Source organism: Amia ocellicauda, chromosome 13 (genome assembly GCF_036373705.1).
Source record: "Amia ocellicauda isolate fAmiCal2 chromosome 13, fAmiCal2.hap1, whole genome shotgun sequence".
Taxonomy (NCBI): Eukaryota; Metazoa; Chordata; class Actinopteri; order Amiiformes; family Amiidae; genus Amia; species Amia ocellicauda.
This window is the reverse complement of record NC_089862.1, coordinates 16,366,707-16,510,885: the sequence shown is the minus strand read 5'-3', so window position 1 is coordinate 16,510,885 and position 144,179 is coordinate 16,366,707. Positions and strand designations below refer to the sequence as shown.

At 37.1% G+C, this 144,179-nt stretch overlaps 5 protein-coding genes and 1 long non-coding RNA gene across 8 annotated transcripts in view; 4 read left to right on the top strand and 2 right to left on the bottom strand.

Moving 5' to 3' along the window:
- The first annotated feature begins 16,865 nt into the window (after positions 1-16,865).
- cpeb2 (cytoplasmic polyadenylation element binding protein 2) lies at positions 16,866-62,833 on the top strand. 2 transcript variants are annotated; one of them, XM_066720006.1, is made up of 11 exons: positions 16,866-18,530; positions 26,451-26,732; positions 35,317-35,407; positions 40,610-40,660; positions 47,322-47,345; positions 53,319-53,492; positions 53,790-53,879; positions 54,621-54,739; positions 55,453-55,567; positions 55,984-56,165; positions 58,293-62,833. In XM_066720006.1, the coding sequence occupies exons 1-11, from the start codon at positions 17,271-17,273 to the stop codon at positions 58,518-58,520; spliced, it is 2,616 nt and encodes an 871-aa protein (XP_066576103.1). In that variant the 5' UTR covers positions 16,866-17,270; the 3' UTR covers positions 58,521-62,833. The 2 variants fall into 2 exon arrangements, with proteins under 2 accessions (XP_066576103.1, XP_066576104.1); XM_066720007.1 differs by lacking the exon at positions 47,322-47,345.
- A 14,219-nt stretch (positions 62,834-77,052) lies between these two features.
- c1qtnf7 (C1q and TNF related 7) lies at positions 77,053-87,456 on the top strand. Of its 2 annotated transcripts, none has more exons than XM_066720005.1 (3): positions 77,053-77,373; positions 83,399-83,638; positions 86,541-87,456. In XM_066720005.1, the coding sequence occupies exons 2-3, from the start codon at positions 83,407-83,409 to the stop codon at positions 87,167-87,169; spliced, it is 861 nt and encodes a 286-aa protein (XP_066576102.1). In that variant the 5' UTR covers positions 77,053-77,373; positions 83,399-83,406; the 3' UTR covers positions 87,170-87,456. The 2 variants fall into 2 exon arrangements, with proteins under 2 accessions (XP_066576102.1, XP_066576101.1); XM_066720004.1 differs by lacking the exon at positions 77,053-77,373 and adding an exon at positions 80,414-81,812.
- A 3,666-nt stretch (positions 87,457-91,122) lies between these two features.
- cc2d2a (coiled-coil and C2 domain containing 2A) lies at positions 91,123-111,596 on the top strand. Its single transcript, XM_066720002.1, has 39 exons — positions 91,123-91,211; positions 91,692-91,763; positions 92,477-92,558; positions 93,317-93,373; positions 93,708-93,788; positions 94,013-94,088; positions 94,651-94,742; positions 95,435-95,536; positions 95,777-95,875; positions 96,323-96,538; positions 97,336-97,495; positions 97,818-97,954; positions 98,330-98,461; positions 99,141-99,350; positions 99,897-100,003; positions 100,567-100,707; positions 100,851-101,007; positions 101,308-101,552; positions 101,717-101,894; positions 102,557-102,710; positions 103,094-103,241; positions 103,567-103,705; positions 103,830-104,033; positions 104,208-104,300; positions 104,573-104,664; positions 105,952-106,119; positions 106,313-106,418; positions 106,702-106,811; positions 107,021-107,117; positions 107,222-107,320; positions 107,517-107,693; positions 108,475-108,678; positions 109,162-109,251; positions 109,553-109,666; positions 109,964-110,098; positions 110,383-110,505; positions 110,631-110,689; positions 110,773-110,950; positions 111,053-111,596. The coding sequence occupies exons 2-39, from the start codon at positions 91,750-91,752 to the stop codon at positions 111,239-111,241; spliced, it is 4,965 nt and encodes a 1,654-aa protein (XP_066576099.1). The 5' UTR covers positions 91,123-91,211; positions 91,692-91,749; the 3' UTR covers positions 111,242-111,596.
- On the bottom strand, positions 110,900-111,842 carry LOC136766507 (uncharacterized). The gene is made up of 3 exons (XR_010821749.1): positions 111,738-111,842; positions 111,078-111,324; positions 110,900-110,987 (listed from the first exon to the last, which is right to left on the bottom strand). It is a non-coding gene; the product is annotated as an uncharacterized LOC136766507 (long non-coding RNA).
- Positions 111,843-112,195: 353 nt separating this feature from the next.
- Positions 112,196-123,693, bottom strand: fbxl5 (F-box and leucine-rich repeat protein 5). Its single transcript, XM_066720003.1, has 11 exons — positions 123,531-123,693; positions 122,357-122,572; positions 121,234-121,329; positions 120,788-120,980; positions 120,313-120,495; positions 119,925-120,050; positions 119,583-119,731; positions 119,410-119,492; positions 118,540-119,250; positions 117,124-117,272; positions 112,196-113,403 (listed from the first exon to the last, which is right to left on the bottom strand). Exons 1-11 carry the CDS (start codon positions 123,612-123,614, stop codon positions 113,327-113,329), a joined length of 2,067 nt encoding a protein of 688 aa, XP_066576100.1. The 5' UTR covers positions 123,615-123,693; the 3' UTR covers positions 112,196-113,326.
- Positions 123,694-138,312: 14,619 nt separating this feature from the next.
- Positions 138,313-144,179, top strand: part of LOC136767004 (ADP-ribosyl cyclase/cyclic ADP-ribose hydrolase 1) — a 10,261-nt gene continuing 4,394 nt past the window's right edge. The window contains exons 1-6 of the mRNA XM_066720973.1: positions 138,313-138,449; positions 139,286-139,402; positions 139,686-139,821; positions 140,211-140,337; positions 143,147-143,282; positions 143,760-143,842. Coding sequence (XP_066577070.1) covers positions 139,393-139,402; positions 139,686-139,821; positions 140,211-140,337; positions 143,147-143,282; positions 143,760-143,842 — 492 coding nt within the window. The 5' untranslated portion in view covers positions 138,313-138,449; positions 139,286-139,392. The remainder of the gene's footprint in view (positions 138,450-139,285; positions 139,403-139,685; positions 139,822-140,210; positions 140,338-143,146; positions 143,283-143,759; positions 143,843-144,179) is intronic.

Below are 144,179 nucleotides of genomic sequence, written 5' to 3'. Positions count from 1 at the left end.
ATGTACCATCCTTCATGTTGCCAGAACCCTAAATATTCCTTGTGCCACTCCATAATGGGAAAGAGACAGTCAGAAGACAATTATTTTAAGCATTACACCCCTCAATGAAGAGTAAAACTGTGATATTCTTGATTAGTTGCTTTGGCCTCAATCATCATCTTCACTGTGGTGTTGAAGAGTGGTGTGGCTTTAACTTTATTTATCTTTATTTCTCCACACAATGTCCTAACCAGTTCAACTGCAAAACTCAAAAACGTCTCCTCAATGGCTTGAAACATCTTGGCCTGTGCAGACTATTAGCACCCCTCTAATTTGAGGCTGTTCAGAGATAGACAAGATACTGTTTATTATAATGACACTTGCTGAAGCATGTTGACGCTGTTTAAGGTTATGTGCATTGTTGCTTTGGCTAAATAACAGTGTGCATAGCAGTGCTGTAGTCGAGACCACCATATCCAAGTCTGAGTCAAGACTGAGTCCTCAAGGGTCCGAGTCGAGACCTCGAGAACAAGCCAATATGTGAATAGTATAATTGAGAATAATTACTACTTCGATTATTAATAATAGTAAGAAACATCACCACTACATAATACTAAATTAAAAATCCACATCCTTATTCCACATTATTTATATTTGATCAGATAGATACAGTACTGTGCAAAAGTTTTAGGCAGGTGTGAAAAAATGCTGTGAAGTAAGAATGCTTTCACAAATAGACATGTTGATAGATTATATTTATAAATTAACTAAATGGAAAGTGAGTGAACAGAAGAAAAATCAAAATCAAATCCATATTTTCTGTGACCACCCTTTGCCTTCAAAACAGCATTACATTCCAAAAAGACAGCAGCATTATAAGCACCTACATTATGTGTGTTTTGTATATGGACAAATTGCAATAGCAAGCAGTTCTTAATACTGTCAAATACTGGCTCCAATATTGACATTAAATACTGACCCATGTTTGCATTAATAGTACAGTACTTTCCACCCATATAAGGTGTAATACAGAACTTCAGTTATTTAATACAGATCTCTACCCTGCAGCATCAAGGCTGGTCAAAAGTAGTCAAAACTGAACATTAGAGGCAATACAAAGGAAATAGAACAGCATAACATACATTTGCACCGTGTTTAAAGTGTTTTCATGTTATATAACTTGTTAATTGTGAAATAAGACGTTTTATTAAATGTTCTGATATTAGGCAGTGGGGTGGGGGGCGGTTTCCTGACAGTCTCTCGATGTAGGGGGTGGGACAGACATATTGGCTAATTGTTTCCCTTGTTTCATTTTCATGAGTATAGCAATTGTATGTATATTCAATGAATGTGTGCGGCTGGTGGAGTGACGTCAGAGCTCTTTCTGGGGGACTGTAATGATAAAATATAGGGCACTTGCACAAACTCTGAAGGCCTACACCGGGTAAAGGTATTTCCGGTGAGGACTGGTGGGAATTTTCTCTCTCCCTTTGTCATTAAAAGAAAAAACGTCCTGACAGGGTATAGTATTACCCCAATGGGCTATGATGATGGCAAATACAACAAGTGCGAGCAGAGTGTAACAGTAAAAACGTAATATTTTTAAGTGTTTTTTATTGGATTTTATTTTGCCCTCCCTGTTTTTTAACAGTATGCATTCCACTCTACTTTAACCGCTGAGTTACCATTTATTTTTTGTATTTTGCTGCGAACCAACAAAATATATACATGACCCATAAGCACATACAACCCAGTACAAATGGCATTATGTGGATACTATGGGATGCTAGTGGTAATGGTTTATGGAAGAAAATATTGTATTAATAGTAATAATTACTATTAATAATTATTAATATATGTATTATTCATCAGATGTGCAATGTACTTTGCTTAGTCAATGATAACTATATTGTTATTCAGTGTAGCTATGAATTTCACGTTTACAACTGAACAACCGAATGAAGCCTAATGATTTCATTAAAGCGTGATCTAGACACGGAATTCGAGGAGAGCTGGGAAACTTTAACCAAATGAAATGGAGCAGGAACATAACTCTACTATGGCTGTTATTCTTTATTTTCTAGTTCAAAGCACGTGTTTTTTATTGTGAGATGCTGAGTTTTCATAGCGCAGTGTCTGTCTCTATATGGTACAAAGCCGCACTAAAATCTTGTCTGCACTGGTGTACTAATGTTGGCTTGTCACTGTTCTTGAAAAAAGAAAACCAAGCTCAAATGCTCATTATATTTACAAACAAGAAGGCACTCTGCTGTGCACTGTTTTGTGTACAAATTAGTCACCAGCATCTTTTTTTTTTTTTCACAAATCCGAATGATGTGATAATAACCTTTCTGAGGCAAGGCATGTGGCTGCACATTTCAGAGATGTGTCATTTGTGTGTCACATTAATTTCTACACAAAGCCAAACCAACCAGAAAACAATGGCTTGGAATCTGAGCCCTTGATTAGAATGAATTGTGCTTTGAAGACTAGTATATAGGAAGGCTATATTTGGCAACAGAGGTCATACAGCTACAGGTGCAGATAAGAGCTGCTGGTCTTGTGCTCTGATGGGAGTCTACACTGTGCAAAGACTACGATATCTTCATACCTGCTGGATTGCACAACATCCTGCTTGTAATAAAGAGGAAGTCTTCTGTTAGCGTCTTTGCAGTCAATGTTTTTACACAAACAAACACATGCATAGTCCTTACTAGCCACTGAGGGTCTCCATTTCCTGTAGGTTAGGTTGCCCCAATCTGATGAGAACCGTTACACTTTGAATTGTTCCATGTGGTCAGAAAAGCAGAAGGGATAAAGGTAGACTTTGCCTACTTGCAATTTGGGGGCCACTGCATTATACTGTGATGCATCTTGTGTTGTGGGGCAGTTTGTAATCTTTTTAGGATCTTGTAAATGTATGAGGTCCTATAAATACGTGACCTTTACAGGTCGTTGTACTGAGTATAACTTGTCAGCTTCATTTGCTGATTTCTTTTAGCCTTAATCATAAGATGTTCTTTGTGGGTTGTAACGTTTCTAATATGCTTTTACACTGGTCTTTTATAACATTTCAAGCTTCCTTGAGATTGTATGTACAATAAAGAAGCATTTAATTAAATAAGAACTGATTGGATAATATCCTTCATATTGCCAATGTTACTGAAACACAGTAATTACCACATTTTATAGTGCAATGTTCTCTCAAAGGAAAGTGTCAGTTATGATAATTATTTTAATTTATGAAAAGCAATAATGCATACAATACTGACAGCCAGGTCTTTCTCCTACACAGTATGTATGCTGATTTACTATATTGGGTAAATTGAGTTTCCTACTTATCACAACCTCTGGCAATAAATTAAACAGTCTTAGGGTACAGATTTGTAATTTGTGATTAGGTCAAAGTTTTGATTTGGTCTAGGCCTTAGTCCACTATGAATGTGTGTTTGGTGGTCATCCATATCTATAAAAATAGTGGAATGTTTCTAGTTTATTGAGAACTATTTATTTAACTAAACCAATCGCTAAATTACTGTGTAAAATGAAGGGTTTGAATAGTTTTTACTACAACTGCACCTACACATATATATTGTTGTACCTTTGACTATATTTCATATTGATTATCATTGAATAATCATGCTTGTTGAGTAATCACTGAGCTTATTTCTGGCAGCTTCAGTTTTTCACAGTATATATGATGCTGCATGTACACAAACAACACGTTAACATTATCAGATTCACAGGAAATAGTTATCGTATCTCCACATGCTCTTTATCTTAACCCTTTCTCTCTCACAAATGTCTGACATAAAAGAGAAGGCCCCCCACTGCCCTCAGAAACAGCAGCTGCCTCTGAGTGAAGAACTGTAGCGCTCCAGGGCCATTAGTCACTATTGTTAGCTGCTACCTGGCAACATCAGGAGTCTGTTGATAAGGCAGATTGGCTTAAACACAGACTGTCAGTGGTCTCATTTCTGAGGGAACCTAACAATTCAACCCTCTTTTGTCCTTGAAGAAGCAAAATCCCGGGATTAGGAGTCACTCTTTGCTACTCGAGCATTGCTAACCAATTTTACATGGTTAGCCAATTCATTGCTTTTTAATGCAGGCATTGCCACGATATTTGCCACCCAAAATACATCCCCCTTCCTGGTTCTGCAATATGCATGTAGATTGCCTGGCTGCTAGGATCTCAGTTTTTGGCACTCTGAAGCTTTTGCCTCACAGAACAACAGAACATTGTAACAGTCCATGATTTATCTCCCTATCTACATGATATGTGGCTAAAAAACAGATTCAGACTTGGATTCATCTAAAATTATATATATTTATATACGGTCCCTTTTCAGGAACAAAGGTGACAGTGGTGATCCTGAAATGGAAGAAACCAGTTTAGTACCTATTCATAATATATACATATACTGTATACTGTATATGTACTCAAGTTAAGATTCACTAGAAGATAATAAACACACTTCAGAGACTTTTCAGTGTCTTTCTACAAAAATATATCCACAGGTATTGTTGCTGTGGCCGAGCTGACTGCAGTACTGGGTGTTCTGCATTGGTATTGGGTGTCATCTGCAGATAGTGGTGCAGATTGAACAGTGGATCTTATAAACCCATTAGTAAAGACATCAACATCTAGAACAATGGAACTTAAAAATGATGAGATTATATTATATCTGGCATAAGTAATACCACAGCCAAATATTATATACAAATATAGCAATGTTGAGATATTGTATCTGTTCTCAAAACAACTGGTGATATTTCTGAAGTAGTCTAAAGACACATTTGATGTACTGGGGTATTGAAAGTCTGAAGTCCTCTATAATTTAAACTATAACCCTTCTTTCTGTCGAATGCAGAGAGCATAATTCATACATTTTGCATCCTAGATTGTTGCAATGTATTCTTGGCTGCTTTAGCTGATAATGCCTTATCTTGATTGTTACATGCCCAAAATGCAACTGATAGACTTTTTATAGATCAAAGGAATTTCAACCAACACACAAGTTCTCTGTGTACTATAATGGCTCAGAGGATTTAATTTCCAAGGCCTGAAGATTCAATTTTACACCCTGTCTTTTGAGTTTTAAAGCTGTAAATGATGCTCATCTGTGCATGGTTCATTTCAAACTGCTGACACTGCTTTTCATTCTTTCTTTCTTTCTTTTTTTTTCGGTTAAGGTTAAAACACTGTCATTTCCCAGGGATAGACTATATACTGTAGATCAAAATATTGTCTTTAACCAATGATGACAATTTCCTCAAAGAAAGGTTAAATACAAGCTTTCATGCAAAATGTAATCCAATATCTTTTCAATTTAAAAGTTTAAACCAATTGATACTATCCAAGATTTTGATGGTTGTAAAATAAACCAATATCAATAATTAGCAGGTAACCTAAAGTACTGTATAAAAGTGTAATCCTCGACTCTGGTTGTCGAGGTCATATAGTTTTCCTTCCACCTGAGCTTTAATTAAATTAAATTAAAAGTAATTGAACTAATTATCCACTTGAACCATTTTAATCTTTTTCCAGGTCTAAAGTGGGTAATTACTATAGAGACCAATAAATACTATAGGACTGTGGCCCTTGAGGACTGGGGCATATTGTGAAATAATAGCTAAGGCGTTTAAAATAAAATCTGCATAATTATTAGTATCAGATTGAAATGTGTATTTTTAATCATAAAATTGTGAATCAGACATTCACTTTAAAACAGAAAACAGGAATCTGATGCAGAGAGGGCTTGTGTTGTATCTTTTGAAACCACAGATGCCATATTGCAATACAATACATTTAAACATTTTAATGCCCTGTTGACTTAAAAACAAAACAAAAACTATGATTGTACAAAAATAATACATACATAACACAGAAAAATAATATATACACAGACACACCCATGTGGGTCACAATTTAAAATAATGTGTTGTGATTCCTTGTGAATGAATATATGAACACCACAGGGTTAACACTTCATCTAATTTCCCATGCTAATAATATGTATAACTGGGTTAGGGTTAGGTTTAGGTTCAGGGTTCATGTGCTCAACATCAGAACTCAGATGAGGTGCATGAGGTATTGATGTTTTAATCCTGTGGTTTGCATATGTTAATTCATGAGTAATCAAACCACCTTATTTTGAAGTGTATAATTGCATATAAACATGAGTAACTCTTTATATACATATAATTGTGTGTGATTCATAGAATCTTTTTACTTCTCACTGCTTTATTTTCACATTGTAACGTACAGGGCTTTCTTTCAAGAGAAGTATCTGCACTTGCTGACTGGAGTGCAGAATTGTGGTTTAAATTGCCATTAAATCAAATTGCAAAAAACAATTGAAAAATAAAATGTTTTACTTTGTTGTGATTTCTTAATTAATTTTCATAAAGCCTAATACAATCACACAAAGGAACGTATTTCCTAACATGGTTCACTGGGCAATAAAATGAAAGTGTTTGTGTAGCCTTTATCAGGCTAAAACACTCACACACAGGCTGCATTCATGGCTAAATGAGGACTGGCGCAACAAAGGGCCAATTTAAACAAACAAAGACGACACTGGCCTTGTGCCTTTTCTGGTTAACAAAAAAAAAAAAAAAAAAAAAAAAAAACAGAATTACATACTTTTCTAAATAATTATGCTATCCAACATACAATTGTATTCATCACCTGTAGATTTGTTTTCCATTTTGAGTCCAAATGTGTGTTTATTTATTTATTTATTAATACATTTATTGAAGTTTAAACTTATTAAAAATATCAGGAAATTGTTTATAATTGTAATGAAAATGGAAGAATAAACAACATATAGATACTGTTTGTTTTTTAGCACGTATGGGTAGAGAAACTACACAGCCTTGTCACAGGGTCTTAGCAGAATTTGAAAAACATCAAATAACAGAAATCGGCTTATTCCTTACAGCACAGACATATTGCAATAGCTTATCTGAGGGAGCATAGCTTATTGTTTTGACATGTGTTTTGTCAGCTGCAACCAATATTTGCAGTCTTTAAACATAAACTGTGAAATCAGTATTGGCTATGTGTAATGTTAATTTTGAGGGGAAATATTTCATCGGCTCAAATCCAGGTTGCACTGTTTCTGCTGCTGCATTCTGTTGAATTCAGTTGTAAGCAAAAAAATAATTATAATTTAATGAAACATTTGATCAGTAACACATTTTATTATAATAATTTGTTTAGTCCTGCAACTTCAAGTACAATAATTTCAACCATTCCTTTTCCAGTTTTATTGAACTTTTTTTTTTTTTTTCTTTTACCCCGCAACATTTAAAAGAGGCACAGATGCTGCTTGGAGGAAAAAAAATCAAAGGCTTCCCTTGGCATCTTCTCATGCCTTCATTCATTAAAATCATATAAATTAAACATGAATCTACCAATGCACTGCTGACTCATGAAGGGAAATCCAGACGTTACTTGACAAACCAGATTGTTAGTACTTTATATAGAATCAATATGAAATGTTGCCAATAAATCCACAAAAGCATTTGAAGGACACTAATGTAAATTAGTCTTCAAAAATATCAAATTTGATCAATAAAAGATCCTAAAAGGCAGAACATGCTCTTTTTACTGAAGTGATCTAGATACATACAATTTCAGAATGCATTTTACATGAAAAATAAATAACTCATAAAGATAGATTTACTCATGTGTGACTTGCATGAGAGCAGAATGAGGCAAGTCAGTCATGTGAAACCATAGGGCAGACACTGTGTTTAGACATTATCATCTTAATTATGACCTCAGTGTTGCATTTAGTGTGATAAACAACAGGTGTGTTCACACATATCTGTGGCAAGCAAGCCAACAACAGCAGCAGGGCCAAACCAGTGTTCAGACATCAATGTTTTAAAGATCATAGGCGGACTGGCCATCGGGCAAATTCATTGCACACACCACACTTTGGCAAGCCCCCCACCTCGGGCTGCACTTTTTTGGGACCCAGACTTCACCAGCCGTCGCTCCCCAGGGTAAAAGTCCAGAGCCATTTTTTTGGTCCCAGCCCATCCCTGATTAAGATAATTAAATTTCCTGCAGTGCCGATTTATATGTCACCAAGCTTTTATCTAATCTAGCAGTTTTGTTTGCCTTTCTTCTATTACTTCTTACATGGAGGTGACAAAACAGGAGACACTAAAATAATCCCATGACTGGCTTTATACATTCTTTTCATTATAGCTAAGGGACTCAAAACTCCAGTCCCCAAGGAGTCCCAGTGACAGTGGAGCACCAGCAATAGGTCACGGTCACAGTCCAGGTCCTGGGTGGGTGTCATGATAACTCATCACTTTGTCAGTCTCTCAGCTGCTCCCTTCTTTCCCTGACAGGCTCCAGCCACACTAAACTTGTGAACTCCACCCTAAACCAGCCAAGGTCAACCCCCTTCAGTTAGGCAAACTACTGATGGAATCCAGTATTTACATAAAATGACTAAATCATTAACAAATTAAATGCTTTGAAATAAGGAGCAGGGTCTTTTAAATTCAGAATTGCATGTTACGGTCAGTCTTTTATTTAACCCTTCATTTGCTAAACCCCCAATCACAATCACCCTTCACAGAAAAGAATGAAAGGAATTATGAAAGTTTAAACTAAACTCCTGGTAAGCGTGCACTGTCAAACCATCCTCTTCTTTTCACACTGCAACCCCTCAATGCAAGAACACCCTGCTTACTCTGAAAATGCTGCAACCTCACAAGAGTCCTAAAAGTAACAGACTCTACCATTGTTTGGTAAACCAATTTCAACCAATAAGTGCATCAAAAATGTCATTATGTGATGCATATTTCTATGTTTTAACTAAACGAAATAAAACTATTAACCTTATTGTTTGTGTATCTTTTACCTTGTCACCTCTCTTTCTCCCTTGACAGCTTTGTTGTGTAACAGGTGGAAGGAGTGGAGGGATATAGGGTTGCCAACACAGAAAACACAGGATTTTACAGGCAGAGACTGAAGCCACAGAAGTGGGAAGCTGTGGAGCACTCTTTTATGATAGCAGTCAGTTTCCAGTTTGTACTTCGGCTGGCAGAGAATGCACTGGACACTGATGTGACTCAACAAACGCTCTCCTCAACAAGTATAACATTATGGAAGAGACCGCCAGGAAATTGTAAAAAGCTATAGAGACTGTACGAACCCTGAATTTAGCCTGAGCAGTATGTTATAGAATCATCACGCATGAACAATATCTCCATGTGCTGTGAGCCAATGTGATCATCTGGGTGAAGAAAGATATGCCTACCAGCAGGCAGGAGGCAGCAGACCTGTCTGAACACTACCAGAAGGCTTTAAGGGAACTAACCTGGACTAATAACATGATTGGACTGACACAAGGAGTCACAATGACCCTTTCATTCCCTAAACACTTAATTATTTACAGCCTACCCCCTCCATATGTGCAGCCTTATTGATTAACTACTAAACAAATAATATGGCAGTCATGCATGCTTCTGTTGTTTTTCATATTTTTTGCATTCAGGAAATAGCATGCACAATGGGCTTCTTTTGTGAATGTGGCTTACTATAACATGTTCTATAACATTACCTATCTGTTTGGGTTCACTTAGCCTAGGATTAATCAAACTACTCTGAGGTTTGAGATGAATGTGGCCTACCAGGTTTGCTAGTCCTGGGCCTATATTTAAACCTCTCCCGGTAGGCTGTAGTAATCATGGGAAATTTATATAAAATCCCATGGGTCCCATAGGGGTTTGAGAGGGTTGGGCTTGGAGGCAATACCATGATTACCATACGGTTTGTACAGCAGGGCTAGTCAGGGCATATGGCTGAAAAAAGTACAATAACTCCTTTTAGTTGTAAAATGTATATTTGTTACTTTATGAAAACATCAGTTTTTATCCATGATTGAATGATCCCTTTATGTACACCACTAACTTGCCAACAGTATCGGGAGATCTCTGTATAGGTTTCTTATTATGTCTATGAATAAGGAATACATTCATAATAATTTATATTTAAAATGTAATGCAATTTTCTACTTAACATTATGTGTGTGTGCATGATTATTGTTTCTTTCGTTTGTTTCTTTTCAATAACAATCTATTACCTACAAAAATAGACATTTGGAAATGTTTACAGATTTAATTTAAATCCAATACAGTGTTTGTCTTCTCAATATGTTTTTGAACCAATGTAATATGGTGTTTTATTTTTTGATTATTTAGTAATGCTTGTCTTTGAACAGTTTCTTAAGACAAAAAGCAAGCCTGCACATAGAGGCTACAGCTACTACTGGTTTGCCAACATGGGGCCCTGACTTCTGTGTTACAAATACAAATAATGCCCTTTTGCAATACACCAATGGAACAGGCCGCATTTACTTTTGCAATGTAGGTAAAGTCTGGCCAATACAGTTTAGCAATTATGCAATTCATGACTTCTGAAATGTGATTTCAGTGACTGAAAACATAGTATATGCATGCAATATATATAAAGGCTATATACACACACACACACACATATATAATTTACAGTATTTATGTCTGAAACTACACAGTAACAAAGCTATTTAGGAGTATAGTTTTTCCGTCATTTTTAGATTAACATTTTATTTTGCAATACAAATTTTGTGGTATTTCTGAATGAATGCTTCCTTAGATAACATATCAGTGTCTGTACAAAATGTTCTGAGAAAACACTACAGTAGTGTATGTAATGGCTCTAGGTACCTTATGTACCATACATGCATAATTATCTAATCAAAAATAATGTTTCAATTCATTATACAGTGGTCCTGTTTTGTAATTTGGTAAACAGAAAATGTTTTGTTTCAACTTAATAAATGATTGAATCAAACATTACGATTACGATTTTATGTTTACAGTAATTAGTCGGTAAAACAGTGAATGCCATAAAAATTACTAATAACTGTTATAATACTTCAACCATGCTGTAAATCTAAATATATGCAATCTAGATATAGTTCCGACTTATTCATGTTTATTAGCCTTACAAAGGGTAGGATGCATAAGCATAATATTTAATTTGTTCTTTGTTCTTTATTTTTACAAGCAGACATTAATTTATACCATTGACTATGTTTGCTAGTCTGGACTTGTGCCATACTACATAGTTAAATAATACATGTTCATGAATGATGTTAGTGACACTCACTCCCAAAGGTTTTATGTTTTATTGCAGTAGCAGCTGATGCATTCCACCTTTTATTTGACATCAACTATGAAATGTATTTATACTGTTTTGTTATTTAGGCTCAGGACACGTTAAAACTATTCTGCATTGTGCTTTGTGTTGATAATGAACAACTCTTCAATAAAACAATGAGTCCAGCATCTGCCTGCATCTACAAATAATAATTTGCATTCATCTTCTTCATTGTATATCTATCATCATTCAAAAAGCTTATCCTCAAATGCAGTTTCCTTACTATCATTAATAACACACTTTCTCTACTTGTCAATTCCTGATTAATCTAGACTTTATCGGTTTTTATTTTTCAGCACTTTATTGAGACAGTTCTTTTTTTTTTTCCTCCCACCATCTGTTGACGCAATGCAAAGTGTCTGGTATATGGTCCAGCTGGCACTCACTATACATGACACTTTCAGATTCTCCAAATTTGCCAAAAAAAGGGGGGTGAGGAGGGGAAAGTTGCTGCCTCTATAGTCTGATAGTGCATCATGGCAGAGGAGCCTGTGAGAGCAATCAGGGATTGTGCCAAATGTTATCATTACACAGCTCCCTCCACCTCAGGCTTAAATGTTGTAATCACGCAAACAATAGGAAATGCAGATTACCTATCGCAAGGACAACAGCTGCACTTCTGTGTCAGGGCCTGTTTGCTAGGCAGACAATGCTAATGTGTAACCTCATCTTGATCAGTATAATTTATTTATAGAATGCAGCATCCTTTTCTGTGCACTCATTAAGGTTCCTTTAAAATAATGTACAGATCCGACCACTGAAACCCAATAGTCCTGCTGAGTATAACAGTTGCACTTTGCAGATCCCAGGAATATTTTAATACAATTAGGTTTTTTTAAAACATATATCTGTGCATTATTATAATAAGATTAGACTCTCGGCTTAAGATATGAGATCCAGACTCTATCTGGCACTCACTAAAATATGCTCACCAATATACTGTATATTGAAAATAATAAACAAACTAAATCTTGGGTTTGTACAAGTTAAGAGTCTTTTTGTGACTTTATCTCATATCTTATATGCACAGGATTTTTCTAATGCTTAAACTTCTATTAAGTTATAAAAATAGCTGTGTTTAGAATTTAAATTATACATTAAAATGTGTGCTCTATTGCATCTTATCCATTTATTTGTTTCAATTTTAAGTCACTTTGATATACTTTCAACTTGATATAAAAACAAGTATTATAATTATCCCATTCATAGACAGACACATTAGATACATTGATAGGAAGGTAGATATTTTTGATAAACATGCATACTCATATAGACTGTATTCAAAGCAAACATATCACTGAATTTATTATTTTTAAACTGATAATCACTTTTCAACCAGAAATTCATGTTAATTTATAAACTTACTTTGGATAGTGAAATTCTTGAAACGCAGAATGCCTATAAAATTACACAAACCAGCCTTAAGAAACTTTCAGCAGTGTGTTAGACACTCAATGCAGTAGTGTTGTCAGTAAAGAATATGTTTCATCTAAATAAGGAAATGCTGCTTGTACTTAGTGCTAAACTTACACTTTGTACATGTAATTTTGCTTCCCGATTTAGGTGTGATATTTCTTCTCAGAAGCTGGTGTGATCTACAGCCCTTCCCCCACCCAGAATCACCCTGACTGGCAGCTGGCTGTCTGCCCTATTATCTATGCCTGGTCCAGTCTGGCTAATTACAGCCACTGATTACTCAGCATCAGGCAGCACTGTCACCTGCCTTGAACGGACAGGATTGTACCATCTGTGCCACATGGCCAGGATATGGGAAGCTGGTGAAGGGTCATGGAGAGGGGCAAATACCCCGTAATGGGAGGTAAATGTCTCTTTATGGAATTGACAGCTGATAGCGTCATCGTGGTGTAAATATTCACAGCTGAAAGCTCTCCTAGGAAAAGGGTGGCATGGAAAGAGCCCCTGGCTACATAGCTTGTAAAAAGTAATTCTTGAGGGAGGAAAAAAGCAAATTATTCAATCAGTAAATCCTATAGTACTGTATATGAATACACATTGTATGGGAGATGGGAATATTTGTTTCTTTCTGCAGTTGAGAAATACAATAGGCACTAATGCCTGGTATAACATCCAAAGATTGTTTTTTATTACATATACCCCACTCCCCTCTATTATCATTATCATCAGCTTTTATCGATCCACTGCTGGATGAAGGCTTCCCCACTTGCTTCGATCAATATCTTCCTTTTTCAATTTCGCACCTGCAGTCTATTTCCATCTATTTATATACATTGAGGTAGTCAAATTAGGTGTTCCAAAAATGTTTTAATTTCATGTTTTCATAAGACAGTGTATATACATTTAAATAAGACTTCAATGCACATGTAACAAATGAAACAGCTCACTGGAGGTGGTGTTATCTTGCCTTCCCAATTATACTCTGAGTTTTCTCTTTTTGTAGACCCAAGCCACAGTCATCAATGGAATAGCAGCACTAAATGCAAATATATAACCTTATGTCACATCATCGTGAACTTATCTAGCTCCTCAATTGGAGGAACATCTGATATGCTTTTAAGATTCAAATCATAAAAATGGGAAGTAATTTGAATTAATCTCCTTTTGAAATTGAACTGGAATGGTTAGGTGCAGAGTTAATATGTCCCAGTACGTTTAAACTCTAATCCTGCCTCTTATTCCCTACATGTTATATTTCCTGCAAGAAGGGAGTAATGTGTTTGAACAATCCTCCTCCCGAGACATATTCCAGCATCAAAATACTTCCACTCCAGTGGAAAATATTCAGTTATTTCATTATGCGTTATGTGAGTTTTGACAGTTATCTAAAGTGTCACATCTTACTCACCAGACAATCTGGAAAATGTACACTACTTTTATGTACAGCATTCTGTGTATTGTAAAGTGCCCGTACATATGAGGTATGGAAAGTGCCTTTAGTGTTGTTGAATAAGGACTGGAGAAACCCTTCAAAAATCAGACCAAGTGTGTCAAAACAAGTATGAATAAAACTGTAGATGCACTGAAAACATAAAACTACACACAGTAAAATATAACTAACTAGCTAGAAAACTGATAGAGATATATTACATTTAATGTCCTGCTTTTATCACCTGCATTCATTGTTAATCTGGACATAGATAAAACCTGACTTCGATATATCTAATAACTGTAAAAATGGCTGATTCTATACATAAGAAGGTTAAATGAGTATTACAGAAAATAATGTAAGCACTAAGCATGACATTTGGTGACATATAGTATGAGTATGCCTTTTGAGGATTACCACAAATACATCCTTCTCTGTATAAATCCCATCTGAATGAAAAAGCTGTGGATATAATTTAAAGGAGGATTCCTATAACTATTCCTAATTACTTTGACACGTTGTACTGTTTATTACTTGTGCAATATTTTGTTTTTTGTTTTATTAATTTGTATGGAGGAAATGCACAAAGGTTACTAATAAATACATAAACAGTTAGATGTTACAAATATTTTTTTAATAATAGGTAAGCAAACTGATTGCCAAGACAAATAAGTTTTTGGTGTATATATGGTGCTATCAAATTATGCACTCCTGCAACTTACAAGTATTGTGATTTTAACATTGAAAATAGGCTATATTCATATATTTAAAGAAATATTATGTTGTATTTAATATTTTTCTATCATTCTATCATTACTTGAAATTATGTATGTTAATTACATTCCAAACAACCATTAAACAATGTTTCTAGGCTGTGCAATCATCCACTGTATTTTTCTTTGTTCTCTATTGAACATCCCCCACTCAGTCTACATTGGCTTCTAGTCAGAGAGAGCATTTGAAGATCCAATCCTTCATCTTAATGCAACACAAACAATATTAAAAAGATTTTATTTAAGGGGGAAAAATGTTTTTAATGTATTATTTATATCTATTTATATCCACAAAATAAGAGTTTTCTAAGCTTTTGAAGAGGGACTAATGAATATGCATTATCCACAAAAGACTGGTGTATTAACCATGGCATTTAGTACTAATGACAAAGTCCATTCAAAGACTGTGAAATAAACTATGAATGTGACACTACTATCAATGAGGCCTATATGTAGATTATAAATACATCTAGAATTATCCTAACTGTAATGGCTAAAAGCAATTGTAAGAGTGGTTGTCTGTTTTGAATGATGTAGCCAAAGCTGTATTCCCGGCATTCTCAGCCACCTAAACTCAGTGAACAACCATCAAGTGTTACGATTACACACGTCCACTGCTGCCCTAAATAAAAAACAAACATATACTTTATCCAAGTTTACCATTCATGTTTTCTAGTATTAGCATTATGAAGATTATAATATGCAACAATGTCCTAGATATTAAGCTAATATGAAATCATTATCCTGAGTAAAATACAAAATGCTACACAGAATTCAGAAAACAGTGCCAGACTCCTTTCAGGTAGCTAGCGGTCTGTGTCAGTCAATATTAATGAGGCTGATGAGCCTGTTTTTCTATAAACTTTGGCTAATAGACTTTTCTGTTTTGCTGTGTTATTGTTTTTAACACAGTAAGTTACTATGATATTTGATATTGTTCATCCAGTAATTACAAAGTATTAAAGACCTAGCCTATTTATCAAAATCTACCCTACTTTTTTAGAACATGTTACTAATCTAAGAATAACCCAAAATACCTTTAGACAGTGCATTGAGTACAAGTCATCTTGGAATAATAATAATAATAATAATAATAATAATAATAATAATAATAATAATAACATTCCAAGACATTAACTAATGAAGGGAAACCAGTTTTCCAGTTTTATACTTTATCTCTTTATCTCTGAGCATGAACAGGCAGATCTTCTGCCATTAGGGTGGTCTGTTCTGTTCAAACTGCCACTGGGAGTTTTTAATCTTTCCCCTAAACAAAACAAAGACAACATTTACTTCACTGACATATTAGCTACATTACCAGAAGGTATTATATCAGTTTGATTTTGAAATTCCAATCACAGAATTAATATTGGATATTCGTTTTGCTTTGATTAAAATGTGTCTTTTTGGCCCTTTTTAAATTAGCCATTTGTAACATCTTAATTGGCACAGATTCCTTAAACAAGTAGCCTAAGTAATAGACTACTGATTATCAGTTGACTTGGGCTTGCTAGCAGGAATGGTAATTTAATCAGTGCTGACTTACTGGGGTCACTCATTAGCAGGAGACATTGAAAAGCACATTGTTTTGTTATGCTGCTCTGCACATATTCAACCAGGTTAGCTTATTATTGTTATTATTATGATAAAGAAGAAGAACAAATATATATGTATATTATTAAAAATAATAATCATCTACAGTACTATTATGCATGCTATGCAGCTGGTAACGAATCAGTTAATTCCCGGCTTGTTGCTCTTTTTTCCCACGGCGCCACATATATGCGTCCTGTCCACGTGTGGAGCTACGTCAATACTATCAGGATGGAGAGCAAAAGTGGGGGGAGCACGGATCTAAGGGATGGGATGCGGGGGGGGGGGGTGGATATATTGAAACCCGACCGGTCTCTGCACAAACAGCCCCCCGCGCCTGCCATCTGCATGGAGGATCCTGCAAAAAACCGCAGCAGGCGAAAATACTCACCTTCCTGCTTAATATTCAAGAAATCGTGACGAGGCACTGCAGCTTATGAATAATGAATAGCATGACGTAACCAATGCGGCGCGCTGCGGCCAGGCTTGTGGCGCCGGGCATTATTCATGAGCAGGGGGCGGGGCCTGGCATACACGATGACGCGCCAGTGACGCACACGCCGGGGTTTTTATGGTCCGCCGCCGCAGCCGAGCCGGTCATGAGAGGAGGGGAGATGAACGGGCAGGCTAGAGGGGCGCAGTGACAGCAGAGGCAGACCATAATAATTAAAACAATACATCCACACAAAAACAAACACCAGACATTACAGACAACAAGGACGAGTGTAAACCCTTCCTCTCTCGCTGTTATACTGTACAGTTGATTGTTCTGCGATTGAAAAGAGAAGGAGCAAACGCATTTTTATTATTATTTCCATCTCCCAACCTTTTCTTCTGTAAATAAATGGGGGATTACGGGTTCGGCTTGTTACAGACAGCCAACATTAACAGCAGCTCCGCGGGCTTTGCAGGAAGCGCTTTCAGGTCGTACGCGACGTCCCCCCCGGCTGCCAGCGGCCAGCTCTCCTCCCTCAGCCCCGGCAGCGGCGCCGCCACCGTGTCCTCTCTGTTCCTGTCAGCGGCTGCGCACCATCAAAACATGCAGGATGAGCTTCTTCTGGGGGTGACCACGTCCACGTCCACGTCCACGCAGCAGCAGCAGTCCCCGTCCGCCGACAAGACCCACAGCAACAACATCCTCAACAAGACCGGCCACCACCAAGCCAACAACAACAACAACCCCGACTTCGGCAACCACAAGAGACTGGACTACAACCACCTGAACCAGAACCAGAACCAGCATCAGCTGTCCGATTTCAAGCCGGGTGTCAATCAGGACACGTTCGGGCCGCCGCAGCAGATCGGTGACCTTCAGCAAGAGCGGAAAAAGCAGCAGCAGCAGCAGCAGGCTGATTTCGGCAACAAACAGCACCCTCCCCCGCCACCTCCTCCTCCACCACCGCAGCAGCAGCAGCAGCAGTACCCGCCCCTGAACCGTGCGCTGCAGGGACCGCCCGAATCCGACCCGGGTGCCGAGCCGAACCCCGTCCACATCCACCCCGGAGCGGACGACACTGCGGCTGCGGAAGCCAATGCGGTGGCCGCTGCGTCGCCGTCGCCCTCTTCCGTGAATCCCAACAAGGTTAGGCTCCAGATGGACTCCCCCAACACCCACCTGCTCAACAACGGCAATGGCAGCAACCCCGGGAACATGCTGCCAGGAGGGCTCGGTGCCGGATTCACGAACCTCCAGAACCAAGAGCTGCCGAACCCCCAGCAGAACCCGGGGGGCTCCGCGTCCCCGTCTTTGCCCGGGTTCGGGACCCCCTGGTCGGTGCAGACTAGCTCCCCCCCACCGCCAGTGACCAACTGTAGCAACCCAAGTCATGCCAACCCCATGAATCAGATTCCCAACACCGACCCCGACAACAGTTTCTACCCCGGGATCCCTTCCTCCATCAACCCGGCCTTTTTCCAGAGTTTCTCGCCGGTGTCGGCTAATCCCTGCGCTGGGATTAACGTGCCGGGCTTCAACAGCCCTTTCTCCCCCCAGATTAATGTACCTCAACAGCAGCAGAACAGGAGGTCCCCGGTCAGCCCCCAGTTGCACCACCAACACCAGGGCGCATTTCTACAACAGAGGAACAACTACAACCACCACCAGGTATGGGCTCTTGCTTTTGATACCCGATCGTAGATGTTGGCATCTTGCAGATCCGATGCTGCTAAATCATAGGTGAAGGGTGAGGGGGTCGACGTGGGCCTTTGTCATTGCAGCTCTACCGACCCCTATACTGCGATTATAACTTGTGCACACACACCATACACTACATGACAGCACAACACAAAAACCATTATAACGCATGTGCATATTATTAAACAGGTAGGCTACAACGTTTCATTTATCACCCCTTCTGGGAACTAACATCTAACTTTCCATTTATTTGAATACATTCCATTTTTCTGATTTAAAAAAAAAAATGACTGAGACACAAACAGTGTGCTGTACTGGGAAACGTCCATTTGAAAGATATAAAAAGACATTTTTCATTAAAAATAATAAAATACCCTGTGTTCAGTTGCAGGAATTAAAGCCGATCCCTTCACTTTCCCTCTGTCTGTCTGTCAGTTTACTGTAGCTAATGCTGATGACACTAATAATGCACACTGGATATTCAAGGAACATTATTTGATTTAAGGTAATTCAATGTAATGTGCAGAAAATACATACAGATAATGAGACAAAGACCTGAGATGTTGGAAATGTAGTCTACTGAGTACTGAGCTCTGATCTAAAATGTATCATTAGTTGTACTCATGTTTTCTAGAAAAGGTGGTCAAATGTATCTATTTTGTATTCAGTATCAATGTGATACTAACAGAAAATGTATCTTTATTTCATGACAAATGTTTCTCTGTAATAATCAGAAGGGCCTCTTCTTATTTTAGTAATTTATAGACCAGCTTTTACACTGACCACTGAATGTACTAGCTTAAATCTCACATGGATCTATTATTGTTGGATTACCATATTGTTAAACAGTGTCAGAGCCATAATAATATGTTCAGTGTTTGCATTTAGCAGTTGAAGCAATCCTCAGGTCCGCCCCATAGCAAAGCCTCTGGTAAAGACAAATACGTGGAGTGAGTTGGGCAGGAGGTACTGCCTTTGACTCCCATTGTTACGCCCTGATCTGTAACATCCAAATTAGTCTTCTCTCAAAAGCATTCTCTCATTCAGAGGATACTCACTATTCCTGTCAGTTCACCTGTCCGAGGCAAAGAATGACTGCTATTTTACAGCTCCTTTCTTTGACTGCCTTCTCAGCCAAGTCTATTTTAGAGGCCATTGTTAAGTAGATACCTAAAATTACAGCTATCACTTACAAAGGAGGTTTCACTCCACAGAGCTCTTGGGATATGTCAGTTCTGCCTGTGATTGTCTAGTGGGTTATTGTACTACAGCATATATATATATATATATATGAAAAGAAAATATATGAAAAGTTAAAATGTAAAAATGAAAAGCTTGGACTGCTTGGGATTTGTCCCATAATGTGTATGTGTTTTCTGCTGCTGTCATGACCTGTCACACACAAATATGGGCTGCACTGGTAAAATCAAGGTCCAGGCAGTCCTGGACACTGAATACAGTAAATAATATACTCAAATACAGGGACAGACTAAGACAATCACAGAAATGCCTCTAGCTGGTAACCTATCTTGAAGACATAAAAATGTAGACTGAATGACAATGCTGAAGTTAAAGTCTATCGATCTATTTATGTAGATGTATGTATTTTAAATGGCTCTGTCTATTGCTCTTTATTGCACATACATTTAAAACTGTTCTCAATCTTTAATGTACAAATCTCACATGCTGTCAGAGATATTAAATTGTAATTTTCTTCACCCTCTAAAATGTAGGCAGAAAAGCTATACCTTTAATAATCTTGAACACCAAGTAAATGACAGTTTTTGTTGATTATTGCTGAGTTTTAAATGCAGGTACTCTGTTTTATTGTCAGAGGTCACATTCCCAACAATACAAATAAAACATTACATGAATTATTAATTATTATGGTTTCTACTTGTGTGCTCAGTTTACGAAAACAGATTTTAAGTGTGAATAAATCAGTAAATTACAAATACAACTGCGCACAAATTTTATATCACATTTAGTCTTTTTCAACTCTAACCTCGGGATCTGTACCTAATATTATTATTATTATTATTATTATTAACACAGTAATGTTTGCAATTTTTTGTATGGATCTGTAGCCTATTGCTTGTGACAGGAATGGTCAAGTACTTAATCCTCAATGTATTGCAGAAATAAATGCAGCACTACTAGATATCAAAGTTGAAGGGTTTTGAGGTTAAAACACTTAATGGTAGTTTGGTCTCAATTAGTGGCAGTGAGTTTCTGAAGCAGTCTGCTAGTTGTGCAAGATGGCTTTGAAGCTCTGCAATAAGCTGATGAGTGTTGGCCTCTGAGAGCCAGGTCTGTCTGACTGGTGATGAGCAGGATTAAACGCAGGTGAAGGCTGGTCCTGTGGGCTACATTATAACTTTTATCACAGCCAGGCATTAACTGTAGCAATTAAAAACTGCACAAAATGTAGTCTGCCTCCTTTAATTTAGATGCCTGGTCTTTCAGTTGTTAATCTGAATTTGAGTGCGGTTAGGTTAAAATCGAGATCTTATTTATCACACAAGCCTGTGCAGGATTTTTGGAGATTAGTGAGAAAACAAGTTAAAAAGGAAAAAAAAAGGCAGAAATATAAAACACTACTTTAAATGATCTTCTCAGAAACAGCTTGGCAAACACACGGCCTATTTAATGTTTTTATTTCCATGCTAGCTTAATCTCACCTGCACTATGTGTCACAATAATATTTGATCAAGTTATCAAAATAAAATGTTTTCTTGTGGATAAATGTGGTGATCTATGATTTTTGACTTCATATCTGTAAATTTCAGTCTGATTTTGTCTTTATTTTGATAGTTTTCTCATGGTTACCAAGATCTCAAACCAATTTAGAAAATCAAGTTATTACAGGATAAAATGCAAGAAAATAAACGTATATAAAGAAAGAAGCCATTTAGAATTTACATTTTAATAATAACCAATATTTTATTCAATGTTAAGATGTCATCAATGCAATTTGCAACTCAATTAATTAAAAAATGAGGTTATAGCAATTAAACCACAGAACGTAAAGGGTCTGAAACGGCTGTTTCACGATCACGTGCCTCATGTCCTCACACTCGGACTAAAGGAGTCTGAATATTATTTAATATGATATTACTAATATCGTTATTAGTTAGCTAACTTGGCACATAATGTACTGCAAAGGAATCCCCTAACGATACACACACACACACACATATTATACATATTGTATAACAGCCTACATATTCTACAGTAAGATTGCCTAACTAAACTTTTGTAAAGGGATTATTATATAGGTCTAAAGAAACCGTATAATATTTAAGTTAGTTAATGAAGTCAGGCAAAAATTTTCCACACTCTAAATTCCAGCATCAGCTCATTGCGCAGTGAATTACAATTGGACCACTAACAACTGAATTCCTATTTGACCTTCTAAGGAGTGAGTAAACTAAGATTTTGGCAGCCAGGACTCATTTGCATTCCAGTACCTCTGCACAGTTTGTCAGTTTATTGTGGAGTTCTCAGCGTCACATTTTCTGTAATTTGATGGCGTTAAAAAATTGAATAGAAACCAACAATGGCATTGCTTAGTATTTTAGTACTGCTTTATATTGAATTATTGTATTTAATGTAGGAAAGGTGTTTGTCCCTTTTTTTGTTTTGTGTTTATGCAGTTGATCACACTTGTATGTGTGTGGGGGAGGGGGTAGGGTTCAATCAAGTCTCCTCTTGTTCGTCAATTTATTTATTGGTTGCTTGATTGATTAAAGAGACATTTCAAGTATTTTAAAGTGTTTGTTTGATGTGCTTATTCAATTAATGGGGAAATCAAAATGTAGCTTTGTGGAAAGACATACGGTAGAGCGAGAACAGTTAGGCACTGTGCTAAAATGATTAAATATCTGCTCATAAAATTTAACAGAAGCATTCTAATTGATGTTGACATTTTTTAATTGTTTCTTACTGTGCATGCAAAATGTATTCATCATCTTAATGTAAATGAACGGCCATGGCTGAAAGATGAGCATTTAATCCCTCTGTTATCCCATAGGGTCCAGCTCAATGTGGCAGAAGGCCAGGCACTGCCACATTGCATATATTCACTGGACCCATGCAAACCTGCACTGTGCCTGTAGCGTGAGAGAGTAGTGGAGGCTTCTCTGGTTCTTTAATCAGGGGGCCTCTTTGAATGACTTCTCTTTTAATCTTTTCAGATGAATTCATGGCTTGTGAAAGTTGGCACTGTTGGTGCTTACAAAGGAAGGGCTGGGCAAATGTAATGGGAATAGAAAACGATTAATTAGCTTACCTAACTATCATTCACCTTGACTCATTCTAAGCTATCGTACAGCATTATTATTTTAATGCAAAATGCAAAACATTTTTTTCAGTTAAATCAATTAATTGAAACCCAATAAGCTGGTCTGGGTCTCCATTTCTCAGACATTTTGGGAAATCTCTAAGGGAATATGTATACAGCTTTCATGAACAACAGTCATTTAAAATGAGATTTGAGCATTATAATTCCTATATAGCCTTTTCTTCCACCAGATTTTTATACCTATTTCCAAAATGTATCAGAAATAGCCTCTTTACAATTATTACATCAGCATGAATAGCCTTTCAAAATTAAGACTCTTATTTTAAATGGCAGAGTGTCTGAACATGGAAGTGGCCGAGATTGCTCTTCTTAGCTGTATAAATGGTTCGGCACAGTTGTTTTGCTGCTCTTTGGTGCCCTTGGCAATGATTAAAATGGTATGTTAAAATTGTAGATGGTGCTTTAGAACCAGACTCAAAATGGGACCTTTGAGGTGTCTGATCATGTCTTTAAAAATGTGATAGCTTGCATATTCCTCTGGAAAGATGCACACAACATATGTTATTTTATTGGCATTGTTCACATTTGTGTGAACACTGAACTCCACGATGTAGGCTATTAATTTTGTGCAAATCAAACTTGTAGTGGCAGACTAAGAGAGAACAAATGTTAAGCAAATACAAACTCAACATGTTTAATATTACTGCTGTGAACCTTTTCCCCCCAGTTATATTGGACTTTTTGAACAGAGGTGTATTGTAATTTGCCACCACTTTCTATCTTTTGAATCTAGAACAACAAAGGTAAAAGCTGGAGGAGATCAGAATACATCAGGGAACAGAGCCACTGTTGTGAGCTGTTCTATGCCCAAGGTTAAATGTGTTGGTGATAACATAGTGTGCTTCTATGAATTATGTTCCCCTATGCTGCCACAGCTTTCAAACAATTTACAAATTAAAGTTCTTTCCTTAAAATAGTTTGCTTTAAATCAGAACCCCCCCCACACACACCTGTCATATCCACTAAAATGAGCCAAAGTTTTACCACAGTGTGAAGATCTGAAAAAATTACAAATTAAAATAATGTAGTACAAATGACAACACAGTATACATTTCTAATTTTGAGACCTCCCTATGCAGTGTGAATGGGTCAGACCATGAGACTTGAAGTGAGCATGGGGGAGAAATAAAACCAATGTTAGAACATAAAATATATTTTATATAATAGGTTTTTTTGTTCGAATTAAAACATAACAAAAAACATAAATGTCTAAAAGGATTTTATTTTTGATCTGTGTACTGGAAATGTTGCATAACAAATACTGTTATAATTCTTGCCTCATTATAATTTAGGGAAAATAGGATAGTAAAATGGGTTATATAGGGAGGGTGCCCTTAGTTCACAGGAGCTTTTTAAGGTGATCTCCAGACCTCTGTAACTAGGGGCCTCTTTTTTTTATACTGAAACCAGTAACAATTTAAAAATACTATACTGTACTGTACTATAGCATGTTTTGGTAAAGAGGGAATTCGATAAGGTAAATTACTGAAAATTAAAGTGTATTATATGCATTAGGAAGCAAACTTTAAGGACTGTTGTTTTCAATCTTTTGAGTCTAGACTTGACTAAGACATAGTGATTAAATGTAGGTCACTGACAACACCCTCTGTAAATATATTGCATACAAATTTAGCTTCTGAATACATTGTTTTGCTGCTTATTTTTTATGATGTTATGGAAGTATGGATTACAGGGTAATTTACATTTATTTGAAGGTTGAAATGTACCATGTCCAAAAATAACCTTTCAATAAGGCCATAACAGAAGTATGTGTTGTTTATTATGCTATTGTTAGATGGTCTTCCTTGGCAGGTGACCAGCTGATTACCACCTTTGTTTTTAATCAGTGCAATAAAGAAGTAGCTTGGGATTCCCACTCCTATGGTGTGGGAGTTTATTCAGGGCTGAACTATATTGTAGTATGGGCTTTAAAAATAGGCAAGTTTATTATGCAGACAGGCATACTTAATAAATGGTATATTGTATTTAACTTTAATTTAAAATGAATTTTAAATTAAGCTTGTCCTTTTGCGTACAGCTATAATGGCTATACACATTTCCCCAAATTCTTTCTTTATATTAAGTGGAACAAAAAGGTTTGTAATCTGGAGAGAGACTCTGATGCCACATTTATTTAGATTATTATTATTGTCAATTTAAAAAGTGTGTCTGAAGTGAATGTCAGATATTAAAGAGTAGTCACTTTTAATTTCATATGTGATTTTAGATTAATTTAATGTCTTATTAGATTGATTCCTGTATCTCCGTTTTTAAAGCTCTGCTGTTGCTTCTGCTTACATTATTTGACAGTTGCCATGTGAACTGTTTCAACATACTGTAGCTTCTGAAAACACTTCTTGGAGTTAAATGCCTTGCCATTGTGCAGAAAGACATGCTGTGGGGCCAGTGTGCTTCTTTTTGCTCCCTGGCAACAATCTTAGAGACATATTTTCAAACAGTATGCCGTACCTGGGTTATAACATTATTAAAATAAATGAAACAAAATACAACATGTTTCTATATTCATTTTAATGTATTTCACCATTAGCAACTGCTAAAATTATTTGCAATCCTTGCATGCAACTGCAAGTTGAGAATACTTATGTTTTTATTTTTATGATGAATGGTAAGTTGGCCTACAAAGTCTATAATTGTGCCCTGATTTAGTTTGTAATCTAATTTTATGCAGCTTTTATTTGAATTGGAAATGTGTAGCTTTCATACTTCCTCATTGGCAAAAGGTCATCAGTTGAGTTACTCTCGGGAAAGGGAACGCTGCATGTTTCTTAGTTTTTTGGTCTTTCGGTTTGATGAAACCCTTAGAAGAGTATATTATAAAACTAAAATAAAATATGCTCTGGACAGTCTGTAAGCAGCATGTTGTTTACTTGAGTTTTATACTCTGTCAGACTGTGAGAAAGGGAATACAGCTCTCAAAGTATTTAGAATTTTGTTATTGTTTTTTGTTTCCAAAGAACTGTATTTAGTATTAGCTGTTGTCTCAGTGGACATTGTGCTTTGTGTGTACACTAATTAATGGTTTCCTCTTGAAGCATATCATTTATAATAAGTCCCTCTTAGTGGACTGTAAACAATAACTGAGGGTCAGGATCCCTCGAAGTGAAACTGGGGGCATGTGCCTCACGCAGAGAAACCACATTCTGTGACAAAAGCTGTATCGTGTTTACAGATGCCACTGGGTCTCTTGCTGTAAGGAATAGATATAGCATTAGCATAAAATCTAAATCTTACCAGAAATGTGAGCAGAAGAAGGGTTTTAATTATCTGTGGTGGGATGTCCTAGCGGGGGAATTTCTTGATAAGAATGATTATAAAGTGTCCCAGCTGAGTCACTAGGGCCAAACTGATAACAAAATGCTTCCCTTTTTAAAATAATCTCTCTTCCTTTCCCATCAAATCAGTGGAACATTAATACTACTGATAACAATCTTTGTTCATTTTCTTATAGATGTTCTCAGTAGGCTACAGCAGTTCTGACCGCTCTCCCTGTCTGTGTGTGTCCCCAGCCCATCATGAAGCAGTCCCCCTGGAGCAGCCATCAGGGCAGCGGCTGGAGCTCTGGAGGGATGTCCTGGGGGGGCATCCACGGCCGAGACCACCGCAGGCCTGGCGGGATGGGGATCCCAGGCACCATGAACCAGATCTCGCCCATGAAGAAGCCCTTCTCCAGCAATGTCATTGCACCTCCCAAGTTCCCCCGGTCCGCAGCCTCACTGACGCCGAAATCCTGGATCGAAGACAATGTGTTTCGCACAGACAGCAACAGCAACACCCTCTTACCACTGCAGGTGAGTTCAGCGTGCCCAGTCTCCATCAATTGTTGTATCTCTGTGGACTATGAGGAGCATGGTTTTATTTTTATTTTCAAACTTAGATAACAATAACGTATCATTGATTTAACTTTGAAATGTGAACTTGAAATAGATTAGTTGTTATTGTTAACTAAGGGCTAAGGAGCCTCATAGAGCAGGTTAGTTGTCAATCTGTTGTTGATCTTCATTAGTGAATCTGAAATGCAAGAGGTTAGAATTAAAGCTATGCACATATGGATACTGTCAGACAGCTGTAAATCAGTACCTTTCTTACCAGCAGTGCGATCAGACCGTTGTGTTACAGACACAGTAGCAACTTCAGCAGAGGAGAATTGCCCTGGGTTAGTCTACTGAAAGGCCATATTTTAACTAGGCAGTACAATGAGCTGAAAAGTCTTGAGGAAGACTTTTCTCACCGGTGACCTATAATTTAGTTACACAATAGGGGAGTTTGAAACATATTCAGGATTTGTGTATATATTTTTCATTATTATTTTATGAGCAAGATTTTGTTTTTTAATTATTTACTGTTTGTAAGGTTTGGTAACTTTTGCCAAAGCTGTTATTCATATTCCAATTGTCCTGCTTTCCGGTAGGACCTTGTTTATATGGGAAAATGTATTACGTGTCTCTTAGGCCAGAACACATTGTAACGTTAAATGCGAGGCCTTAACAGTCTGCAGTGTGCTGATGCTGAAGGATTAGGAACTGTGGCCCATTAATCTCATGCATCAGAGTGCAGACGCAATACTGGACAAAAATAACTCTCAGCATGTAATGTAAAAGGCATCATGTCTTTTGAATGCACCTAAAAGCTTTTGTACAAGAAGGGTGTATGTGGTGTTATGTTCAATACACTAAAATCTTAAAAATAAATCTCTACTCCTACTTCATCTCCACTACGTTGTTATTTATTTTAAGGAAACACTTATTTTCTCAATGACATCAATTAAATAGTTGTAAGAGGGAATACAAATTCATTGCAAGGCACAAGACTAAACCCTTCAGCTCTTGCCAAGGGTTGAAAAGTATTACAGAAATGCATCTGGTCGCCAGGGAGGAAAAAAGTAACCGTAGACATGAGATGTATGCAAGTCATAAGGATTGTGTATAGAGTTTCTAAATTGAAAAGGGAATGGAAATTAATTAGATTTAAGCTAAGCACCTGCTTAATTAAAAAAAAAAAAAACCATAATATCATGTATTACAGTTTTATAACAGCTGCATTTTCTCCAATATTATTAACATATATTTAACAAAGATTGTATGCCAGATTTGTGTGCTCAGGCAGGGAACTAAAATATGTTATTATATAAATATAAATATTATTTTATTAAAGTAGAAACTCCCTATATTAGGCTCACCTGTACTTTTCTCAATTTGTGTTTGCCTTCTATTTTTATAAGTTGCATCTTGTGCATGAAACACAGTCCTCCAATCTGAGCTAGACAGGTTTGGGAATATTTTGAACAAATGAATTCAAAATGACCTGGCAGTTGAAAACCTTCTATTTTGTAGCTTGTGCAAAATCTGCTTTTCTTTCTATTCTTGAATTAATGTTTTTTGTGCATTGGGCATAACATGAATATGACACTCTGGATAATTCTAGTATATCTGTGTGTCTCAAAGCAACTTCTAATTGTAAAGGATTTTCTTGTTAACAAACAAGAAAAGTAGCTGAAGAAAAAAAGCTCATATTTTCATGATAAATAATACGATGCTCAAATATAACTCAGACACTAATATATATATATATATATATATATATATATATATATATATATATATATATATATATATATATATTTATAGCTTCACTTTTTGTGCACCAGTTTTTAATTCCAGAAATGTGTGTGATGGATGATGGAAAATTACCATCCATAGTGGTTGCAAAACATGAATCCATTTGATATTTGGCCTATTGATATTGTCTAATTCAAACCTAAAAACATTGGTGACTTTATTTCTGTTTTACTATAGAAATAGTGAAAGCAAAACTGTTCATCAGGATAAACCAGCTGAAAGGTGGTAATAAATCATGCAAAGTATAATAATTCTAGTAATAATTATGCCTATATGAGAGAGTGCCTAGTTTTAAATTATGAATGGGGTGCATGTTAAAATGGCCAGCCATGCTTACTAAAGTTTTCCAGTTTATCCTCTTAATGTGAATGTCTTATTTTTCCATTTTTTTAAGTTCTTCTTTCTTTCATTCTTTTTTTCTTTCCCTCTTTTCACAAGACTTTATTGAGCCAAATAGGAAATGAAAGTGGTCCCCATGAGACTGACAGGAAAGAGGTTTAAGAATCCAGTTCTTTCAATTTCTTTAACTGATTCATGTGTGCCTGTCTATTTAATATTTGCTCTATTCCTCTGATGAGAAATCCCGAGAACGTTTTTTTTTCCCCCTCTGTCTTCCTCTATCGTTCTCCTTGCTGAGAAAAGTAATTAAAGCAAAGACTCATGCGACATGCGGTTTCTGTGACTTGCAGTAAACAGGTGTGTCTGGTTTAGACTGCAGATTATTTTGTCATTAGATTGTCACATACAGTAGCTTGTGGGTATTTTGACTGATATCCCACCCAGGCGTTTCTGAGGAATGTCTTTAGTTACTAAAGAACGAGTTGCTTGAAATAATTTGCTTAGTGATGAAGTGCTGCAGTATACTGATAAAGACCTTGAACTGTTATTATAATCTGTATTTTATTAACTGAATTCAAAATCTTTACTCTTATGATGGGTTTATTTATTATTATTTGAAGGTATATAAAAGTCATAGGAGGAAACAAAATTATAATGAAGCAATTCATACCATTCATATTTTAAAAGGCGGATTATAAAAGGCAGGAACTTGTGCTTTTAATTCTCTTCTCTTGGGTAATTTTAAGCAGCTGTAGTTCTCATGTGAGATAATTGATTGCCTTCTCTCTCTTTCTCTGCTTCGTTAATAAATCCGAGTATGATTGCCTTTCCCCAAAAACAGAGGAAGCAGCATCTGTGAATTATGTTTCAATTAAGTCCAACTTCCAATGCATTACATCATTTGCCATGGAAGGAGAAAATACTCATTGTAAGATTATTTTTTTGTTTGTCACTCATTTCTAAGTCGACATCTTTCACACTGCTTCAGTTCCAACCAGGTTTATTATAAAAGTGCTGAATTCAAAAGGCAATATTAATTAGTCTAACAACTACCTCAGATTTAGCATCAAGACGTTATGCTGTCACAATGAAGCACAGCGGCTTATAGAAAACCCATAAAAAAAATAAAAGCAAGAGATGTGAATAGCTTGTGCAGTAGGTTGCATAGACACTGACTGTCAGTGCACACACTAATGCACTAGAAATGCATTCATAGAGTTCCAACAGCTGAAAAATGCATTACGTTTAAAAATAGGCTGTCTGACGGGTTGAAGTGGAGGTTTGTATTTTGGTTATGTGCCCGTTTTTAAAAATTAATTTGAAAACAGTGGTACGTGATTCATGATATAAATCTAGTTTTACACTGTAGACGAGCATGTGTGGTATCGTACTAGGACTGTAACAGATGTCACTGACAATGAAGAATGTCTGTAGACTTTATTTTATTTTAAGCAGAAGCAGGAGTTGCTTCTGACATATGTTTTAAGACTACTCCATAAAACTGGGATGGTTGGAGAGAGAGGCATTAAGCCTCTCATCTGAAATAAATACTTGAAACTGTGCAAAACTGAACAGAATGATAATCTCTGCTTATTTCAGGTATGTTTTATTTTTTCCACTACATACTTTCTGTTACCTCTATAAAGACGGCCTTTGCTGCCTATTTGTCTTTATTTTTATTGTATGGGCCGAATACTTTACTCTGCCCATTCAGCACCATATCCCAGACTCACCATAAAAGGTGAAGTATTTCAAAGGGTATGCTCTTAAAGGTACAGACTCATTTTCTACTCTTTGCTTAGCTCCATAAAGTGAAAAGTTCTGCTATGCTTTGGGACAGTCTTCTGATCTTATTTTATATTGCATGTGGCAGACGTTCTTTATTTTTTCAAATGTAAACTTCAAAGTCGGCTTTAAAAGCATGAGGTATTGCTGAAAGGATGCCCAGCTTTGAAACGTGTGTTTGGTGGTTTGTGATGATATGCATTTTGAAGAGAGAAGATTAGAAGATTGTTCTATATCCCTGGATTTTGTGAAAGTTCTTTGCTGTTGTACCTTAGTCATTACCCTTGATATGTCAATTCCAGTTATTATTATTATTATTATTATTATTATTATAGTTTTATACTATAGTTAGGCATTTCTTTACATCCTGAAAGGTGCAGTGACTAGCTACATTTCTCTGAACAGCTTTTTGTAATGTTCTGAAAGTTGTGGTTCCAAATGTGTTGTTTTCAAGTTGTATATACAAGGATAGGCTCAGATGTTTATTTATTTATTTTCCTGTTTGTTCAAAGGTAAAACAGATTTGTACTGTGCATATATCTTTTCAAAATTGCTTTGGTTTATGGGAATTGTAACTCAATATTTTGGGATTCTAGTTTTTCCATCTTGAGCTTGTCTTGTTTGTTTTGTCATTTGTCACTTATTATGGTTCTTGTAGATATCTGGTGACCATGTATTACAGAACAATGTTGAATACACCTGCGACTGTCTGTATTGAGAATGCTAAATCCGAGTTCTGGCTCCACTAATAGTACTAATACTCTAGTTTTGCCCTTGGTCCTCATTTCCACGCAAAGCCTCAAATTCCTGTGGACTTTATCCTCTGCAGGATCTTAAGACCTCAGTGAAATCTTTTTAGAACTTTCTTTGTTCATAAAGAGGTTCAGTTCTTATAACGTCCATATGTTCCACCTTTCTTTTCTAGAATTAGTCTGTTTTGCTGAGAGAGGATTATTGCTAATGCCTATGTGGCTTTTGGAGGTCATGACACAAGTGGGCGCTGTTATAAATGGAGTCAAACTGAAGCCTTGATGAATCTTGAATAATATAATGCTCTTGATTCTTTCCCCTTCTCTGTGACTGTACCATTTATTTCAGGCTGTGGGTCAAGAAACTCCGATTCCCCCATTATCATGTAATTGGCTTCTCCAGAATGGAATCCAAAACAGATGGTTAAATAATGTTGCCCTCAAAACAATGGTGCACTCTTGAATACTTCAGATACCACACATGCCAAGAGAGAATTTCCCTTTTTTTCCCTCTCTCTCTCTTGCTCTCTCACATACTGTCGCATCTATGTTATTTTTGTCTCCATCCTCTGCCTTATTTCGATAATTGGTAGTGCCTACTTCTGAACTGCTGCAACTTTTCTATTTAATTTCCAGTTCACTGATGGTGTACAAATTCTCTTTCCTTTAAAATTGTTTTTTGCTTAATACATTCTCTATAACAGTGTTTCTCAAATGTGAAGATTATTATCTAACAGAACTATATCAAACATTTGTCAGGACATGTCATCAACACATTTCTGATTTGCAAACAAAAGCCTCCACTACAGCAAAAAACACAGAAATCTATAACTTTTTGCCATTTTAGATACTTTAGTATGCAGATTTCTGCAGATCTACATCTCCCAAAGGTATTGATTCATTGCTGACCATGTAACAGGCTTGCAAAAAGAAATATATAAATATCTTCATGAGGGTAAATCTTAAAAGATTCTGCCATCTTTTCTTGTATATTTACATGTGTTTAGAGCAGCAGGGGGTAATTCTCCAAGCCAGAGTGTGTGGGTGTGAGTTTATTTCAGTCACTGATACTGCCTTTATACTTTACCAAAGAGACGGGGGGGGGGGGGGGGGGTGTGGAGGAAATTGAAATCCAATTAGCACATCTAATTTAGTCTGTGAAATCATTTCAGTGTCACCCATGACATTAGTTCAGAAGATTAAATCACAGGCTTCTCATTTTTGCTTTGAAACAGCGTTATCATTTTTCATTACACAGCAGGAAGTTTGGTAAAACTTGGTAGTAAAGCCAAGTAAGGTATTCAGATATTTTAGAATTAAAAAGTGTATAGTTTTTGCTGTGTTCTCTTTATAGTTATTATTTCATATTAATTTGATATAATCACATCTTACTTAGTGACATTCCCAGGGGCACAAATGCAGGACAGCTTGTCATAGCCACCATTTTGATGTACCTCTTTTATTTCACACTTTGCTGTAAAGTTGCTTAATGTGTAGTATCTGGTTATCTAAGCTGCATTTTGTATTTTTATTTATTTATTTATTTATTTTTGCTTTAAGATAAGATGTTTTATGAGCTTTGACTATGTTGCTTATCCTGTTTGCCTTGGATTTTCCTGCTGTAAAATTAACAATTAAAGTGCAAGCATATTAGACTTCTGTTACATGTAGAAGAAAAACAATAACACACATACTGTTTGTTTATGTTCATCTTCCTAGTTAAATGATAAATAAATGTTAAATAAAACATTTTCAAGTAGAATAAGAAGAATGCAAAGTTATTTCAGTGAAGCAGTTTATAGTTGTCTGCAGTGCAGTGCAGTGTGGAGAACCAGGGCCCTGTATTTAACTGCCTAGCTTGTCTCACCACAAATAGACTTAATTCTACATTTTTTCTTGTGGAAATTCTCAAAGCCTTCTTTGGGGGTGGAATAAGGTCTATACAGGCTTAGCTTGGGTTGTTATAATCATATGTTATCCCACTGATCCCATTTTTGGGTCCTGTCTTTTTTATCCAGCTGCCATGATGTCTGAGCTGAATGCAGTCAAAACTACTGACACACTGTTATAAAAAGGAGCTTCAGTACCCGTCATTAGGAATGGATTAGAAATGGGTTACTGCATCTCCCTGTGAACTCCACATTCTGTCTCATACTCAGTTATTGACATTTAATATGTAAAAGCTATGATTACTCTTCTAATCCTTCTCTTGATCTATGGCCATAAATTGAGGAGACTTTCATACTTCTGTCTCATTTACAACAGCGTAGAATTATATTATTGGTGTCCCACCCCCATCCCCAATCCTTTGTCAATACTTTTCATTACCTAGCAAATAATATAACAAATTAACTACCTGCAGTGTCAGTATTTCAGAAAGTTTCAGTCAGGCTCTTACAGTCTTTGATTTTCTGCGATTACTGTATATAGTTAAAACAGAAGCTTCAAATTAGCTATGCAGCCCGAGTCTGCCAAGTGAGCATTACTGTACCACAGGGAAGCCACTACACACATTCTTTTCAAATCCAAGTTCATGAATAAATTCTGAAAAAGGAAATCATGAAGAAAATGATAGCTGTAGTGGACTCTTTTCTCTTTTTACTATAATTTATTACTGCAGCCTTGAAACACAAGGAGTTAAGTTGTTAGTTTAAATGTATCACAGTAACAGATTGCCTTATCAGCCTGCTGACATAGCTCCCCTGTTGTTCTCTGTTACTTCCCTGTGCTCTTAGCAACAATGGTTTACATGCCATTGTTGATGAAGTCATATCGTTCTCTGAAGAATGACATTCCACCTGAAGAATTCCTACTATTATTCATGTACTTAGAACTTTTCTACCTTCAGTAAAGAACCTACATTGTAATTATTAATAATAATAGATACATATGAACTGTTAAGAATGGCGCCTAAATGCAGCAGAATTCATGTTTTTCCAATATACACTTTTTCTTTCCTATTCAGATATTGCTTCATCAGATGGGTTCATCTGACATTCCTGGCTGGCTGCTTCTTGTGTAGTTAATTAAACATTAAACAGACCGAACCGCTAGACAGGGCCACATGTGCCAAAGGGAAGCTCTTGCTTTGGGATCATTGAAGATCAACACAGTGGCCTTTGAGTCCCATGGGTTTGAGAATGAAAATTAGTCAGGCCTGATTCTTCTCTTTGCTCTATACCAATTTATTCTCAAAAGAAGGTCATGAATATATAGTCCATGCAGAATTCTATTTTTTTTTATGTCAGTAGCCTTAAAACCATGCTTTCCTATTTGAAGGTTTTAAACCTCTTGTTTTCAAGCAAAACATTGATCTTAAACATTTATCGGTGTGTAATAGCATTTTCTGCCTTTAACTTTTTTGTCCAGGAATCTGATTGTTAATATTATGATATTGTACATAGTATTGTTCATCCCTATGGTTTGTGCATATGTAAGAATTTACAATAAGTTACTTATAACTTAAATCCCAGGGATTGTCTTTTTGTCTCGGCAATGGCAAAAAAAAAAAAAAAAAAAAAAAAGAAAACCTCTTGAAAGTATTTTGGATGTGAAGATGTGAAATTGCACATTATAACTGTACACAAATTAACTGTCATTTACTATTAGGGATACCACTATAATTTGTTTATTTTTTGTTATAGTTCACTTTATGTTGCTTTATTTTGAGAAGAAATATGTTTTTCTACATTAAATATTGATAATCTGTGTCTCGGTGCCCAAGATTAGCAGACTAACCCACATCCCCACAGCTAAGGAACCTGCAGTCATGCCAGATATCAAATACACACACACACACAGTGTAAGAAACTAACTCCCAGTTAAGCCTGCTAATGGCGATTATTTGTAATGACTCGGTTTAACCAAATCTTTTTCTTTCATAGGATCGTTCTAGAATGTATGACAGCTTGAACATGCACTCCCTGGAAAACTCACTTATTGATATAATGAGAGCTGAACACGATCCTTTGAAGGGTAAGTTGCTACTTCAGAGACTTTGCTTACATTTGGAAATTGACCATTTTTGACTGATTTCTGTATATTCATTTAACGTTTGCTGCCTTTTGAACATTCTGATTACCATTAATTTGTGGATGTAGCTTTTAATAGAATTATAATCGTTTAATTAATCTATAGTCATTGAGGCAGTTAGTTTGCTCATTGAAGCTGTTTCTTTTTACATTGCCATTTTCCCTTCCCCCTAACTGGTAAAGCCATTACAACATGTTCTCTTTGAATTAGACAAACAAAACTTGTACCTTTCCACCATTTATCTGAATATTTTGGTTCTCACTTACAAAAGCCAGTTATGAATCTCAAATTTGAATACAAATATTGATTAAATAAGGTAGAATCTGCAGGATGTAATCTGGAGTACAGCAGATGTACAGTGACATTGACAATAAAAGAACAAGTTGCAAGTCCTTGATGCTAAAGATGTAGAAACAAAGGATGTGCAGAGAATGTGTTCATAGGAAGACCTCATCATCTCTGCACATACGAGCCGGGGGGAGAGTGGTGCAAGGAAAGGGGTGCTGTAACAGCTGCTGTTCTCCTGCCTACTTTGTAGTGTAAATGCATTGGCTCATTAAGCAATAAAACATACAAACCGCATCCTGAGAGGCTTTTTTTTAAAATAGTTAATTAATTTATCTGTTATACTGTAGATAAAGACACCGATCAATCTACGTTTGTGTATTTGTGTTCATGTGTATGTGTATAAATCTGGCCAGCCAGTATCTGTGCTCATATATAAGCAAGCTAAGTTGCCTTTCCTGGCCTTACCCCCAACCATTACCAACAATGGCTGAGCTTTGAGCTGTGGTAATGAGAACCATTTGTGCTGCTGTCTTTCTTAATTCCAGTGTGACCTCAGCAGATTTCAGATTGCTTATGAGGAACTCATTGGGTATTAACTGTTCAGTATTATGACTACACTGTAGCACAGCAGCAATGCATTACTGGGTTTTGAGTTGATCTACATGTGTGTGTAGTGATGTAATTGCAAATTGGAGAGGGCAGCAGACCCATAGTTCAACCTCTCACTCACCACAAAAAGGTTGACTGGACACTCCCGTTTGTTTGTCCTGCTTTGCAGTACTGCTTGATCTATATTTGTTATTCATCTTTACAGAACCATTTTGTTCCAGATAGCTGCCCAAAAACATGAAATGCTTTCTTGGGAGTAAAAGATTTCTATAGTGAAAGTCACATTGAAGCACAAAGCTTGCTTTCTTTAAGCTAGGAACTTATTTACAGCCAGCTCTTTGAGCTTGAACATTTAAATGACCTGAAACAGTGCCGCTTTTATGCAGTACTGCAGTGGTAAGAAAGGGAGACATTGGAATGTCAGGCACGTGCTCTTGATTTGGCTGGTAATGCGGTCTGCAGAGTGACTAAGCATTTTGAATCTGACTTTTATTATTATTAATACCAAAGTCAAGTAAATATTTTAAACAACCAACTTAAACATTTAATACAATGTTTTCTCAAGGAATATAAGGCAGCAATATTTTGTGCATTGTCTGTCGGCTTTAGCATAACTAAACAATTGCTTTTGTTTAACTGGCTTTAGCCGTCGCATAGTTTGGTCACAGGTCACAGACAACAGAGAACTAGTGTATAGAAATGCACGGTATTTAACAACATTGTGACGTGTATTAGTAGGAACAAGTGTTATAGATATACGATAGAAATTGAATGAAAGAGGCAGAAAGAAAAATAAAGAAAAATAATTTCCATAGATACCTAGTTATATAATGAGCCTTTGACAGTCACTGGCAAAATAATTATTTATTGGCAGATATATATCATTATATTGATATTCACTATGTTAAAAGTGATCACTACAAATTAATGAAAACAATTGTATCTGAAAACCTGGATTACCCCCGTGCACCAACAATTTAAATTGAAATGTGTATTCATCATCTTAATGAAAATAAACTGCCTTTTTTTCGGGAAACATTTTTGTACCCAGACTAGTGTCAATAATCACTCGAGCCTATACAGAATGAAGTCTTCACCAAGATATCACTATATTGGGCACTTAAGGGTGCTGTATTGTTTGATATCAATGACCCCATTCATACCTATTAGGCCGGCCCTGGGCCGCCTCAAATTTAGTCCGGCTTTTTTTAGAGACCCTGTTCACATTCGCAGTTTTAGGAGGCCTAAGTGCGTCACACATGCGGGCAAAAAGGAGGCCTGAATGAAATGCATTCCGGGAATAAACAAATCTGCTCAAACAAACCAGTTACCCATGACATTGTCTGCTTACAGGTGTATGCGATGTATTTATAACCTGCTGCTCAGTATTTCTTCTGAGTTCCTCGGAAAAACATGCAACCTTTTCTCTGGACTCTACTGCGTTTGTTGTCATTTTTTAAATCTGATCTTTGCATTTTTATTTTCCGTTTAACTTGGTCGGGTGAATGATTGATAGCCATCGATCGCTTCTATAGTTATATCCTCATAGTAGCGCTCATACACTTCCATTGGTTTGTTTTTTATCTTTATCTTCCATCCACATTGTAAACAGCACTTTAATTTCTGCATCATCCCAGTTACCTCCAAAGTCGGCATTTGTAATTGTACTTCTCAGCTCAATATAATTGCATTTCGGATTGGATAGTAAACAGCTGGTCTCGTTTTAAAATGCATTGATTTGAATGGAAATTTATATCATTTTAATGCAAAATTGGGATAATTAATAAAGTTTTCTGGTCCTGTTCACAATTTCACAATGCAATTTTCACATGTAAAATGCATACTGTTAAAATTCAGACTTCAATCATACTTAGTACAAGAAAAAAAATAGCGAGTTTACCAGCTACACAGACTTTTATTTTAGTAGTTTGAATAACTCAATACTTAGCCTATACTTTTGTAATATATATGAAGATGTGAACTAGTGAAATGCATCTGTACATGTAAGACTATAGATCGATATGACATTCAAACAATATAGAGAAAATACTGCTCGTCTTGTGCAGTGGTGCCTGTGTTTATTCTGCGTTGGCATGAAGCGGCGACTCTTTGACTCATACACGCGAGTCTCCAGGGGCCGTGGCTTGAGTTGTGTCACACGCTGACGCTTTCCACCCGGCCCAGGGCCCGGAGCGCTCATATTCAGATTTAGGCCTGGTCAGAAAGTGGGACTAGTTTTCACCCGGCCCAGGGCTGCCTTAAAACTATGACCCGTGCCCTGGGCCGGCCTAAATCTCAAATGTGAACGGGATCAATACTACCATGTGGCAGAGGATTTGACATAGACAAAAGGCAGGATTCAGACACGTAATGTTCCAAGCAAGGCATTTTTATATCCACAAGCCCATCAGAAGTGTTCAGTTGCCATTGCTCATAATAGTTCCGGTTACAAGTTACTGAAAAAATGCAGTATATCAAAGCTACATAATATTACCTGTTGCCAGCCTTACAAGGTTCTGCAGAATGTGATGGCAGTAGCAGGAATGTAGGGGCTTAGAGACTGAGAGTGTGTTGGGTACTTTGGTTGGATAATTTATGGAAACCCAGTTTACTCTGTGGATGCATGATCAAGTAATTAGGGTGATGTTCTCTTCCAGTAGGTAAAGGCTAATGCAGCTAATATTATATTGGCTACTCAGAGTTGGGATTTCATAGGGATCCCATTTATATTATATCTTTAAGCTTTAAACTAAATACAATGGCCTCAGTGCAAATGTAAATTTCTTTTGCATGCACAAAATCACAGAAATTATGGTTTTCAGTTACGGGGTCTTTTATGTTATGGTCAGTAATGTTAAATAGTAATGCAACAATTAGTGTGAAATTGTGGTGAAATCTATTGTAAAGCATGGTATTAGGCAAGTTCTCTTTCTCTCTCTCTATCGATTGTATGTATGTGTGTGTGTGTGTGTGTATATGTGTATATATATATATATATATATATATATATACACACACATTATATTGTCTTTATGATTCTTTATTTTTGTATCTCCAAAGAATCTCTCCAGAAGAGTCTTCTGGGTTTTTGTATTACAGCTTTGTCTCTGTTGAGATATATATATTATAAAGAAAGGCTGTAGGGAATTACATAGTCCATTAATTTTTAAACAGTCCACAAATTGAGTCGACATCACTCCTGCTCCAGTTAGTTTGAGACAAAAGCCAACAGCTATTCAGTGTGAACATTTGTGTATATTTGTAGCTACAGTTAATTACTTTGCAAAGTAATTAAATTCTCATTATTCATAAAATGCAGAGAGAGAGAGAGAGAGAGAGAGAGAGAGAGAGAGAGAGAGAGAGAGAGAGAGAGAGAACCAATTTGGAGGTTATATGATCCATAAAACTGATAATAAAAAGTACATTGCTAAATTACCTTTTTGGTTTTACATTTTTGTTTTCTAACATCTTTTCATTGTTGAAGTAATTTACTAATTATATGTGTTCATGGTTTCCCTGTGTCTACCCCTAATACCAATTTTTAATTTAAGACTTAAGACTGAAGTATGACTTCATTGTGTTCATGTACTTTCACTGAACTGTTGATCTCTTATATTACTCGACTTTCACTTACTTTACTGTACTTAAATAGTTTACATAATGTGGAACTGGAAAGTAGTACAAATCATGATTCATATTATTCTGAAAATATCTTGAAAATATACCTCTGGTGTCGCTTGTGTTAGATGACTCCCTCTTAAAAGAAAACATGGCCAATATATGCAGTGTCTTTGCCACCTTTTCTATCACAGATGTGTAATTTAATTGAAATTGAACTGTATAATACAAGAAGTGCACCAAATGACCTGCACAGTTTCAGCCAAAGTTTGGGTCATGGGTCTCCCCTCAGCTTTGAGTCAGACAGCATTATGGAGCAAGTGTGGTCTGTCCCTATGGCTCCCTCTCTGAAATCTCTTGTGACATGCAATAATACTAACTATCTAACTCTGTCTTTCTGTGTGTATATATATATATATATATATATATATATATATATATATATATATATATATATATATATATATATATATATATATATACAATATACAGAAATTATTATTATACAGAAATATAGTATTATTGCATGTCATATATATATAATAAATGTTTGAAATAAATCTGAGTTGCATGTTTCTGACATTTGAAAAATTGTCTTCAATTCTTTTCTCTTCTTTTCTTTTATTTTAGGACGAATGGGATACCCACATCCTGGAACGGACAATCTTCTTATGCTCAATGGTAATTATTTAGAAATTATATTGTATTGTGCATACACTTACTTTGATATGTTCTTAGATATTGTATATTTATTTATTTTCAAGAAACTATATATATATATGTATGTATGTATGTATGTATGTATGTCTATATTTGTGTGTGTGTGTGTATATATATACATATGTATACACACACCTAAAGGATTATTAGGAACACCTGTTCAATTTCTCATTAATGCAATTATCTAACCAACCAATCACATGGCAGTTGCTTCAATGCATTTAGGGGTGTGGTCCTGGTCAAGACAATCTCCTGAACTCCAAACTGAATGTCTGAATGGGAAAGAAAGGTGATTTAAGCAATTTTGAGCGTGGCATGGTTGTTGGTGCCAGACGGGCCGGTCTGAGTATCTGCTCAGTTACTGGGATTTTCACGCACAACCATTTCTAGGGTTTACAAAGAATGGTGTGAAAAGGGAAAAACATCCAGTATGCGGCAGTCCTGTGGGCGAAAATGCCTTGTTGATGCTAGAGGTCAGAGGAGAATGGGCCGACTGATTCAAGCTGATAGAAGAGCAACTTTGACTGAAATAACCACTCGTTACAACCGAGGTATGCAGCAAAGCATTTGTGAAGCCACAACACGTACAACCTTGAGGCGGATGGGCTACAACAGCAGAAGACCCCACCAGGTACCACTCATCTCCACTACAAATAGGAAAAAGAGGATACAATTTGCACAAGCTCACCAAAATTGGACAGTTGAAGACTGGAAAAATGTTGCCTGGTCTGATGAGTCTCGATTTCTGTTGAGACATTCAGATGGTAGAGTCAGAATTTGGCGTAAACAGAATGAGAACATGGATCCATCATGCCTTGTTAGCACTGTGCAGGCTGGTGGTGGTGGTGTAATGGTGTGGGGGATGTTTTCTTGGCACACTTTAGGCCCCTTAGCGCCAATTGGGCATCGTTTAAATGCCACAGCCTACCTGAGCATTGTTTCTGACCATGTCCATCGCTTTTTGACCACCATGTACCCATCCTCTGATGGCTACTTCCAGCAGGATAATGCACCATGTCACAAAGGTCGAATCATTTCAAATTGGTTTCTTGAACATGACAATGAGTTCACTGTACTAAACTGGCCCCCACAGTCACCAGATCTCAACCCAATAGAGCATCTTTGGGATGTGGTGGAACGGGAGCTTCGTGCCCTGGATGTGCATCCCACAAATCTCCATCAACTGCAAGATGCTATCCTATCAATATGGGCCAACATTTCTAAAGAATGCTTTCAGCACCTTGTTGAATCAATGCCATGTAGAATTAAGGCAGTTCTGAAGGCGAAAGGGGGTCAAACACAGTATTAGTATGGTGTTCCTAATAATCCTTTAGGTGAGTGTATGTATGTATGTATGTATGTATATGTATATATATATATATATATAATGTATGCATAGATGGATGTATAAACCGTTAAATTTGAAGACTGTACCAAGTGAACTGGACTTTGGCAAATCTCTGATGTTCCCAGGGCACACCCTTTGGAAGATTTATGGCTTCAACTCATTATGAAGGCTAGAAATATATTATGCTTCTGGCACAGTTTTCAAAATGAAATAGCCTATTCTGGAGAAAGTAACATGTCAGGGAGTATGGCATGTGATTAACTTGGATAGCTATGTGCACAATTTAGAAATCCCTGTGTTGTAATTTGTGTGTGTGTGTGTGTGTCTGATCTTTTGTAATCTTTATCACATTCTGTAAATGGGTTTCACTGGTCTGAAGGCATTACCAGAACCAGAACAAAAATATCTGTGAAATGGCAATTGCTCTCCTGTGTCGTTGTTTGTTCTCAAGCACCTTCAATTTACAAGAGGGGAATTACATTTTGTATGTAGGCTTTAAGACCGCAGATGCAAGTGACAAGATTTGGGAAGCTTTTTGAAGTAAAACAAAACAAAAAAAATCTCTCCAAGCTCTACATGAAGGGATATGAGCCCTCATGACAGGGCTGTATTGATCAGACTGTGCTGTAGCAGTTCTGGAGGATGACAGACCTCCTAAAGCATCAGCTGTTTTTTCCACAAGAGCGTGTGACTCACTTCATTACATCAGCCATGTAAAAAGGTCAGGAACAAAGCAATCTGGAGTCATTCAGTATGCATGTGTTATTTTAGTGCAAGTGTGCTGGTCAATCCGTTATATTGATGACCCAAAGGCTAATTTTGTAGCTGTAGCCTAGAAAGTAAAGCCAACTGACCTTTTTTTGTTGTTGTTCATTTGTTTTGTTTTGTTCTTTCTTCCTTTTTCATATTTTTTATTAAATGTATTTATTGTATCCTGATCTGCTATTTTAGTATTCCAGACCTATGCATGCTTTGCCAGTAATATATTTCTTAACACAATAATTTAGAATGTCACATAATATCGGCAAGAATAAGGATTTTTCACTCGTCTTGGTCACAAGGTTATACAGAAAAACTGACGACACTGTCTACCACAGGGGTGAGAACGATTTCTCCAGTATTTCTGGCAAAATGCCACAGGCTGAACTAAATTATTTCTGTACAGACTGACCTAGCTTTCAGGAATTTCTGGAAGTTGCTTCAGCATTTTAGGAAGATCTCTTATTCCTGCCTTACATATCTGTTTTAAAATGGATGATATGAATAGTATTTTCACAGATATTTATTTATTATGATTTTAAAGATTTTTCTAATCACTCAGTAAGAAGTCAGTAGTGTTAGAAAATTTATAATCATTATTTTTCATTCTTTCAATTGAAAAAAGGAGAGATTTAAAGATTAAATATCCAAGATGTACATTTCTGGCTTTTTATGTGTCTGTTGTGCAAAATCACATCGAAAAGTCATGGGATTTAGGTCTTCTCAACACATCTATTTTTAAACCCATCTTTGGAGATGTTTTGTATCATCTTGCTCTGTTCTTTTTTTAATTAAATGAGCTGTGCAAAATGTAAAAACGTCCTCCTTCCCTTATTAATATCTCACTTTAATCACTGAAAGGGAAGCGCACTATAACCAAAGTGTAATAACCTTATCTGCCCCCATTTATAATAATTTGATTGAATTTCAGATTTGGTATTATTTAACCCTTTGTCAACTGACATTTATCGGTAAGGTAGTCCTATTCCCACAGATGTGCCGAAGAACAAACTCTATATTTAATTTAGCGTTTTGCCATCTATTTCAGACCTCAGATCCTGAAAAGTGTGATTTAAAGTTCTGTAATCCAGTTTTGACATTGCATATATTAGACCATGTGATATTTAGCTCTGATGAATAAGGTGAGCAACAAACAACAAATCTTTCTTGGCAGCCAAGAGTCCTTCATGGCATGGAAGCTCGGAACGACTGCCTCAGAGTTCTTTATTCTTGAGTTCTGTATATACTTGAAGGCACAATTTGTTTTTTTTGTCTTATATGAAATTATTTACGATTGCTACAAGCATGGTAGAATCATTTAATTACTCTGTTTTCTTAAAGACATATTTTTGCATCAGATATTCATTACTGTACACATTTGATTGATTATTTCATCAGTCAATGTGTCAGAGCACATAATACAAGCACCCTTTTACTCCTTGCTATTTTAAAAGTTGTGTTCTGCATATGAGACCTAAAAATAGCATGCTTGTCCCATCCAGCTGTCAGAGTAAATATAATCGTGATTCCGCTGCAGGCTCTTCACCTTGCTGCCCTTCTGTGTTTTTCTCAGAACTATTTTGCTGATTTTTGAAATGTGAAGTCATATCAATCTACAGTGGTTGGTATAGTTTGGAGTATGGTTTGTTTTTAGGTGTAGCCTTCTGTAACAAATAGTAATTATTTTGTGGTATTCTTGGGATCTCCGAAACCTATAAACAGCAGGCTCTTCGTACACCGTACATTAAGAAGGCAAGAAGCCTGCAACGACTCAAACTGACAGATAGAATATAACCGACTTGTTGTCAGTATTCAGAGTATTTGCAAGCCTTAACATGGCCTACATTTTAGAACCTCTTAAAATATGTTAAGATTAAATTGCCCAATGATTGTGTAGTAGAAACTGGTTTATCCGCACCTGCGCACTTTGAATACTCCGTACAGCACTGACATTTGAGTAACCGTAAATACACATCTGCTGTAGGGTTCTGCAAGTTGAAGAAATACATCTTTCTTTTTCTTTTATTGTGAATCACCCACAGAAAATGCAATTTATACTTTGTGTACATACACACCTCCGAGATATTGCCACATTTTAGACTTTAGACTTTAGTCAGAATTATTTATAATGAGTATTTGTTTTCTCTGGGATACTGTTCCAAAGCCTGGCTGTCATACTCAACAATGTGGTCAATGGTTCTTATGCACATGTGCCTTTGCTTTCTTAAATAATTACAGAATAAAACCACTTCATTACAGTTCTATCATGTTACTGTAGTAGAAAACTTGACAAATGCTAATCTTTCGTGTATTGTCCTACTAAGGTACTATATTTATGTATCTTGCATATGAATGCGCTTCTTTTTTGCTCAGGGTATAACTGCAGAAATTTGTTATTCTGGACATTTTCTTTTGCAAATGTGTTTATTTAAATATTTAAATATTACCACAAACTGTTGAAGAATGTTAATCTGGTTTACCAGGTTTTCATTACATTTCACTGCATGTGCTCTGAACAGTATTGTGTCTGTGAGAATGGTATAACAAAATAAATACACCCACTATATAAACTTATTAAAAAAAAAAAAATGGAAAGGGTGGTCACAAATAATGAATGCTCTGTATTTGTTTTGCCTTTAAATACAGTGTTGCAGCCACTTTATATGCTACAGACTATGCTACTGAGGTTTATTAGCAGTAAGAGAAGAAGCTCTTTCAGGAAAAACAAGCAACTTTGTCAGTGCTACAGCAACCTCCAAATTCTTGTCCTTAAGTGAAGGTCAATAAATACAGCTCTTGTTATTTTATCTACATAACTAATTAGATACAAATCTCAATAGTCTTGCATTACCACAGTGTCTCAGCATGAATGCCTGTGGCACCAGTAATTTTATAACACGTTTCATATTGAGCACAGATAAAAGAGTTTGAAAGGGCTGTGTGAAATTTGCTCCCAATTGTCATAATTAAGCTAAACGAGACAGCAGAAGCCTGCCGGTGTGCTAAAGTAGCCTGCTGCTATGCCTACAATATTTTTTGGATTTAGTGTCAACAGAAGTGTAGATTAATATTTAGTGTTGTAGACTTGTACAGTGGATTGTATAAGTATTCAGCCTCTATAAACATTTTCACATTACAATCTGTGTAAATTAATTTAATTGGGCTTCTTCCCTTTGATTAACACCACATACACAACACTTTGAAGGTGCAAAATATTGTTGTACCGAGAAACACAAGTATAAATAAAAAAAAGCTGGTATGTGTTAGTCGCATAAGTATTCACCCCCCTGAATCAATACTTGGTCTTTTTGGGTAAGTCTCTACCAGCTTTGCACATCTGGTTCCTGTAATTTTTGCCCTTTCTCAAGTTGTGCGGGCACTGTTGGTTAACAGCAACTTTCAAGTCTTGCCATAGATTCTCAATTGAATTGAGGTCTGGGCTTTGTGTTTAGGATCATTGTCTTGCTGAAAGGTGAACCTCCATCCCAGTCCAAGGTCTCTTGCAGACTGAAGCAGGGTTCCTCAAGGGGTTTTTCTATATTTGGCTCTATCCATGCTGACAAGTTTCCCAGTCCCTGCTGATGAAAAGTAACCACATAACATGATGCTGCCGCCACCTTGCTTTACCATGTGGTTCATATTCTTGGTGAGATGCCAAATTGTTAAATGTTGGTCTCATTTGATCAGAGAACCTTTTGCCACATCTTTACTGTGTCTTCCATATGCATTATGGCAAAATCCAAATGGGATTTGATGTGATGGATTTTCAACAATGGCTTTGTCCATGCCACTCTTCCATATAGCCCAGCTTTGTGTGTACCTGGGTAATAGTTGATATATGGACAGTTGGGATGTTTTTTATAGCCCAACCCTGACTGGTGCTTTTCCAGAACTTTCTCTCAGACTTGTTTTGAACACTCTTTGGTCTTCATGGTGTGGTTGTTTGGATATGCTCTCTGACATACTCTGGGACCTTCCAGAAACAGATGTATTTAATCTGTGATCATGTGACACTGTGTGACTTTTGAAGGCAATTGTCTGCACCACAACTTATTTAAATGTGTCAGAGCAAAGGGGGTGAATACTTTTTTCAGTCAAGACTTCATCTTTTTTTTTTTTTTTTTAATTTAAAAAACAATAATAGAATTTTCTTCCAACATTGACATTATGTAATACTTTGTGTAGATCAGTCACAGGAAATCCTAATTAGTTTCACAATCTACTGTACATATGCAATCTGTAGCTTCAGTTGCTAAAAAATACCAAAAAAACAAATGTAAATGCTTTAAGAATTGTAAAGAGATGTATTTAACGGTCTCTGCATTTTTACAAAATATTGACAAACTTTGCTATTTTAAAGTAAGTGGCATGTGGGTAAATAGCCACAGATAATGAACGTTTCCCGCAGTCTGCTTAATTGTAGTTCTTACCATTGTATCAACAAAATAGGTATGAGTAATATTTTTGTCTGGTTATCTCACTGCTAAAATCACTTTGTGCTTTGTTTACATGCAGCAAGGAGTTATGGGAGAAGACGAGGTAATGCATCTGTGTTTTGCTGTTTCTTGGCATGATTAACTGTGGTTGGCTATTAATATTGTGACAATATTATCAGTGTGTAAGTCATGCATGCATGTTGTTTTTTATTCTGTTATTTCTCTACTTGTTCTGTTGATTTGTACACTTTTGTAGTATAGGAATAAATGCACACCTTATCTGTATTAATATATGTAGGTAACGTGTGCATACATTTGTGTCCTATAAAAATGCTTTTATTTTATTTTGTTGTTTTTTTATAATATTTATTAATACTGCAGCTCTTATATATGTATTTATTTGTAAATGATTCAAGTAATTATTGTGAGCTTTTTCTTTACAAGTCATAAAACTGGCATTCCCTTTAAAATATGGTGTGGCACTTTGCTAAAGATGTGTGATAATTTATTGAAAATTCTTGTAGCAGACCTATAATCCCTTTCAAACTTTAAAGCTCATATATATATATACACTCACCTAAAGGATTATTAGGAACACCATACTAATACTGTGTTTGACCCCCTTTCGCCTTCAGAACTGCCTTAATTCTACGTGGCATTGATTCAACAAGGTGCTGAAAGCATTCTTTAGAAATGTTGGCCCATATTGATAGGATAGCATCTTGCAGTTGATGGAGATTTGTGGGATGCACATCCAGGGCACGAAGCTCCCGTTCCACCACATCCCAAAGATGCTCTATTGGGTTGAGATCTGGTGACTGTGGGGGCCAGTTTAGTACAGTGAACTCATTGTCATGTTCAAGAAACCAATTTGAAATGATTCGACCTTTGTGACATGGTGCATTATCCTGCTGGAAGTAGCCATCAGAGGATGGGTACATGGTGGTCAAAAAGCGATGGACATGGTCAGAAACAATGCTCAGGTAGGCTGTGGCATTTAAACGATGCCCAATTGGCGCTAAGGGGCCTAAAGTGTGCCAAGAAAACATCCCCCACACCATTACACCACCACCACCAGCCTGCACAGTGGTAACAAGGCATGATGGATCCATGTTCTCATTCTGTTTACACCAAATTCTGACTCTACCATCTGAATGTCTCAACAGAAATCGAGACTCATCAGACCAGGCAACATTTTTCCAGTCTTCAACTGTCCAATTTTGGTGAGCTTGTGCAAATTGTAGCCTCTTTTTCCTATTTGTAGTGGAGATGAGTGGTACCCGGTGGGGTCTTCTGCTGTTGTAGCCCATCCGCCTCAAGGTTGTACGTGTTGTGGCTTCACAAATGCTTTGCTGCATACCTCGGTTGTAACGAGTGGTTATTTCAGTCAAAGTTGCTCTTCTATCAGCTTGAATCAGTCGGCCCATTCTCCTCTGACCTCTAGCATCAACAAGGCATTTTCGCCCACAGGACTGCCGCATACTGGATGTTTTTCCCTTTTCACACCATTCTTTGTAAACCCTAGAAATGGTTGTGCGTGAAAATCCCAGTAACTGAGCAGATTGTGAAATACTCAGACCGGCCCGTCTGGCACCAACAACCATGCCACGCTCAAAATTGCTTAAATCACCTTACTTTCCCATTCAGACATTCAGTTTGGAGTTCAGGAGATTGTCTTGACCAGGACCACACCCCTAAATGCATTGAAGCAACTGCCATGTGATTGGTTGGTTAGATAATTGCATTAATGAGAAATTGAACAGGTGTTCCTAATAATCCTTTAGGTGAGTGTATATACACACACATATATATATGTATATATATATTATATACATACACATATATATATACATATATATACTGGAAAAATGTTGCCTGGTCTGATGAGTCTTGATTTCTGCTGAGACATTCAGATGGTCAGAATTTGGCGTAAACAGAATGAGAACATGGATCCATCATGCCTTGTTAGCACTGTGCAGGCTGGTGGTGGTGGTGTAATGGTGTGGGGGATGTTTTCTTGGCACACTTTAGGCCCCTTAGTGCCAATTGGGCATCGTTTAAATGCCACGGCCTACCTGAGCATTGTTTCTGACCATGTCCATCCCTTTATGACCACCATGTACCCATCCTCTGATGGCTACTTCCAGCAGGATAATGCACCATGTCACAAAGGTCGAATCATTTCAAATTGGTTTCTTGCACATGACAATGAGTTCACTGTACTAAACTGGCCCCCACAGTCACCAGATCTCAACCCAATAGAGCATCTTTGGGATGTGGTGGAACGGGAGCTTTGTGCCCTGGATGTGCATCCCACAAATCTCCATCAACTGCAAGATGCTATCCTATCAATATGGGCCAACATTTCTAAAGAATGCTTTCAGCACCTTGTTGAATCAATGCCACGTAGAATTAAGGCAGTTCTGAAGGCGAAAGGGGGTCAAACACAGTATTAGTATGGTGTTCCTAATAATCCTTTAGGTGAGTGTATGTATGTGTATATATGTGTTTTAAAAGAACATTGGTTCTACATTTATTTGTTTTTAAATTAATCGCTTATGACATTCAAGATGCAACAGTCCTTATGGTGAGAGGTGGGGCATCCGATTGACCCCCAGAAATGAAAGGAACTATTTACCCTGTAAATATAAGCTAAGTAGATTTTGTTTTGACCTCATGTTGAACTGTTTAAATACTTCAACAATGTTGTGACATTGCACCAGCATTGACAAATATAATTTCATTTTAAAAAGTAAGCACGAAAGGATGATGTTGTTCAGACTGGAGAACAAAACTCACAGATTAACATGGAACAGTGACTTCAGTTTTTATCTTTTAAAGATGTTCTGTAAAGTGCATTATCTAACTAGATCACCAGTTGATAAGTCTTTCCACAATGAAGTATGATTTTATTTAGTGTTTCCTCAGTACATTTGGCAAAGCCACAAGGTGTTTATAAGTTTTTCTTAATCTAGGTGTCCAAATTACCTCTTCTTATCTATACCTTATATACTGAAAGGTATTTTATGAAGAAATAAATTGCATTCCAATCCTATATTCTGAAGGTCCTGTGTGTAATGCATAAAATAGTGTTCTAGCAAAGTAAAATAAACTACAAGGCAACCAGTTTTGCACGTTTTTAGGCCTAGATCAAATATGTTATTAACGTTTTTCATTGGATTTCTTTCTTGGCTCTTCCCAACTCCTTTCAATTTTGCTAAATCACTGCAGTGTACATATGAAAGCTGAGAACATGGTCCCATTCTTGTATTTGATGCATCCTTTCTTTATCCCATTCAGATTGGAATTTGAGTTCCCACACTAGTTTTATTTATTTCTCAAATTCATTATACAGTATCATCTATTAAATGCATTATCTGTAATGTAACTATCAGCACTCAAATGTTCTGTTCTGAACACTTACCTACAATTCTGTATTGCTATACTCTTAATTATTTTATTCCTGGCTTCGTAGTTTATAATGGTTATTTATTTTGCAGTCCAGGCTGAACTTAAATGGACTGCCAGAATGATTGATTCATTCCCTTTCAATATTGCTGACTGGGTTCAATAAGGTGAAATGATGACCACATCACTTAGTTAAGAGAATGAAGTCTATATTAGAAAGCCACGCAATACTGTTTGTTACATGCAAATCATCATTTGTAAGGTGTTTGTACCTGCAGCATTCAGTGATCTCTTAATATTCAAGATGGGCTCTTCCCCTTTTTTCATGCTTTAACATCCCTGAGCTCATTAAGGGAACCCAAGAAAGAGACCGATCTCTGTGTCAATTTAGTCTTAAAAGATTAACATGTTTTCTCAGATCTTGCAACCAGCCCATGTCCAATGTATACACACAATGAACCTATTGAATGGCTGTTGCCAGACTGTTCTATTGAACCCCGTGGATAAAGGTTTCTCTATGGCCATCTCTGCCTCGCTTTATTATTAGTCAGGAGCTGGCTCAGCAGGAGGGCTCACTTCCCAAGAGAGTTCCCCCCCGCCCCCATCTAGCCCATTATAATTCTCAAGTCAAGGTGGAGCTCCTTGCAAGCTTCCCACCCAAGATCATCAGTTTCTCTGGTGTCTCATGGACCACATTACAGAACATAACAGTTTTGCATGGTGCCCCCACAAGGAGCTCACTTTTATTTATATTTTCGTGTCCGAATTGATGTGAATAGGGCCCTAGTATTGTATTTGTAATGTCTTATTTTTCATTGTTTTATGTTTGTACTGTATAAGGATTCATTAAAATTGTATCTTGGGGCCGGATTAAATCAAAACTTTGACCCACCCGCTAATAGAAAACTACAAACCTGTACATCATAGTGATTACAGTTATGATTAGAAGAAAATCTTACTATACACGATGCCGCAACTGAGTACAGTTCTGTAGTTTTCTGTTAGCGGGTGGGTCAAAGTTTTACTTTAATCCCAGCCTTTGTTTCTGTGCTGCTATCATAATTTTTATTTAATTAAATAAGTGTGTCATCAAAATGGAGCTTATTTGGGCTCTATAATTGTAACTAACTGCTTGGTTGCAGCATTTTAGGATCAGTGTTTTATCTTTATGTTCTGTTGTTCAAAGACAGTTTTGCTGTTCCCAATTTTTTACATAATCTCAAAACCTTAGAAAATATAATTTATTTGATGTATTTGTTATGCAAATACACATAACATTAAAAGTCAGGATTTTAATATTAATTCTTCGTTATAGTGTTCATTTTGGTATTTCTTAAGTCAACTAGCCCGTTAAAACCAATTAATGACTTGCATTACTTAAGTCAAATTTTCTGCATTTGTTTCTAAATCCTATTTCCCTTGTGAACTTTTTAAATAATAAATATTTCAATACATATTAAAATGAGTATCTCCAGACATTACTTAAAAAATATCTTGAGATATGTATATTGTTAACCAGTTAATCCTGAAGTTCTGCTCTATGATTTTTAATTTACCGCAGTCTCAATGGTCTCTTCTAAGTGACTGCATCTGAATGCTCAAACGTGCAGCTAAGACACAGCATCACCAAGTTTGTCTGCTTTGTAATGAGCAATGCCGTGCAATCTGATGAGTATTATGTCGAAAATGGAGGCCATATCAAGATTTTGCCTTCTGCTGTTCCTTTTTGTATTGCAATAGATCTTACATATATATTTTTCTTACCCTATTTAATAAATGTAAGGCAAACAGAAACGTTTTCAAAGAAATGTGCATCTCTTTTGCAACTTAGGTAGTGGCAAAAAAATGTAAATAGCAAATGTAGGTATCACTCTTCTGTAGATGAAACAATCCACATTATAAACATTGCTGCTTTGGCCAAACCCAAGGCATTCTTCAGGGGTCAGAATGAATTGAAATGTGTTTTGTCCCCTGAAGCCTTTTTTAATTGGGAAAGAAATATGCACAGTAAGCTTGGGATTGCTTATCAGTGAGAAAAGAAATTACAACTCTTGTCCTGAATTGACTTCTTGAATTAGTTGGGTCACATACTTTTTTTGGCTTTGTGACTTAAGACAAAAACAAGGAAGAACATAGCACTGTTCTTACTCATTAAATCATTTTTTATAATTTTAGTTTCTAAGACCCACATTTTGACCAAACATTCAGTCTTCCTCAGCAAACAGACTTAATATTCCTTCTAAACCAATAAGACATTACCCACAATTAGCAACAATTCAACAACACAGGCCTTTTTCATAACTCAGAACCAAAACATACTGAGCCAACAGCAGGTCAGAGATATGTGGTCTGAATTAAGTTATGTGCCGGATTGGTTAAAATATAAAAGGCCTCCAACATTGAACTCCAAATGCCAATTTTCTATTTAAATACAAATGAACAACTTTCATGTCAGTCATAAAGTCCATAAATTAAAGTTTGTTTTTGGTAAGAGCTGACTTGCTGCCAAGGTTGTCTTCTCCTATTAAGAATATTTTTGCTTTACTTGTTTACATTTATGTTGCCTGTCGTTTTTATTTTCTTAATACTTGGAAATTTGTAGCATGGCATGTGGGCATCCCCGGTGTGTTTATGTGGAGCCTAACCTGTCCCGTTCCTGTTTTGCCAGGGCGTTCCTCTCTGTTCCCCATCGATGACGGCCTCCTGGATGACGGACACAGTGATCAGGTTGTCCCCGGGGTCCTCAACTCGCCCAACTGCTACTCCCACCAGAATGGCGAGCGCATCGAGCGTTTCTCCCGCAAGGTGTTTGTCGGTGGGCTGCCCCCGGATATTGATGAAGGTAAGAAGAAGAAGAGGAAGAAGAAGTTGTCTAGGTTTAATAATGCAGCAGCTCTTCCCCAGGGGAGGAATGTGTTTTTTATTTTTTTGAAAGCTGTCACGCTCTATTATTTACAAGGCCAGCTGGCAGCTCCTTGATTAAAGGAGATCACTCTAGTTCGTTCTTTTTATTTTCTGCAGGGAAATGGAAAAACAGCCAAGCTCTTATAGGCTACCTTCAAGATGGAAAAACAATAGAGATTAATAAGTATAAATATCTAAGGATACTTTTGTATTTTTTTCCTTCATCCTTCTGTAGATGAAATCACTACAAGCTTTCGTCGCTTTGGACATCTGGTTGTGGATTGGCCTCACAAGGCAGAAAGCAAATCTTATTTTCCACCCAAAGGTAAAGATATCTAAAATAGTTCTGCTGTCTCAGAGGTCACACCTGTTTTCCAAAAACAAATGACTTCAAATGAATGCAGCAAAATGATACATTTCCTTGTTCCACAATAGACAGTCATTTTCTGAAAATGTGTGTGTATATATATATATGTGTGTGTGTGTGTATATATATATATATATATATATAAATTGGAATGTTTGAACTATTAATGTTTTACCCTTCCAAAGGGATTTTGTTAGTTAATCCTCTGCAGATCAAATGTACTTTTGCTTGGCTGATTGTTTAACCAAAACATGTCTGTCTGGTACAGCATCATAATGCTCCCTTCTAAAGGCAGATGTGGAATATTTGTTCACATATATAATGTAGTCAGGGAGATAATTAGTGAGTACATTTGAGGCTACAGTGTGCACAGCAGACCCAGAGGTAATCATACGTTATACATAAATTATTCCCTTTTTTTGTGTAAAGGAGCTGTGACTAATTCAATGCAGCTCCTCAACGACAAAAATGGAAGCAGTGCTTTCCAGTCAGTGTAAATGTGTTGCCCCTTTTATGCATTAATATCCATTGGCAAAAATATATCAGATGAATGATTCAGGGTCTTTAGAAAGGGATATTTGTAAGGCTTAGTTAATGTTTTACTTCTCATTGTGTTAGAGAAGCAGTGGAATTATGCATTTATAATGTAATGCGTAATGGACTGTCTTCACTGCAGTGTGTGATTTGCTTGTTTACCAGGTTATGCATTCCTGCTGTTCCAAGAGGAAAGCTCAGTCCAGGCTTTGATTGACGCCTGCCTGGAGGAAGATGGGAAACTTTATCTGTGTGTGTCAAGTCCTACAATCAAGGACAAACCAGTAAGTGAACATTTTCTAGACATGGTTGCAGAATATATGGTTAGAAATGGAAACAAATTTGAACACCTCTGAATTGTATTGTCCATATCCAGCATCTACCATAAGCCACTGCTCTGGCACTGAACTGATAAATTAACTTCAATATTAAACTATACCAGTGCCATCTTCCCAGATCAACCTGAATTCAGCCTAGAATTAAACTGTAAAAATGAATGCATTTTGTAAAGATTGGCACAGATTGCATTGATAAATAAGTACAGTTTAATTAACACTATTTATTACTTAAATTAATCTCCAAAAAACAGTTTCAAATCAGTGGTATGAATACTTTCCATTACCACAATGTATTTATTTAGGCACAATAACATTTAAATCCAGTTGTTTAAAAATAACTGTTTCCTTTCGTGTTTTTTTAATATTATGTGTTTGAACATTTAATCCTAAAAGGATTTAGGATAATTATTACACTTCTGTGTCTGTACAAATAACAGATGTTTTCTTCTTTCTCCGTTTGCTTTGCATTAGTTTTGTAGTTCCTTTCATTTGCCAATTCTGACCACATGAATGCAAACTGGAAATCATAATTTTCTCCATCTTAGAAAAGTCAGTCATAATAATGCTGGAAATGAGACCGTCTATGTGAGCTTTGGAAATGTATGGTGAATGCTGAATTTATTACAGTGTATAAACACATTTTACATTTATAATTATAGGTCCAGATCCGACCCTGGAATCTCAGCGACAGTGACTTTGTGATGGACGGCTCACAGCCACTAGACCCCCGGAAAACTATTTTTGTAGGAGGAGTTCCTCGTCCCCTAAGAGCAGGTAAACAGCCTCTTCCAGGATCCATTGAAGGAATTGTGATTTTAAGTTTACTGGCAGTGATTTAAACACTACCAGCTTTCTCTCTCTTATGTTCTTGAGTTCTGTTACACTGGGTTTAACTTGCACGTTCTTTCTGAAGCCCCCCCAGGTTCACACTCATCATGTGACAGGGCTGTTGGGTGAAAAACAGTGTTGCGATCAGAGCACACTTGTTTATTGTTCTTCCTCCCTTGTGTGGGGGTTTAAATCATGAAGAGAAAAACATAAATCGGCCGTTTCCAGACGAAGCTAGAAAAATAGAGCTTGGATTGATCTTATCACTCCTTTTTGTGTCTTGTCAAAAACTGGCTCTCTGTCACACTGCGCTGCAGCAGGATAGCCCCTCAGAGCCACAACTCTCTTTCTCTCTTCCCCAGTGGAGCTGGCTATGATAATGGATCGTCTCTACGGTGGCGTTTGCTATGCGGGAATCGATACTGACCCTGAGCTGAAGTACCCCAAAGGTGCAGGGCGGGTGGCCTTCTCTAATCAGCAGAGCTACATTGCAGCCATCAGCGCCCGCTTTGTCCAGCTCCAGCACGGAGATATTGATAAACGGGTAAGGGAAGCTTGCGGTTTATTGTTCTCCAGAGTGGCTCCAGAGGACATATTGGGAGCCATAATGTATAGGCCTCATGCTGAGATATTTGAAGATGTCCCTAAATTGAATTGCTTCTTAGCAGGAGGATGACTTCAGCAGAGTATTACAGTACCAAGTAGTATATTAAAAGCTATACCAGTGAGCTATCAAAACAATATCCTAATTACATTTACTCACATTGCCCAGCAGCCATTTTTTTCTCCCTCCATTTTCTTAAAAATATTAATTATACATTTTCTTTTTACCAGGAAGGATTTTATGATTGCATTATACTTAAATAAAGAGCTGTACCTCTTAGGTCAGTTTTGGTATCAGTACTCTAATCGTTGGGCTTCATCTTATTAAAAACAACGAAATAAGTCTGCTGCTGGTGCTGTGTTAATTATCTTTCATCTTTGTGAATTTTATTTTAAAGCTACTTTGCATATTTTAAATTATGATGGCGCAATGTTACAATATGTATTCATCAGTGTTCCTCAGAATGCATAATTAATGCATTATTTGCAGATGGCAGTAAATGAGGACTATAAATTACAGCAGGAAAATATACACTCTAATTCAGGGCATTAGTGCTAAGCCTTGCAGATGTGACAGTTGCGCCTCTGAGATTCTAAGTGGAGTTTAATCCAGTACTATACAAGTGGATCTACAAATCCTGGATAGAAGTGATTTTGTGATCAACCTGATTTACAATAAGAATTGTCTGGCACAAATTCTTGGTCAGGAAATGCTAGTTTATGAGAGAGTCAGAAATATGATGCTTGGTATATGAATGCCGCTGCCTAACAAAAGATACAACGTGTATATGCTTTTTGTATAAGATTTATATTAAAATTAGTTTTAGTTTTCAATGTTCTCAAAAGCATTTAGTGTGTGTATGATTTTTCTGCTTGATAACTTTTAATGATTTACTAAATGTGTGATGCATTCAAAGCTAATTAAGTGAAGAGGCAGTCTGCAGTCTATAATTAGCTGAAAGCTTTCTTAAACAATTGTAAATGTTCTGTTAATGACATAAAAGCTTGTCTTTGTTTTCCCAGCAATTTAAGCACGTTTGAAATATATATTAAATATTTCTGTGTTTATATGAAAAGGGGAAAAGGTTTTTTTTTTTTTTTCTTCCTACATATGATTAAAGCTGCAATCAAGTCTACAGCAGTTAATGATATACAATATGTAAAGAGTAAGCAGAGTTTCATTGACTGAATTGTTCTCTGTCAGACGTTTCTTTTAGAAACAGTCTGGAGTAATAAATTCCTCATATGTATGGTAATAAATTCCATATATGATTGGCAGAGTTTGAACCACATGAAACTGAAGGCATCACTGTAGTAAAATTGCTCTCATCTGTTGGAACTGCCAAATGCAATGCCCATCAGGGGCAATCACCATAATATCTTCTATCAAGCTCTATTGTTGCTATGCAGAAAGCCTAGGGTAGCTTATCCAAGTGGTCTGCGTGGTCAGCAGAGACTGCGTATACAAATTGCTTTTACTCAATACTGAATGTTCTCTGGCAGCTGGCACAGAAGGTACTGTCCTTCAGCCACAGATGCTCAGTACATTTCTAAAGGCCTGAGTAGGCTGTGCTTGCATTTTGAATATTTAGGGGGAAAAAATCTGCATTATGCATTCTTGTGTGCCCAGTTTTCTTATGAGTTATCCATGTTTTTTTTTTATTATTATTACTAATTTGTAAAATGAGAGGACATAATTTATAACTTTTCAGGAAGGTGTGTGATTAGTAAGGTTTATACTTTTACATGTATTTGAATGAATGCAGCGTTAATTGCATACTAAAGATCCCTCAGAGCACAGCGTACCACTGTCTTTAAAAGGATGTTACAAGAAACTTGTAACGGCACAGTTAATATTTCTTGTACTCTGAGATGCACATAGAAAATGGATCCTCTGGACTTTGTATCTCTTACTTGCTTGATTTTCATCCTTTTTTGATCACGCTCAGGAGAAAACCACCTCATAGTTTTTGTGTAAGAGATTGCACAGATTTGGATCCAGCCCATGAGAAATCCCCCCCTCCTTTCTTTCTCGTTTAACTAGAAACGTTTGTCTTTGTTTTTGCAGGTGGAGGTGAAGCCATACGTGTTGGATGACCAGATGTGTGATGAATGCCAGGGAGCCCGCTGTGGGGGGAAGTTTGCCCCTTTCTTCTGTGCCAATGTCACCTGCCTGCAGTATTACTGTGAGTTTTGCTGGGCAAACATACACTCTCGTGCGGGGCGCGAGTTTCACAAACCATTAGTGAAGGAAGGGGCGGACCGTCCACGTCAGATTCACTTCCGCTGGAACTGAAGGCCATGGCAGGGGATCGGCGGGACGAAGCAAGAGTGCATGTGGCTTACTATTAATGAAGAAACCAAGACCTTGAGGCAGAAATAAGTGCATTCTTCTGCCTCTTACCCTAAGCTATCAATACAGTACATATATCTTTTGTAGCAGCCAAAACACTACAAGCCTCTGTTTTTCACCAAAACCCCACATCTCAGGCTTTACTAACTTTTTTGTGGTACTTTCATGTTTTTTAAAGAAAAAAAAAGGATTTTTTGTAGTTTTTCAAATTATTTTTATATGTAAAATTTAAACTAGATACGAGAATGTTTTTGCATGGGGGCACACTGTCTGCTGCTATCTCCAGTGGGTGAAGCGTGCACTTATTTCTGGGAAACCTTGATTTGTAACTCTCTTAAGACCTGCCCCAAGTGATTTACCAAAGGTAGAAAAAAAAATATAGGAGGCAAAGTGAAACATTTCTGCCACAAAACAAATTTTATTTTTTATTGTTGCTATTTGCTGTGTATTCTTATTGAAAAATAGGGTTACTTTTTGCTCTCCATTTTGACTTGCAAAAAATAATACCTCATTATATGAATCTGGTTTGTTATTAGCTATTTTAAACATTTTTAATCACAAGCTGTATTAGAAGCTTTGCTGCTATATATAGATGTTATATTTAATGCCATCTATTAATACGGGATTGAGAAAAGAAGAAAACCGATAAACTGCATTGCAAGCCGAAATGCAGGTGGCACACGCGGCCTCAACTGCCATAAAGATTCTAGAATGTGAAAACTGAACTGCATGTTTACTTATTTATGTACACCATATGCATGCGATGTAAACATACTGATACGTATAGGAAAACAAGTTACAGAAAACATATTAAAATGAATTTAAAGTAGCATGAACAAAAACTACAAAAGCTAGGCATATAAAAAAAAAGATAAAAATAACTTGCATGCATCAATGTGACCAGTTACCGGAGTATCCTACATATATACAATAAGCAAAATTAGTTTTAGATTAGAAAGTGCAGCCATTTTGTGATCTGGTGGTTAGTGGATTTAAAAAAAAAAAAAAAAAAAAAAAAAGAAAGAAAAAAAAGAAAAATAATAACAGACTGGATGTTATATTGTAGTCTCTGTGCAGTTTTGTGATTTGTGGTTCTATTTAGTGTAAAGTGAGGTTTTAGTATAGTTACACTTTTGATGTAGAACTAGAGTAAAATAATAATAATAATAATAATAATAATAATCTGCCCCCTTTTATTTCTTCAATTACCATGGCTTAGACATCTACTGCAAACCAAAGATGGCCAGCTCACTGCTAAGTAGTAGCCAGATTTAATAACTTAGGAATAATGTGGTAAAAGTACTTTTTTAGTATGGCTTTGCTATAGTTAACTAATCCAGGTGAAGTCAAAATGGAGATAGTGTTTCAACAAGGGGATAGTTGCATTGAAATGTGCAAATGTACTGTTTGACTGGAAGAAGTCTTTCATTTTAAGTGAGTTTTACTTTATGCTGATCTACAACTCGGATTGATACAGTATGTGTTTTTGGTATTTTTAGAATACGCAGTGAGGAAGAAATGTATGTTCTCTTAATAGTAACACACACAAGAAAAGAACAAGAGAGATCCACACGAATATTTGAGTCTGAAACAACTGCAGTCACAGAAACTCGACTCTCAGCTGAGAAAGATGCTGAATCACATACATTTTGTATTAGAATGGAAATCAAAGTCCAGTGCCATTTTTAAAAAGAGAATTGAAGAATCGTAAAGCAAGTGTAGTCAGATTTGAACTCTGCAGTGTTTCTTTAGTGTATCTGAAGACGCATTGACATGTAAGGTCTCACAAAGATGAGTTGGAAAGTGAACCTTTTTCAGTGGCGTGTGTGAGGTGTTTAAGAAATACATAAGATTATCTTCAGCCCCCTTTGACGATTTCAATTTCCCATAACAACATCCCCAAGTGCTCATTGTGTTAGCTCTGCAGACTGACAATAACTGTGTTCTACATTTTCTTAGTCACAACACAAGGATGTTGCTCTAAATGACTCTTAGGGACAATCTTTCTGTAAGCAGTGTTGATCTTGAATTTGGGTGGTGGACTGGTGTGCTTTGTTTGTACTGTATTCTGTGTTTCATGCACAAGTCTGCTGTTTTTATGGTGGTCGTGATTCAAGCTTTTAATGTTTAATGTTACTGCTGTGTTAAGGAGATTTAGAATTTTTTTACTAAGTTATTTATTTGTTAATGTTTCCTGTTTGTTACTTATCCCTGATCCTTCAGACCTTCTCGACCTATTCTTTCCCTGCCAAACCTTAATCAGTTTTGACCATTTATTATGCACTACTTTTATATTTTTTTAGTCATCTTTTTAATTTTTTTTCTAATTTATATAATTTTTCTTAATGGTTGGCTATTTTTAAGGAACAATTTTTATTTTTTTAAGTTTAGTTTTTTTTTTTTTTTGCTATACCTCAGCATTTTGTTTTGGAAAGGAAAAAAAAAGGATTTTGTTCTTATTGCAAAACTTCTCCCTATATTTTAATCCTATAAGATAATTTAAGAATCTTTATTTTTACATGTTATTTAAAATAGTGAATAGGCTATGAGCCAGTTTTATATGTAAATTAATATACTAATCTAATATATTAAAAGTAGCAAAGAGTGGTTAGAAAGAGTGAGTTACTCTTTTTGAATGACTAGGTGATTGCAAGAAAATAAATGTGTCATAATGACTGAGTAGTCATATGATTTGTTAATGACATCGAAAATAAACTAGCTAGTGCTTTGGGAAACCAGAAATTTCTCTCCTCGTTTTAAGTTTTCTCTAGTCCAGGTTGCTTTCTCTAACTTTGTTACGTTAAACAATGCTGCCCTCCCTGATTGGTTGGTAGCTGGAGGAAAAAGAAAAAATACAATTTCCACGAATCATCCTGTTACCGTAACACTCGGCTTTCCATGTTTTGTTTTTGTTTGTCTGTGCGTTTTTTTTTTTTTTCTATGTAATATGTCCTATTTTATATTTGTTGAACACTGTTGCGTTTTGTCTGGTAAAATCATATTTATTTCACTATTTTTGTAGACAAAATAACTATTTGGTTTTTATTGTATTTTTCTATTCGAATAGGCGTATACACATTTGTTTCCCCTAATGTTTGTAATTCTGTCCAAATGCAGGGTTCTGCTGAAAAAAGAGAAAAAAGTTTCTAAATCCATGCAATTCTATATATTTTTTTCATTATTTAAAAGGAAGGAAACATTAGCATTTATATTAAGTTCATGGAAAACACTTGAGATTTTATCCCTGTTGCATCTGGCCTCAGCAGGCCTCTCCTCAAAGATGCTACAAAACTTGAATATAACACATTTTGAAAGGCTAACTAACCTCGAATCTGTGTTGTGATGTGCAATACTGTTTCTAATGTTTGTATAAAAAATTAAGAATAACAGTGTAAACCTTTTTAATGCAGATTTATTTTTTTCATTGCATATTTTGCAGATTTTATTATCCACAGTGTCATTTTTTACTGTCAGAAAAGAAACCCCTTTTGTCATTGCAACTATTTTTAAATCCAGATATCTTTGTACTGATGTAAATGATTGTAGTTATTTTGGATAGTGTTTTGCTAACAAAAGGAGAGACTTTTTCATGCATATTTCTATTTTGTTTCGTTTTGTTGTTTTTATTTTATTTTATTATTTTAATAGTAGCAAAATACTTGGAATAATTTTTCATATTCTGTCATTAATATTATTTTGTATTTTTATGTGGAAATATATATATAATTTTATGATGCTAATTGCTAAAATTTATTTTATGTTGAATTATTTTTGGAGCTGAAATCTTTGTAATATTGTTAAAGTAACTAGTTTCTAAATCAGAGTTTGTGTATAGATTCACACAAGTGGTTTACGGAGTGTTTGGATTGTAATTATTACTGAATGGTTCTTTGATATGCAAATTAATATTCTGCTGATTTTTATTTTTGTTTATTTTGTATTTAAACGGGGTGTTAGTTAGTATTTTATTTCTTTCCGTTTTCCTAAATAAAAACCCGTTCTGTTTGGACACAAGATGATCACCTTCAGCTTTAGTTTGGTTTAATTTATTTTTATTTTTTGTATTTCTGTGCTTCTTTTTTTATTCAGGTCAGGTGTTTAATTCTCCAGTCTTGTCTGTTGTACTGGTAATTTAACTCTGTAATGGAATAGTTTGCTGCCAACTATTTATATTCTGTAATTTTTAAATATTTGTAATATTGTTGATTGAATTAATAAACCATTAAATTATTGGCATGTTTGCTTTTCACTGAAAACGATCTATTCCTTTATTGCTTGTGCTTAGATAACCTTCACCGTGGAGCTGCATCTTTTCTGGAGCTAAAACCTGTTTTTATTGAGTCTTTCCAACAATGGATTTATCACACCCAATGTATTGACTTCTCGAGAATCTGACCTTCACGCCACACTTTCTCAATGGCTGGTGATTGTCAGGTCACAGATAAATACCAAACTTGTCTGAAAAATGCATCCATTTATGTATGAGGGACACATCGATGCGAACATTTACGAGTGTACATGTACATTAATATACATATATTACAATTATAACTTTTTAAATTATTGGTACTGTATTTGTTATTTGTGATTTTTTTTTTTTTTTTTTTTTTTTATGTAATTCGGTGGTGAATAGTCGATGTATGACCAATGTGATGCTGTTCAAGTTTATAGGCAGCATCACATTGACAAAACAAATCAGCTAATCATCAAAATCAAGGCAAGCCAATCCGAATAGTGAAACCAATCTAGTTTCATGACTGTACAGTACTGCCCTTACAAAGTTATTTTCATCAAACTGTCAATTAAATGTCTGCCACACCATTTGTGCATATACAGTATGTTAATGTTATTTTTCATTTTGTAATTATATCACCCAGCAGTGGATCACCCAAAGATGTTTCCCAGCTAACACACAACATTGTACAACGTTGTTGCAATGTAAATTACGTTGCTACAATGTTGTAGCAACATTGTGTGTTAGCAGGGTAGTTACTTCAATCTAGACTATAGATGTGTATAGAGTACATAATATTATTAATATTATTATTATTATTATTATTATTAATAATAATAATAATAATAATAATATTATTATTATTATACATATAGGTAGGCTATATAAATATGTACACACATTTTGTTGCTTTTTTCTGAATGAATACATGAATTGGAGATTCCAATAATTCACTAACTAATCAGGACACCTGTCTGCGGCGGCAATAGGCACTTAAATCAAGTTTCAGATGAATCCTCATGTCTGTTGGAGGGGTGGTTAAGAACAGCGCTGTGAGCTCAGTGTTGCGGGTTCGGTTCCCAATGTGTGGATGTTATTTCTTATGTACAGTTTTTTTTTTTTTTTTTTATTACATTTTTTTTATATATATTTCCCTGTGTTTAACGGTATCAAAGTAGAATGAGCAATTATAATGGGATTAAGAAAGCATTTACAGAGTGAATCTTTTTCTGCTATATGATATATCCACTGGTATATGGTTTTTATTTTGTGCCATATGATATATACATTTTGGTAAATGATTTTTTTGTTTTTCTGCTATATGATATACCCACTTTGGTCTATTAATTATTTTTTAGTTGAATGGCCCCTCATATTTATGGAGGCAACTGATGAAGGTGTCACTCAATTTGGAAAGAATCAGGGCCTCATAAACCCAATTCACACAGAGATGCATGCACTGAACCATTGCAGAGAAAATAGGGGGGAAAAAATCACACGGCACACAATCTCATATAGGTCTGTCTGTGATTCACCACCAGCAAATTAGTTTTGTTTTAAATGGAAAAATGTAATATAGGTCTGTTTCTAAACTCTCCACATAGTGCATATATTTTTATATTTAGTTGTCTGCAATTTGTCAGCTTTTGAACTCTGTCCTGCTTCACATATTAGCACTGCCCGTGCCTACAATAGCTCTTCAGTACCAGAGCAGCACAGATTGCTAAACTAGGTTAAAGCCATCTCTGAACTGGTATGCAATATGTTGGCTTTTTTCAAACAGAATCAATTCAACTCTGAACAACACACTTCTGTTAATCTTTCATTAGTATTGAAATTTCCCTGTAGTAGGGACCATGGTTTTACAGAGGCACTTGTGCAGTTTTATCTGAGGTTACTGATTCATGCAAGTTTGCTAATCCTTAGTTGATAATCCCATATAAAAAATGCATACACAGATTGAGCTGTTTGAGTAGTACATAGGAAGCTCTCTGATTTTAAATATGTGGATTATACTAAATAATTTTCCCTTGTCTTTGCGGAACAATAATTAACTGCATGACAAAAAAATGAGGATGAAAAATGTAAATTTAAATACAATCTGCATGGTACTGGGAGCACTATCATATACAGCTTTATATCTTCGTGTGTCTATGGTGTAGCTATGATGCAACAGAATGGATATGTGTGTTTATGGTTTAGCCAAAGATATGCCAAATATTACCAAGAGGTTTATGATGCTCAACTTGTGTCACAGTGAATATTATGAGGTCTAGTCCGTGTGTGTGTTCAGATTCTCAGATCACAGTGTATGCCAAATGGTACACTCCAACCCGGAGAAATAGAGTGCAAAGTTAGCATTTTTCCATCGCTATTAATAGACCACACTTGTAATTGGTGACAGTTAAAATGTCAAGTGCCGCTTGTGAGGTTGATTTGAGTTCGAAATAAAACCCTCCAGCTGTAAATTTACACTACATGAGTATATATATATATTTAGATTGATAAAAGCTTTATTTTCATGGCATTATGCTTCAGTATCTCCATGTCAGAATTGAAAATGATTTTTAAATTTTGATTTTACTTTAGGAACAAAATGTATATGGTTGTATGTTTGTATGACCTAACAATAACTATTATAATGTCTAACTAGACCACATTTATACCTCTGCCCAAATTGGAAATTTAAAACATAGTATTTCATGATGTGTTTAAATAAGTTAGAATTCATTTAATTAGTCTGTGAAATTAAAAAGCCACCATCACGTATTAGAAATGTAATTTGTAATTGGCAGGTGGCTTATAGATTTTATTTGGTCCGGGCTGCGCTATTAATGTTGTGATTGCCACAAAATAGAAAAGGTCTCCACAGAGCATTCTCTTCATCTAATCCATGGATATATTGATTATTTATATCAAACCGATGAACCGTTTCAACGTGAGCTATTATTGTGTGTTTGTGTCGGGTTTTACACATTGGTTTACTTAATGAAAAACAAACAAGAACTTATTTTCAGATACTTTTGTTAAGAAAATGCACAACCTGTCTGGTTAATAATGTATTTAGCATGAATAGTTGTGTGATATGACAAATGAAAGGCCCTTTGAGCAGCATTGATTTATTGTTTACTCTGTTCTTGCTTCTTTTATACCTCTTACTGCAGTCCTATTTTAGATTCTATCAACGTAACCTTTCCAAGTCTTACACTCGCATCACTAAACTCCCAGAATACATCAGCACAACTCCGAATGTTGCTTCTCGACCTTCTGACTTTTCCCATTGACTGAACGATGAAGCGAATTGAATGTCTTCAGAACAATTTCCCAACAGGCAACCCGAGAAGGTTCGCAGAGTTAGCAGGTTTAAATGTGATGAGGTCAGTGTTCATTACTGCAAACAGTGATCAATATCTTATTTGTAGTTCACATAAAGGACTGATCGTAATTGCCATTATTTTGATTTGTCTCTGCTGGGGTCAGGCCAAAATTATGAGGAAGAGTACATTGACACACCAAAGAGATTAGGATGCGATGGCTAATAAATTCAGATGACACTGCTTGGTCTCATTACTGAGAAGATGCCCGTGCTGCAGCAGAGTTTAATTAACCTAGTTTGAATGAATTTCACACTTGCTGCTCTTGACATTCAATCATAGAAACCAAGAAGCAAGGATTTACACAACAATTCAGTAACTGGTTGGTAGGCTATCAATTTAAATGGTAATGTGTGGAGCACTTGCTGTACACTTTTTTCTTTTTCTTTTTTAATATAGGATCTATACCTTCCACTTTCTCACTAGAATCTCAAAGTCTTACTCAGTTACAACTAGAGACTGAATGAAGTTCAATTCAATTCAGTTCAAGGCCAGGAATCCAGACAGGTTGGGAGGAGATCAAAAGAGTTTGTACGAATGAACATCTATTTAATCACTGCATTGTTCTCATAGCCACAAAAACTGAAATGATCAACTTTCGAATCAGGTTGACAATTTGGAATGATTGTTAGAACACCAACCAAAGTTATGCCAATGTAAACGAAAATACATTTTAATGATACGTTTTAAAACAAGAATACATTTTAATGATACATTTTAAAACATCTGCTTTTTAATATACACATACTATATTTGTGTTGTTGTTTAACAATCCCAATGTACAATTCCTGCCTTTCATACCTTGAGATCTGTCATTAAAGCTAGTAGCAGGGGGCTTAACATTTCATTTAATTTCTGAGTGGTCTGCAGTGTTTCAATTCTTTTTAGTCTGGCCAGTTGCCCATTGAACTAGTTTCTGTGGACTTAGCTATTGGCCTTAATTAAATCCAAACTTCAGCCTTCCACCGATTGCAAATTCCGAAACCAATACTCGATGGCGGTTTTCCATTCCAAAAATACACGGAGCCTCTAGCGCTGTGCAAGCTGACATGCACTGACACATTAGGAATTCTGTGATTGGTGACTGGGTCCGTTTTTAATCGGGGGGTCCAGCACGAGAAACTAAATATAGTTGTGTTTGTTTGTTTGTTTTTCAAAGCCAACTGCAGCAACTATTACTGTAGTAGAATTAGACTGAAGAGGGACAGCAGACAATGTCATTATCTGCAGGAAACATTCAGCCTCTTTAGCTGTTTTACATTCCCTTCAGTGCCTCTGACTTGACATGAATTTAGAAAAATGATATCCTATATCAAATAATAAATAAATGACACACAAATATCTCTGATAAAAAAAAAAGAAAAGTGTACTCTTTACCCAACCTCTACTGGTTTGTGTTCATGTGTGGGATATTGTTGTCTAGCCTAAGATGTTCTCTTTGTGAAGTGGAGGTTTCAACACCCCAGTTGTTACATCTTTTGAAACAATGTTATTCAGTGACTCATTTCCTCGAATAAATAATATTATTAGGCATGAGCTGGAGTTCAACTGCAGTTTAGGATAAACCTCATATAAAAAGCATAAAGTGTGCACTAACGCCATGGCACACAATCTTGTTGGTTACCCTCCTTGTGCAAATCTTTACTATTTTATTTGTAATAATAAAGTATTTATTTAAAACAACAAAGTCCCCATTTTTCAGACCACTTAAAGCAAAGGTTAAATTGGGATCATTTCAACACTTTCCAAATGAATTCCATGGTATGTATTGTATAACATAGACAGATGCCTTGATTGGATCTCCTTAAAATACACATTGACAAAACTATTGATTTCCATTCTGCAGGACAGTCATCAAGCTTGATTGCCTTAACTGGAGAGAGAAGGGAATACAAATTGCAGTTGATATTCCTTTTGACAAGTAGCCAGATGCATTAATTACATATGACTGCATGTTGAGCTATTATGCTGGTCACCTGTGCATCCTGATTTGTGCTAACACCTGTGCTCTGTTGGTAAGTGGTATTCCACTAAAGTAAGATGAATATGGACCAGATGGCGGTTCCAGCAGGACATAATTCATGGAGCATTCCCTTGCCTTCTACTAAAACTCTGTGAAGGAATCCTGAATGTCATACCAAGACTTAAAATAGTTCTCCAGCCTTCCCTTCCTGCAACTTTGAAGCGGGCTTGACAGGCAGCCAAATGGCAAGGAGATCCAAGGGTCTGAAATGCTGGTGATACCAACTGTTCATCTGGCTTCTTCTGACTCCATGACATGGGTCTCCTTTTGTATCCACAGGGTAACATCTTGAATGACAGCCCCTGGCATTGATATAATCAGAAAAGTCAAGCTAACCCTAGCGTTCCCATTGATACTGGCCCTATTGAGTTTCTGTGAGGAAATGTTTATGCTGTGCTCTTGTTTAGATCTCTGTAAATGCTTGCATTGTGCAGCCCACAGATTTGGAAACAATATCTCCTTTTCAGTCCGTGCAGGCCTTAAACGCACAAAGCTGGGGGGAATATGTGGATTAAATATACAATGCTATAGGCTTATCCTCTGTGTGGTAGTCTCCTTTCTTTGCTATTTTACTCACACAATTTCTCTCATTGAAGGGAACCTAACAGTACAATTGTGTCCTCTGAAAACGACATTTCGGGGCGATGACATAGGACTTGCTTTAACTGATCCATATCTTTAATAACATTTGCCTTAATTCATTTATAACATGTAAACCTTTCTTTTTGTAAAACAGTTATAATAGATAGTTGTCATTTTTATATTTAGGACATTATTATTTATAATTTAAACAAGACTCATGTCTGATGCTCTCAAAAAGTGCTGAATAGCTCCAAGTCACTATATACATTGTCTATGCTCTAACTATTGTTATTCCAATCTCTGTACTGTGTAATATATGCCATAACATTTTTCTGTATGGTGATGATGTAAACATTATATAAATCATATTTCAGGTCTCCTATGATTTTCTCAAACAGCTTTGATTTACAATCATCTTTAAACTGAGGGCATCTTCAAGCAAATATAATATCAGACAAAAGCACACCTGCAGTTCATTAAATGCCTATATGGAGATAAGTACTGCTACTATAGTATACAGCAATTTGATGGCAAAAGTAGTTTACTAGAGCTTGCTGACGAGCCTCGGCTTTACAATAGTTTCTACTGCGGCTCTGATGAGGACAAACCACATGATTTCAAATGAAACAGTTATGAAATTGCTGTCTGGACTTGTTGAAGGGTCAATGATGGCTTCGGTGAGAGCCAACTGTGTATAAAAATAAGAAAAAAACACTTCACAGTTTCAATAATGCAGACTGTGTGTGTCACAGCTGCTGTTAAACCTAAGAGGAGCCTCTGGCTGTTTCTTGTGGACCAAATTTCGCAGAGCTTGTGTCCCATTATCTCTTTTATTAAAAATATAAGCCGTGTTTGTTCTGGATTTGGAAATCTATTCATAAATCAATTGGATACATACTGAGTTAGTTTCCAAGAAATACACAATTCTCAAAATGGCTGAAGTGCGACTATCGCTTGGCTTGCTTTTCAAGAAATGGCCACTGCCTGGCTTTGTGTCTTTTGAAAGCCATCCTCTTGAGGAAATTGCAGCGCTAAAGGAGCAGTCTCTATTTTGTTAAGATTAAAAATGACATTTGTATAAAGAGAAAATGCTGTTTTTGTGTAGTGCAGCAATGGATATAAAAATGTTCATCACAACTTTGACCCACTCGCTAATAGCAAACCACAAACCTGTACATCATAGCCGTTACATTTCTGATTAGAAGAAAGTGTCATCTTACTAAAAATGAAGCCGCAACTGAGTACAGTTCTGTAGTTTCCTATTAGCGGGTGGGTCAACATTTGGATTTAATTCGCCCCTAAAACAAAAAGGAAGGCAGGGAGTGTTGAATTACCTCCAGCCGAACGGTGGATTGTCTGAGATACCTGCTGTCAGCAAGGCCTACATAGATGTCGCTAAATACTGTGTTGACGGTTCTTAATTTAGAACACGGTGTTTATTATTAAGCACCAACCTGACACTCATCAGATGTCACATTTCCTTCCTCTGTCTATCTAATAATAACCAAAGAAAACCTTATGAATAAATAACCATGTCATTTTTCTAGCAGTTTCCCTCTCTCTTCCCCCTCTCGAGTATTTTCTTGCTGAAAACGGACATGTTAAAAAATATATTAAACCGAAAAATATGAACGTGGTTTGGCTTTAGGGCAGAAAGCTTTAAAGGTGATCCTGCAAATATTAGTTCTCCTCGGCTAAGATGCATCTGCTTTCATGTTGTTTTATTTTTTGTTTGTTTAGCTTTTTTTAAGCCATCAGATACCTCAAAGAAATAGTAACAAACTGATTATTAGCAGTAAAGTTCACATACTCTATCTGACCTCAGGGTGATTGTTTCAACTTTAAAATGCATGCCACTAGGTGCTGTATTTCCTGCAGACCTTTGTTTTGTTTTTTTCCAATGAGAGGAAAATTAAAATGACAACAGCCGGGCCTTGACTTCATCATCAAGATGCCTCACATTATTTTATTCAATCTGCTTATGGGGTTGGGTTTCAGTCCTATTGAAAGGCAATGAGTTTCCCCAGTGACAAGACATATAGCTACCCTTGGATGGTAGGGGATTATGGCAGATTCCTCAGTCACAACCACATGGAAAAGTGCTGATCAGGGACTGCACTGCCTCTCTCAGCAGGAGTCCAGTATTTATCTGAAGCCGAGTTGGAACAGCATTCATGAAATAGATACTTATAGCTGTCCAGAGTGTTTGGACAGATGGTTGCCTCGGTCACATGCGTTCATGAAGTATGTATTTGCATGTACAGCATCCATATGTATTGAGGTCTGCAGGAAAAAAAAAAGCGACGGCTACAGTGTCTAATATAAGAATCGAACACATAATCTTGTCAGCAAAGGATGTATTATTTATATGCTTCAGACTTTAGCACACTAATAATTGCACAGTGATAAGCACTTGGTAGACTCCTCAGAGTCCTCTCATTGTGACAGACACTCAAAGGAAACATTGGACTCATTGAACACTGAAACACTGAAAGGAAGGAAGTGGCTTGTCCATTAAAATGTCAATTAATCTCCTTCCCATCATAGATTCTGACACTTCAGCATCAACCGCTACCATCCCTGCAGTGTAGCCAGTCTCTTCGTTTTAATGTATACAGGTGATTCGGTCGTTACGACAAAATGACCTTGAGTTCCGCGGATGTTCCGCCACGAGAGATGATGGATGAAACGGGTGACCTTTCGCACTTTAAGTCAGCACTTTGCAAGTTAACTTGGAGCCAAGCCAGCAGGGCGGACTGATCTAAAAGGATATTCCATCAGTTCTCTAGGCTGCGGAGTAAAAACCATTAAAGTGGAATATTCCTCAAATTGACAAACCCCTGGGTGCTGGAAAATCGTTTTCCTTTGCTAACGGATACTCTCACCTTATGATGGTGAACACCGGGGGGTTGGATCCCACCAGGAAGAAAGCAAAGTTTGTATTTAGGTAGTTATCAGTTACTTTTGTGCTACAGTATACTGTGTATTACTGCCACTTGCAAAGGATGTCCAACCACTGCACTGCACTGGTTTGTTTTCATGCCTGACTGAAGTGATACATGTAGGTTTAAAATACTCCTGACCTAAGATTTCAGGAGTTCTGTGGAAATTCACAAGAAGTACAAATCTCTGCCTCTCTTTGTGTGGGAGCCTAGTTTGTACAGATTTAACTCTCTTCACATGTCATAACATGTCCAGCTACTTTGTCATACCGGTAGAATATTTCTCGAAAAACAAGCGAGTGCAGCAGGAACTTGATTGCTTCATCTGGGGAAGCGGAGTGTCCTACATTGAATCTGCTGCTCTGCGCTGATGAGTGGAATCTCGGAAAGATAAGGCCAGAGTAAACGCTCACAGCTGCCAAATAAGGTGATGATGCTTTAAATCTATTAAAAAGCCTGGCTACAGATCAACCGTAGAGCCGCGTGGACACGTTGCTTGTGCCCAGTTTGAACTCTCCCCCATCCCCCCCACCATCACTCCCCCACCGTTTCTACAGAACAAATTATTATTATTTTTTTTATATATTGTCCTTTGTAATTCAGAAGACCTGACAGAGGAAAGACTTGAACTTTTTCCATCAAATGAATGTTGTCATGTACGTCATGCTACACAGCTGAATGTCAGAGGGCACGTTTCAAAGGATTACGTACTGAGAGTTAAACAATGTTTTAATAATGAAGTTTCACTGAATGATATCAATAATTCATGAAGGCGCAGAGAGTTTGTAGCAGGAGTTGACAATGGCAGGTACGGCATGTTTTGAGACTTGTATGCAGTGTATATATGTGAATGAATGTATTTTCTTATTCATTAATTACTTCATTCAGAATGTCACCTCTGTATGATGGAGTTATGTGAATTGGTTCATCATAGACCCAGATGTCTACAGAAAGAATACCCCCCCCCCCCATCTTAGAAGAAGTGGTCTCTCTGACTGACAATTCTGGCAGGTAGTTTCTGGTTCAAAGTAAATGTGCTGATTTAAAAAATAAACAATCACAGGATGAGACAGGATGCCTTCTTAAAAGCAGAGGATACAAGATTCATGTGGGCTAAACAAGACGTTCATAATTATTTTAAAATCTGCTCTATGATGGCAGTAAAAATAATTTCCCAGGAATTTCATGTCTAGCTTTTCAATTTTATGTTGAACTCGGTAGAGCCTTCCGACGGTGTCTTCTTCTGGGAAAGTCATTACCAGTGTAATTTGCCAATGTGAAACTAATTAACGCGGTCTTTCATCTTGAAGGTACAGTGCATGCCCTTTCTTTTCATATGCCACTGCTCAGTATCAATCACAATTAATGTTCTCGACTTGAGCTGCATTTGCATTTGCCATCATCATAATAATACAAATAAAACACAGAATAAAACCACAATACACAGTGTACAAATAAATACTGAATTGTATTAAACCTGTCTAAAGTAAATAAATATATACAAATAAAAATGTGTCTGCCTGTTTTAACTTTCACCCAAAACAGTAATAAACGTCTTGGCCCCTACTGTTTGGGTTTCCTGAAAAACCAACCAAAAGAGGGAGACAAATCTCACTTTTATTACCATTTGAAAAGGTGTTGTTGACATATAAAATATCAGCTGTCGAGAAAGGTCTAAGATGTTGCTTTCTCGTGTTATTCTTCCCATTTTGAAAGGCCGTGTTGTGTGTGTCTTAACCAGAGCGTGTCAAGCATTCCTGCAACACGAGTCGACTTCCATCACTGTCACAGCTCTCCAGCTCTCTGAGGAGTTTGGCTTTTCTGATTCATTTCTAATAATAACATTAAAATTCACTACATTGACCTATAACAGCAATATGTTGTGACTTGCTTGCCTTTGTCAGAATACTTATACTGTGGTCTGTGTAATTGTTCTGGCATCTGTCATCAAGGATTATTCTAATTCTTAAGACTATAATATTCTGATGATCTTTCTTTATGTATATCAAATGTTTTAAATTGAATTCAGTCTTGGTGGATCACAAGGCTGGTGCGTGGCATTTTTAACATTGCAATGATGCTTTACATTCTCTGTGTAGATGCAATGGTAGTCAGTGTTGTTAGGAAAATTTTATGAAAAGACTGTTTATTTTCCACAGCTGACTATAGAGATGATGTGTCCTACAGGGCGCCTGAGGATTTATCCACCGGTGGGGTGGTCCTGTAAACGACTTTGCAAGACCTTGAAGTCACATACCCATTTTGAAAAGGAGATTTTAAGAATTTAACATTGTAGTTCTGATGCGTATACATGTGTGGGATGCTGTATCAAAACGATCAAAGCTCTGCTTTCGTCATAGGCCACATTAAAACAGTTCTAAGCAATTGTATGTTGTTGTTAAATTGCACTTTTCTGTCCCAAATACTTTCTCTCTGCATTCTGCAAGCCCAGCGAGGCTCAATTAATACACAGCCAGTGAAGTGCAGTTACCGATAGGGGAACATGAAACCAAATCATCCACATCCCAGAAATAAGAAGGGCAAGCCTGTACTGCAGGGGTGAAGTCAGTTTGCTAAAAACAATACATAATATGTTGACAAGGCATATTATTGTCACATGATTTAGTTTATTAAAAATAAAAATGTTATATACACAGTGTGTAGTCTAATGCAATGTGAAAATATGTTTTGAAATAGGATACATCATAAGGCATCTGTATCACATGAGTAACTGCAGCAACAAAATTACAATGATAAGAAGACTGTATAATCTTCATAGCACATTTTAAGTCACCTTAGCTACATTGTCTGCTATATTATTATTATTATTATTATTATTATTATTATTATTATTATAGAAAAGGATTATGTCGTTAATGTACTCAATAACTGGTCTCTGTCTCCCCCTACAGGTGGATATGTGATTAAATTTGATATTGAATTATGCTGTGTTCCTGTGCGATTCCTGTTTCTTTATTGAAGTTATTTATCCTTTTTCATTCTATTTCTATTTGATACTTTGTAAAAAATAATATATATTTATTGCTGACATATTTATTGTGTATTGTACTCTTCAGGTATAAAAAGGCACACAAAAAAGACAAAACTGCATTCAAAATAAAAATGTCCAACAATATGTTGCAGTAAAATATGTCTCTTGCAATATACTTGTTATCTCTGGAAGATGAAGCAGTAAACTAAATAATCAGCAATCTTGTTATGTAAATATATACACATATATATAGAAGAAGCACCAATCTGTAACAACTTTGAATCACAAACTGAAAAGAACAGCTAGCGCTTTGAGTCCAGGACTGACACATCTCCCGCTGAAGACACTACAGGCTCTTCGGCTCCGTTCCAGCCACAGAGGGCTTGTTAATACATGACAAGGCGAGGAAACCCTGTCCGTCTCTACTCTGCCCAACCCCGCCGATTCTGAGCCAATATTATTAACCACCCCCCAGGGAGGTCATGGTCAATGTCAGTGAATGACACAACCCAGATCTATTCACTAGACATTTAACAATGTGGTTATGCTTTCTTAATAGGAATGTGACATTTACTGTTTATAAAGCTTATAAACAAATGCTGGCATGCTGAAGGTCTACCTGATTTGATTACTGATTTTTGTGCATATGTTGCTATTAGTTTAAAGTGCACAGCTATAAAGTTGTACTATAATGGCATTAAACTAAACCAGCACATAAAACTAAACAGCATATATAGTGTCGGTCTGTCCGCCCCAGTTCACTCCAAATCCAGGGTTTACCAAAATATTTACAATTTGTCCGAAGCGGCAGTCGTAAATATATGATTTCAAATTATCCAGTTATGCAAAAGTCTATTGCATCACTTTAAATACATCTACTATAATCATTGGTTAGCAAAATCATCTGCAAATGAATGGCATATATCTATCCCACAGAGGGAGATGAAAAAAAGGATTTGATACTTCATGTAGTCCTGCACTGAGTATCAATTATCTTTGCTTCTGCCAAAGTGTATTATACTTTAAATACAGCAAAATAATGTGTTTTCTAAAAACTTTAGTTGCTTTGAATAATTTGTTATGCCTTTCTTCATTTTCAAATGTGGTCTGGGCCTGTACATGTATTGTACATGACTGGCTAAATAATAAGGGAACTAAACACATATCTGGTTAAGGGTCAAACCTAACAAGAGAAAAGGTAATTCAGGTTGTATGTGTTTCTTAATAAAAAACACAAAAACTGTATATGCCAGCATTCAAAATTCAGATAAATCCTGAGAGGACAGAATGTGAATAATAGCCAACTCTTTCTCCTCCCAGCCTGTTTCTCTTCAACAATGTTATGAGGTACACTTGGGCTTAGCTACCACAAAAGGAGTTTGGCTGAAACGGTTCTTCCCCTTTTTTGGTGTGAAACTGAGTGAGATGGCAGATGTTTGAGAAGCAGGTGGAACCCTGCATTACACCCAGCCCACTCACACTGGAAACCCCGGCTTCCACATGGAGAGTGTTAGTCACGCAAAAGACTACTGGCTGCCTGTAGCGCACCCTCTAGGGAAATGACATCATTATGAGGGATTTCTCTTTTAATGAGCCCTGTTTCATAATGCATGTTCCATTTTTGGAAATGTTCTGAGTGAAAACACAAGAAATACAGTGATATGGCAGGCTGCTGTTGGGGGAAATGAGGGACATTTCTAAAAGGAAGCAAATTTTTTTAACACCAATATTCAAACAAATGCACTGCTAACGATTACAGGTGTTTTCCAATTATCACACCGCAAATACTTCATAAAATCACTAAACCTGCAGCTGAACTGAATTTTCAGCTTAATTTTTTAATCTAACTTAAATTGGCTCTTTTCATTTACTCAACAGTACTGGGTAATGTGAAATAATTGGACTATGTCACAGGCACTACTGCAGACATTTTATGATAAATGCAAGGCAAGAATATTACACTTCTAGAAACCTGTTATCTAATAATGCAAAAGTAAGTTAATGCAACCTTATGAAATGAATATTCTACATACTGAGTTCATCTAAATTTCGGATAAACTCAAAATATTTTATTCACTATGCACCTTCATATGCGATACGTAAAACCTCTTAAACATATGTTTGTATATAATAATAATAATAATAATAATAATAATAATAACACCCTAGTCTCACCAGTTAATTATTTAAGTGGACAGTATTTTAAATGTTTCAAGAATGAAAAAAATAATAATAACAGCTGTCAAAAAGTGGGTGGGTAAGAAAATGTGTTGAATGGTAAATGTTTCTTGTAGATATAATAAAAGCAGCAGTGAATAGACTACAGGCTGCACAGCTCCTGACCCAGAGCACAGTTGTTTTATATTAACATTTTTTTATGCAAAGGGGGGTGGAGTAGGACTTTGCAATTGCTGCACTGGGAAATTTATATTACAACACACGATCTAGAAGGAGAACAGAATTCCTGCTCTCCTATGATATGAGTTCACAGATGTTCCCTGGGACAGGCAGAGGAGGACATGGTTTCGGCTGGGAATCGCAACATCTCTGTTCAAAGAGGAGAGGGGACATAGATTTCTCAAGACCGAATCTCACATCTGAGGACTGCATTGAATACAACAAGGCGATTTATGTATTGTCTATATTAAGGTAAGGACATTTCCTAATAGTTTAATGGCCAGATTAAGGCTAATGCTCTTTATGCCATTATGCCACATATTTTCAGATTAGTCCAATTTGCCCATCAGTGTGGACCATACATTCATATATTGCTTTGACAACAAGCTAAAAAAGAGCAATCGATGTTATATGTGTAGAACATATCTGAATGTCTCTAAGCAGGTAATTGTTATAGGCATCACATTCATAATTGTGAGTAATAGCTAGAAATCCTAATATATGTGTGTGTGATCATAAATCATTTAAGTAAATGATGCAATTGAAATGAATGTAAGAACTGCACCCTGTTCTACAACACACTTATATTTCCTGCAGACACCCCTAGTTAAGCAAAGCCAGGCATTACATTTTTTGTTGTATTTAGGCATTTATTGTTTACTCTAGATGTCGTTTTTACAGACAAATTATATCAAATGCGTTCAATGAAGATAGTTATTAAAGCACTTAGACATGAATCCTGTTTCTGAGCCTTTGACCTCTCGAGACTGGGAGTTCCATCCAAATGCATTATGAATGAATTGAATCCACCGCTCTGCTCGTATGGAGGGGAATCCAGCTGTGTATGCCACCATGCATCTGTTCTTTATGTTTTCTTTGCATAAGTATCTACCAGTGCATACTGAAGATGGACAAGATTGGATGAAACGTTTACAATTGGGATGAGGTAGTGACTAGAAGACAGGGTTAGGGTACATTGCCAGAGTAGGAGTGTTTATGCTTTGTACTTTGTGTGCTCTGTGGGAAAAGGAGGCTGCATGAAGCCAGCTTTCATTTGGCTGCTGGACTGAGGTTGACAAGCTAATAAATGAGTAAGCATGTTGTTTTGGCTCAGTTGTTTTGACGTCATAATTATGGAAAAAAAAGTCCCAGTTTGCTTCTGCAAAATGATTTGAAAATACGTCAGGTATGATGTGTAGTTTACTTTATTTATGGAAGAACAAGTCATTTCAAATCGAATTATATATAGGGGTTATTTTTAGTTTGAGGTATGCTGAAAGAGAAAAAGGGTAGGTAGAGAAAGCTGCACGTAATTTTCAAATGGGAAACATTATTTGATCTGGTGATTCAGATAACATCAGGATTTTTCATTTTGTTCGCTTAACCTTCTTTTAGATGAATTCCTTAGACTCCTCAGGTGGTACTGTGCAATATGATGGGCATGTTCATGTTCATGTAGATGTATAGTTGTTGTTACACTTGAACATAATAGAGATGATAAAAAAACATTCTGTCTTGGGTAGGAATTCATTTCGAGGTCATGGGGCTGACGGATACATTCCAAAAAGCATGTACTTTGCACCAATCTCCTGCTTTTCCTCTGCAAAGCTGGTTTATTTCCTTTCAAAAGCTTTGTTGCTATGGTTCCCTGTGAAATGTTTTGCAGGAAACGGTCCAGTCAGATAAAAATGCTATATAAATAATAGTTGCTGCAGAGCCAAAGTAAAATGTAACAGATCTGCTTTGGGATATGTGAGGATCAGTGAACAATCAAGTGAAAATGGTTTCAAGTTGAATGGCTATCGATTGGACTCCTGACTTTTCTTAACAACGTGAACAGTTGTAATCTGTAAACTGTGCATGCAAAGATGTTTTCGATTTGCAATTATGAGATCACGACAGACAAAACAGTCTTCCAAGTTGATTCAGATTCAGGGCCTAAGAAGTCTGATGTGAGATGTCATCTTTGGTAGCCAGCCTAACATTGGGATGCAAATTCAAATACACATTCCTGATTAAAAAATAAGTCACCACTAATGTTTCTTCAAATATAATTGAAAATCAGATTAGCTCATTATTTGACTTACTTCAGTGCCTAAATTCTATAGAAAAAACTCCCTACCGTTTTTTGTCACACTCTGAAAACTGCTTACATCATTAAAATAAAAAGCAGTAAATGTCAATCACCAAAATCAAATACAATAAGAAATACATGGCTGCACAGTAAAAGAGTAGGTCAGAAAATAGACTGGAATAAATAATAATAAATGTGGCCAATAATATTTTGTTATTAGGCCAAAAAACATTTATTTCAAATGAATTATTGTTGGATATGGACAACATCCCGACACACTCCAGCTATTTCCAAAGGCTGGGCAAAATGTTTATCTGTGTATATATTTTCATAACAGAACACATAACTAGATCAAGGGAATGTATTTAGACAGTCCTTGGCACCATTCCTTCCAAATGGCATCAGGGTTACCACTGTGGAACATCATTGTCAATGTGTTTTTTTTCTAACATTGATTAATTTAAATCCATTAAAATGGCTTAAACTAGTAAGACTTTCCTCCAACTTTAATTCATGTAGATTAAATTGAAAAACTCAGCACACTACAAAAAGACACATGTGAATTAATTCCATTAACTCAGACAGGATAATTAAGGGTGCCAATTTGAAACATTTAAACATCTGGCACTGACATCAATGGCACCCCCGGGCTTGAAGTCAAATTACATCAATAAAGTGAAATCTTCAAGGTTGTTTTCTTCTCTCTTTGTTTGTTTTAACATATAGATGAAACCATGTAACATACCTCTCTAACTCAGCTTCACAAATTACTATTTTACCTCATGCTGGATTCATAGGTACTACAAATTCTTAGATGCATACAAGCCAACAAAATGTACATATATATATATAATTGACTGCCTAGGATTCCCTGTGATTTATGTTTGTTCATAGCCCATTCTTTCCACATTTATGTTGTTATTTTAATATGATCCATTTAATTTAGGGACAATTGCATTTGTTGTGGTATACTTAGCTATTTACGATGAATTAGCTGTGTGTAACCTTACTGCTGGAAAAAATGAATGCAGTTTGCTGATCTGGGAGACTCTTTTGCCATTTTTGGAATAAAAGCATAACTAATGTATTAACTTGACACTAATTCACAGTGCTCTTATCATGAGGAAATAATTTCTAAATTGTAACATTGAATAATACAGTATAAAAAGTACATAACAAATCATTCATTTTTTTTCCTTTTTTCTTTGTGTAGATGACTAAGTGAAAAATACAGAAACAAATATGAATCTACTAACAATTCACACTGATATATATAAACAACAATGATAATCAAATATTGCCAACAAGCCTAAATGTTTTTCATTAAGGCATTTAAGGGAATGAGGTTTTCTAACTAAATGCAATAGAAAAAGCATGACAAGTTACAGTATTCTTGTAATGATTTATCAAGATTTATAAGAGTCACATGTATTTTATTACCTAAAGATGATTCACGTCATGCACATATGGTTGTGTTCAACCCTTATCACCTTCAAACAGTACAGCTGCATAATTCATTCAATAATGTTGCAAATGTCTTAAAAAATAAAAATAAAAAACTGTGTGTGGGAGTCTCCAGTCCGAGACTGAAGGAGTCTTTACCATTTCAACTGAAGCTTCTCCTTGATTCAGAAACAATGTATATATTCTATTTATTTTGTCAGGACTTGAATTCATTCAAGTGTAAATTATACAAAGTCTGCACTTGGCACAGCAGACGACATTGCCCTCAGTGCACTGAAAGCTAGCAATGAGAAAAACCACACAAATTAACACATTATTCGTCCAATTCTAGTCCACTTTGATTTATTCATTTATTTGCCAGTTAGTTTTCCATTTCCCCAATACATGGAGTTTAAAACTAATGTTCAGGAGGACGACAACCCATAATCATGCTTCACTCTGCTCCTTGGCTCCATCCATGATGTGGGGGGTTTCCAATGGCCTCACCCCCTTGGCCAGGCTGTTGTTCCCTCAGCGGATAAAGGCCAAAACAACTCCATTACTTGAAACACTATCTTCTTCCACCTACTTCTACAGGAGGTTGTCTGAACTCTTGAACATTTAATAAAACAATAACATTAAATACAATTGGTACAATAAGCATGCTGTTATAACTGGTCAAGGAGCACTGCTGACTGGAAAGTGGGAATCTAACGGGCAGTCCTGAAGATACTAAAGGCTTGTAAGGCGAGGCCAAATTAATTACTTTGCACAGTTTTGTAGTACTGGTCCTAACTGAGCCTTGAGCTCTCAGATTTCATGATAAGGCTGGTCGCTTTTATAATGATGCAAATTCCAACTCTATTATGTTACTCCTAAAATATGCACTACTAATCAGTCACTGCAAGCTCTTCACACTGTGAAGTGTATCATAGGTCTGGGTTACCTTTTGTTGTTTATGTGTTGCTGTTGGATCAACCCTGAAGATTTAGGGCTGCTTGCTCTTTTCCTTAATACATATTGGAGACACAGAGAAACTAAAATAAGAAAAAGCGGGAGCATTTTTGATCATACCGTGGGAGAAATCTCCAGCCACTCACAATGTTTTTGGGAATGTTTTAGCAAGGACAAACATCTGGCTGCATGTTTCAGCTTTTGGCTGGAAAGTTACATGGTATGTGATTTTTATTTATCTTGTGTCCTTTATTTCTTTATCTTGAAAGGAATAAAAAAAAATGAAAGTTGGTAGGATACTTTATATTATGCATGCTATGACTTGTGCATTATTTGATTATTATTGGAAAGCTTTTCTCCAAATACCAGGGCTAAGTTGGAAAATGGTCGTCTTGAATGTTTTATGCTTCATTTAGATAATTGTGCACTCATATTCCTCTTTATTTGCATTTTAGTATCAGAAACCTTTCAATAACCTTTATTTGATCTCCCATTAGACCTTTCTGTACATACATGTACAGGCCTGTTCTGAAGAAAACTGAACCAAAAAAGAAACTTGCTGGGATAGTAGTTTTGTTCTTGAGACCACTCCCGGGAAGTATTCGGGAAGTAACAGAAAATAGAAATGTTTCCCAATGAAGTAAAAATATTTTTTATTCAGTATATCTGGGGAATGCATAAGCCTCATTTACATTGATGGACAGATACAAACAATTTTAAAATGAGCAAACAGAAAAAAATATAAATGTCCTACTTCACATGTCATACTAATATTAGCCTCCTTTTGAGGTTTAAACTTAGGCTCTGCACAGTGCTCCAGGCCTTGTTCCCAGACACTTCTCTGTGTATTTGCTGTTCTTGGTGTCGCTATGTGAAGCTATATGCAGTGCATGTATGACTTCCAATCCCCTGAGGACAGAGACCGTATGTATTTGGTTCACTTGGTTTTCTCCCGCCTGGATTACTGCAACTCCATCCTGGCTACCTGCTGCCCAGCCGCCCCAAGTCAACCAGAACTGCTCGTCTGGTATCCTCTCTGCCTCGATTTGCTCATAGTACTCCATCACTCCACTCCCTTCACTGGCTCCCAATCTTGGTAGGCATCCAGTTCAAGACTTTGACTCTTACCTACCGTTGTCTAGACCAGACAGCACCCAGCTACCTTCAGACTCTCATCTCTCCTTACAGTCCTTACACTCCTTATGGTCCTCCTGCACCAGATAACTCACTTTAACCCCTCTCCGCACCCCTTACTCCAGAGCCCACTCCTTGTCCACCCTCACCCCTAAGTGGAACGACCTTCCCACTGAGGTCAGTACCGCAGAGTCCCTGACCACCTTCCGGCGATTACTCAAGACACATCTGTTCAGACTGTACCTGTGACCATGCCATCTTTTACTCCTGCTTACTTATTTTTTGTTGGAACTTGTAATGTTTTACTGCATCTTCTCCTATGACTCCCTCCCTTTAGCTCATACCTGGGGCTTAATTGTATGTTGTCCGCACTTGTTACCTCATTGTACTAGGATGTATGCTTATTGTATATTGTATTGATTATACTACTGCACTGTTGTGTGAACTGTAAGTCACTCTGGATAAGGATGTCTGAGATGTTATAAATATTAATATTAATTTGGGTGGGTGATGCAGATCTAGACATGATTTCTTTTTTTGTTTTGTATTAATTATTGTAGTCAAATGACTAATGCAACATTTGACTTCAAATCTCAGTTGTTCTGTCAGGGATTTCGTTAAAGAGTATTACAGCTTTCTTCTTGAAATTGTTATCTTTTTCTTTCCTCTTAGATTCCACAATGTTACTATTGATGGGGGCTATCGGTTTACTTTATTGTGTAAGTGGGCAGACGCTGGAAAACATGCTGAAGGGAGCTCAGCCCCGGTATATATGCAGTGTACCTGGACTGCCTGGGCCTCCGGGTGAGCCAGGGGCCAATGGAGCTGCTGGGACTCATGGACGCATCGGCCTCCCGGGGCGAGATGGCAGGGACGGGAGGAAGGGAGAGAAAGGGCAGAAGGGAGAGCCAGGTATTTGCATGTTAACACGTTCTTGAGCATGTTGAAATTGGGCTGCTTTACTGTGTTTCATAACACAGAGTGTATTCTAACAAAACACACCTTATGTTAGTTGTTTTATGGATTAGGATATACAGTACTGTGCAAAGGTTTTAGGCAGGTGTGAAAAAATGCTGCAAAGTAAGAATGCTTTAAAAAATAGACGTTAATAGATTATATTTATCAATTAACTAAATGCAAAGTGAGTGAACAGAAGAAAAATCTACATCAAATCCATATTTGGTGTGACCACCCTTTGCCTTCAAAACAGCATCAATTCTTCTAGGTACACTTGCACAGTCAGAGATTTTGTAGGCATATAGTCAGGTGTTTGATTAAACAATTATACCAAACAGGTGCTAATGATCATCAATTCAATATGTAGGTTGAAACACAATCATTAAGTGAAACAGAAACAGCTGTGTAGGAGGAATAAAACTGGGTGAGGAACAGCCAAACTCAGCTAACAAGGTGAGGCTGCTGAAGACAGTTTACTGTCAAAAGTCAGACACCATGGCAAGACTGAGCACAGCAACAAGACACAAGGTAGTTATACTGCATCAGCAAGGTCTCTCCCAGGCAGACATTTCAAGGCAGACAGGGGTTTCCAGATGTGCTGTCCAAGCTCTTTTGAAGAAGCACAAAGAAACGGGCAACGTTGAGGACCGTAGACACAGTGGTCAGCCAAGGAAACTTACTGCAGCAGATGAAAGACACATCATGCTTACTTCCCTCCCCAATCGGAAGATGTCCAGCAGTGCCATCAGCTCAGAACTGGCAGAAAACAGTGGGACCCTGTTACACACATCTACTGTCCGGAGAAGTCTGGTCAGAAGTGGCCTTCATGGAAGACTTGCGGCCAAAAAGCCATACCTCCGACGTGGCACAAGGCCAAGCGACTCAACTATGCACAAAAACACAGGAACTGGGTGCAGAAAAATGGCAGCAGGCGTTCTGGACTGGTGAGTCAAAATTTGAAATATTTGGCTGTAGCAGAAGGCAGTTTGTTTGCCGAAGGGCTGGAGAGCGGTACACGAATGAGTGTCTGCAGGCAACAGTGAAGCATGGTGGAAGTCAGAATGAATGGTCTCCTCAATGCTGAGAAGTACAGGCAGATACTTATCCATCATGCAATACCATCAGGGAGGCATCTGATTGGCCCCAAATGTATTCTGCAGCATGACAATAACCCCAAACACACAGTGAATGTCCTTAAGAACTATCTTCAGCGTAAAGAAGAACAAGGAGTCCTGGAAGTGATGGTATGGCCCCCACAGAGCCCTGATCTCAACATCATTGAGTCTGTCTGGGATTCCATGAAGAGAGAGAAGCAACTGAGGCTGCCTAAATCCACAGAAGGACTGTGGTTAGTTCTCCAAGATGTTTTGGACAACCGACCTGCCGAGTTCCTTCAAAAACTGTGTGCAAGTGAACATAGAAGAATTGATGCTGTTTTGAAGGCAAAGGGTGGTCACACCAAATATGGATTTGATGTAGATTTTTCTTCTGTGCATTTAGTTAGTTGATAAATATAATCTATTAACATCTATTTTTTAAAGCAATCTTACTTCACAGCATTTTTTCACAACTTTTGCACAGTACTGTATATATGTAGACCAGTGCCTATGGTTTTTGCACATTGTTTTTGTAATGAGGGATTTATGCACTGCAGCCCTACTATAATATCCTCTCTGTAGTTCTCGATGGACTGTTCTTGCTGACACAGTCTGATCACGTCCTGCACTGACATTCTCAGTCACCTGGGAAAGAGTTGCTCTTCTGTTTTTTCCTTACATCACAGTAATGCACGAGCATCACGGTCATCAAATGTGTGCTTTCGACCACAATTTCCAACCCTATTTATTGATGTCTTTCCCACAGATCTATTTGCAGATGTAACTTTAGTCACTGTTCGTATTGAAACACTAGCCAGTTGAGCAGTCCTTGTGACTGAAGCTCCTGCCATTCGTGCTTCAATAATGACCCCTCTTTCAAAGTCACTTAGATCCTTTCCTCTTGCCATCTTGATCCAAAATTGAGCTCAACTGGGCCTGCTCAGCATTTTTATTAATGCCGCAGAGCATGATAGGATGTTAATTGCTTAATTGTATCATGCAGTAAACTAATTTATTAAGGTTTTTCCTTTAATTTGACACCTGTCTGTGTATGTGTGTGTATATATATATATATATATATATATATGGTTTGATTTTGCAACATGAAGGTTGGAAAAATACTATTTAATAATAAATTATAATAATAAAAAGATAAAAACAATTAATGGAGATGTGTGCTTAAAAATGGAAAACAATGCATGGAATATATTTAAAGCAAAGAATGGGAGTATTTATATATGGACTCTTAACCCCATGTTGCAGTCAAAGGGGTGAATAATCAGACTGATCAATACAACATGTGTTAAAATATGCACATTACAGCATGAACATTTTATTTTTAATCTGGTCCCCATTAACTCAGACATGCATCAAAGAACACGCATGTTGCAGGGCTTTTTTATGGCCTTGTGAAATGTTGCTATGGAAACATGTAGTTTATCCTGAGGAAACAACTCATTTTGTTTCCATTCATGTTTACTCATCCAGGTCACATTGTGTTAGAAGCAATTCAGACATTTGCAGCTTGGACAAAAGAAGGAGAGAAGCTTTTCACAGCTTTTTAAACACCATAAATTAAATACATGCCTCAATCGAGTTCCTGCAGAGCCATAATCTGATTAAAACCTAAACTGGTTTCAGGAGGAGATTATAACAAGGGCTTCTCAGAAAGGACCACAACTTTAAAAGCATTGATCTTAAATAAAGACATGTAAATGGCACAAATTTGTAATCTGAAAACTGTTTAATGTCTGTTTCAGGTCCTAGAGGAAAGGTGGGTTCTGCTGGGAAAATAGGAGAGAAGGGTAACAGAGGACCAGCTGGAAAAAGAGGACCTGGGGGTGTCAATGGCGACATTGGCTTCATAGGACCCAAAGGTCCTCCAGGGAAAAAGGGGGAAAAAGGACAGCGAGGGATGCCTGGAATACCAGGGATATGTAGGTGTGGCAGCCTGGTACCCAAATCTGCCTTCTCTGTTGGCATCACAACCAGTTACCCTGTGGAGCAGTTACCCATCAAATTCAACAAAGTCCTCTTCAATGAGGGCGATCACTATAACCCAAACACAGGGAAGTTTATATGTGCTTACCCCGGCATTTATTACTTCTCCTATGACATCACCCTAGCCAACAAACACCTGGCGATAGGACTGGTGCAGAATGGCCAGTACCGAATAAAGACCTTTGACGCCAATACGGGAAATCATGATGTGGCTTCTGGATCTACGGTCATATACCTAAACCCAGAGGATGAAGTCTGGTTGGAGATCTTCTACGCTGACCAGAATGGCCTCTTTTCAGACCCCAGCTGGGCAGACAGCTTGTTCTCTGGATTCTTACTCTATGCCGACACAAATTATCTTGACAGTCTTTCTGAAGATTACGCATAATACCTTCAATAGAACATAAGAACAATCATAAGAGGCTGTTTGGCCCATCTTGCTTGTTTGGTTGCTAGTATTTTAGAGGTCCCAGAATGTTGTCCAGCTGTTTCTTGAAGCACCAGCCTCTCAGATCTAACTCTAAAAGATGTGCCTTGTGTTCACCTATCTTTAATTTTCACTTGTTACATCAGGTCTTTGTTTCCTTACTGAGCTTGTCGTAGTCCTTTGTGTTGACTTTCAAATCTGTGAATACTTGAATAATAAAAAAATAATCTCTTCTGTTAAAGACTAAAGTATGGGATATTCTCTATCTTTTTCTTTGAGACACTAGTCACTCATCTTTAAAACCTTTCCATAGCAGCCCTTTCCTTTTTGTAACAGAGACCTACATTTGATTTGCTAACTGATATTTCCCATTCAAATGTTTTAAAATAGCAGAAAAAGACAGCAGAAAAACATATTAGATAGTACCAATAATAATCTTAATATGATTGAGCTTTGTGGCCAATTCAATTTCCTGCATTATAACAATCTGAATTGTGCATCCAGGTCTACGACCAAATAGTTACAGGAGTACAAATTAACATTCTTGGTTGGCCATCACAATCTCCAGACCTCAATCCAATAGACAATGTTTGGTATGAACTGAAAAAAACAGTCTACCGATGCAAGTTGCCGATGCAATCTGAAGCAGCTGGACAGGTTCTGTATCAAAGATTGGTTGAATATCTCTCCTAAGAAGCTGATTAACATATTAAAAGACTTACCTTCATGTAACCAAAGCCAACGTGTATGCACTTAATACTGATGGGGTCTGAATAAGATGGAACACTGTATTATAGAAATGTATGTAGCTGTAACTCTTTTTGACAGATGTGCTATTCATGCATACTATATTTATAGTCATTATAACAATTCTTTATTTTTTAATTTATTTGTATAAAAAATGCTGACTATATTCTTTCTAAAATAATTTGTTATTACACTTCAAGAAGGGTCTGAATTTAAACTTTTATACAAAAGTATTGAACCACAACAAACACATAATATAGTCACAAAGGAGTGGGTAACACAAGTAATCTGTGTATATATGCAGCAAGAATGTAACAAATCTGTATATATAAATAATGCATGTCACAATTACAGAGACCAGATGTACTATTTTTCATCCAAAAGTTGCCAACAGCAATGACAAGAAATAAAACATAATCCTTCCATGTTAAAAAAATAATAGTAATATTGGATGGAATGTGTTGTCAATAATCTTCTTTAGTTCAATGTTCACAGCAATGGATCACCATACATTTGAATACATGTATGCATTCTTTTATTTTTTACTATTATAGTGACACTGAATCAGTATCAGATTTTACCAACTCAGCCCCTGGGGACAGCTGTTTTATATAAAATCACAGGAAATTAGAATCTATTTGCCTCGAGCAAAAAAATAAAATACAGAGATAGTATCTACTTTAGTGTAAGAATTATAATAATGTATTCTTTTTACCTTAATAACAAGAATACATTCATAAATTACATGATATTCTCTTCTTTTTGTCAGGTGTCAACCAAAATATCCATATATATGTAAACAAATCACATCTGGAAGTAACGTTTTCCTGATTGTATCTTTATTTTTTAATGGCTAATTGCCAGATGTTATATCGGTTAGGGTATTGGGCAGAGTATTTTCAAGGACACAGATGTTTCTGTATGGACAAAAAACTGGCTTCATTTTACTTTACAGAGTGGTAAATTGAAAATGAAATCAAATGAAATCTACACAAAAAGAAAAATATGTTATTGTAGAGTATCGATGAAGACATAAATAAAACATATGTAGATTTATACCATCTGCAGTTAATGATGTACATTTACACATATGTCTTGTATTCGTAAATTAACTTTAAAACTGATCTTTATCGTCATATATTTTTATTATGTATCACAGCTTATATGAGATCATATTTGCAAGCCAAAAGTGAGTTTCTTATAAAACGATACAACATTTCTTGGCAATAACATCCAACAATAGTGATTACTCTATTGAGTACAGTAAAACATAATTTTGATAAAGAGATTAGCAATGAAAAACTAACAAAGTAAATCCTTCATTTTACATTACAATATGTGTTGAATTCCACAGCACATGATCAGACTTGACTTGAATGAATAAACTCTCCTTCAATACATTTAGTTTTTTTGGTCAAAGAGATAATAATTGATTAAAGATACTAATTAAAAAGCACATCTTTTCTTTTTCACAATCAGGTTTTCTTTAAAACACATCACTTTAATTGTCATATAACAGGCAGTGAAACTCTCAAAGTAGGGATTTTTATTCTGACTAAATGTATGCTTAACAGTGGTCTAATTAATCATTTTGCCATTTTAAGCTTTAGTGATTTTAACAAATTTGACTGCTCCAGATATCTTCTGTTCCAACTTGCACTCAGTGTTTCCATTACAGTGTTTTGTTGTTTTTAGCAAAACATAAATTTGTAGGGAAGGGCTTTAAGTCACATTTATTGTACATAGCTGTCAAACATCATACTTTCAATAAAAAAATTAAAACATAATAAAAATATCAGGAATTACAACACCCTGATTATAATCCTTTTTTGTATAAATTGGGATACATACGCTGCCATGCCTTCGATGATGAACATCTGAATCAAATTTTTTAATCAGCACCAGGTTTGAATACAAGAAAATAATTTGGGAATTACAAATGTCCACGTATTTCGTTTTGCTTCAAACACTGTCAGTCAAGTTCTTTTACCCAATTATCTATCAATTACTACATTTTGATTACAAAAGAAAAAAAAAACATGTATCTATTTTCTATGGGGAATAGTAATAAAAAATTAAATTGTAAGCAACAATTGTTACTCATAACCTCACACCCCACCTTATAAAAACATTACCATAGTGGAGATAGATCCTAGTTTTAACAAGATAGGTTGGAACACACTTTGGGGTTGATTTAATAAATCAATACAAAGAGTTTTGTTCCTGCATAATATAGTGCAGTTTATATCCTGATATAGCCATCTTTATACCAGAAAGTAGAACTCAAGAGAATTGTTGAAAGTGTGGACATTTATGAACCCCAGAAACTCCTGGCCTCTCCGTTCCTGCCAAAAGTGACCACACAGCTGCACACAGCCCCCCTACCAGCCCCAAACCCCCAAGAGTACTGTGGCCGGGTCACTGCAGCAACAACACAACCATAATAAAGATCTCACAGACTAATAATACAAATCTTGCAAGAGAACAACACAACCATAATAAAGATCTCACAGACTAATAATACAAATCTTGCAAGAGAACAACACAACCATAATAAAGATCTCACAGACTAATAATACAAATCTTGCAAGAGAACAAACCTTTGCATGTTCTCACATACACACTAACCATAATAAAGATTTTGCAAGACAACTCTGCAGACAAAGTAAATGGGCTTGGAATGATGATTCCCATTGTGTGAGTATATGCAGACAGTTAAAAGAGTAAATGGAGATTTATCAGACATACAGAGATATAACAGATTACTAAGCAAAATGTCACCATTTGTTGACATGTAAATGAAACAAAATACAAATCCAGGGAACAAAAACTTAAACAGCAGTAGCTACTTTTCTAGAGAAATATAATTATAAGGGGGAGCTGTTTCCTTAAACACGCCGACATCTACGTATTCCTTGGTTTTCTAGCTTTCTTCTTCTTCTTATCTCTAGATTATTATTACATAATTTATAAGATTCATATTTGGTAACGTGTCTAAACTTGAAATATTGTTGCCATCTTCTCGGTGGTCATTCACTTCTCATTGCGTGGGTAGTTCGAACCATTTGGGCCACCGTAGTAAAGGACGATTCGACCAATGACAGTTTGAAAGCTGCTTGATTGACGTGGCGGTGGCCCAATGGAAACGCCGCTCGGGGTCTGTTATTCACAGCGGGTTTGGTTGGCCCGCAGTTTATGTCGTTACCAGGCAGCCGTATTTGTCTGTATAGCGAAACCCGCTGCGGTAATTGATAAGGTAAATCTGAAAATGCAAAGAGACAAATAAATCCGATAAAACAACTTTAAAAGACTTAGCTAACAACTTAGACTTATATATATATATATATATATATATATATATATTTCACACACGATATCAGACTTAGTTCCAACCGATCAAACTATTTAGTGTCTTAATAAATGTATACATTTCTAGTTTATGTATTAATATGTTTGCGCAGGGACGACATACAGTGTGGTAACAGACATGCGTAGCGAAATTACTATTGTAAAGAAGTTACATGTGCTCTGTTTTTGTCACAGTATACTACTGTTAGACCATTAATTACAATACAGACTAATCCTCCGGTCATATTTAGTTTCTCGTAACCGCAGGGTATGAAGCCACTGTAATTACTTCTTCAGTAACTAATTTCTGACCTAACCTACATTACACACACGCACAGGCCTGCTAATCTCTCATCTAGCTAATTGGCAGTTGCTATTGTTTTTGCAGAAATGGGTGCATAGCCCAGCGCCAGCTTTTTGTGCTTTTTGTTTTTTAACGCAAGGAAATGGCTTCTCCAAGGTAAGTGGACTGATGTGGCAGACAAGTATAATGTAATGTTTGCTACCTGCATCAATATAGTGTCTCCAGGTATATGATATGATAAAGTAGCCTACATCACACAAGTGTAATCCAAAAAGATGTGACTACATGATAAAGTGTTTCAGTAACACAGTAGCACAACACAGTGTAAAGGATGCTACCATCATCTAGTGTAACCTTATGCAAACATGCAAGTAAATAAATATTGCTCTGTGTGATTATATTTGTGGATTATGATTTTTGGTGTATTCTTCAAGTTAAGTGAATTATATCTTTTGGTTTAAAAAAATGAAACGCCTAACTTTCTATACAAAATAGAAGTAATATGCAATCCCATCTACAAACCTACTAGAGGATACAAGAAATTGGGAACAGGCAGTGAACAGGGTAGGAACAAATAACGTTACACTTGTAATGCTATACAAAGTCATACTAAAACTGGAGGATCTCATGCTGGATTATTGTTAAAATGTTTAATACTGCAGCCCCAACATGCTGTACAATGAATTTGCGATATACCTTGCTCTGTGAATAGGACCATAGTGCTGTCAGCAGATGCTACAGAAATGTTTCCACAGTAAAGTGTGTTTGTTGTCATAAGGGATTTTTAATAACTGAAGTTTGAAGAATGAGCAAGTTTCCATAATTGGAAATCTTGCTTCACGTCATCACGTTATCCAATTTTCTTTCAGTGATCTTCGGGAGAAAATAAAAAAAAAGAGGAGGGCGCTTCAAGAGTCTTTGACAAAGACTAGAGATGATGCTGATATGCAGGTAAAGGCTTGAGTTGTTTTAATAAAGAAGTGATATCATTCCTGATCTGTGAACTTTCCATTATAAAACATGAAAAGACAAAAAAAATCATGACTGTATTACAGAGACTTGGAAAACAGACGCAACTAGTGAAGGCAGTTGACTTACTTCCCTCGTTCAGTTGATTTCCATACTGACTAGATTCACTGACTTAATACCTCCCCAAGAGATGTATGGATTTAAACCTGGCAGCAGATAGTTTCCAATGTTAAAGATTTATGTTTATGGAATGGAAATAAAATATCAGGCAGCAATCATATTCAGAAAGAACATTACAACACGTTTGAGAAATTGCTTGTTGAAATCATAGCAGATTAGTTTAACATTAAGTCGGCAATTACTTTAAGCCATCATTTTTTCCAGTTCTTACTTTAGGCATTAAGTAACTGTCATTGGCTTTAACCCCCTTCCACCCTTGCCCCTTCCCCCCAAACAATTAACAACAATGTGTCCTTCCTTTCCTGCCAGAGGAAAATAGTAACACAGCAGAAAATCAAATCGAATCGTTATATTTACCAAGCCTTGTCAGCTAAAAGGTAATGTCAGGAAAGCTGTTTCAGCCTGTACGTGTCATCTAAATGTGAGCAGCGAAGATACCTTTTAGCTAAGAAAAAGGCAAGACTCAGCAGGCCCTGGCAATGAGGTTTGTAGACACTGAGGCAGGAGGAAAAACCTTCAGAGATCCTCTTCATTGTTAAATATTGTGTTTTGCTTGCCAGGCTCTCTTCACCCCAGAAATGGAAATCAATAAAGAAAACGAACAGTCCATTGTAGAGGTTGGTGTTTGTTCAGATCTTAAATGAGTGTGGAGTTGTTCTAGGCTTTGTAGAGCTTGAGGCTCATTACTGACGGATCTACTTGACAGTATAGCTGTCTTAGCATGACGTGGTTTTGAAAACAACTCTGGTTGTAGCTATTGTGACAGATAAGCTGTCTGAAAAATTCAGAACCAATTAATTGAGGTTTTTGTTTCCCATATTTAATGTTTAGCCTTTAATGTTTCTTTCATTGCTAATTGACTAAATTCACAGTGTTTTATTTACATGGAGGAATAAATATATGTTTATCTGCTTTTTCAGTTTCTTACTATGTGCTCTTTAATTGACTCAGAACATTGCTGACACTGAGGAGGAACAAGTGGAAAATCTAAAACGAAACCTGAATGCTAAGAGACAGAGGAGAAAAAAGCCAGTACGTTATTTTTGTTTGTTTATTTTTGAACAGTGCATGTATTACTCAAAATTGTACTTCACTTTTTCAACCTGCCAGGAATATATAGTCAGATATTTGTTGATTCTAATGCAGTAGGATGTTTTAAAATGTTTAGATTAAATCTGTTTTAATGAAGTTTAATGCATGTCCTATACAATAGGACTGTTTGATTTGATGAAAGTTTACTCTGACTTCTTCATTAGTTACTGGAAGATGCAGCTGAAATAACTTCTGAGGAGCCAGTAGAAGACCTGAGTGGTGTTGTTCGTGGCCAGAGAAGTAAGACTTTCTCTAAAGAAATGTTGAATGGCAAAGTTATTATTACTGATATCTTTAAGTCACTCTACACCAGTGGTTCTCAGCCCTGGTACCGGAGTTCTAAATTACTACATTCAATCATTAACCCAACTAAAAGTGCTTAATTGGATTTCAAAAAAATAGTTTTAGCTGATTGAAATTGTTTAGGTAATGATTGGTTTTAAAAACTCAAGAGATAGGGTTAGGACTGAGAACTGCTGCAGACCTACAATGCCTTGAGCACAACTGAATAGCTTATTGTGAAGCTTACAGAATAGACTGGAAGAAAACATAGAAGAATGTTGACCTAATATATACAGAATATTTAAAGTAACCATCTCAGTGGGACCTCATAGTTGAGAGGACTGTTAATTGATAAAATACAAAAATAGCTTTGAAATTAGAGACATTTTAACATTTGCTTCTGACTGTCCTATCCTGCTTTTAAGAAAGCTTGCCTTAAAAAGCAGTTTTTTAACTTAAACTTAAGATTGAGCAACAGTGAATACATGTTTTGTGTTTGTTCATTTTTTTTTCTTAATAGATTTACCCCCTCTGCCTGTGCCTACTGCAAGCACAAGCTTTTCAGAGTATTCAGTGAGAGAACGAATGAGAGGGAAGCTAAAGGCTGCCAGGGTAACTGAACGTTTCTGCTTTGTTCAACACCCAGTGGAAAGGATCATAAATGAAAATGCCATATAATATAATTTCTCAATCTTTGAATGCTGTTTATTGTTTATTGGAACAGAATTTATGATAAATGTGATGATTATGATTTCCTTCTGTGGTTTTACAGTGCTAACAACAAAGTGAGATTTTTTTATGTTTTTATTTAATTAATTTGTTTTTGTTTGATTTTTAAATGAATTATTAGCATAGCATTGCAGCATTCACAGTTTTCCTTTCATCTCAGAAAAAGCACAGCTGGAAATTTAAAAGAAGTATAATTGCAGTTCGCTTTTCACTGTACAGTGAAATTAGATCCGTATGCTTTTCAGAGATTTGCGTGATGCTTTATTGGAGACTCGCATATACTTACATTTTTGACTTCTGCATTATTATGTTTGTAATACCATTAAATATTGCAATTGACTGAAGTACGCCTGCATTTCTAAAACATTTTACTTGGAGTTTCCCATGAAGAAAACTAAACCCTTTTGTCAAACTGCCATTGGGAAACCAGACAACTGTTCTACATTAAAACTATGATGATAAATGTAGGTTATTAGGTAAAGGCATAGTGAACCTTATAAGAAGAGAGTGGAAAATCTGAATCCATTTCCTTATAATTGTGTTTGCTTGCATGTATATTTACTGTTTTTCATCAGTCCAAAGCAGAAAGCATCCTGCAGCAAGAAGCCTCCTTAGAGTCTACAAGTCGACTGAAGAGCTTTCATGACAGAGAGCTTGTAACCAGCTCTGACAGAGAGGTAGGCCGCTACTACCCATGATTCATGACAGCTACAGGAAAGCATACTTTTAATCTAACCTTTAAATACTTGTGACATATATCAGTTGTTAGTATTGTCATTTTTGGAAGTGGCATCCTGTGCTAAATTGACAGGTTTTACATATCTGAAAAAAATAACCCCATTTATTACAAAGATTGAAGTACTTCTTTTCTTTCCTTTCACATACAAATGTTATTTGTAATGTTTATCCATTTACAGGTAGATGGCGATGAATTCAAAAGGAGGGATGGTTCATCTCTTGTTGATTCAAGAGTCAGATTTCGAGACGCAGCAAGCAGAATCGAACAGAAACCTGAGGTATATGTTTTATATGTGTGTGTTTCTTGTGTCTGAGGTCTTCATACCATCTGCTAACATACAAATTCAGTGTTTACCTGTCTTGTTGTTAAATGAAATATATTTTCTTTTCTTGACTACTGCCACCAAATAATTGCTCATCTGTGTTTTCGGCACAGTGATTTATTATATATTATATTATATATAAATTATATGTTTTTACATAGTTTTCAACTAGTAATCCTAGTTCTGTGCTTAGTTTTTATGTGTGCGAAAGTGAAATAAATTATATTCACTGACCTTTACACGCTTCATTTCTTCCACATTTTCTGGATTTACTTCATGTCATCCTTTTATCTAGGTATTTCATATTAAAAGGGTTAATTTAAGGGAAAAACGCAATGATTAAATGCCATATCATCTTCCTAACATTATTTATGGGCCTGCTTTTCTTATTTCCCCTCATAGACAGAGACTGGCCACCCTTCAGCAGAGGAAGCTTTCAATTTCTTCACTTTCAACTTTGACCCTGAACCTCAGGAGGCAGGAGAGAAAGGTAAAAAGAAGAGGATACTGAGGCGAGGTGAGGGGCAAGGAGAGGAGGAAGAGGCTGGGGAGGAGGAAGAGGAGGAGGCAGGGATGACTGAAGAGGAAGAGAAAGAGGAGCAGGAATCTGAGGAAAAGGTAGTGGCCAAGTGGCTGTTTTGAAAGGTTCTTAAGCCAGAGCTGTATTAACTTTCCCTTTTACAGACCATAAAATATCTATAGGTTTAAAAGGTTCAACTCCATCCTACATTTTTATATTTGAAAGATACACAAAGCCAAATCACTGCAGCATTTTGCCGACCAAATGGTTAAATCGAAGTTTGTTTTTGTTGCAGTAAAATATTCTTCAGGAAGTTATTAAAAAATGCCAGCATTTGTTAGTGCAAAAGAGGACTTGAGTTTTCTCCCTACATTTATTTTCCTTTTATGTCCTGTTTGTTTATGTATCTTCAGAATGAAACAATTACACTATTAAATCATGAGGTATAAATGTACATCAGTGTTCTCCCCCAGACTTTCTCATGTGATGGGGGGCCTGAGGACATTTGCTTTGGAGGGGAGCTGGGGGTATGGGACTCGGACTGTAATCGGGGCTGGGAGCACCTATATATATATTTTCCCCATGTAAGATGAATGATAAAATTAAAACCCCATATCTATTTCTGTTACGACATCAGAATGTTAACTGGAGAAGAAAAAAGAACAACTGATGCATTGGCTTTCTAAAAACTTGTATCCATAATTATTTGTTAGATTGTGCTGATAGTAACCCTCTATATGCCTCCAGTTAACCAGGGTTAAGTTGAGGGGCCTTTGCTGGCCAGCACTTTTCAATTTTCAACACCTTTTCTTATTTTTCACTTCTGCTTCTGTCTATATGTATATCGACATCTATATGTGTTTTACTGTCGCAGTAACTGTCAATTCTTTTTCAGGAAGAAGATGCCCCTCTTGTAAGAGAACAGGATGAAGACCTGTTTATAATTGATCAAACAGCTCAGGACTTCCTAGAAGTGAAAGCAGCAGAATATGAGGGCTATAACAGCCGGCTTCAGAAGGAGAGTGGGCTGCTGTTCACCCCAAGTCTTCTCACAGGTATCAGAAACTACTGCGTAACTTCTGATGAGGCACTTTATGACTGTAATAAAACAGTTTCATTTTTACCGCACTCTACCGCAATTGTGTTTTGAATGTACACCCGCCCTAAAAGATTACATCTTACTTACCCATTTATTTAGCTGCAAATTAGCAGAAATGTAGTGTGAAACATAATTAATCAAGTTTTAGATCAGAACATCCTGAGGGGAAGAAACAGTAATAATTTGTGTTCAAAAGAAATTGCAAAATGATTTCACTGGGTGTCCTTTCCTCCATTAAATTTTCTAAGACAATCAGTACGTCATTGTGTGTTTTTCAGTACCGGCCTCTAATAAGGTTCCTGAGAACATGAAGCCTCGTTATCTAGAGGACGAAGGGCTGTATGTGGGGGAGAGGCCTCAGGTATCCCTAGCCAACCAGAACATCCTGGAGAATAGGATCCTGCAGAAGGAGGAGGTATGTTTTACCAGCTTGTCCTTTTGTGTTGAAATTATCTAATCCTAGCATGTCCGAGCAGTTCCACTTCTGAGTACTGGAAAGACAAAACTTGGTACTTTAGAGTATGGATTATGTCTTAATTGGTTGGTTGATGTGTTTTCAGGCAATTAACTATTAATTATGGACTGATAACCAGTCAAGGGTCAGACACTGTGCTTGGCAGAATTCAGAATTAATCAATCCAATCTAAAATATTGTGTGGTGAACATTACATACTCAACTTGAAATATTAACAGTATTTGCAGCCCGTGTTCATCAGTCCCTTCTTTAAAAAAAATGTAATATGATTCCTTCAGTCTTTAATTTAACCGCAATCCTGCTTCAATCTTTCAGGGTAAGAAGTGGTTTGGCGACGATGGCAGGATCATAGCGTTGCCAAACCCTATTAAAGAATCTTTTACAAGACCTCCAGTGTTTTCCCTGGAGGAAGACCTAGATCCAGTGCTTGAAACTGTATACAGGAAGGTAAGACCGATGGATATCTTTACCATAATGAAATCTAGTACGTAAATAATATTAAACCCACTAAAGTTACAACTTATATTTATACTAGGACCTCATTAAACCAGCTGGGCAGAAATATCAGAGAATCAACTAAAGTGGGTAGCATGCTTTCCAAAGTGTGACTAGTCTGTTCCCTTTTGGGAATAATATATATGAAATAGATATTTGCCAATCTGTAAACACTAACTGTGCTGTGGTAGGTATTCTGGTGAAAACATTGAATTCACATCCTGATACAGTTCTGACTGTTGCTAGGTAAGCTTTATGGTGAACTCTCTGTGTGGTTAGATTAAATCTATAATGCGTGAAAACTGCAACAGCTGGCAGATGATGTCATTAAGAAAACAATGTTGATTTTATTGTTTAAGGTAATAAGTTCAGACGACTTTCTGCTGGTTTCATAAGAAATTGATGTCATGGAAACTATGCAGATGAACAACACTGATTGCGGCTGTTCACAAAGTTTATTTATTCATAGCTCATAATATTAATAAAATAAATACAACTAAATCTGACTATTTTCTATCAGTGTATCAGATAGTTCATGGTTTTTGTTCATAGTGTTCAATTGTATGTGTTGCATTGCTGTCTGATCATTGTTGCAGTGTTTTTGAGCTAATGAACAACTTTGGTTGTATAGGCAGTAAAGTCCAAGAACGCCAGCCGCTACGCTCCCGGGACCGGGGAACCGCTGGGGGATTTTCAGCTGGACGTTGACGTCTCAGGCTTGATTTTCACCCACCACCCTCTATTCAGTCGGGAGCATGTTCTGTCTGCGAAACTGGCTCAAATGTACGACCAGCTCCTGACGAGACAACAGAAGAACATCACAGTCCTCCTCACCGACAAGGTCTCTTCTGTCTGTTTTCAGCAACATGTTAAACTGCTCCTTCCAGCTGGGCCAGTCTTACTGAGCACAGTTATATTCATCTGTTCAAATTATGTTTGGAGTTAATCTCTCTTTAATATGAATGGTTTAGAAGATCATTAAAATGTCACATACAGAGGGAACATTCACTTTCGTTCTTTCAGACTAGTGAAGCTCAGGAGTTTTCCAGGGAAAGCACCATATGTTTATTAATTTTAATGATGAAATGCATAGGATTAATATCCAGTATTTAATCAAGGTTATTAATTATAGCAGCACTGGTGATAGAATCGAAAATTTTGAAAATGATGCATGCAGTCTGGTCACAGATGGTCAACATGTGGAGACCATTATTTTGGAATTGAAAAGACTTGCAGAATATTTAGATTTTACTTTATTTTACATTTGGTTATTTCCTGCTTTACAAAAGCCATGTTTTCCTTTCTGTAAAATAATGATATTTTGGGAGGATTTGCTTTACAATAAATTAATGTATGCCTATCATTATAATCGTATTAATTTATTTAGCTACATGCTCTGAGGAATGCTGTACGTAATATCACAGAGCAACATGGTGGGCCGGCTCTTAATCCAGTGACACAACACAGGATAGCGGAGTATAAATCTGAAATAAGGTAAATGTTCCTTGCTTTAGATGAATGCTAGTCCTTTGTTTTCTAGGACATTTATTATAATATTGACCCTGTCTCAGTATTTGATGTGAAAACTGCACACTTTTTTATTGTGCTTAGGTCGTTAAAGAAAATATATTAAAATAATACATTTAGTACAGACTTTCAGAGACATGTTGTTGTCGTATCAATCGCTTAGCTTTATTTTGTTGTCATACCTCGTCATAAATACACAGCTGTTTTTGATAGTATTTTTCAAAATACTACACAATGTAATTAATGCCGTATGGTGTACTGAAAATGTGCTTTTTTTAAACAGAACAGTTGCTTTTCACTTTAATGTTATTTTATAGTTGTTTTTTGTTTTGTCTTTGCATGCACCAATATATATATAAATCTCATATTTGGACAGTTATAAAATCCTCTCCAGTGCTACAGCTGCTACACCAGGGTGGGAGACATCCTCCTCTGAAATGTGTCCTGTCAGCCTGTTCTGTCAGCTCAAACGTCAAACGCCAGAGCTTTTTCATTTTGAGTTATGTGTTTTGTTTTGTTGTATTTCACAGGCACACTCGGAAACTGCGAGATGCAGAGCAGGAAAAAGACCGCACCTTATTGAGAAACACTGTGAAGGTTTGGAAGGAAATGAAGTCCTTGCGAGAATTCCAGAGATACACTAACACACCTTACAAGCTCTACCTGAGAAGGTATATTTGATATTTGATATTTTGTACACAGCTGGGCGTAGAGTTCCATGGATGGTACTACATATTGTAATTTTCAAAGTCTTTAAGTGAGAGTCACATGACTACAGATCCCTTGTGTACCTAAACCCCATGTCATTCCGCAGGGAGGAAGTGAGCCGGGTGTCAGATGAGCGACTGTATGAATCTGAAATCCAGGCAGAGATCAATGAGCGAAGGGAAGAGTTTCAGGAGGAGTATCAGAGGAAACTCTCAGAGTACAAAAGAGAGTTTGAGGAGTGGAAAGCCTGGAAAAAGAAGCAGGTAGGTTTTAATGCAAAGGTGTTTTTGATTTAGTAGAAAGGAATGTTGTGCATAAATGTCGATCTGGTTACAGCGAAAATCCCATTACGATCACAAAGAACACATTAAAACAAATATTATTATTATTATTATTATTATTATTATTATTAATAATAAAGAACAAATCCATTGATACATGATTGGTCGTTTCAATTAAATCACAAGTGTTTTTTGTTTTGTTTTTCACTGTAAGTAGTGAAGTAGATTGAAGACATGCAAAATAATAGCACTGTGCTTAATTGTCTTGCTCCGTCTATTCAGAAGGTGAGAAGGAAGAAGAAGAAGAAGCAACAGCTGCCAGAGGAAGAGGAGGAGGAGGAGGGCAGTGAATTGGAGCTGGGAGAGGAGCCCTCGAAGCCAAGTCCTCCTGAGTGGCTGGACGAGGAGGCGCTGGAGGAGCAGGTCCGGGAGAAAGCAGCCAGCATCCGCAGGAAGCCCGGGGAACCCATCCTCATCCCAGAGCTGAGCACGGCCGGCAGCGTCACGGCCAGCGAGCAGTGTCCACGGTGAGCACAGCACACTGTCACTGACAGCAGCGTCATTTCAGCAGGCTGAACATAAATAGATTAGTCTGCATTGCTGATATTCTTCAGGTACTGGTAATGAATTTCAGAAACGGTTGTGTCCTTGAAGTGAATTTGTTTTTGTTCTTTGGTTGTCTTTTCTCCAGGGGGGAGATTTCAAGAAGGGAGGATGTCCTCAAACGCTCAGTCTTTGTGAAAGTTCTCTACAACAACAAGGAGGTCTCTCGGACGGACAGCCGGGTGCTGAACTCAGATTTCAGAGTCCACTTTGGACAGATCTTTAATCTGAAAATAGTCAACTGGCCAGAATGTGTGAAGCTGCAGGCATGTACCTGTTCATTCTTTAAAAATACTGAACTCCAAATGAGCCGTCGCCAGTAGTCATGGGTTAGACATGGAAAATTGGCACCTTTGTTACAAAGTTAGTGTTTCTGTCAATGATGAATTCATCATAAATCTATAGGATGCTAAGAGCTTAAATCTGCTTAAAAGTTTAACTGATAGATCATTATTTTTTATCTTTGTAAAGAATAATTGTATGTAATTATTATATCCTGTGTTGTTGTGAACCTTTGTTTATGTAAACCATCTCACCTGACCTGAAAATGTTACAATTTCTTATTTTAAAGACAGGCTGTTGTAAAGCAGTAGACACAGTCGAGGGAGTTCAGCACACCGCTGTAAAGAGAGTCTATAGACCTAGCAAAGAATAAGGGAAAATGTCCTTTTAAAAGCTTTGAGAGACAGTGCTGTAGAAATGATGAAGAATGCCATTGTTTTCTAGGAGTGTGGAGAGGCACAAAGACAGCAGACAGTTGAGTAGATCATCATATAAGGGACATCAATAAATAAATGAGAGGATGGACAAAGGAGATCTGTGTAGTGGGCCTGTAGACCCATATTAGACCTTTTGTATAAACAAAATGAAGTTGACTTTTTTTGTTACTGTATTTTAGAAAACTAATCTGATAACTCTTTTTTTTTAGGTGTTTGAGACGGTGGGATCCTCCAATACCTTACTGGCTGAGGTGTTTGTTCCTATCCCTGACACCATCGTGCTCACAGGCAGCAGCCCCTCCGAGGAGCTGGAGTTTAGCAGTGACCAGCGCGTCATGTTTGACCACGAGGGCGTCGGCAGTGGTATGCTTTACTATGCACTCTGTCTCCCCGAGTCCTGCATTTGTTATTGGGTTCTTATTAGTTCAGAAATAAATACACTACACTGCGGCAGTATTTTCCAAAACAAGCAATCATGTAGAATCATTTGCATTGTTTTCTAAACCATCTGCTTTGAGTGTCCTTGAAGTCCATGTTTAAAACGATCCTATTTGTGTGTTACACTCCTAACGCTTTACAGTGCAGCCAAGCCAAGCTACGATAGAAAGATGACAAGCATTGCTTATTAAAATATTAAAATAATGGCAATATCTGGTTTCTTGTGGCAAAAAAAGTTTTGAAACAAATATAAAGTTTTTCACTTCTTCAGTATTTTCTACATGCCTTTGATCTGTCTTGCATTCCAGATGTGCCCTTTTCATTTGAGGCTGACGGCAGTAACAAGCTGGTCTTGTTGACCTCTGGAAAACTGTCCTGTTGTGTGTCGTGGGCTGTGGCAGACAACAGCATTCCACTGGTGCCTCCTGTTGCCCAGCAGCATGGGGGGGTTCACAGGTGACCCACCTTTTGATCTGATTAGACAACAAGTTGTCCTTAACATAGGTTTAGTTTATGACCCAAGTCAGTTAACACAATATAGTGGAGGGAATATGAAAGTGAGTTTTCATAAAAAAATCTTACAAACATCTAAACTGTATATTTAATTCAACTCAACTTAGTTCAATGGAATTAGCATAGACAACAGTAGCTGTAAATGTAAACTGAAATACACTGAAGATAACAAGCAAAGCTCTGGATGTGGGCTGTGATTACCAACACTGCCAGACTTACATCTACAGAGAATAATGTGCTGTTTTGCTGTGATGTTCTTTCTGTGAAGTGCACTGAAGCAGTTGGATGCCATTGCATGTATCGGGGCTTCTGGATTAGGTGACATGAAGAAACTGGCAAAGTGGGCTGCTGAGTCCCGTATGGATCCAAACGACCCCAGTAACGCTGCACTCATGCAACTTCTAACTGTAAGTGCTCGGAAAGAAACCAGTTCATGTGAGATGCGATTCAATGTTCTGTTTTGGGTTCTCACAGCTGGAAATTCATGACGTGATGCCTCACAGTACAAATACGTATTTCTATGTGGTGTAGATTGCCAGCAGTGGGGAGGTGCAGGTGCCCGATTTCTTCCGCCTGGAGCAGCTTCAGGAGGAGTTTAACTTTGTGTCGGAGGAGGAGATCCAGAGATCAAAGCGGTTCAGACTGCTGCTGCTCAGGAACCAGGAGGTGCCAGAGTTCAGGAACTACAAGAGAGTCCCTGCGCTGGACAGAGAAATCTCAGACAAGGTGTTCCAGGTTAGTTCCACCATTAGGTTGATTGGATCACTGTACACATCCAGGTCTCTCCTGAGGATAATCCCCAGAAAGCTTTATCACTTTTTGTAAAGGAAGATTCCAGCCGCCAGTGTCCTCTCTTGCTTATAGGCTTTCTGCTCTTCATGGTTAATAGCTGTTTATTGTCCCACCCAGGAATATGAAAGGAGACTGCGTGCAACAGATATTGTGGATTCAAAGGAACATCTAGATGCCCACAGAGCGCTGGTAGCCAAATATTTACAAAAGGTGAGAGATGCTTCCCCTTGGGATGTTGTATGTTGTTGACAATTGTAAAAGCTGTTTCTTGTATCATTGTGAGTTTGTGAGTGTCAGTTTTAGGTTCATTTGTCTAATTATTTGTCTGCAAATGATCGAGTTCTGTATTTACAATTTTAAGATAACTTTAAAATGCTTACCCTTCTTCGTTTATACAATAACATTGCTATTCATATATTATTATGCATGTGTCTGGTTTCTGTAGATGAGGTTTAAATGCATTATGTTTTTTTATTTTATAGCTCAGGGAGTCTGTGATCAACAGATTTGTGATCGCAAAGCATAATTTCATCCTGTCCGACCTTGTTGTTGAGGAAGAGGTTCCCAGCATTGGGTAAAAACACTTAACTTTTGTATTTGTTGTTGTTCTTGTTGTTAGCGCTTGCTTAATTTTTTGGCTGTTTGAACCCCGAAACAGAATCTGTTTAATATTGCCCTTGTTTATAATTTTTTATGTCATGTCACTGCACTATTTAAAAATATAAATTACTTAAAATAACAAGAAATATCTGTGGGAAAATTACCTGTTCTAAACTCAGCAGTGTTTGAAGAAATCCTGTGGCTTTTTATTCTGTGTTTTTCCTTAGAAATGTTAACTTCAGATACTGTACGTTTGGGAGAATGTGTGGAACATATTCATTAAAAATATTCTATTATCTGATATTTTCCAAGCTCCAACCAGTTTGACAAGTGAGTTAGCCCTGAAGATAAATTGTAGTGTTTGATTACAGAGGTAGCAAAAGTAGGCCTACACAATTTGTCAGAATAAATTACTTTAATTGTTGTTAATGGTAGTATAGTGTAAATTGTATATCTCTATTTGTGTATGTGATATAAATACTTAATAGATTATGCTAAGCTTTTTACCCGTAATTAAATGAGTTTCAAACAATGTCAGAATCCCCATTCCTGTCATTAATACAGATACATTCGAGTAGGTGTTTCAATAATCCAAACTGACCATTTGACCCTGCACATTTTGATTGCATTTAAAGAACCCGAGAAACCCTTCTTGTGAAGGTTGATAGTATTTATCCATCAGTTTCCACTTGACAGGATAGTGGGGAAAAACATGTTGATCCTTATTGTTTAATAACAAGTATTGGATTTCATTACATTTCATATTTTTCTATCAGTTTAAAAATCCATGCACTAATTTTATGTTTGAATAAAATTAACCCCTTTTTATGTAATGCACTGATTCATTTATATCCATTTCCTTTTATTTTCCATTTTTCTTGTTTTGCTTTGCCATGTGTATGTAGTGCTGAGGGACCTGGGTATGTCAAAATTGCTTTTTAGTTTTTTTTGCAGTATATGTACTGCAGTGTTTTGTGTGTAGTCAGTGTACTTCTGCAGATTTAAATTCTTAAATTAGGAATGTGTCTTTGTAGTTGTCCATGTTGAAGCTGTGGAAACATATATGTACTCTATGTATATGTGTTTTGTTTCATTATTATTATTATTATTTTATTATTTAAGAAGTAACATTTCCAAAGCAAGTGTTATACTGTGTTATGTAGCGAAAAATGATTAAAATATAATATTTAATGTTTTATATGAATTCATTATCCCAATACATTTATGATGTGTAATACTGTTATGTTTGGTTTGTGGATAGGGTTTTGGGCATCAATCTGTTTAAACTGGCAGAACCCAAGCGACCTCTTAAGCCCAGAAGAAAGGAGAGGAAGAAGGTGACGGCACAGAACCTGTGTGATGGAGACATTAAACTCCTCATTAATGTTGTCAGGGCCTATGATATTCCCATACGAAAACCTCACACAAGGTAGGACAATAAACATTTCTGTGGTCAGTGGAATTTTATATCAACCTTTTTTCTTTTTAATTTGTAAAACCAGAAAACATTAAGCATTCAGTGTCAAATACAAAATCCCACAGTGATCATATGATCAACCTATGTGCTCCATGTCAGCAACTAATTATTGAAAATGCTTCTCTTTTTTTATCTCGTTTTGAAGTAAACCTTCAGTAGTGTCAAAATCTGCCAGGTCTTTCACTGAGGGCATTGCTGCCGGACAGTCATCACAGAGTCCAATGCAAAATAACGACTGGCCTCTGAACCAGGTAAGGCTTTCTCCATGGAGATGTAGGTGTTGTAGCCCCAGCCATTCAAACACAGGTAGGAATAGAAGTATGTTGAGGCACTCATATAAAAAATAATAATAATAAAAAAAAAGTTGTATTGGTAAATGCTCAGCAGTTGGTGTTAGTGTCAGACACAATGGACAAGTAAATTAGAAAGCATCTGATTGTGTACTGAATAATACAGAATTGAAGATTGTGTACTGAAATATATAGGAGCGACAAATACATTGTTTAAACCTGAAATTGAATTCTCCTTGTGTAGGTTCTGATTCGGCCTTTTGTTGAGGTGACGTTCCAGCGCGCTGTGCGACAGACAACAACGGCGGATGGGCCGAATCCAAACTGGAACGAGGAACTGGACCTGCCCTTTAGGTACAGTTTATTTGCAGGCTAGCAGCTGGCTGCAGCAGGCATCAGGCACGATCATTTAGAGTGCAAAAAGCAAGCCAGGGCAACAAAGGGGGGAAGAAACATGGGCTAGAATGACCCACCCCCTAATGGAAAACTAGAAAACTGGTCTAGTAATTCACCTGAAATATGTGTGAGTAAACGACATGTATATTTCTATTTGTGTCTTTCAGGGCGCCCAATGGGGATTATAGCACAACTAGCTTGCAGTCAGTAAAGGATGATGTCTTCATCAACATCTTTGATGAGGTTGTATACGATGTAATAGAGGTGAGTGCTAGAATTGTAGCGTCCATGTGTTAAATGTGTGTTCCCGGGGTCGTGCTCAATGGCCGGTATTGTCTGACCGGCTCTGTGTGGTTTAATGTTCAAAGGATGAGCAGGAGAGAGGCGGTGGAGTTCACACTCGAGTCGAGAGACACTGGCTGGGATCTGTGCGCATTCCCTTCACCACCATTTACCTCCAGTCACGGGTAAAACACAGACCCTTCATTTTTATATCTGAATCTGAAATCTGTTTTATTCTCTACTTGCATTTCTAAGAAACTACTGTGGCCTTGTTTAAAGTGAAACTGTTTAAAACACATACGGTGTATTGAACGAGATCTGTACTTTTAATGAAACTGTTCACTATTCCGAACTGGGCATTGAACTTATGTCCGCTTGCAGATCGACGGTACTTTCAAGATCAACACTCCGCCGGTGCTGCTGGGGTACAGCAAGGAGCGCAGCTTTTCCACTGAGGGCGGGTACGGAGCCGTGAGGTGTCTGAGTGAAGGCTCCTACATTACACTCTTCATCACAATCGAGCCCCAGCTGGTTCCCGGAGAGACCGTGCGGGAGAAGGTAGCCTGCGCCTCGATGAGCTCTTCTTAAACTAGACTTCCTGTATCTTTTATTCGGCCCATTTTATTCCAGGCCTACTCAAGCCACTTCTTAGAAGACGCCTGTTAAACCTTCAGTATTGCAGCTACCGAGAACTGGAGTCGCCCTTTATTGCGGTGCACTCTTTATGCATTGTTGTGCTTGTTAAAGAAACCGTACTGTGTATCTTTCATAGTCAAACTATTAATGTTCCTCATGTTTGTGACCATGTTGTCTTACAAATATAGCTGTAAAGCTTTTTAAGTTGTGATTCTGTAGCAACTTTTTTATTTGAGTTTGCTTCTCTTTTCTTTCTTGCGTCTTTGCTGCCTTTCTGTAGATGAAGGAGCTAAAGGTAAAACTGTCCTCAAGGTTGTTAAACTAAATGAGATTTGAGGAATGTGTCATTTATCTCTCGTTGTGACTAAATAGTTTTCTGCACAATTGTGTAAGACGGGTCAATGCATCTTGTCAGTGTATCCTGTAGATAGTACATTGATTTAGATTTATTTTGAGTGCAGTTCAGTGGGTGTGTGGCGTTCTGCCATGCTGAAATAAGGAATAATTTGTAATCAAAGCATGAACAGCATGTACACTTTACTTCCAATGTCCTTAGGAATGCTTTCCTTACAGATTTAACATTCATTTTGAAACTTATATTACCTCTTGCTATGTGAGCACCTTTAACTGTTGATTGTTCTCAGTTGATTAGGAGCCTATATAGCTTTGTCGCAGTGCTGACTGTTGACCTTGCTCCGTTCAGTTTGACACCCAGGAAGATGAGAAGCTCCTCCAGGCCGCAGAGAGATTTGAGAAGGAAGCTGCTGCCAAGTTCCCCGGGCGTCCGTGCCTCATGAATGTCATTGACATCAATGGAAAGACCGTATTCATCACTCGATACATCAGACCTCTGAACCCACCTCAGGAGCTGCTCGATGCCTTTCCTAACAGTCCACAGGAAGCCTCTGTATGTCCACAACTGTTCCTGTTTTTGGTGTATTTATTTTTAAGTAACATGTTTTAACCGCATTAACCATTGAGACACAATTTAATCAGATATATGCAAGAGATCATATATTGAAAGCATGCATGTATTTGTACGTTTTTGATCAGAGGTTTATAAAGCCTGGTGTCTCATTTTATAACCACTCACTTTTTAAGCTTTCATTACTTAATATATTGTACCGTTTTCCCTAATATCAAATCCTATCAGTGTCATTGTGTTCAGAATCAACTAGCATGTGTTGAATGATCTATTTTGTGATTTTAAAAATATCAGTGCAACCAAAAGTTTACAATACAAAATGTGTACAATACTGCTGGTATTTATTCAGCAAAGATGAACTGTCCAAGCCCAAGGTAGATCTCATATTTGTATTTGTGTTTCTGAAATACAATGTGTGGATGGCCAGTTATTCACAGCCTCCCCTCCCCTCTTCTCTTGTCTCAGGAGCTGGTGGCCCATTATGTTTCCCTCATACCATCCCTGCCTGATACTGTTTCATTTGCTGGCATCTGTGACCTGTGGAGTACCTGCGATGTGAGTCGTTACTGCTCAGAGTCCTGTCCAGTGTAAAACGGCAGCTTCAGTGGTGAAACATTTTCAATAAGGCGATTCTGATTCTGGTGCAGATTTGTTTTAATTGAAGTCATATGGGGCTTAATCATTTCAGGGTGCGTTCAAATGTTTTCTTCTGTCCTACAGTGACACACAGTGCATTTACACGAGCATCCGGAATTGCATTCCAATATTTAAAGTCGAGTGACGTGTTTTCAGTAGATGTTAGAATACTCTGATAGTGAGATGAAAACCATATAGATTATTTATTTTTCTTTTCCAGCAATTCCTGGACCTGCTGGCTGGGGATGAGGAGGAACATGCTGTTTTGCTGTGCAATTATTTTCTGGCAATGGGCAAAAAAGCTTGGCTTATCATTGGCACTGCTATTCCCGAGGTAAACAGTTGCTGAGGTGGCAGATACGTTGAACACGTACAAACAGTACCTTTGAGCAAGATGGAATTGAATTGTTATATCATGGTTTCAGTTTGATAGCTAGATTATACTATCAGTGTAAAAGCTAGTTATACAGTTACTCTGGGTTATGCACTTATCATTCTTTACTATTCATAACGTCTGACTCCAGTCTTCAGAAATAAATACACCTTTATTTGTATAGTTTTGTAATAGAAATGAACTATTGCTTATTTTTGTGTCTTGTATAATGATGTCTTGCTTTGCGTTTTAACAAAGGGGTCGACTGCTTATGTACTGACATTAGAACAAAGTCGATACGTCATCTGGAACCCCAGCAGTGGCCAGTTTTATGGCCAATATGATACCTTCTGCCCCCTGCAAAGCGTGGGATGCCTTGTAAATGCTGATAATGTAAGTGTTTCATATGAAAAGGTCTCCCTCATTTTCTGAGACATGTGTATGTTGAAACTGCAATAGCACACATTACTGGAATAATTGGACACTGAAACTTTGTCCTTTTGTTTGTGCATTTAGGTTGTGCAATAAATTGTAAATTCTGAAATGGACTGTTTCAACTGTACACCTCTTTGACAACATCTCACAGCTGAGAAAAGTATTTTAAAAACACCAAATGATTTAGTCTTTTTAGTTAAATTTGGTATTCTTATTCGTGCTGACCATACCTTTGTTTGCAGGTGTGGTTTAATGTCCAGCAGTATGCCATCCCAATGAGGATGAGTTTTGACACCACTAAATCCAAATTCTGGAAACCATTCTTCTCGAGAAGTTTCTCCCACCCTGGCCTGTCCAGTATCCAGGTGAGGTCCAATGAGTGCATTACAGGAAAGACCTATTTGCTTTGGACTGAATTCAGATAAATAGTTTTACAATTCATTTCCATCCACACACTCCTTATAAATGATCTTTTATTTTCATACCGTAGCCTGAGGAGCTCGTGTATCGCCGCACAGATAAGGCAGCAGCAGCAGAACTACAGGATAGGTAACTAATTAGTCAAGGACTAAATTTGGTCTTTGAGTGGGACAGAAAAAAAAACAGAATCTGAAGGGTTGTTCCCCATATAGGATTGAGAAGATCCTGAAGGACAAGATCATGGAGTGGCGCCCCAGACACCCGACCCGCTGGAACCGGTACTGCACCTCCACGCTCAGGCACTTCCTGCCCAAGCTGGAGCTGAGCGGAGGGAAGGACGTGGGGGACGAGCACAGGATGGAGCTGCAGAGTCTGCTGGGGGATTACAGGGTGAGTTGGGCTCTTCTGAAGCAGTGAAGAGTGAAGTCTTACATTCAAGAAAAAAAGGGCATTAAATCATGTGACGGACCCAATCATTGAGTTTTTTTTCAGATATCTGGGTTTCCGGTGCACCTACCCTTCTCTGAGATCGGCCCTGTGGTGGAAGCCGTGTACAGCACCGGAGTGCATAACGTCGAGGTGTCCAGCGTGGAGTTTGCGCTGGCTGTTCATGTCCATCCGTACCCGAACAACGTACTCTCTGTGTGGGTGTATGTGTCCTCTCTGATCCGTACCAGATAGATACAGAAGACTTCTCTGTGTTTTTCACCTTCAACTCCAGGCATTGAACCTCACATTCTTGCTTTTTCACCTGCATTATTTTGCTATGAAATATAAACGTTATGGTAAACTTCTTATAGAAATTTACCTTACAGATTTAACCGAAAACACACAATTACTGCAGTATTCCTTAATTTATATACCATATAAGAGATTACTGAACATGTTGTGTAATCAAATCTCTAATTACTGCAATTATAAGTTAATATTTGTATGTGATTTCTGTATATATATATATATATATATATATATATATATACATGTATATACAGACAGGTTATAGGCCTCTTAATAAAGTATTTTTCAATACATATAATGGTTTTCCCGAGATAACCTCTGTACTGTGGTTCTGGATTTCACACAGAACTAGTGAAATGGTTTCTCCTAGGAAGGAGTTTAATAGCCTTGAGGACTCTGCCCAACTGCAGCAAACAACCCGACTATCTGTGTCCCTTACCGGTTAATCTATGTGAACTGTGGAGGAATACTCCCTCTCTTTTCAGCTGAATGACAGTTCGCATCTGTTGGGATGTTCTTCCTTGGGCAGAACTCTGTCATTAGACAATGTTATCATGCAAAAGAGTCTCCAACATTGGTCCTGCACACAAACATGAAAATTAAATGCATATTTTTATAAAGCATCATATTACCTGATTAAAACAAAATTCAAAAGAGGACTATCAAATGGATAAATCATGAGACTTAAAATAAAACTAGGAAATCAGAGAAGTTAGACATTAAAATCCTTAAATAGAAGGGTTACAAGACCTGTGTGCACAAGCTGGACTCTATAGATATTATACCGTGCCAAACAAATTTCAAAACAAATACAGAAAACAAGTTCCTGTCTATACAAAGAAAATATACACATTTTAGGTTAATTGTAGTGAACAGAACAGAACAAAACAATGCAAATGAATCTGACTTGTTTTATTTGTAATTGTAATTTAAGAAACCAATGATCCATAAATCAGCACTGATAGTAGGGAGCCTCCGCCACTACTCTGGAGTCCATTAACAGTCTCTGTATAAGAACCTATTGTTGTATATTAGTTTTTGTAGGTTCAGCAAAGTAATTGAGAGTCAAGATGCATGTCTGGGTCTTTCAAAAGGCCATATTCTTACAGAAATGTAATCACTGCAGCCCAAACTATAAACATGTTGGGATTTATAATCACACTGTTTTTATAACCCTTTAGCAGTAGCCAGTTACTTACAATTCAATCATGAACTTTGAAAGATCATGAGAATTTGTTTGACTAAATTCTATTTTAAGGGAGAATCCATGTTTGGGCAAGTAAAAATCTAATTCAGAAAACAACATTAGATCCCCATGGAGCAGCTTAGACATGAAGAAAAAAGCTATAGATCTACAAATGACCGAGTCCTGAGTCCTGTAACAACTTGCTCAGATAATCCAAAATTAGCTCAGTGTTGCAATGATCAAATCAAGGTCACACCAGCAAGGAGAAAAGAGTTCCTAGAAGTCATGAAATAACTAGCTCCCCAATCTTTGCTATGTCTAAAACACATTTTATTTCAGAAAAGCCTTAATATTTCCTTATACTGATCAGAATCAAGTATTTCCCCACAAATATAATTATTTACATTTAATTCAAATGTGAAGCATGGCTGTTCAACAGTTTTGTCTTCATCTCTGTGCCCAAGAATGGATTTTATTCTATAATAATTCAAATTAAATATCTCCCTATAAGTGATTCTAGTTCATTTCTTCCAGTTCGGACTCTCCCAAAAGCATGAATTCAAATGAAGCGAGAAAAAAATACATCTACCTTGAACTTTACTATTGATGCAGATAAAATAAACAAACAGCAATGATAAACAATTTCTCAGATGCATCTCTTATAATACAGCTGCAAAGGCAAAAATAGGAGAACCTGTATCCCAAGACAAACCCTTTCCTTTTCTCAATGTACAACATTTAGAAGTGAAAGAAATCACATTGAATGGTATTCCTAGTGTAAAGTGCATTATGGAAGCATATACAGCTACAGAAGTATTACAAGAGGGAGGGCAGGGTGGGGATCACTCCCCAGAACGGCAGCAGGCTCTGAAACCACACTGCAGATTCTGACATCCGCTGGCAGTGTCAGCATGGGGACCTGGGAAGAGACAAAGGGATATTGCAGTTACAATCCGATTTTGTGTGCAGTAATGGACCCTGACAGACATACACATTAGTTCACAGCTGTATATACTTGTCGTATATAATATACCTACCAGTGAACAAACTGAAAAACTAATTTTCTTTAGACAAATATGAAAGAGGACATGATGGAACTCAAATATTGGTGACCAAGTTCCAGACAAAGGAATGGAACAGACAAACACCCAAGGTTGGCAAATATAAAAAACACAAAGCCAGAAGCCCAGTATATTCCAATGGAACACAAACACTGTGATGGTCAGTGATTACAAAGGTGTAGTGATGAGGAAATCCAGGTATCATGTAGAGAAAAACAAAGAGAGAGAGAAAAAAAAAGCACCTAAGAATATAAAGTGACAGAAGACGAATCCTTTTTAGTTAAACAATGTGTAAATAATAAACTTAAACTCAGTCTTTATAGAAGGCCAGTGCACAACATCTCAGGTTGGGTTATTGTAACTTTTCCACCTTTAAAAAAATGTTTTCCTTAGTCATTTCAGACCATGAAGCGCTTTAAACTAAATCCCTACCTTGGCTAAGCCGAGTCTTTGTAGCCAACATTTATGTAGCTCAAATATTTAGCTTTGTGTACAGCTACGCAGCACCATTTTTTCTTCACAGCAAGGTGGCACCATTACACCAACCATGAGGTCTGATCAGCAGAAAACCCCTGAGGGAAGCATTGAACTGTTCTTCCCTCACGTCAATAAAGTGTAGACATCTGCACAACCACCTGCAATTCAGCCAGCTTTGATCATTTATCATCCCTTCTGCGTTTTAAAAGGATGTGAATTATATCCCATCAATTCTAAGAACAAATGGCTCGACTCCCCTCAACCCTGTATAGTAAATGTATACCCAAACAACAGAACAGATGGATTCAAATTCCATTAGCCACACACTTCATTATGAAATCTGGTGCACCACGTGAAAAGAGATTCAACTGGCTAACAATTTACATTTACAAAAAATAAAAATGCATCTTTATACAAATACATGTATTATGTAGGGCATGAACCCAGCACCAGCCCAGCTTGTCCAGTGTAAATACATCCACTGGAGTGGAGTGCGTTCAATGGATGTGCCGTTTGAGAGGCCACAAACTGCAAGATTTAATTCAATTTGATTTTTTTTTCATTTTTACTAATATTTAGAGTTTGGTTTGTGGTTTGCGAATTCAGAATACATTTCACTACTTATGCAATGAAAATAAGGTTTCAATTCACATTTATTTATGGCAACAAAAGATCAAAGTAGAGAAACGCTGTTCTAGTCTATGAGTTACTCACCTTCATCTCCAATGTTATTAGGTCTCCAAAAACACTGTGCTGCTAAATAAGTCAATGAACCTTTTTCATAAACCGCTAAAGATTATATCATTTATTTTTGCTTGCATATGATAGTCAACTGTCAAGCAAACACTTTGAAAGTGACAAGAAATGTTCTCTCTCTCTCTCTATAAATTGAGACCATTACTTCCCAAGGATGTAAGACTGGCATTTTGACTGAAGAAATTACAATGTAGAACGCACAAGAATGGAAGAATAAAGAGTATATATTAAGACTTGTGAAAAGGGCTGATGTTTACTGCAAGAAAACCAGACTTGATTTGGAGTTACTCTTTAGATATTATCCTCCAAATCCTATTTATTTATTTTGTCAATTACATATTGTCTTAATTATGTTGTGATGATCTCTTCCAGCTTCTAGGCAAGTTGCATTTTTTTTTTTGTAATCTCTATGGGCACATTCTTTGTTTTAATATTTATATTGAAGACAGTGTTGCTACAGTCTAGTAATATAATCCCAACTTTCTTTTAAAGCACAGAGTTACATGCAGTGTTTCTAGTACATTTCTACTACATCCTTAACTGCTGCCAATAAGAAATGATGGTAAGAATAATCTTTAATTTGTTTTGATTGTACTGTATGCAAGTTTAAGTTTATTCTATTAATATGTACTAAAATTAAATTAATGACAAATGAAACCACACAATTAATGGAAATAAATGTGACAGGTCTCAGTGTATATATCACACTCACAGATACAACACAATATAAACAATGTGTGTGTTGTTCCTCACTTTGCACATCCACATCCTGGATGCACACTACTTCAGTCAACAAATTCCAATTCCAATCCCATTATGCTACTTTAAGCATGGGCCCTGGTGAAAAAGGTTCATTATGTTTTTACTGGAGAGATGAACTGGTAAAGAGAAATTAAGTTAGGCACATACATATAGAAGATACACATAGCTATGCAGATAAAAACACATTCTTTATCTGTAAACTAAAATATCACAGTAATAAGATTAAATAAGACTGTATGATTATTTTTTGTTAACATGAAAATGCCACGGAGTCCAAAATATAGCCAGTTATGTTTTGTAAGGTCTGTGCTACAATAGTAGCAATACTCTAACTGGGACTAGAGATATAATAATTTAAATACAAAAATGTATAATCTTCTGCTAAAGATCTTTCAGACTTATGGCAGCAAATCAAACTTGTGAATGTCATGTTTTTTGTTTTTTTCCCCACTTTGTAACATGTGAATACTGATATAATTAAATATTTAATATGGGTTATTTGGTCAAATGCTGACATGCTTCAAGTCCTTTCTTTACCTGATACACAAACGTACATTGTATTGACTGGACAGTTTGAAAATGTTGATTCTCATCCAACAAACATTCAACTATAAGTTTTAATATTTAACTTGTGAATGAAATTAAAAAAACATACCAAAAGCAATTGTTTTGTACAATCCCTTACAGTTGTAGTGTATTATTCTTTGGGAGTACTGTGTAAATCATTATTTGCAGTAATTTATAATATTGCTTACAACATCAGAAAAACCGAACACTCGCTTTCCAAGGTAGAAGCCATGTTGTTGTGTTCCACTTGTGACGTCACGCCCACTGCCAATCAATTCTGGAGCGTTCTCTGTATTTTTCTGAAATATTTAGTATTTTGGGACTTTTTGGTGCTTTACAGCCATAACAATGATGCACATTCTTGCCCATTATGAAAGTATACTAAGCAACAGCCCAAAACAGGTTTTCTACTGACCTCATCCAAAAGGATTCGTATATTGCTTCCTTTATCAAAAAACGTTTGTCTGGTAGCCCAATTCAAAATGCTCAGATTTGGAATTTATCTATGGATTCTCCAAAATACTTGACCATGTTATTATTGTGGTAAAAATGCATGCAGCTAAAAAATGCATATTCAGTATATTAAAATGTTCTGCTAATTCACAGTATACATTAGTCTGTAATGATTCACCATATACTTAATTTTAAATTGTAGACACTCTGGAGATCGATGATATAACACAGGTATCAACTCTTAATACCCTTACTTGTATTTCTTTTCATGAAGGAGCATTAGTAGCTATGAGGGCTTTTTATTAATTAAAATACTTTCAGAAGGCACAGAAAGACAAATGTAAAATTACACTTACGCATGTGCTAGAGATGGAAGTAGAAACCCTTAAAATGAAGTGCTGGAGAGGAATCTGGTTTAATTAACTGAAACATACCAATTTTATAGTGTATAACAGTGTTGCACAAAGAAGGGAATTGACTGTGTAAGGATTGTTAAGGCTACAATATGACAACACATTCTGCCTCACTTACACTCAAAAAAGCTGTTAGAAATGTTTGGTTACCGTTAATGTTGTCACAATAATAAAAGTGCTCATCGTTCAGAGAGGGGCAGGCCGAGACCAGCTCTTGAAGCCCCACTTCAGTGATGCGGAGGCAGCCGGAGAGATTGAGGTGCTCCAGATGAGGGAGACCCCCCCGCAGAGACAGCACTCTGAAAGCAACACACAAGAAGTCAATGAACGACATCAAGCTTTCTAGACTCTACTGGGAATTTGTTGGTAAATTCCAATTTAATTCAAGATTACCTCTCAGATTACCATTGGCTCCATCATAAAACACTCAGGCAAACAGGGGGAAACCGTTTCCATTTACCCACTTTGTGTTCAGTCAATCAATCAAATGTGATTTGATTGGTCTTGGTTCATATGGTCTTAAACTTGGTAAATCCACCACCCAGATTTGTATATGAAAAGAGGTGAGTCAATTTGAAATTGAATGCCACTGCCTTTATCCAGATATAGCCAGTCTGTTCAACTTCACTGTGGACAGCAGTTTTGGATCTCACACCCAAGCAAGTTCTACTGCTCTGGGAAGAAATGCAAAATCATAGGGTGGCTCTTAAACAAACCACATTCTTTTGAATAATGGTGGTTGCTACAAACCCAAGATAATGAACTTGCAGGAGAAGTAATACATTTAAACTCTTTGGGCCATTCGTGGAGAAACAGAAACACTGGCATGAGCTGTTAAGAATTTGAAGGTGCCTTGTGATGATAAAAAAATAAAATAAAATCTTCACGGGAAAACAGTTTGGCAAGACTTTTCTTGTGCGTGATAAAATGTCAGTGATAGTTATTTATAAACAATGAAAATAAAATTTCAACAGATTCCAACTGTAACTCCAGCTTGAATTTAATTAAATCAGCCCCACACTTGCAGAAGTATCTTTGGACACTTCCTTTGTCAGCTAAATTAGCACAGGTTCATGGGCACATTCATGGGCTTGTATTTCCCAGTAACTCTACACCCGGATGTTCCTCCTGTACCATTACAGAATTGCTTTTCTGCATGGTGTAGGTCTGCTTCAGTTCTGATTAAACTTCCCACTGAAAGATGCATTTAACCTCAAACCTTTCCAGACTACAGAATTTACTTCAACAAAAACAAGCAGAGATGAAATTAAGTACATCAAGGGCCCCTAACATGAAGGGAAGACTAATTTTGGCTGATGTAATAAATATTTTACTATTGATCAAATGCCAAAATCTACAGACTTAGAGGCCAGAAAGCTGGAGTCAATTTCAAAGCAGGAAGTTGAATGAAGGATGTGTCCAGTCCAGTTTGGGGCAATTATGCACAAGAGTTGTCTTTACCTTTATTTAATAACTAGCATAAGGTAACACATTGTGTTGTTCCCACCAGTCAATGTGATGCTTTGGGTAAATTATAACCACCCCCCCATTACAGTTCCTACTTACCTTAGGCCAAGATCTGTGATCTGATAGCATCCTGACAAACTGAGGAATCTCAAAGTGCGACACGCCTCAGGTTGATCAGTTCTTTTTTCACTCCGAGAGCAAACCAAGTCCTTATCCTCGGATGGCCTAGTCCGTAACACTGCATTGCACAGTGCAGGGGGCTCTGGCAGTGGCCCAATAGTCCGCAAAGCTTTCTCGTTGCAACAGAACGAGTGGCCACACCTCACTTCCGCAGCGGAGGTGGCATACTGCTGCCAATAGGCACTAGTCCTGAAGCCAAACTTGCTTCTTCTGCAGCAGCAAGAGTTGTTAGATGGCGGAGATTCCAAGTCCTTCATTCCAAAACCAAGTCCTTCATTGCTTTTTTGCTTCCACTCGGCTGCGTCTTCAATATCGACCAAATTGACAGGATCCAACACCCACACCTGAGATGGGACCGTCGCCTGCCCTCCCGGTTTCCTCTTGAAGATCAGAGCTTGATGACTGCGGACTGGGAGGCCACATTCAAGACTTGGCTGCAGGCTGATCGGCTGTTGCCCCTTTAAAATCTTTCGACACTTTTTGGAAAGTCCCCCTTTTCCTTCATTTTCATCGGGTGTGGTGAGATCTCCAAGACCCTGAGAGAGTTTTTTCAGCATCATATCTGTAATCTTGTCACAGCCAGACAAGTCTAGGTGTTCAAGTGTCTTGCAGCTCCCAAGAGATGACCAGCTAAGGGACAGAAATGGAAAATAAAATTGTAATGTACGGACACTTTTGACTTGAATGTTCTTCATTTAAATCACATGAAATCATTTAATAGGAGATTGATGTTTACTTCTAAAAAGGCCCCGCAAAATACAGAAATTAGAAGCAAAAATGATACATTACCTGTCGAAAGCAGAATCTGTGATATCAGTTTGGGTGAGATCTAAGTGCATTAGGTTTGGACAAAGACTCAATATTTGTCGTACCTGCCAAAAATAAAGCAGAGAAAAATTCTTAAAACCATACATTTAACAAATACACAAAATTCTCTCAGAAGACATTTTCACAGTACATACCATTTTGCTGGAGACAGCTGAACTATAAGCCAAAACCACAGATTTCACGGAGGATCCAACCACTGGGAGCAGATGCTGAATCATTCCATACAACAGACTCTTCTCTCTCTGCACTACAGTAATGGCTGGAGAGTCTTTAAAACCCTCCTCTGCAAAACAGTAATTAAAAAACACATGACTGAAACACACATCCTAGCATTTAGGAGGCTGAAAATCACAAATTAACAATATTCAGTTTGTGCTCAATTTTGTACTACTCTGCTAATATACAATTCCAAAAGGTTTTCAGTTTCCAGTGTTTCCACATTGCCCGAAAGCATACAACACAATACATTAACAAACCAGTTTCATCAATATCTGCATCTTCATCCCATTCCTGGTAAGCCTTGCCCTCATCTTCTCGGCTCTTGACCCACTCATCGTCTGGTTCCTGATCCAGATCTCCAGGAGGTCCTTTGTAATTATCACCTGCACAGTAAGTCCATGTATAAATAATGCTTAGATTACACTATTTCATGTTTTAATACAAAAAAGTGTTTAAATACTTAAATTAAATTTCACAAACATGATCATTCCTGCAACCTCAAACCAATGCTACAGAAACATATACTGTGCTGTAGTCTGTGCTATGGTAGACAACTACAACATGAATGCAAATGCACTGCTACAAGAACAAAGCTTGGAAAAGTTCATGATTAAAATAAGAGCACAAGCGCCGGTTCATGTTTACCTCTCGCCCAGCGCACTGGATATAGATGTTTCCAAAGGGATCCAGTCTTTGCCACTTCTGACCAGGCAGAGCAGACCAGGCTGCAATGACACAGATCCTCTGGACTGAGGTATCTGAACACCTTCAAAAGGACCTCGGGAGGAAGGTGGGAAATATGGGTCGACTTGGTGTCCTTTTCAAAACCTAGAAGAAAAGGGAAGTTTGAGAAAAGTATTATAGTGAGCAGGTGTTGGGTGTTTTACAGCTCCACATTTATTCATTATTATTTGTCATTTAGCAGACGCTCTTATCCAGGGTGACTTACATTTGTACCCATTTATACAGCTGGGCATTTTACTGGAGCAATCGAAGTGAAGTATCTTGCTCAAGGGTACAACAGCACTGCCCCACCCAGGATTTGAATCCACAGGATTTGTATCTTCCAACCTCCATAATATTGCTGGGATGAACATTTTCATTGTCCCAGATAACTCACCCTCATCAGCCTTTTCATGTACTGAGTATTTGAAGGCTTTGTGGAGTTCCTCTGCCTGGTTCCAGAGACTGAGTCCCTTCAAAAACTCCACGGTGTCACAGCGTCTCTGTGTACAGTGCTGTGCGATCACCTTCTTCTTGATGTCCTTCAGCTCGTCATAGGTGAAGTACTCCATCAGCATTGGCTGGAACACCTATACATCAAAAGTGTCGTTTAACCAATCAGAACTGAGTTTTATCACTATAATAAATGGCTGGTTTGATTTTTCTTTATGAGAACATTTTTTTTTTTTTCCAAAACCTGAATACAAAATAAATACAACTACATTATTAAGTTTGCATTGTTCTTGTCCATTATTGGAAATTCTACCGCATATATGCAATTAAGAGTATTCACAGTGATTGAAAATATGAGGACAGATCACTTTTATTCCTGAAACAGCATACCTCCTCTTCCTCTTTCATATGAGGAAGAAAATCCTGTGTAAAAGCCTCAAGCTTCTCCTTCAGCTGCTGTGCGTAGTTCAACTGTTCGTATTCATTCTAAAAACAAACAAAAGGTAACAAATCAAGTAGATGTATAATATACGTCTGACAGCAAACGTACTGGTCTTCACATTCAATTTAACACTGTCGATTTCCCAATTTGTTCTTGGCAAAATGCTTAGGAAACTTCCCATATTGGCACACTCTAAAGGAACAGCGCAGCCTACATGTTGCAATAGTGGCTTCCTTAACTACTACGCAAACTAAATTCTGAGTGCTATAAAAGGCTTGTGGAGTAACCTGAATTTAAATGTCCTCCATGGTCCAAATCAAGAACAGGATTTTGAAATGTGCAATGTCAGAAACAGCAACTTATTTTCTATATATTGCAATGATGTCATTGTTACATCTGCTAACTAATGTGTCACATCGTATACAGATCAAAACATTTCTACCGATATACTTAACACTAAAAGACAATATTTATATCTGATTTTTCAGCTTGATTAGATTTGTGTTGTATGTATAAGAAAAATGTAAATAAAACCGATGTCCATCTTAAACTATTTCATTGGAAAACATATTTTTTGTTCACATTTTCCAGAACTAGGGGAGGCAATCAAAGTTTGCCATCACAGACATTAAAAAAAATTGAAATTACATGGAAAGGGAGAGGGGTTAAAAAGAAATGTACATCAACCCATATCTGCTCAAATAAAGCTAATCTGAACCTAATAATGCTTGTTATTTTTGAATTTGTTTTGCTGTAACAATAACAATTTGGCTTATGAGGAGATTATGAAAATTCTGGTAAGTGATAATATAATTTACCATAATCCCATTCATCTGAAGTGGAGAATAGAATTACTTAGATTAAAGTTTATTCTGCTGGACAAACAACAAAGGTGTAAGGTCAAGGTTAATACTTGAAATTATAGATAATATACATATATATATATATATATATATATATATACACACTTTCCATTTACTCTCTAAAATAAGGTTTAAAGGTCTTGTTTTTGGTAGACAAAAGAACACTCAAAAACAAAAGTAAACACATGTAGGGATCTTAATCTTTCACCTTAACATTTTTGAGTCCCTTTTCGAAGAGACTGAGCATCTCGGAGAGCTTGTTGTCAGAATGGACATTATACACAGTCTGGCTACGTTGCTGCAGCAATCCAATGATGTATTCGTTTTCAATTTGTTCATGCATTTTAAATTCTTTGAAGGTGGCACAGAGCGACTGGAGAAACGAGCGGAAGTCGTTGTTGTTGGAGAAGTTGGTCTTGGACAGCTAAAAAGGAAAAGAAAGTGAGGAGAGTGAGACCACTTACAGAAAAACATACATTTACATTCATGAACTGATAGCCACAGAGAAACTGGCATTTACTGTTTTGTGAGGAACCTGGTGGTTTAAATATTTGGAGATGATAAAGGGCCACATTATTACTTTGGAAATGTTTGTTTTGTTCAGACAGGGCTGATTGTATCTGTGGCAAATGAGAAAGTCACACTGATTGTACAAGCCGCTATGAACTCAAAGCCAGGACTGTGTTTTACAGTTATTCTGACACATTACTGTTGCTACTCTATCTAGTATCACCCACCCATCTGTGACTGCAGGTTTCACACACTTAGACATGTCAAATGAGGGGCAACTTTCACTCGCACAGAGGCTTGCTGAACAAATACTGTTTTAAAATAACAGTAATGCATACGGTTTACAACATTTACAGCCGGTATACAAATATAGGAAGAGGTATAGGTAATAAACACTGCCCAGGTCTTGGTCCATCAATACGGTTGCTACTCCGAAACTCGTAACACAGCAAGTTTCCCTTTCGAAACAAAAATGTATGCAGAGCTTTTTTTGTTTGTTTGTTTTGAGGTGTATAGTATTAAATCGTGCGACTCTTACTGTCTGTCTGTCATCAATTGTATGAGTTAATCTAGCCAGTCTGTCCTGACTTCGTGCATTTCAGGGACAATCTGCTCTTTAAAGAAAAGCAAGATGTACTTTATTTCGCAGATGTAAAAAAAACATATTAATAATAATAATAATAATAAACCTTGCTTATACGTGAACTTTTTTGTATCTTTTTGAACAGCAAAATAATCGAAATGCGCAGCTGGACGTAAACAGACACTGCGTGTTCTCTAAGGCAGGTCTGCTTAGCCTGTCGTTAGCTGGTCTCGCTGCGGTATTTAAATGTTTTAGCCAAATGTCAGCTTCATGTATACGATTTTCTCACCTTGTCACAATAAAGACCCACTAACTGTTTCATCCGCCAGTGTGGGCCTGTGAAAACATCCACCTCTTCAGGAAAAGGAGCCATTTTTACTCCATGGAAACAGCAAGAACTGCGCTACTAGCAGCCGAGAGATGTGCAGACTTCAGACAGGTGATGCCATCTACGAGGGAGCCATACTCATTTCCCTGTCACATGATGAGGGTACACTAGAGCCTACGTGCCATAGCGCTTGTCAATTCCCTGTCACATGATGAGGGTACACTGAAGCCTACGTGCTATAGCTCTAGCAAAGATAGTATTCGGCTCTAGTCAGTTCCCTGTCACATGATGAGGGTACATTGAAGCCTACGTGCCTTGGCGTGCGTACTGGAAGCAGAAATAAATGAGCAGCTTCGTGTGGCTCACAGGTCTGGTCTGATCAGGGATGATGGTTATTGCATTGATAAGGAAATAACGCTGACTTGGGAGGGAATCAGAAATCAGAAAGCCTTCATTACATTGGCGTGACTTGTCATCTTTATTATTACAAAACGAATAAAAAAAGACATGGATTAGTAATAAAAAAAGTAAATGTTTACTCTTGCATGGTTTACAGGGCACGGTCACAGAAAACAGCACTGACATTGTAGGAAGTGTTTCTGTTCATAATTATAGGCTGAAGTGTGATGTACAATCCCACACATTTATTACAAATGTGGAAGTGCAATTTTAACATGATTCAAAGTGGGGAGATGTGTTATATTTGTGTTCAAGATAGATGTCTCATAGAGGGCAGGCCTAGTTTACTGCCTTGAGTCTCTACTTTGTAATAATATTAATTATAATGTCTGGTTTACTCTGAGGTGGATCACAGTTCAACTCCAGGCTGCAAGAGGGTCCACTGACCAGTCTGTAATTAGACTATGGGCTCACTGTGCAGTATAAAATGGTGTAGTTATGTTTTTTTTAATAAACCACTAAGAACAGATAAGCTAATTGTAATAAATCTATATGTCTTCCACCCACAGATTTATCACAGAAGTGACAGTAAATGTAAAGTGGTATCATACCTGGTTGTTTGGGCATAGACCAAACAAAACTTTGAGTCATCTAATTGCACATTTAAAACAGAGCTAAAAAATGCAGTTTTGCATAGGGTTGCAACCTGAAAGAAAACATGACACTGAGGTCCCTGGCAGTTCCAGCTGAGCGCACAATGAGCCCATATAGATACAGGAGTGTAAGTGAAGGCAATCTGATTTGACATCGAAAACTGCTCATCCATTTATAAAACACAACAAAATTAAAAACAAAAAAGCTTAAGAGACCATGTTTGATATAATATTCAAATTGTGCCTTTCATGTTCATTATTTAAATAAATTATTATTTTATTTATTTTACAAATCTTGTAAATAACTGTATTTTACAGATATTAAAATATGGCAGGGTAAATTATTTACTTTGAGTTACACTTATGTGCTGTACTTTCCCAATGTACATGAAGAACCCAGCCATATAAAGTGTAGATGCCAGACATAAAAGCCACTTTTCGTGAATTTTAACATGCCATTTGAAACTACAGGTCCACAATCCGCTTATCCGAAACCCTTGGGTCCAGATGTGTTTCGAAATTTTGAATTTTTCAGATTTCAGAAAGGTGTGCCGTCCATGTACTGTATATTACGGTAACACCGCAGCGCGTTCTGTGGCAGCACCCCATATACAAACACATTCATATTATTTGCAATGTCCAATAAAAATGTACATTCAATAAAACACACAACTTCAAACATATGCAAACTAAGCAAAATAACCGATTTGTAAGGGAAACATTCAGATTTCAGAAGGTAGTACAGTATATGTACTATAAATTATGGTACCACTGCAGTTCTCAGCCTTTCCAGTTGCAGGACTGAGGATAACACTGAGCACCTGCACCTGCCTCTGGAATATCTCCATCTGGTTACGTTTTTGTAATGAACCTAGTAATGGACACTATGCTAAAACAAGATTCAATTATTTTTCTCAATCTGTTAATTCAGTGATAAGAACTGCACTGCTATTTGGGAAGCCTTCAGAGGTGCTTTTATGTTTAAAGACCCTTGTAAAGTGTTACCTAGTGACTACGAGCATTTAATCAACCTTACTATCCATGATGTTGCACCAAATAAGGTATTTTTCCTGATATTTTAGGTGTTTTACAATACTTCCAGGCAAGATAAATAGCATGCCACTCACCATCTAAGCAAGATGGACCAATGATAAATTATAATAAACATTTGACATAACTAAGGATTCCCTTAACTGAATGTAGGTTTCTAAGTTCATGGACATTACAGATGTTTATGGGTCAATACATATATTGCACCCTGAACAAAACAATTCTGAAATACTAAGAAGCAATCCCTTATTTTAGGCATAAGTTTAGTTTTTTTTCCCAAGTGCTATGTATTTTGGAGCCAATGTTAGTAAGTAACTTATTACTTATCTGGTGTCCTAAAATAAAAATGTTGACATTACTGTCCTTTCTTTTTGGATGTCTTTGTTTTGGGAAAACAACCTGCAGCTTGTTGCCAGATACACTGATATGGGAAGGAGGATGACGAGTCTAGGAGATACTCTGATGGGCTGGTTAGGCACAGACCTGATCTGGTGTGGAAATCCCACTGACAGTGGTAATAAAATCCTCTTAACAGTGTCATTAAATATGTGATGCGTTATACTAGCTTATTTTTTTTGTGTTTACAGCATATATATGGAAATTTAATTTAGTTTACTTATTGCATATTTTTTTGTTTATATGACCATAATGTCAAAATTAAGTAGAAAACAATATGCATCTGTACAATTATTTCCTTTATATTGAATAATTAGCTGTCTATGCCAAGGATACATGTTGTCTTTTTCATTTTTAATATTTATCATAACTCCACAGGCTAATCCTAAGAAAACAAAGGTCTAGGAACCTTTTATGAGCTATTTAGTGTTTTAACCCAAGCATAAGAAAAAGGTAACAAACACCCCTTCCCAACATCCCCGACTCCAAACACTGCTTTCACTGAAGCTCCTGTTGTCATTCCAACTAATGCAGCCGGGGGTTTGATGTCTTGTCCCCAGGGCAAAGTCATTGTTTCCTCAGTCAAGCAAGTCTAGGAAAAAATAAACTCTATTTACCTCCGATTAATTACATCTCTTTGGGTTGTCCAAATACCTGAAACTAACAACCTTACATACATATTTTGGGATGGAAATGTTATATTTTATACAAAAACATTCTAGTGCGAAGCTCTATAAAGGCAAGCCAGATGTTAAAGGAGTTGATGAGCTATAAGTTCAAGCCAAAGAATATGCTAATGTTATATTACAGATATATATTTATTTACAGATTTGGGTGGGATGTCTTGCCCTACGTCTGAGCAATGCAAAGACAACCCTGTTGATTCTTTTTGGACAATTACATCAATCACTGTAAGTCACCACATTACCTACATTATTAGTGTATGCATTTTATATTTTACATTTGAATAGAATTTACGTCAATTTCAAACAATAATAAATGCAAGAATATACAGATAAAGAATACACATATTTCTCAACAAAAGTAAACCTTGCTAAACGTACAGCTGTGTAATTTCTCACAATGCATTGTGCAATATGTGAACTGGTAACTGATTCCCAGAGCTGTGTCAGTTTCTGATAATTGTAGATATTTCTTTTCATAAATATTGAAAGTATGAGTGCATTTAAAAAAAAGTGAAAACTTGCAATAGCTGAGTATTTAGCACATATACAGTGCCTATATAGGAAATATTCTCCCCCCTTGGATTGTTTGTTATGTTTCAACATGAATCTTGATTAATTGAAATGGGAGTTTTTCTTCTGATCTACACAACCCACAAATGAATTAAAAATAAAAACCTGAACAGTCTTAATCAGATAGATATTCACCCCGATTTCTATAACACTCTTAAATAAGCTCTTAAATAAGTGCAACAAGTTGCGTTCAGAATTCAAACAATACATTGAACAAGTCCATGTGTGAGCAATACAAGTGGTTCGCATGATTTCAAATTAAATACATCCATCTCTGTAAGGTCCCACAAGTGAGTAGTGCATTCAAAGCAATGATCAACTCTAGGATAAAATTGTTGAAAGGCACAGATCAGGAGGGTGGTATAAAAAGATATCAAAGGCATTGCATATCCCTTAAAGCTCAATAAAGTTGATCATTAAGAAATGGAAGGTATACGGAACCACCCAGAATCTGCTTAGAGCAGCAGACCATCTTCCCAAGCTGAGCAACTGACAAGAGGGATGTCATTTCTGAAAAAGACCACATAAAATCCCACTTCCACTGCAAAACAGCATGTGGCAGATGGTGAAAAGATTTTGTGGTTTGATGAAACAAAAATTGAACTATTTGGCCTAAATCCACAGCATTATGTTGGGTGCAAATCCAACACAGCACATCACCCGGGTAACACCATCCCTACTCTGCAGCATGGTGGGGCAGCACCATGATATGGAAATGCATCAGGGTAGAGGGCAAAATCGGTGGAGCTAAATACAGGCTAATCCTTGAAGAATTTATGCTTCAGTCTGTAAAAGACCTAAGACTGGGACGGAGATTCACCTTTAAGCAGGACTTTGACCCCAAGCACACAGCCAAAGCATTGTAGAGTGGCCTAAAGCAACAAAGTGAATTTTCTAGAGCAGCCCAGTCAAAGCCTGCACTTGAAACCGAATGAGAATCTGTGGCAAGACTTGCGATGCCCATCCAGAGCTTGACAGAGATTGAACAATTTTGCCAAGAAGTATTTAACAATCCAGATGTGCAAACCTGGCAGATTTATCCTAAAAGACTCACAGCTGCAATTGCTGCCAAGAGTGATTCTACCAATTATTGACTCAGGGGAGTGAATACTTATCTAAGCAAGAAATATATATAAATGTAAATCAAAGTGGGGGGTTTAAATACATCAACATTTCAGGCTGTAACACTACAAAATGGGAAAAAGACCAAGGGAGGTGAATACTTCCTATAGGCACTGTACCTGAAATGTGCATTGCTTACACGCAATCTTCTCAAAATAACTCCGATGGTAATCAGATACATCTAGTTTGAGGCTTTATAAAAATGCTTCACATAAACACATATATAACAGGAACACCAACCAGGTTTTTGTCGTTGCAGTATGCAAGCCTGGCCTCAGGAGTTGCACATGTGATGCTGAATGGTTCTGTGTCAACTGGTGCATTTCCAATAGATTTGTAAGCCAATTAATAGACAGAAAGCACAAAGACATCTACAGTCCATTAAAATACATGTTATGAAATGTCAATTATGATATTAGACTCTGCTCTTTGAATGCAGCCAGCTATTTCCATAGGCCAGTGATTATGAGTAAAAAGATATGGATATGTCTGTGCTCTCATCTCTAGTGACTTGATTAACTTTATTTATTTTGGTAAATTCAAGGAAAGGTAGTACTACTTCTAGACACTAGAGGTCAGCAGCTAGCAATTTACAGTATGCTATCATCACTGGAGTATCAAATACTGATTTATATGGAAACCTTCTGGAAACTAGGAAAGCTGGATTTGTATTGCAGATATTAAAATGTAAAAAATATACACCTTTTTGTTAGCTACACAAACTTTAGGAATTCTATTGTATTTGTACAAATAAAAGCACAAGGTGATTCCTAACTATTGTAAAGTAAGGTGAATTTGACAGAACGTCAGATTCTTAACATGTATGAATTTCTTTAAATCTTGATACCATAATACCTTAAACTGTTCCATTTGCTATATTGAAATTGTATTGACATTTTTGTTTAAATCACATAGCTTGGACTTGTTCTCAGTATTTAATTATTAATGTATTAATTTAATGTATCCCTGTAATGTTAAAACCGTAAACGAAACAAATTTTATTTTTAATGAGGTTGTTTGCATTTAGAAGGTCAATTTCTCACAAGTAAACAGGGTTGAGTCAAGATCAAGAAAACAAGAGTGATCTGTTATCACATTTTCACTTTTTGCATGTAAACGCCACCATTGACACCCAGACATCATGCTCTTATGCTGCTGATCTATGGTAGGAGTGAGAGGAAGACATCTCCAAGACTCTATCTAAAGCAATCTGGACCTCTTCTAGGGTCCATTACAACAAAATCTCAACAGATAATGCACAATATTACTTGCCAAGATGTGTTCAATAGCATTTGGTCTGGATGCCTTCCTGGGAAGATTGCAAACAGGAATGGAATTAGTTATTTACAAACATACCTTCTATTTCTGTATATCTTTCTATGTATTGGCACAACATTCACACTTTCTAGTAATGTCTTGCCTTGTCATATTCTCCAAAACTGTGTTTTACTTGGAATATAAAAATCAAACATTGTTTCATGTGTCCATAAAACTTATATATTTGACTTAGTATTATGGTGTACTAATTTGCTCTGTGTGAACAAAGTTTGCAAAGTTGTATCTCTCATTATTTCAGATTTGATATGGAGCTGAAGTCACTAAAATGTATTGATTGTACTTATTAGCATTGGGCTTTCAAATTTTCACCCTGGTTCCTCATTTAAGGGTTTTGCTAAGAGTTTTTGTGTCTCTCTCCTGAGTGTTTGGTGAACAATACATTTTAAAAATTGAAGTGGTAAGACATATTTTGATGTAAGATTATAGTGTCTGTGACTGTAATGTACACTTACTTTGTACTCATTATACCTACTAAATGTATCCATAGCTCCTCTAATGTCACACTGTCAGATCAGATATTTGCTTGATTTATTTTTTAAATTAATTTCCTGAAAGCAGAGTTTAGGAGTTTCCATTGCTTTAGGAAAGGATATATGAAATAATTGTAATGTAAAATAATTGAAAGGGTATTATGTGAATGGCATTATCTGTTTAGTGTGTTGTATAGAATGGAAAATATGAAACAGCTGTTATAAAGCTTCTGAATACATTTCTTTCACATGACAGTGAGTCCTGTGGAGTAAAAACCATTAAAATCCTGGAAGATATTCTGACAGAGAAGAACTTTAAATACACCTGCACTGATAATTACAAGTAAGTATAATAATATTGGATTGCAAATCTCAGATTAATTACATTTGCAATTACTAAAGTAAGTCTTGTAATTTATGCATTTAGTTTTGACATTTTGAAATTCTCCTGATAATTTATTTCCATGAAAGAATACAGTGTACATCAGTGTTTCCCAATTTAGGTTTAAACAGATGTCACAGAGTGTTATTCTTTTTTCAACGACACTTTCTACTCATCTATTTAAATTAAATAAGTTAGTGATGGAATTAAACAGAACCTAACACCTAAATAATATTCAGAATCTTTGTTCTGGTGCTGCATTGTAGTGCTGAATGTCGACAAATGGCACTGTGTCCCATAAAACATCAATAGGCCCATTATTATTATTATTATTATTATTATTATTATTATTATTATTATTATTATTATTATGTATTTTTTAATGGAAGGTGCCCTTATCCAGGGCGACAAGATACCATAGCAATTGTAAGCCCAAGCAATAGATTGAACCCCAACCCTAGGCAACAAGCTACGTTTATGCCCAAACAGATCTATACCCAATTGAGTTGAGTCAGTAGAATAGCAACCCTAACCCTTCCCTAAATTGACTTGGGACCACCATTTAAATTCAACATTTTATTTGTGTGTATTATTTACATAATAACTTGCACTACTGCTCTCTAAATAGCCCAAGTGTAATTGTAACTGCCTTCACCTCTATCCCTAATTTAAACTTTTCCAGCTTTGCAATATGAAAAACATAAGGATCTCATATGTCTGCCATACTAAAGATGTCCTTGTGAACACGGGTTTGAAATCATATGCCTCATGTGTTTGATTCAACACTATTAAATCACCATTAAATCAGCATGAAACAACAACAGCAGCAAAAACACAACTCTCTGGAGATACGTACAACATATCCCTGGTGTGTTAATGTAGCTTTACAACAAAGAATTATTGGGTAACAGGTGTGTTTTTGTTAAACTTAAAAGAACAGATTGGAGAAAATACATAAATAAAGCAGATAATGCTTTGCAGGCATTATGTATGTTTAACCCACTTGTTCCAGTAAAAAAAAAAAATCCAATTACCAGCAGCTGGACTATATTGTGATTGTCAAGATTGAGTTCTATAGCAGTGTCTGCAGATGCAAACACTATACAACAATCATATGGTCCACAAAAAATGCTATTAAACCTCAATGGTATAAATACAGTATAAAACAATTCTCCTTCGAGATGGATTTACTAGTGAGGATGGGAAATGAGAAATGTAGTTTTGAGAAACGCATGCAGTATACAGTATTACTGGACCCTCACCACCTCAGAGTAAATCGTCCAACAGAACACTCAGTGACAAATAGTTTAGTTTATTATAAACTCAACAACACTTTTCACCGCAAATCATAAATTACAAATCAGACCGAGGTGTGTGTTTATTCAGTATGAAGCTTGTAATGGTATGCTTTGAGATCCCTTTGACTGCTACACAACCTGAATTTGTTGGACCCTTTATCCAACTGAATGTGATCAAAAAATGTGTTGATCGATTCGACGTCAGTACCCATGTTGACAGCCCACTGACTGGTAAGTTGGTGATCTTTTGGGAATGGGAACAATTGTACTTCCTCCTCCTTGTCTTAATTATAATCTTGTTGTATTGTGTACAGCCAAAAGCCATACAGTGTGGCATGTTTGGAACACAATAGGTTGCGTGGAGCTGTAAAAACCAAACAATGACTGCCGCTATCCCTAGTATAAATTTCAAGTGTCAGACACACAACTGGGGATGCACATACGTCACTGATCTTGTATTATCATGCTCTCGTCTGCCCAAGATTGTTACTGAGAGAGAAAATTGCAACCGCCTATTCCTTCTAAATTTTACTAAATATATCTTCATTTAAGACTATTTGTGACATTGCCATATTTAACCCTTTGAGCAGTAAGAATGTACCGGAACGTACCGTACATTCTCAGTAAGCTGTGCCCCAGGGAGTACTGACATACCGCCGGTATGTTCTACAATAGAAAGGTAATACAGCGCATATGAAACTATATAAAACTAGCTACAACTATGTTTTTTTTCATAATTTGACAACCATACATTGGATACTTTCAGTGTTTTAGACTAACAAAACAACTAACAAACTTACAATGTTACAAGCTTCGTGCTGATAAAACACACAACCTGGTCTAATTTGTAATATGTGATTTGCGATCAAAGTGTTATTTCGTTTATTATAAATAAACTATTTGTCAGTGAGTGTCCTCTTAAAAATGGCACAATTTACTCCAGTAGTTACACATTTGGACAGGCTAGTTTTTGGTAGTAAAACAAAACCGGGAGTACAGAACAAAGGGTATCTTCTGGCGATTAATTTTGGCCTTTCAACACGCAATAACAGAAAGAAAATGAAATATCCTCATGGATGTACATAAAAATACAAATAAAACTAAAAAGAAATCAGATGTTTTCCTCAATTCAGACTCCCATTCTGCAGAAACCCTTCTAAATGAGTGTACAAAATCTGAGTATTGACTCAGAGGCAGAGGTCAGAAAAGAAAATGAGTTACCGAGTACCTCTTGGTATGATCATCCAGCCAGGAGGCGACATGAAAACCAGGCGACTTCGACCCAAAGACATTCAGGTTTGCCCCATCCCAGTAAGGCCCAAAGAGCTCTCTCTCTGAGGATTTTATTGAAGCAGATTGCTTCAAATTGTTTTTCATTAACGTTTAATTTAATTTCAGATGAGACCAATACATATGTCAGGGAACTGAGGAAGAATGCTGAGCTCGGAGTGAAATCAAAACTTCACAAGTGGGTAAACGTCACAATATCCGAATTATATACATTCCTGGCTACTGTCATCCTGATGGGCATGATAAAAAAGTAGTCACTGAAGGAATATTGGTCGACCGTAGCAGTAATGTCAACTCCCTTGATCGCTTAACTGTGCTGCTTAGGGCTCTCCACTTCTCTGACAGCACAGATCTCCTGAAGAAAAATAAAATAATAATCAGTCTCCTTCAAAACAAGTTCACAAAATTTTTCACCCCTTTTCAAGATATTTGTATCGGTGAGTCACTGATGCTGTGGAAGGGAAGACTTTCATTCAAACAATATATTCCATCAAGGTGACACCGCTTCGGCATCAAATTCTTCGTGATGTGTGGATTTTGGATTGTATTGTTTATATTGGCGGAACAACTGATCTGATCCAGAACAAACAGAAAGGGGATGCCACAATTTCAACAAAAGAATTGATAAAGGTGATGTGCAGTTTCTACGCAATGACAAGTTAATTGCATGTGTTGTTGCCACAAAAGAAATGGCACAACTTGGTAGTGTTCCCTGGTTTTTCGACCCAATGCCCCAGTGCAGTAACGTGTGTGTAGTGCCCCTCCCTCACTGTGTTGTGTTGTGTTGCCAGTGGAGACGCGCTTACATCAGCAGTCCCGTTAGGCGCTCCACTGCCGCGAGAGGTCCTCGGCTGCTGGTGTGTCTTCGGTATCCACACTGACTGGAGACCCTGTTCCTCCTCCTCCCACCCCTGCCGCTGTGCCGAGTGTGGTAGAGCCAGGTCAAATCCCAGGAACCATGGCAAGAGGACGGGCAGCAAACCCCCGCCCCCCCCACCTCCCACACTGCGGCCCTGGAGCATTCCAACAGTCTCTGGCCCACCCATACACCCCCCAACAGCTCTCCAATTGGCACCTGCCCACCCAGGACTACTGGGTGCTCCAAATTATAACAGTTGGCTACAGTTCCAGACCTGTCCACCCCCCTTTAGAGGCGTGGTGTGGACGCGAGTGAGGGACCCATTGCAGTGTGTGGCACTTTGCGTCGAAATCGCCGCTCTCTTGGAGAAATGCGTGATCCACGAAGTGCCCCCTCCGGGGCGGCACGAGGGATTCTATTCCCCATACTTCCTTGTGCCCAAGAAAGATGGCGGTTTCCATCCCATCTTGGATCTGAGGTACCTGAATCGCTGCCTCAAGGTGTTGCGCTTCGAGATGCTCACCTTGCACGCCATGTCTCAGACTATCAAGCCTGCAGACTGGTTCACCTTGGTGGATTTGAAAGATTCTACTTTCACATCCCCATTGCGCAGGCGCACAGGAAGTTTCTCCACTTCGCCTTCGAAGGCCGAGCATTTGAGTTCGCTGTTCTCCCATTTGGCCTGTCTCTAGCTCCTTGCACTTTCTCCAAGTGCATGGACGCAGTGTTGGCCCCCGCATCCTCAATTATCTACACCAGCGTTCCCCAACCACCGTGCTGCAGACCAGCACATTCACTAGCGGGGCACACGGAAAGGATACATTTATTTAAAAAAAAATGAATCGGTAAAATAAAATAATAATTATATACAATTATAGGCTATTTGTGCAGTAATTACATTGAACTTGGTGCATATCTCTGTCATGCCCACAACAGTTTACAGATTTTGAACTTGAGTAATATGCGTGCCGCAAGTTCATCGCGGTCTGCGTGAGCTGTGTTGCCAACTTTGTACTAGCTAGCTACCTTAGCTGACATGAATAAAAACAAACAAACGTCGCTGGACATCTTCTTCGGAAGGGGTAACGGTGATGAAAGGCACAACGAAGATGCCAATAATGCAGAGACAGTAGAGCCCGAGACAGCAATAAAAAAGAAAGCCTCATTCAATAGAAAATATGATGAGTCCTACCTAATATATGACTTTATTGCGACAGGTGACTCGCATGCTCCAAGCCCCCTGTGCATAGTATGTGGAGATAGGCTATCTAACGAGGCAATGAAGCCCTCAAAACTGCTTCGGCACATCAAATCCAAGCACCCTGCACTTAAAGACAAACCTGTTGAATTCTTTGAGTGAAGAAAACATGAACAAGAAGGACAGAAGGAAGTCTTCAAAGCCACTGCATCAACAAACGTGGCTGCACTGAGAGCATCATGCTTAGTGGCTAGCCGTATTGCTAATTCCAAGAAGCCTTTCACTATTGGCGTGGAGTTGATTCTACCTGCTGCTAAGGACATTTGCCATGAACTCCTAGGAGAGGCTTCAGCTAAAAATATAGCACAGGTTCCTCTTTCGGCTACCACTGTCACTAGGCGAATTGATGAAATAGCAGAGGACATTGAGGCACAATTGTTATAGGGGCTTAAAGAGTCACTGTGGAATGCAATCCAGGTTGACAAATCTACCAATGTCGACAACAAAGCAATACTTCTTGTTTATGTGTGATATATATTTCAGGATGTTGTGCATGAGGTTATGTTGAGTGCGCTGTCCCTGCCGCAGAATTATTCAAGTCTTTGGATGATTACATGTCAGGGATATTGGATTGGTCATTCTGTGTAGGCGTATGCATGGATGGGGCTGCTGCCATGACTGGACGGCTGTCTGGTTTCACTACCCAGATTAAAGAGGTTGCACTTGAATGCGAGTCTACGCACTGTGTCATTCACAGAGAAATGCTGGCTAGCCGAAAAATGTCACCTGAATTTAATGTCGTATTGAATGATGTTATTAAAGTTATCAATCACATCAAAGCACACGCCCTTAACTCACATCTGTTTGGGCAGCTTTGTGAGGAAATGGAAGCAGAGCACAAACACCTTCTCTTATACACAGAAGTCAGATGGCTATCCAGGGGAAGATCGCTTGCCACAGTGTTTGAGTTATGAGAACCGCTGCAGAGATTTCTATCAGAAAAAAAGTCACCACTGGCAGCACATTTCAACGATGAGGAATGGGTCGCAAAACTTGCTTACCTGTGCAACATATTCAACCTGCTCAACAAACTCAATCTGTCACTTCAGGGGAGAATGACAACTGTCTTTAAGTTGGCAGATAAAGTGGCTGCATTCAAAACCAAACTGGAACTGTGGGGATGGCGAGTGGACAGGGGCATATTTGACATGTTCCAAACATTAGCATGGATTTTGGGAGAGACTGAGACTGGGCTGTCTTTCACCCAGCTGGTATGCGATCACCTAGCTTCGCAGTCAACGGGTTTGAACGTTACTTCCCAACCACCAAAGACCCACAAAGTGCAAAGGAATGGATCCGTGACCCATTTGTGAATGTCCCAGTTGAATCATTCATGTCCGTGCAGGAAGAAGATCAACTCCTTGAGGTTGCAAATGATGGTGGCCTTAAAAGTATGTTTGAGATTTAACTTAATCTCTGCCGACCTTCTGGATTAAAATCAATGGGTTTTCCACAATGACAGCAACAAAAACGAAATTAAGGAGTAGACTGGACATAAGGAACACCCTTTCGGGTGTCACTGTCTCCCATCACCCCTAGAGGGGACCTTTTTGTTGCCGGGAAACAAGCTCAGGGCTCCCACTGATTCAGCGACATGGTGAGTCGCAATGTTTTTATTATATGCTCATTAGAGAAAAATATGCACTTAATGTTTTTATAATATCATCACGTAAAATGTTATGAAAAAGCGACTATACTAAACTTATAGGCCAAATCGATATTATGGTCTATATGAGACCGGTCCATGGTGCCAAAAAGGTTGGCAACCACTGATCTAGCTGTCCACGCTGGAGCCAGAGAGAGTTGCCTCCATAAACGTGTGTCCCTCCCTTGTCCAGTTGAGAGCCTATGTCTGGGTGTCCCTTTGCCAGAGGCTGCTGAGCCTTCTAGCAGCTGCGTCCCAAACCCTCCCCCTCAACCTCTTTCATCTAAGGCCTCTGCAGTGGTGGTTCGGGTCCCATGGGATGCATGCTTGCTGCAACAGAGCAAATTGAGTGGTAGTCACTCAAGCGTGCTGGAAGGTGCTCTGTTGGTGGTGGAGCCCTTCGAATTTAACCCTCGGTGTGCCCTTGGGGCCAATCTGCCCCCAAGTAGTTTTGACAACAGACACCTCCAAGCAGGGTAATGGAGTTGTCTGCAATGGACAGGGAGTCCAGGGCAGTTGGATGGTGCCCGTCAGGGCCCTCTATATCAAGCTGTGCTCCTTTGTCTCCGTCACTTCATGCTGGCCCTTCGGGGCAGTCATGTTTTAGTGTGGACAGACAACACAGCGGTGGTTGCCTACATCAACAGGCAAGGAGGTGTCCGATCGCACACACTATTTGAGCTAGTGTGTCGTCTGCTTCTCCCTTGCGACGGTTTGGTTATACTATTTTTATTTTTGCACATGGAATTGTTTTCTAATGGTAACATGCTTGTCTGAATATAATGTTGTCTATACACGTTTAGCTCTTCTTAATATCTCTTAACAGAAACATTTATTTATTACGCTGTTTACAATCATGTAAAGCATAAAGAATAAAACAGACACAAAGTCCTTTCCACGTCAGGCTGTATCGCTTGTAGTGGTGTTTTCTGTCTTAAAATGAAACACAAACCAAACCCACAATCGCTCCCACAATCCTCCCACAACAAATGATGAACTTCCAACAACGGCCTGGTTTCACAAAAAGCTCTGGGACGTGTCCACGTCTGGCATGACAATAAAGCCAGAGGAACCGAGGCATAAAGGTTTAATCATTCTTATAAGGCACTCTATTCAGGGGAAGAATTTATTCCTCAGTCACATGATCAGTACTAATTTTATTTTGTGTCCCTGTTTTTGAGCTTGGAAAATTATTTTCCCAGTAACTCCTAGCAACTAATTGAGTCTCAACAGTACACCTCTTGTGTGAAGAAATACTTAAAAATTAAGATGTTTTTCTGGGGGACCTCCTTCATTTGTTCTAATAAGGACCCTGGCATTAGGGAACAATCCCAGTGAGCTTCAGACTGCTACACTGGAATTCAGTCAGCATATAATATATATATCAGCAGATATAAGCAATCAATTTATTTTATCCTTTTAAAAACAAGCCAGAACTGTTCTTTGGTTTCTTTCAGTGAAACGGTAAGTACTGTAGGCTTAATTTTATATATGCTGTAACTGTTTCGAAAATTTCTACCAACTTATAGTGTTCAAACTAATTTGAAGGAATAATGTATCTTCTATATAACAGAAAGTGGAGAACAGTATTGTCAATTTAAACTAAATATTAACAGATTATATTTATTTTGATTATTTTCATCGCAAATATGAGGAAACATGTTCTATGACCATTCTGCTATATAGAAGTTGATGTGTGGGTGTGCTGGGGATGAGATATAGCGGGTTGCATTTTATCATGTGAAAAAGCCCCAACACAAAGCCTAATTTTTAGATGCTCAAACTATCTGTTGAGGTTTCATAAAAATAAAACATTCAAAGGTTGAGGTTAAATATTTGATCTGGCATGGATTGAACCAGAATTGTTCATTCAGAGTTAAATGATATTATAAAAGGCTGTATACAACTAGGAGTGATAGTTACCAAGTTGTGAAAAGTAGACATTTACATGTGGATATCAAATATTGTAAAAGTAAGCACTGATGGTCTGCATAATAAGAATGAATGTAGTGCATTCTCATGCCAGTAAATCAGGAGGAAACATTATTAATTAACTAATTAGGAGCTGATACACTGATCTCTATGTGTTAATCTATCTAGGTGATATTGTTTATGTATACATTCTACTATCATCTGCAAGAATAAACACTGTGCTGTTATTTCTTATCCTAAACTAATAAAGAGCTGATCTCTTAGATATGTTAATAAGCAGCCCGATGTAGTTTTTCATATCATTTTATTTAATTGTCCCTTAAACTGCAGTTAATATAATTAATATTGAATATTTTTTGTGTTTGAAGGTTTTGATGTTGACTGCAAGTTTCATGGATTGCTATTTGCTGAAGTAAAAAACAAGGATTACTGCAGTTGCCATTAAGTGCGGGACAAAAAACTTAATTTGTCAAATATGTTGAGTGGTAAGTTCAAGCTTTTTCTCCTAATAAAAAAACAAATTCACAATGCTTAATTCATATTAATAAATGCATAATTCAAATGTATAATTTATTATCATTATGAATACTAATTAATTAATTCATTCATTCATTGTATAAGTCTGCTTAGTTTTCCCTTGTTGTTCAAATGAGGTGCTTATTTTTCCTCATGGAATACTGGTAATATTCTGTTGCTTCTTGGTTTCATCACCACATTGTGAAACTGTTGTTTTGCCTCTAACTAAAGTTTCCTGTTTTCACCACATAGTTTTTCCAGTGCTTGCATTTCTGCTCTGCCTGTGTTCGGAGCGATCCTGGGCTGACATGGGAACAACACCACACTTAAAACAAATAATTGTTGGGAGATGTTACAATTATGTGACCATTGTAAATCCAAGTTCTAGGTAAAGTGACTTTACAAGACTTTGTAATTTGAAGAAAAACAAATTCTGAGATTCAAAAGATAGGCAGTATTGTTGTTCCCACAGCTGTGTCACGGGGCTCTGAACTTAAACAAGAAGAAAGCTTTCTTAGAATTTTGGCACGCGTCTTTAAAGACAAATTGTGAGAAACATCATGGCAAGACAAGGATTTTTTAAATCACACCCCTTAGGCATTGAAGAGGGCTGAGAGGGATTGTTCATTTATAAATATTTAATTTGTACTTCCTGTATATAGAAAGCATTCCTAACTGAGGCTTGAACTCTGTTTCAGCATGCGTAAGTAAGTACATGCTCTTTCCTTTTATGGCGTATAATGTGGATGATGCTTTGTTTGTGTGTATTCTGACCAGGCTCAACTGTGAAGGTATATGGAGAGATTTTCAGGATGCTGTTCTTAAGGAAGCTCCTTGCAGTGTCTATGTCGAGAACTACAACAGATTATTCAGGACAGCACATCAAACTTTGCCCTGTAATAAGGTGTGTTTAGATTATATGATTGAAATAAGTAGTGTTTCATACTAGTTAAACAGAATGGTTTTGTATATACATTGAACAACATGATTATGTGACATCCCCAGATCTTATTCCTGACTTCCATCAAGCCAAAAATAATTTTATGTCATCCCTCCTCTCCCATGAACATGGCCTTTGCAGCAGCTTGGCACCTTCCACCTTGAGGGGGGTTTCCTCATGGTCACGTCCTCTTGGTCAGGTCATCATTGTTCCCTTCTGTCAAACTCTAGGCCAAAGTAAATTTTAAATACCAAGAAGTAATCTAAAATTGGCTGCTGATTGGCATAACAAAATCTGTTTTAATGCCTGTACATTTCCTGTTTAATACAATGGAAGACAATATGTGGAGTTTTCCTGGAGTTACACTTGCAGAGTCAAATAATCCAGAGAAAGAGATTTATTACATATGATGTATTAGCTCCCAGTTGACTTAAACTGGTTCTTATCAAACCCCTGTTGTTCTGAGATTAACTGTAGCATAGTAACACATTAGGGCAGAAACCTTGTTGTCACAGACACACAAGAAAAGCGTACAGTTCTTCACACTGAATAAAAAGTAAATTAATGAATGAATACATACATACATACATAAATAAAACAAATGAAAACAGTGTGGTCTAGTAAAAAGGGAAATTCCCTTTAATCAGATGCTTTGTCCTGGGTATCATCATCAGTACAGGCTTACTTAGAACTGGTTTTGCTCATACATGAAAGTCCACAGCATTTCAGAATAGTTTAAATAATAGCATAACATATAATGAATCAGCTCTAGTTTAGATAATTTGAACATTGACAGCAATAACATTTTCCTATTATGGTTCCCTACAATCGAGACAATGACATACAGTACTGTGCAAAAGGTTTAGGCAGGTGTGAAAAAATGCTGTAAGTTAAGAATGCTTTCAAAAATAGAACTAACCACAGTCCTTCTGTGGATTTAGGCAGCCTCAGTTGCTTCTCTCTCTTCATGGAATCCCAGACAGACTCAATGATGTTGAGATCAGGGCTCTGTGGGGGCCATACCATCACTTCCAGGACTCCTTGTTCTTCTTTACACTGAAGATAGTTCTAAATGACTGTCGCTGTATGTTTGGGGTTATTGTCATGCTGCAGAATAAATTTGGGGCCAATCAGATGCCTCCATGATGGTATTGCATGATGGATAAGTATCTGCCTGTACTTCTCATCATTGAGGCGATCATTCATTCTGACCAAATCCCCAACTCCATTTGCAGAAATGCAGCCCCAAACTTGCAAGGAACCTCCACCATGCTTCACTGTTGCCTGCAGACACTCATTCGTGTACCGCTCTCCAGCCCTTCGGCCAACAAACTGCCTTCTGCTACAGCCAAATATTTCACATTTTGACTCATCAGTCCAGAGCACCTGCTGCCATTTTTCTGCACCCCAGTTCCTGTGTTTTTATACATAGTTGAGTCGCTTGGCCTTGTTGCCATGTCGGAGATATGGCTTTTTGTCCGCAAGTCTTCCATGAAGGCCACTTCTGACCAGACTTCTCCGAACAGTAGATGTGTGTAACAGGGTCCCACTGTTTTCTGCCAATTCTGAGCTGATGGCACTGCTGGACATTTTCTGATAGTGAAGGGAAGTAAGCATGATGTGTCTCATCTGCTGCAGTAAGTTTCCTTGGCTGACCACTGCGTCTACGGTCTTCAACGTTGCCCGTTTCTTTGTGGTTCTTCAAAAGAGCTTGGACAGCACATCTGGAAACCCCTGTTTGCCTTGAAATGTCTGCCTGGGAGAGACCTTGCTGATGCGGTATAACTACCTTGTGTCTTGTTGCTGTGCTCAGTCTTGCCATGGTGTCTGAGTTTTGACACTAAACTGTCTTCAGCAGCCTCACATTGTTTTATTCCTCCTACACAGCCGTTTCTTTTTCAGTTAATGATTGTGTTTCAACCTACATATTGAATTGATGATCATTAGCACCTGTTTGGTTTTATTGTTTAATCATACACTTGACTTTATGCCTACAAAAAAAGGGTGGTCACACCAAATATGGGTTTGATGGATGTAGATTTTTCTTCTGTTCACTCACTTTGCATTTAGTTAATTGATAAATATAATCTATTAACATGTCTATTTTTGAAAGCATTCTTACTTTACAGCATTTTTTCCACACCTGCCTTAACATTTTGTACAGTGCTGTATAATGTCACTTATATAAACGGGATCGTTGAGTATCCAAATGTTTGGTCAGCTTTGATTTTTGTTTTGTTTTTCAAATCAATAAAAAACCCAAAGCAACCTATGAAAACAATAATTTATATTAAACAATCTAAAGCCATCAATGAGCTGCTTAGAAAACACTGGTCCCCCACAGTGTAGAGTTTGTTCCTAACAGTACTGAGCACTGTTATGAACTATACCATGATATCTTGCAGCAAAGGAAGAGTGGGTGGAAAGTAATGAATGCTTAAATAGCAGGGTATTGCTAATAGGGGACTGCTCCCTAGCTGTGGGACTACTCTTCTAAGTTCATCCAACAGCTTGATTTATACAACCCTAACATGTTATGGTTAGAGTTAAATGGGGCTTTGTGTTTCTAGATTTGTTGTAATTTCCTTGTGTCATTGCAACTGAATGTTGACAAGGAGTGTGTGGTTTAGGTACAGTCATGCTTTTGAAAATGCTCTTGATATATATTATTTTCATGTATATCTACATTTAAATATTAAGTTATTGTTATCTGTATATATGAACATATACAGCTGTTTCAATACCATTAAGTGTGTGCATTTCTGTATTGTAGCTACTGTTCTGGAGTAAAACACGAGATATTGTTCACAGTTTCTCTGCAGTCACACATCACTTTATGACTTTGGAAGACACCCTCATTGGTTATATGTTTAATGATTTAATGTGGTGTGGACAAAGAAACCAAACAGGTAGGTTTCAGGTGTTATATAATAGATATATAATTGTGTTATGAAAAATAAAACCACAGGGAATTCAATAATTAATGTGGCTCTTGGTTTAGTGCACATTTGTTGTCCTGAGGACGCAAGACAAACAGCAAAAGCTGGTTCCCAAACTGACTGGCCCCAGTTTCTTGGGTGGGTTTTGGTGTTGTGTAGTGCAATATGTCTCCTCGCTTTCCCAGCTGAAGAACCAGCAGGGTTAGTTTCAGCCATAGGACAAGCCTGTCTCTCTGGAAGTACAATGTAAGGAATGGGGATTAAAGCATGTTCCTACAACACAATGTATAAAACCACAACTGTATAAGTCTTAAAGATGGGCCAATATTATATGTATTTAAATAAATCAGGACTAAAGATGAATGAGGTAATGTGCACCTGTTCTCTGTGTTTGTACAAAATTTGGATTCTGTCTTGTCATAAATAAATTGCACATACTCTTCATAGGGTTTGACTTTAACTCCTGTCCAGAGTGGTCATCTTGTGAACATCACCCAGTGGCTTCCCTATGGAAGAAAGCCTCAGAATATGTAAGCATACCAAGGCTATTATTGCTCATTTCTATTTACTAATTTCAGCTAATTAATGCTAATTTATTGGACACCCTTGTTGACAAACTGGCCATATTACTAATCTAAATAACTTGCCATTGGGCAATTTTCCCACAGTTTGCCCACATAGAAAAAAAAGATTATGTAACACTGAATATATAATAATAATAATAATAATAATAATAATAATAATAATAATAATAATAATAATAATATTTATTTATTGGCAGACGCCAGGGCGACTACAAAACAAAGTGCAAAAATACAGTACAGTTCAAAGCATAATGCAATTGACAAATTCCAATGTACACTTGTA

Excerpts from the sequence above, each read along its gene's own strand:
- cpeb2 (XM_066720006.1), top strand. The coding sequence starts at position 17,271 with ATGGGGGATTACGGGTTCGGCTTGTTACAGACAGCCAACATTAACAGC. Across the intron at positions 40,661-47,321 it reads CAATCTTCTTATGCTCAATG|CAAGGAGTTATGGGAGAAGA; the intron begins GTAATTATTTAG and ends GTTTACATGCAG. Across the intron at positions 53,880-54,620 it reads ATCTTATTTTCCACCCAAAG|GTTATGCATTCCTGCTGTTC; the intron begins GTAAAGATATCT and ends CTTGTTTACCAG.
- c1qtnf7 (XM_066720004.1), top strand. The coding sequence starts at position 81,782 with ATGTTTCAGCTTTTGGCTGGAAAGTTACATG. Across the intron at positions 81,813-83,398 it reads TTTGGCTGGAAAGTTACATG|ATTCCACAATGTTACTATTG; the intron begins GTATGTGATTTT and ends CTTTCCTCTTAG. Across the intron at positions 83,639-86,540 it reads AGGGCAGAAGGGAGAGCCAG|GTCCTAGAGGAAAGGTGGGT; the intron begins GTATTTGCATGT and ends TGTCTGTTTCAG.
- cc2d2a (XM_066720002.1), top strand. Across the intron at positions 102,711-103,093 it reads CCACGAGGGCGTCGGCAGTG|ATGTGCCCTTTTCATTTGAG; the intron begins GTATGCTTTACT and ends CTTGCATTCCAG. Across the intron at positions 110,951-111,052 it reads GTCTGCTGGGGGATTACAGG|ATATCTGGGTTTCCGGTGCA; the intron begins GTGAGTTGGGCT and ends GTTTTTTTTCAG.
- fbxl5 (XM_066720003.1), bottom strand. The coding sequence starts at position 123,614 with ATGGCTCCTTTTCCTGAAGAGGTGGATGTTTTCACAGGCCCACACTGG. Across the intron at positions 119,251-119,409 it reads ACAGATTCTGCTTTCGACAG|CTGGTCATCTCTTGGGAGCT; the intron begins GTAATGTATCAT and ends TCTGTCCCTTAG. Across the intron at positions 113,404-117,123 it reads TTATTGTGACAACATTAACG|GTCCCCATGCTGACACTGCC; the intron begins GTAACCAAACAT and ends GTCTCTTCCCAG.